Source organism: Sarcophilus harrisii, chromosome 3 (genome assembly GCF_902635505.1).
Source record: "Sarcophilus harrisii chromosome 3, mSarHar1.11, whole genome shotgun sequence".
Taxonomy (NCBI): domain Eukaryota; kingdom Metazoa; phylum Chordata; class Mammalia; order Dasyuromorphia; family Dasyuridae; genus Sarcophilus; species Sarcophilus harrisii.
Window position 1 is genome coordinate 77,152,712 of NC_045428.1, and position 144,179 is coordinate 77,296,890.

General features: G+C 35.3%; 1 protein-coding gene across 3 annotated transcripts; it reads left to right on the forward strand.

Moving 5' to 3' along the window:
- Window positions 1-5,143: 5,143 nt before the first annotated feature.
- INO80D (INO80 complex subunit D) lies at window positions 5,144-82,958 on the forward strand. 3 transcript variants are annotated; one of them, XM_031958245.1, is made up of 13 exons: window positions 5,144-5,215; window positions 7,985-8,061; window positions 19,238-19,333; window positions 19,439-19,685; window positions 25,652-26,397; window positions 32,779-32,887; window positions 57,072-57,296; window positions 59,651-59,760; window positions 62,489-62,622; window positions 65,808-66,025; window positions 69,046-69,203; window positions 70,357-71,552; window positions 77,325-82,958. In XM_031958245.1, exons 4-12 carry the CDS (start codon window positions 19,468-19,470, stop codon window positions 71,523-71,525), a joined length of 3,087 nt encoding a protein of 1,028 aa, XP_031814105.1. In that variant the 5' UTR covers window positions 5,144-5,215; window positions 7,985-8,061; window positions 19,238-19,333; window positions 19,439-19,467; the 3' UTR covers window positions 71,526-71,552; window positions 77,325-82,958. The 3 variants fall into 3 exon arrangements, with proteins under 3 accessions (XP_031814105.1, XP_031814104.1, XP_031814103.1); XM_031958243.1 differs by lacking the exons at window positions 5,144-5,215; window positions 77,325-82,958 and adding an exon at window positions 5,304-5,365 and having other exon boundaries at window positions 70,357-76,444; XM_031958244.1 differs by lacking the exons at window positions 7,985-8,061; window positions 77,325-82,958 and having other exon boundaries at window positions 5,152-5,215; window positions 70,357-76,444.
- Window positions 82,959-144,179: the final 61,221 nt, after the last annotated feature.

Genomic DNA, 144,179 nt, shown 5'->3' on the forward strand with positions numbered 1-144,179 from the left:
AAATTAAACTTTCTAATAATTTATCTAGTTCTAAAAATTTGACACCAGGGGCAGCTAGGTGGCACAGTGGATAGAGCACCAGCCCTGAAGTCAGGAGGACCTGAGTTCAAATATGATTTCAGGCACTTAACACTTCCTAGCTGTGTGACCCTGGGCAAGTCACTTAACCCCAATTGCTTCAGCAACAAAATAAAATAAAATAAATTGGCACCACATATCAGTATATTTAAATCTTTAATAAATTTAAAAACTTAAAAAAGTTGTTTGGTAGAGATCAGCCTGGGTCTTAAAGTTCTTTGAATCATTACATAAGAAGTCTGGACTAAATTCCTATTTTAATAACTCATCATGGTATATAGGGATGACCCTAGGTTCTCCAAGTCTATGCTAATGGAACATAAGCTGACTATAAAATGAACATAAGAGACCACTCTGGAAAGGCTTTGAATACAGATTTAGCAATAGTCAGAGATCTAATTAAATTTAGAACGATTCATTACCAGAAAGGTTATATCAAATGATAAGATTATTTTTTTAGCCAAAGCAACTCCTGAAACTGTTTACTAGACATAAGACTAAGTTTACTAAGACTAAGGGTGTAATTTCCATTTTCCACTCATTTAAAAAATTGTCACCAGCAAAATCAATAAATATTAGTGGCTCCTCACTACTTCCTGAATCAGACATAAAGTCTTGTATTTAGCATGGAGAGTTTTTCAAAACTAGACTTCATCTTAACAATCACTATATTACTTCATAATGCTAAATAACTTTTTAATTATATAACTGAATCAAAACCAATCTATTTTCATGCTACAGAATACAAGTTAATCATTGCAGAAATCACAAAGGAATTCTATTTTCCTAACTAAAGAGCACTAGAATTGGTTAAAATTTTGAATCTCCCTCCAAGATTAGAAATTTGCCACAATGGATGCTAAGCACCAGATTTCACAGAGGTGTCACAGTGCTATTGAACTTGCCTTGGCCTCAATGGGGTTGTTACTAACTGCCCAAATCCCACTTGTGGAACACAGTTGCATTTGCATTCTATCATACTTTGGGGAATCTTATGACATAAAGTCTTAGTATGCTTTCCTGGATTGCAGGAACAGAGCATAGCAATAAAGAAAAAAGTTCCTGGACTAAAAAGAATCATGCTACAGAAAACTCTTTGGCAAGCTTGCTGGAGTTGTACTCATGAGCTTGTTCCCCAAGCTATGTTAGATCCTATAGTATTCCATGATGCTAAGGTGAAGATAAAGGGCAAAGACTGACCCACAAATAATGTGGTTGGGACAGTACTTTTAAACAATTTCTCTGATACTTCAAATTCAATGGCATTCATTTTAGCCCTTTTGGTCTCAGTTGTTTAGCTAAATTGGCTGGAGTCTGGTGTAAATGTGGTCACAGTCATAGGAGAGATCCCTAGAAAGGCTTATAAAAAGAAAACTATCTAGCCCATGACCAGAAATTGTGTCCTTTCCTTAGTCCAGTCGATCTCATACTTCTTTTTCTTTCTTTCTTTCTTTTTTTTTTTTTTTTTTTTGGCTGAGGCAATTGAGGCTAAGTGACTTACTTGCCCAGGGTCACACAGGAAGGGTTAAGTGTCTGAGATCATATCTGAACTCATGTCCTCCTGACTTTAGGGCTGGTGCTCTATCCACTGTGCCACCTATGTGCTCCAATTTTGTACTTTCTTAAAGATGATGGAGGGCCCCACAAAGAACTTTTGTTTATGTGAGTTATATCTTTTGCTAGTTACAGTATTAGAAATTAAATGTCTTATAATAAAAATAACTTCTTAGCCCTTCTTAGAGGGTTCTAGATTCCTGAGTCATGCTCTGAGAACTGCTGCCTTACACATACACCTTACAAATTTGGATCTCTATGACTACAAAGGAAACTGAAATAAAAAAGCCTATCACCACTATAAACTCAAAAGTATGTATCCTTCCTGATTGTGAATCTGTATAGTCATATACAAATCACTACGTTATCTTTCAGTGGTTTCTCTTCTAGAATTCAAACATTTATTAAATGAACACTTTATATATTGGGGAGTACTTGTGCTAAGGAGCTATAAAGATGCTGTTTATATTCTCTAAGGAGTATGCAGTCTCATAGAGGAGAATATAATGCTTCTTCAATTGAAGTGGAATTCCAAAAAAGTGAGGTGGGAAAAAAAAAAAGAACTCTTAGGTCTAACTCTTTTGTTTATCTTACTGGACTTTTGCTTTTAAAACTGATATGCTTATTATGCTTTTTTCTTTTAAAATTTAAGTAGAAGTCCATTAGCTTATTTCAGTAAAAAAGGCATTTGTACACACACTACTGTTATGTGCTATAGCTTGTTATGTCCTAGTAACAAATAAAACACAAAGTCACATCTGTGTGTTTTCTAATGATAAAAGGGACAGTAATCTGTATTTTATTCTATTCTTACCAAAACAAAATAAGAAATATTATTGAAAAGCTCAATCTTAGGTGATGAAGTTCATGTATATATTACAGCTCATTCTCTCTCTCCCTCTCTGTCTGACATGCCTGTGTTAATTGATTTTTTTTAGAGTTCAGCTTATAGTTATGGATAAATAAACTTTTATAGATTTGGAAAACAAACATTATGAGTAAAGTCATCTGGAAATACTTGATATATTCTATATTAGACTAAGTGAAACTTAAGTTGAATAAAACTATATACTGTGCCACCTCAAAATCACCACTACCACAAAAAACATTAATTTTACTTTTAAATTTTATTCACATTATCTCAACTGTATTAAATAATTTTAATATGTGCTTTAATTGACATTTATCTCTATAAGCTAAAAAAAGGAGAATGTAGTTTTCTATGTGCACATTCCTTTCATACAAAACAAAAAAGGCCTATGCACAATTGCTCACCTCTGTAGAAGAATTCTGCTGGAAAATTACTGCTTGTAATCTTGAGTGTTCAGACTCTTAGTCTTTCACCTCTAGATACTTTTTAGTATGGCACTTTTGATCCAACTTAATCAAAGAAACTTCCTCTTTAAAAAATTAAAATTAATTAATCACCTCTATTTGCAATAGATAAATGCTATTATTTATAAACGACAGCATTTATGCAAAAAAAAAAAAAAAAGTTTGTCTAGCTCTTTCTTCTGTGACATAAGTATATTTGTAGTTACCAGAAGCAAAAAGGGCCCAATCATTTGGAACCTAAAAGAAATATTTTCCAGTGGACAAGGTTTGCAACAATGTTTCCATTATTAAAAAAATCAAACAAACAAATAACCAAAGTCTCCAGACTCTAACCCCTTATAGTCAGAGAACACAACAGGTTGAGGATACTGTTTTAGAAAGTGTAATTAGTTATACTTACTTAGATAAGGGAAGAGTTCCTAAGACTCTACCTCTCTTTTCACAGGAAGACTTGAAGGATGGGGGTAGGGAGCAAACAAAAGGGAAAAAAAAAAAAAAAAAGGAACCACAGAGTCTTGTTTCCTCCCGGACAGTTCAAAGTTTTATTTACACTGCCAGGAGAAAAAAGAAGTTGGGAGCATCTATCCCTTTACCTTGGTCACACAGGAATTTGTTTTTGAGGGTATGGAGGAAAAGAGGCTGAAAAGGGAAGATGAAGATGGGGGGGCGGGAAGCATAAAGATGAGGAAATATGACATGGATAAGTTTGAAAAGGAAAGATGAGCATAGGGATGTGGAACATAAAAGATAATGATGAAAAGAGAGGATGGGGATAAGGGCAGCAGAGAAGATGAGAATGAAGGAGGATTAGTATAAGGATGAAAAGGGCAGGATGAGCATAAGATGAGGAACAGAAAGTATAAGAATGAGGAGAGAGGATGAGAGTGGGAGCATAAACATAAGCACAAGGAGAGATTAGAAATAAAGGAGGAGGATGACTAAGAATGAAGTGGAAGAATGAGGAACATAAAGGATAAGGAGAGAGGATAAGGATGACAAGGGAGGCTGAGCATAAGGAAGAGAGAAGATGAGAATGACAAGGGAGCATAAACATAAGGGCGAGGAAAGATGAGAATAAAGTAGGATGAGGATGAGTATAAGGATGAAGAGGAAGCATAAGCATAATCATGAGAAGGAGGAGGATGAGTATAAAGATGAAGAGGAAGAATGAGCATAAGAACCAGGAGAGAGGATGAGAATGACAAGGAAGCATAAACATAAGGATGAGGAAAGAGGATGAGGATGAAGGAGGATGAGGAGTATAAGGATGAGGAGAGAGGTTGAAAATGACAAGAGAACAAAAGCATAAGGATGAGAAAAGAGGATGATGATCATGAGGAGGAAGGATGAGGAAGAGAAGTAAAATCAGAATGGGGAGAGAATGATCATGAGGAAGAGAGAGAATAAAGATGAAGAGGGAGGATGAGCAAAAAGATGAAGATGAGGAGGGAGAATGAAGAAGGAGGAAGGAAGGGATGATAAAAGTGGCTAATGGAAGTAGGAATAAAACAACTAGCCACAAGCCCTTGAAGTTGGATCTGTAAAGAAGTAGGGAGGAAAAAAAAAATCATTACCTTAAAAAAAAAAATTAAAATCACTCCTGAAGAGGGGATTCAGGATAGAAATGGGGTGGGAGAGAGAAACACCTGTTTCTTGCAACAACAACAACAAAAAAAAGTCATTGGAGCAGGAGAGCAGAGAGCCCTTGCCCGGCGGCCCCACCGGCCGTGCAGGCGGCCGCCGCCCCCGCCCCGCCGGGCACTCGTCCTCGGGCTCGGGGGTCGCGGGCTGCTGCCCCCGTCCTGTCCCCGGGCAGCGGCGCCGTGCCCTCTCTGCCCCTGCCCCCCTCGCTAGCTCCAAGATGGTAGGAAAGTTGTCGTTTCGCAGGGCCGAGGAGCGGCTGTCTGGTGTTATGTCCTCTCAGTGCCGGTAGTGGTGCTGTAGGAGGCTGCTGGCTCCTCTTGTGGTGCAGCCCCAGCAGCCCTGCCTTCTTGGCTGGAGCCTAGATTCAGGGATTTCCCCTCAATAATCACCGACCCCGGGAGCGCTCCGGAGTTTCCCCAATAAAAAGATGATGCTCGGCGCCCCGGCCTGAGCGGGAGAGGCTCTCGGGGAGCCCGGGGGGGAGCGGCGGCGGCGGCGGCGGCGGCTCCTCGCCCTCGGCCAGCGCCTCTCTCCGCGCCTCTCGTCTGTCAGCCCCAGCCGAAGGGAAAGGGGGGAAGAGGAGGGGAAAAAAAGCAGCTCCAAGGTAAGCGGAGGCGGCCCCAGGCCCGGCCCCCATCCCCGGGCTCCCGTAGGGCGCCGGGCCGGGCCGGGGCGGCAGGGCGGGCGCCTGACGTGCTCACGTGAGGCCGGGGAGGCGCCGGGCTGCTGCAGGCCCGGAGCCGGGAAAGCCGGGGTAAGGGGGCCGGGGGCTGGGGTAGCGGCCGCCCAGGGGTTGGGGGTCCCGGGACCCCTGCTCCCCACACACGGGTCTCCGCCGCGGGAGGGGAGCGAGGGCTGCGGGCTGGGAACCGGGCCTGGGGGGTGGTGGTGAAAGTGCGTGGGGGAGGGGAGGGGGAGGCGCCGCTTAGGCCTCAGGCCGGCGGGACCCCTGTGACCGCGGGCCCCCTGGCGCTCCGGGACCCCCCATTGAGCCTCCGGGAAGCCCCCCACCCACCTATAGGAAGGGGAGCGGGCTCACCCGGGCCTGAGATTGGCACCGGGGAGCCCCGGGCCAGGGCCAGCCCCCACGCTCCGGCCCGGGAGCGGCCCCCGTGGGGCGGCGGGCCTGGCAAGGGCGGTAGTGGGGGGGCAAGCGGCCCATCCGCAGCCCCCCGGAGCTTAGCCCCTCCGGCTAGGAGCCGTGACCTGGGGTGGCCGCTGTGGTGGGTGGGTGGGGCGGGCGTGGGAAGGCAGGTGCAGCCGCGGCCCCGAAAGTTTCCTTTTAGGCCTGCGTTGGGGGGCTGGTTTGCCCGCGGAGGACCCCGGAATTTGCGCCCGAGCCCCCCATCTCCGGCTGGGGTGCGACTAGAGAGCGCGCGGGGTGGGGTTTTTAGAAACTCTTTGCCGGCTTCGGGCTTCTGAGGGTAATCCCTCCCCGGCGTCCCCCACCCCAGCCTTGCCCCACCCCGCTCCCCGGAGAGCCCTTCCTAGACCAGGACCCCCGACCCAGTCCTACCTCCACCTCCCCCACAGAGCTCCCCGAGCTCCAGAGAGGGAACCTCCTCCTTCCTTAGGGAAAAGTTTTCCTATTCAACCCCCCGTGGGCTTGCTTTGGGGATATATGTGGGGGGGGAGACGCGAAAGGAAGGGGACCCAGGACCCCCCTCCCCCAACCTGGCATGGCTCTTTTCGCACCGAACCCCCCCCACTCCCAAACTTGTGTTTTCTTTAGGGGGCTGGGTAATTGAGGGGAAGGCAATGCACCGGTCTGGGTAGTTCTTGGGCTTAGGGATGTGATTTGGGATCAGTGAGGAGATTGTCACTGATAGTGGGCAGGGATTTCTGGATCCAGCCCCCACATCCAGGGGTTCTCGTTCCTATTTAGTCCGCGTCTGGTACAAGTTACGAGAGATACCCCTTTCTAAAACACTATGAAGGGTTAGAAATAGCTGAGGGTGGGAAGAGGAGGAGGAGGAAGAGGAGGAGAAAGGTACACTGAATGCATTTAAAAATGCTTCTTGATTGATTGATTCATGGAAATAGCAACTCATGAATCAAGGTTCTTTCTATTTGTGAAATTTTACCTTAGTAGACAGTCATTTGGATTTACGGACTATTCTTAGCCGTGCATCAGAATAAGAAAATGGGAATTTTAAGAAAACTTGTTTGACATCAGGCATAATAAATAGGTGCTACTGAATGTAGCAGGATCAGAAAGAACTTAAAAGGATACACTGTGTTTGGTGAATGCTTACTTACTTTTTCTTATATTTGTTTGAATGATTTTTTTTTAAAATCTATATTTAGGGTCTGTGACCCTTGAAACAGCTATAGAAAACAAATATATTGCTTTAATCTGAAACTCAAGTTTCCTACTTCTCAGGGTGTGCTTTCTTGGAGCTACAGTTACCTTTGATTTTGTTACTTAGTGTTAAAGTGTTTATGATTTTGCTAAGTTCCTTCTCCAGTGTTGCCCCTACACATACCCCCAATTTGTTCTTGTTGCTATTTTTGTAAATTTAGGGCAGTATGTCTCCACATACACTCCTCTTGTCCTGTACCAATGCTTCATGCTGGGATTCTGCTGGCAGAGTATTTCACTCCGTGACAGTTCGACCTCTAGAATACTAAGTAGTGAAAATCCGACACTTGGAAAACAGTAGATAAACTATGATCCCTTCCCCCTCTCTTCCACCCCCCCACCCCCCCATTCCTTATTTTTCTAAGGGAGACCCATTAGGTGATTTTTATTAAGTATTTCATTCTGTCTTAAAAACAAGGCATTTGAAATAACCAGTGACACCAAACCTTTTATTAGCCACAGTCCTGAAGATCTTGAATGCAAAGATTGCCTGAACTTGATACAGGTTACAATAGCAAATGCATCTATACCTATTTAACTTCTTTAAATAGACTTTTTTTTTTCATCTTAAAGTGTTACAGTATCTTCTGACTTAAGTGTGTACAGAAAGGTTGGTGTCATTCAGCAATTCCAATTTTGCCATGAAATAAAAATAACTGACATTAGCATCTTAAGTTTTGCAAATTACTTGATATTATCTTAACATAAGATATTCAAATTTTGCAGATAAGAAAACTGAGGCTTATTTGAGTGTTGAGCCAAGAAAGTAGAGTGGTATAATTAAAAAAATTGTTGTGGAATTGGAGGACATGGTATGACTCTAGATTTTGTAGCACTTCCTATTAGTGTGGCCTTGGACAAATTGTTTTAAAAAACTCTTGGCCTCAGTTTCTTTATCTGTAAAATGACACTAGATTGGATTAAATTAACTCCAAGGTTTATTTTTGTTCCAAGTCTCTAATTCCTTTCAAGTCCTTTTCAACTCTAAACTTATGGTCATGTTTTCTACAGATTTGAACTCAGGTTCTCCTGACTCCAGGTCCAGTGCTTTCCCACTACCACTCAGCCTCTAAAAGGAGTTAAAACAGGTATCAAAAAAATTTTACATTTTGATTTGAGTCCTTGGAACCTTTAAATTCATGGTTTTAGAGCCAAGCTAAAATTGTTTGTTATCATTCCAAAAAGAAAAGAACAGAGTTTTATTTTGGTTAACTAATGGAGAGGTTAGTTGTTTTGTTTAAATTTGATACTTTAAGATTTTAAAAGCATTTGCTTTCTTTTCCTGTTAATTAATATATAGATATATAGACAGTTAGATGGCACATAGTAGCAGTGGATAGAAAAGTGAGCCGGGAATCAAACAAGAATACTTAGATACTTACTAGCTGTGTGATCCTGCACAAGTCACTTCCCCGTTTGCCTCAGTTTCTTCATCTATAAAATGAGCTAAAGAAGGAAATTACAAACCACTCTACTATCTTTAACAAGAAAACCTCAAATGGGTCTGTGTGACCTTGGACAAGTGACTTAACTTTTTGGGTGTCAGTATCTTCATCTTTAAAATTAGGGGGTTGGACTCTGTGACCTTTAAATCTCTTCTAGTTCTAGATTAATAATCATATGATTCTCTTATTTTATCATGGTATATTGTTATCAATGTATCTTTACCCTTAGTTATGATAACTGACATACAGATATATTATATAAAAGTTTGCAAAAGACATGCTCATGACAGAGTAACAACAGATGTATGGAATTTTACATTGCTTTTGGGAAAGTTACCAGTATTTTAAAGTGTGTGTGTGTGTGTGTGTGTGTGTGTATGTATGTATGTATGTGTGTGTTGCACATACATTGTATTCCAAAACTTTTCCCCCTTTTTTCACTGTAGCCCAGTTCATCTAATTTGTCCAAAATGGGTTACTTTCCTTTTAAGAGAAATAGTAGATTTCACTTAAAAAAAGAAAGTACTTGTACTTGAAACTAATAAAAGCACAAGACTCATAGAAGGAATAAGTATTGAACTAATTTTAGTTTAGTAAAGTTATCTTGTTTTTCACCATTGGTATTTTAGTTTAATAAGTAGATCACCAATTTTCATAAATTGTCAGAGCAGATCATCTAATTCAATTCTTAGGAATAGAATGTGTTGTTCTATTATAAAAGCTTTAAACAATAAAACTTTTATGCCACTTAAAGATTAGTAAAGTTAGTGAAAATTCTTGTATTTTCCCTTCTCTCTCTCTTTCTCTTTCTTTCTCACACAAACACACACACACACACACAGAGCACATACATATGTGTGTGTATGCATACACACATGTATGCAACTAATGTTTTCTTTTTGATAAGGTGGAGTTTAAAATTTTGAATTCCATACTACGAATAAAAACTTTGAAAGCATTTTTTGGGTGCTTCTTAACTTATCTGAGACAGTCTTCTTTTCAAATCTGCTCATCAATGAAACTGAAGTATATATAATAATAATAATAATAATTATAATAATGTTACTTACATTATAAATAAGAGTCATGTTTATCCATAAATTCTTAGACACTTAACCTTTTTTCCCCAGTCATGACTCTTTCTAGACTTACTATCTTATAAGGCAGTAGGTGATTAAAAAGGAGACAGCAATTAATTTATTTGGTTATAATTGAAAGGGGATTATTGTCCCTCATGCTAGATTAAAAACTTAGATAATTTTAGTGTAATAATCTAAGACATTTTTCTAGGCAAATTTTATTTTGGGAAAAATTTTTATTCCAATCAGTCACAGGAAAGGCACTGGACTTGAGTTGGACTACCAGCTCTGTTAACTTCTTCTTTTTTGATTGAGGAAATTGAGGTTAGGTGATTTGTCCAGGATCACACAGCTAGGAAGTATTAAGTGTCTGAGGCAAGATTTGAACTCAGGTCCTCCTGACTTCAGGCATTTACTTACTGCCCCAGCTGTTAACTTCCTGACCTTTTGCAAGTGACTTAACTCTCTGGGTAACAGTGTCTTCATCTTTAAAATTAGGAGGTTGAACTCTGTGACCTTTAAATCTCTTCCAATTCTAGATTAATGATCATACATTCTCTTATTTTATTTTGCCATGATATATTATCTAATTACTTTATCTTTACCCTTAGTTATGATAACTGACATACACACACATATACACATGTATCATGTAAAAGATATACATTGTCATTTGAACCTCATAGCACCTCTATGAGGGAGATTTCTCAGGTAATGTTCAACATGAGGAAACTCAGATTCAGAGAAGTTCAGTGAATTGCCTTTGGTTGCACTACTAAACCAGATATTATAGACTGGAAGTAGCATTCAGTAAACCAATAGGAGTTGTTAAGTACCTGCTATGTGACAGGCAGTATTCTAGGCACTGTGGATACAAGTAAAATCAATAAAATAGTCCCTAATAGAAAGAATTATAATGCAAGAAACAAATATACATACATCTATATGTATAGCCTAAATATAAAGTTGTCAGATTCAGGATAGTATGAGGTAGGGCATGAACAATTTGGTGAGGCTTAGGAAAGGCTTCAAACAAAGATTATGTTTGAGCTTCATCTTAAGGGAAGAAAGGAATACTGAACATTGAGGGGAAATTTAGGAAGTAGTTCATTCCAGGTATATGGGACATGAAGGCATACAGAGAAACAAAAAGAGACCAATTGGTTGGACTCAATCTGGAAGAAATAGTAACATCCAGTAAGTTTGAAAAGATAGGTCGAGGCCAGCTTATATATTACCTTGAGGTAATAAAGGCCCTTGAGTTTGTTTAATAGGAGAATCACAAAGTCAGATTTGCCTTTAAGGAAAATTTGGCAGCAGAGTGGAGGATGGGCTGGAATAGGAAGAGATTTGAGATATGTAGAGCAAGTAAGTGGCTGTTGCAGTAATCTAGGAGAAGAGCAATGATGTCGACCTGATGATAATTGTGGGAGTGGAGAAAAGGAAAGATTTGGGGACTGATTGGATATATGAAGAGAAGGGAGCATGATTTTGAGGTTATGAACTTGAAGCTGGAAGAATGGCAGTGCCATTGGAAATAGGAGAATTTGGAAGAGGGCAGGGATTGGGGACAAAAGGTTTGTGAACACAGTGAATCTGAGATGTTTCAGATGTTTCAAATGCATATTAAGTCATTGGTGATATGGGAGCTTAGGGGAGGGACTGTGACTGGCTATGTGTCTATGTGTCATCTGCAGAGAGATGACCGATATAGAGAGTTTATCCCCAAAGTTATTAATTATTCTTTATGATTTACATTTTGAATGTTTTCTTTAGAAAATTGGATGTTATTTGGCAGTTATTGAATTTACAGTACAGGAAAGACTGTGTCATAGTTAATGAAGGTTGATGAGATTTGTAGTCCCCAGTTCTGTTACTGATTTGCTTCATTACTGTTGGCAAAACTCTTAGCTTTTGGGTTCTTCATTGGGAGAATGAAATATCTGGACTAGGGGCATTGGGTGCTCAAGAATCACTCACTCAGTGTAAAGTATAGGCAGCAAAGAAGCCTATACTTAAAGGAGCTTTAGAGACATATTGGCAGACTGGCAAGAGTATCTCTATTCACTTGCTGTATGACCTTGGACGAGAAAGCTGTCTATCCTTGGCCTCAATTTTCCCATCTCTAACATGGCAGGATTGGATCAGATGGTATCAGAGATCTCTTCTAGCTTTAAAAATTTATGATACTAGATAAAATTCTATTATAACAAATTCTACAAACAATCTAAATATTTTTGTTGCAGTAAAATTTTTAAATTAATGTAATATTTGACATTTTTAGAAGCTAGATAAGAAACAGATGCCCAACCTCCATGTTGTGAATAGAGTGTTCTGGGCACAGATGGATGAAAAGGGACATTTTATGTTTATATTTTTGCTCAGTCCCTTCTTCCTTAATGTCCCAGGAGTATTTTTTTAGTGTGTTTTTATTGTGGTTGGTGATTTAGAGATTGGACAATGATGATTGAGAAATGAGAAATTGGCATTCTTAGCAGAATAAAAGAGCTTTAAAGAGCTCAACTGTAACCTAATTCTTCTTTTCTAACATAGTCAGATACTTTTATAGGAGAGAGTTAACATTGATAAGGAACTGAGATAGTATTTGTTATGCAGAGTTATGCATTGTAGAGAATTTGTTATTAACATTTCATCTAAATGCTATTGTTATTGACCATTTGCAAGCAGTATTCATGTAAATAACAATATAACAGAACACTTTGTTATATTTATTATAATTTAACTTATGTGTTCAGGGGCTTCACAGAGACATTCCTTCTTCTAGTGAACTTCTAGTGAATTTACTAGGTGGATAATCACAAAGTTTCAAACAACTCTTTCTGAGTGGAACTATAAACTGGGAATTATTATTAACAAAGGTAACACTGAGGCATAAATATGGAGAGGATGTGTGGCTAATAGCAGTAAGGAACTATATTGTACTGAGCCATCCAAAAAACCACTTACTTGCAAACTACTCTTATAGTAGCTAGAATTAAGACAATATGAGAAAAAGAAGACAAGCAATATAATAGACCATTTGAATGATTTAATATGTAATTTTGTTTTATTTTAAGGTGTTTAAGCATTTTTGCTACTTGGAATTCTTTTATCCCAATTTGAATAATTTGAATAATATTTTAAGTGCATGCTAAATATTGCTCAAGATTTAGGACAATATGTATAAGAATCTCTTCCTCTCCTGTTCCACACAATAGATTTTTTCTGCCATCTGAATCATACTAAGTTTACTTTTAGAATTTTATTTCATAAGTTAATTTCACAAGTTAATACAGAACAAATGAATGAGTTAAGCTTACCAGTTTTTAAATTCATCTATTTTCTATTGATTATTAAAAGTAAATGTATTTCAGAAATGCTGGTTAGCATTCTGTTTGTTAATATCCTTATTTATGACAAATAATGACAAAAAAGCAACAAACATTCTTAATATCTTAAAAATTCATGTTAGCTAACATCATTAGTTATACCTTCACTAAGTTACTTTTCACTTTTTCACATGTCAGACAGCTAAGTGGTGCCATAGTGTACAGAGCAATGGATCTGGAGGCAAGAGGACTTGATTTCAAATTTTACTTAATATATTTATTATCTGGGTAACCTCAAGCAAGTCACCTGACCTCTGTTTGCTTCAGTTTTCTCAACTGTAAAATGGGGATATAACACTACCTACCTTCCAGGGTTGTTGTAAGGATCGAATGAGATAATAATTATGAAATGCGTAACACTGTGCCTGGAACATAGTATTATATACATGCCATTATTGTTGTTGTTATTATATCATCATTCCGAGAGCTTGGTTTCATATTCTTTTTAGGAAAGGTGTCATGCATATTGTTGCTCTCAAATTTTAAAAGGTGGTAGAATATAAAATTACAGACTGAAAAGAAAAATGCTGTGGCAGTGAAACAACCATACTTCTGAAACACGAGAATCAAAAGAACAGAAGTGACATATCAGTAATTTCACATTGAAATGGCACATTGGCAGTCCCAAACAGTAGAATCTCCATATTTTTGTCAAATTGTTTTATACTTGCTTTTGGAAGCCTAAAAGTGCTGTCACATAGCTTTTGTTAAACACCTTATCTCCCCACTTTTCACTTTTTCTCCCCCATATCTTATTCCACTGTAGCATTCACTAAAAAGATAACTGTGGAAGTGAATTGTTATTCTGTTTAAAAAATGTAACACCTTGTTTCAAGGTCTTTTAAACTCGTTTATATTTTCCAGAAAGCAGTGCTTGTGCCATTATTACATTACACTTGGCAATGTCTAATGTACCTACAAATGTTGAAAGTATTTCTTTTGAAAATCTACTTGCATATTATCTATTCTTCATAATAGTTGTTTTTTGCTTTTATTAATATTAACTAATAATTTGATTGTGCTTAATGATCTGAGTTTAATCACTTGTTTTCTTCTTTTTTTAAGACACATAAACCAATCTAGATTCTGTAAGCAGAAATGATTTAGTTCATTTTACTTCATAGCTAAAAATATCAGAATTCCCTCACCCCCAGTATTTCAAATTTTAATCTATAGCAGCATATGTTAATAACTAGAGTTTAGTTATAGCCATTTTTCTTCAGAGAAGTAGCTTTTATTCTGAAATAACATTGGGAAATTTAAATATTTTCTGTATGACAGAAGTTTTAAAGTACCTGACTAGATTTCACAGATTTCTTTTTTTGTAGTATATATTAATTTCTCCTCTCTTTATGTCACTTGGAAAAAGCTGGAGATGATAGCAACTCCTCTATGAAATGTTTGGGGGATTCTAAGACCTCAGGTCTTGATAATTGATTATGTCAGAGCCAAATAATTTAGGATTATTTTCCAGTTTCTATTTTTATCTTGAACTCCTTCCTCCTACCTCCTTTTCCCTAATTAAAAAACAACAACAACAACAACTTGGATATTGACACTATATAAACCCCCCAAAGACATGATTGCTATGTGTTTTCAACTTTATACATGAAATAATATGGATATTTTAAAAATATATATTTAGAAAGTAGTTAAATATTAGGAATGAAGGGCCTTTAATACTTGCCATTTTTTTCTTAAATCCTTGCCATTTTTTTCTTTAATTATACATGGAGTAAAACCAACTGTAGCAGGGAACTGAAATCATAAATGTAAAGATTCTAAGTCTTTTCTAGAAAAATGACCCTGCTACAGAAAGACATGTTAGCCACAGTGAGAACAGTTAACCAGTCTTAGGGTAATATATGAGAATACATGTGAAATTTTTTGTGGTAGAGAAGAGCCTCCAGAATTCATAGGACACAGCAAAAAAGACCTAGTCAAAGATATGCTGTCTTGTTGTTTTTCCTTCGTCCTCCAAGAGGACCATAACATCAGGAAGGTGAGGCATAACGTGCAAGTGAGTTGGATTTAAATGAGGGAGGGCTATGCTAGGTCACCTGCCTCATTTTCTCCTTCTTTCTTCTTTCTTCTTTCTCCTTCTTTCTTCTTATAATATATATAATAATTATTATAATATATAATACAATAATATAAATAAATAATATAAATAATAAAGAATATTAAGGATATTATATGCTACATTATTTGTGTGATTATGGAAGATAAGAGATGATTTATGCCAGCTTTTGACTTCTTCATAGTAGTGTTTGGAGAAATCCTGAGAGCTGATTAGAGTCTGTACTGGGAGATTGGGGAGAAAATTGAATACATAGATAGTAAACATTGTAGGGATATTGTTAGAACTTAAGAATTTATGTAAAATTCCAAATATGAATTACAGGTGTGTCACATATGGAGATATGACGAATCATTTAAATATTTAAAATATTCTACAGTTATATAAGAAATTTGCAAATTTTTTGCAATTTTCAGAATTCCTCAAGTTTCAGACTGCTAATGTTTGTGCTTGAGAAATTACTTTATTAATCTATACTTAGGAAACACATTGTAAACAGCAACCAGGAATATTTTAATGACTCTTATCTTCTGGTGAACATTTGGTGAGAAGATATTGGCAAACTATGAAACTATAGGTAAAAACTCTGTTCTACTCCCTTCCATGAGTTGTCATCCCCATTTTCCTTTTCCCCTTTCTTTCATTTTTCTAAGTCTTGTCCTTCAATAGATTTTAGACTGTTGAGGGCAATGATTATGAAATTTACTTCTTTTTTTTTTTTATGCTTTCTAGTCATTAACAAAGTAATAGTATTGATTCTTTGTTTTTTTCTTTATTGCAAGAGGTTATAGAATCAATTACTTTATTTTTATTTTTTATAAATTTAGAATTTAAAATATTCCCCCCAAAATCATTTCCATATACAAAGAAGAAAACCAAAAGAAGATTCTGGATGAAACTATGTATCTTTATTTTATACTTAAAAAAAAAATAAATTCTGCTCTTACTTTTAAAACTGCCCTACCTTTCTTCCCTCCTGAAATTCCTTTTGTTTTCTTTTATGAATTTAAAAAAAATGTTTTGTTGCTCCTCTTTTTTTTGGGGGGAAGCATCCCTGCTTCATCTCAGACCTCTACCCTAATTAGTCTAAAGAAAAAAACAAAGAAAAATTCTGTTGTGATGGTAAGCATAGACAAGCAAAATAAATCCATGCAGTGGCCATATCCAGAAATGTATGTCATATGCCCATTATCTTTCTGTTAGGAGGTGGGTAACACTTGTTTCTTTCTTTCCCTTCCTCCCATTAGATTGTTAGTACTACATCATCATATTATTCTTTCCATTTGCTTAGATATGTTTACCTTTCTAGGTTTTTCTGGACTCATGTTTCTTTATTTCCGAGTTCCTACTTAATTAGTCCTGGTGTAGTCATCTGGAATACTTGAAAGTGCTCTATTCCATTAAAGGATCATTTCTCACTCCTGATTATATCTCAGATTTTGTAGAGTAAATGGTTGTATACCTTTATTGTTTACCTCTCGAAAATGTTATGTTCCAAGATCTCTGGTTTTTAGCAGGAACTACCACGTCTTTTGTTAATCTGAATATAATTCTATGATAATTGAACTGCTTTTTTTTCTGGAAGCCCTGAGTCAACTGGGTCTATCTGTACTGATCTCCACTTTTCAGAATTTACCTTCTCAGATTATTGGAGAGTTTCCTCTCTGGTATCTGTATTTCAGGATAGAGTGTTAGGGACTTCAGGCACTGAGTGCCTGGGGGTTTTCTCATTATCCCGGGGTTCACTTATTGGAGCCCTCAGCTTTTACTGCCTCCAGAGCTATATTGGCTCTGTTGCCTATGGGCTTACTGAGAGTTTGGCTGAATGAGCAGTCTTTGCTGAAGGAACATTGGCTGGATTTTTATGCCACTATCTATATCTGTGTCATATCTATATTACACAGAGATCAACACTGTTGATCTCTCCATGCAGCAGGTACTTCATAAATGTTTGCTGAATTAAACTGACTCCATGTGTGTGCTAGTTTCTAGTTAGTTTACCTGGCTGAGTCCATTTCCAATGTGTGTGTATGTGTGTGGATTTGTCTTTTATATTATATGTGTAATAAGAGATGTTTTTAGTGGATATTTTGTGAATTGTGATTGCATATTAGGTCTTTCCCCACTTTGTACCAAGTAGAAAAGATCTCTTATGTAAATTTAAATTTCGAATTACAGTTAAGTTCAGAACCTGCCAAGGAATAACAGCTAAGCTGTGGCGGACACATGAATCAGATTCTTCTAGTTAAAAAATTTTTTTTTTCAGTGAACTGGCATTTTTGGTAGGAAATAATTAATTTGAATAACTAGCTATTTTTTAAGGATACAACTTGAAATTTCCTGGATGCTTTTTTGTAAGAAGTAAAAAATCTTATTCCTAGTCAATTCTCATGATATTAGGAAGGAAAAATCTACTTAGAAAAAATAAATGAAACTTTTTACCTTCTTCACTTGAGAAATATGAAAAGAATCTTTGGATGATCCCTACTTTAGTAGTTCTCAAAATGTTTGGTCTTGGGACTCATATGTACTCTTAAAAATTATTGAGGACTTAAGCATATTTTTGTTTATATGGGTTATATTTATCAACATTTTCTGTATTAGAAATTAAGATGCATTATAATTAGTATGAAAATAGTTTTGACTTCTTGTACCCCTTCAAAGGGCTGCTAGGTGGTGCAGTGAATAGAGTGGAGCCTGGAATTAGGAAGATTCATCTTCTTGAGTTTAAATATGGTCTCAGATACTTAATAGTTTTGTGATCATGGGCAAGTCATTTAATCCTGTTTGCCTTAGTTCCTCATCTGTAAAATGAGCTGGAGAAGGAAATGGCAAATCACTCCCATATCTTTGTGAAGAAAACTCCAAATGATGTCTTGAAGAGTGGGACATGACTGTAAAAAAATGACTGAAAGACAGCTCCAGACAAGAATCCAGGAATTCCTAGGGAACCTGAGAAGTTGGTTGATTTAAGAAATATTTCCTTAAATCTTTCCTTTCCTACTTTGTTCTTATCTCTCCACTCAAAACTGGCTGGTAGTGTGAAGGAAAATGTGTTTATTCTTATATTATCATTCAGTAGTTTTAGGCATTTGCTATCCTGTTCCATGAGAGGGAGTATTTCATTCCTTGAAATTAAATTATGCTGTTGGCTGACCTAATGTCTGTGAACAAGTCACTTCTCTCAACTTCATGATCTTCAGCTATACAATGAATGTTTACTAGATGATCTTTAATATGTTTCAGTTTTACCAGTTGATGATTGATTTGTCATAGATGTTGTAATCTAGCATAAAATATCACTAATCCTGGTGGACACAGTTTATGTAAAGGTAGTTATTGAAAATTTCTCTGGAAAAAAAGAGAGGAAAAAATTCCTTAATACTCATAACACTTTTATAAATAGTAATACATATAAAAGAATCAACGTGTTAAATAATATGATGTTAACTGAAAAGTAGGAGCCTGGATTTTGTCCTCTAGGAATTTACAGACTCAGTGGTAATATAAAACAAATACAAAGTTACCTAAGAAGGATAGGGTTTGTAATGAAGAAAGAAGCTTTTGCCGTTAAGAAACATTATTGTGGGAAAAGCCCTTTATGTAGAGGCAGATGACCTGATGCTGCCATTTTTGAGCGTGTTATTTTGAACAAATCACTTACTCATTTTGTACCTTAGTTCCCCCATCTGCAAATTGAATAGTACTATCTAACTGGCTACTTTAGGTTGCTGTAAGGGTCAAATTAGATAATGGATGTAAAACACCATTTTATCTGCTTTCCTCACAGGACTATTGGGAGGAAAATGCTTTATAAATCACAAAGCATTATATTTCATTATTGTAATGAATTAGCTGTTTGAATATTCCATAGGCAATTTTTTAACAGTTTAACCAGCCTGCTATTGGTTTTACAAAATGAATTTCTGCTGACTACTTTTAGTGTTAGAGAAAATTATTTTTGCATTTAAAGAGTTTAAGGTCTAAACAGGGTACAAGATGTGACATTGGTAACTAATGAAAATATCCTTCATTTATGGAAAAATTCTTCTTGTTATTAGGTATTTACAAGGTTTAACTTGAATTCCTATTATTAAATTTGATATTTTGAAATAATTTCTAAGTTTTGTAATATGCCTTTTAGTTTCTTAGTAGTAATTAAAGTCTCTTAGTTAAGATGTTGAATTATATTGAATAAATTACTTTTTAAATTAAGTAATGTTGTTCTCTTTATTTCATGTTGTCAACTAAGTATTTTTATATTTTCATAGACAATCTGCTTCATCTTGATTCTGCAGCATTCCAGGATAGAAGTGTCCTTGGGGCTCTTTCTTAACATTGATATGGTACAGAAGATTTAAAATCAGGTATGACGTTTTGGCCAGAATCCATCAATGAAATGTAAATTTTAAGTTTTATGCATTTGGACACATTTTTATTACATATTGATTCTTTTTTTGGCCATCTTTTAGCTGATGTTCACAAGGAATAGAGTCACGTGATGTATGAAGGGAAACACATACACTTCTCTGAGGTTGACAATAAGCCCTTGTGCTCATATAGCCCCAAACTGTGCAAGCAGCGGCGGCTCAACGGCTACGCTTTCTGTATCAGACACGTTCTGGAGGACAAGACTGCCCCCTTCAAGCAATGTGAATATGTGGCCAAGTATAACAGCCAACGCTGCACCAACCCCATCCCCAAATCTGAGGATCGCAGGTAAGACTTATTAAGGCCTACATGTAATTAATATGAATTGTGATTTAGGTTTTTTGTTTTTGTTATTTATTTTTTGCTTAAATTGTATTTTTATTCCTTTGGGGATTAGGGAATATTTATAAAAGAAGTGTTCCAGTAAAGCATGTTCAAGTATTTTTCCCTCTTAATTTTATAGGCAATCCAGAATTAACTATTAAACTTTTTTCCTCCACAAAATTTGCTATTATTTCTATAGCTTATGAAGACCTTGCAAAGAAAGTTCTGACTCTTTTAAGTTTATTAGTTATTTAAATGAAAGCAATTAAAAAAGGAATTTTTTTCTCATATATAAGCTCACTGGTTACTTACTGATTAAGATGGCATTCAGAAAATCTCTCATTGGTGCAAATGAAAACTATTTTGTAGACATTTTTTAAAACAGAATGTTGCAGGAAATATGATTATGAAATTAAATATTTTTTCAAGGATTTTGACATTTTTGGCTAAAAGGTGGTAGGGTATATAGGTATATGTTTCTTTAAAAAAAAAAAAAAAGGAAGACCAGAAATGTCATTGGATTATGCCTCAATCTGTCCTGTTAAAGATATTATTCAAGTTTTATGTTCTTTTAAAAATGATTTTTAAGCCTTTTTGTGACAATAAAGTTTGGTGTGTATATATATATATATATATATATATATATATATATATATGTGTGTGTGTGTGTGTACTCACAGAACACCAAACTTTGTTTTTACATCTAAGGTAGTTCTAAGACAAACTGAAAAAAGATGCCCAAAAAAATTCCTTCTAAGAAAACAATGTCTTGGAAATAAGTTTTATGATAAAATGTGTACATGAATTGAAAGAGATGATTTGCTGCTGATCATACATCTTGCATGTTCTTAAGAGAATTCATATTCTTTTTTTATGGGCAATTTTTCCCTTTGTGATTTTCTTCATCATCAAAGAGCAATGTCCACCCTATTTATTACTTTATTTATTCAAGTAGAGGATTATTCAGTAAAGCAAATATTGCACATTTTCCCAACAATTTTAGCTATCCCTTGAAAAACTGGTCATATTGTTTTTATATAAGTAACTGAAAATCATAATTTTAGTTTTGCATTTTTCTTATGTATTATATTTCCACTGTTGGGAAAACTTGATACTCAGCCTTCACCTTTCTGTATTCAAGTAAATATCTGTTTGATTAGAGTATAAAAGTTGTTCTGGTGAGCATCCAGAACTGTAATTTACATTTAATGTGTGAAATAAATAATTTGTATAAAATGAGATTATAGCAAAATGACTGTGTGGTTTAATGTAGTGATTTGGGAGTACTCCCTTAGAATTACTAATCAGCACTTCAGGCTTCAAATTACAATACCTGAAAGTTATAGACAGTTGTTTAGTGAGGGAAGAAATAAAAGTTTAATCTTAGATGAAAAAAAGACTCATACTTTGTAGAAAATGTTCATGTCAGAATTTGATTTTATAGATTAAGTAGCCTGAAAATTACAATTTCTCATTACTCTTTATTTTAGGATGATGGATGAACATAAATTAATTCATTGCCTTAAGTAGCATTTTTTAATATCTATATAATTTTGCTTTTAAATTTAGTTCAACATTGACGCATTTGCCAATCTTGGATATTTTCCCAAGGGCCAGGACTAAAGACTTATTATTACCAGAGTTAAGAGCACAAATTAAAATGTGAGGCCAATCAGAAGTTCCCCACAATGTTATAGGCATCCCAGATAACCTCTTTTTTTTTTCACTTTTTAGCTCTGAAGTACACTTAAGATTTTTTTTTTTTTTTTTTTTTTTTATTTAATAGCCTTTAATTTACAGGATATATATACATGGGTAACTTTACAGCATTAACAATTGCCAAACCTCTTGTTCCAATTTTTCACCTCTTACCCCACCCCCCCCCCCCCTCCCTAAATGGCAGGATGACCAGTAGATGTTAAATATATTAAAATATAACTTAGATACACAATAAGTATACATGACCACAACATTATTTTGCTGTACAAAAAGAATCAGACTCTGAATTATTGTACAATTAGCTTGTGAAGGAAATCAAAGATGCAGGTGTGCATAAATATAGGGACTGGGAATTCAATGTAGTGGTTTTAGTCATCTCCCAGAGTTCTTTTTCTGGGTATAGCTAGTTCAGTTCATTACTGCTCCATTAGAAATGATTTGGTTGATCTCGTTGCTGAGGATGGCCTGATCCATCAGGACTGGTCATCATCTAGTATTGTTGTTGAAGTATATAATGATCTCCTGGTCCTGCTCATTTCACTTAGCATCAGTTCGTGTAAGTCTCTCCAGGCCTTTCTGAAATCATCCTGTTGGTCATTTCTTACAGAACAGTAATATTCCATAATTTTCATATACCACAATTTATTCAGCCATTCTCCAACTGATGGACATCCATTCAGTTTCCAGTTTCTAGCCACTACAAAAAGGGCTGCCACAAACATTCGTGCACATACAGGTCCCTTTCCCTTCTTTATAATCTCTTTGGGATATAATCCCAGTAGTAACACTGCTGGATCAAAGGGTATGCACAGTTTGATAACTTTTTGAGCATAGTTCCAAACTACTCTCCAAAATGGTTGGATTCGTTCACAACTCCACCAACAATGAATCAATGTCCCAGTTTTCCCACATCCCCTCCAACAATCATCATTATTTTTTCCTGTCATCTTAGCCAATCTGACAGGTGTGTAGTGGTATCTTAGAGTTGTCTTAATTTGCATTTCTCACTTAAGATTTTTTAAAAGACAAAGATGGCTAGGGATAGACTCTTAATTCCTCATAAATCTATTAGGAGATGCTATGATTAAATACTAATTTAGATATTTTTACTGGATGATACCATAACCCAATATTAATTATATTTTCTTTTTCTGTATTCTGTATTGACTTAGATGTCATTAGCATCTGTTGTTTTTCAAATCCTAAAAAAATCTAAATCAAAATTATTTCTAATTTGCGAGACCAGAATTTGGGAGAGGAATAATGTTTTTAAAATAACTTGAAGAAATCTAGATCGTAATATTACTATTATGCTTGAACCTGTTTACAGCTGTTGTTCATGGTTACAAGGCTATATTTGTTTGCTTCTTTTATAGGTAACAGAAAAAAAGATTTATTAGTATTCATGATAAAGTTCTTGGATAATTAGGGTGAATATTTTAAAAATGTTTTATAAGGTTTTTTTTTTTTAACAGACTATTAAGGATAGTATTTTACAATATAATTTTGATGAGTTGGAGAATTCAGGAAACTTCTTAATATTGAATGACTTACACTTTGGCCAAATATATTACAGCTTCTGCTTTAAGAGGCCCTTTCTTGCTAAAACAGAATGAATTGCATTGTATTATACTCAATGGAAGGACCAGAGTGATTATTTTTTGTTAGTTTTTTTCCTTACTTTGAATTATAAAGTCAGTACCATGTATTAAGTACCTGCCATGTGCCAGGCACTCTACTAAGCAATGAGGATACAAAGAAAGGCAAAAAATAGGATCTTCTTTTGAGGAATTTATAGTCTAATGGGGAGAGGGAAAGAGAGGATAACAACTTAAAAACAATTTAGTCAGCTCAGGTTTTTGCCAAAGATTTTTTATTTTTAATAATTATGTTAACAATCAATCTTTTATAATTTGTCTTAATTTTGTATTAAATTTTCAGTGATTTCACAAAATCAGTTCTTGAATATTCAAAGCAGTATGGAAATTTCTTGGCATAGATAATCAGAAATGATAGATAATTGGCAATATATGAAAACTAAATTTTAATTGATAATTAATTTCATATTTATATTCCCAGAGAATTTGTATATATTTATACATTTGAAGGGGAGTAGTCTGTACTTTTATTCATAAGTACACAGAACTTTGGATGAGGAAACTCCCCACCAATGCAGTTCTGCAACTGCTTTTTTACTTACAAATTTAGACTATTAGCTGAGGCACTGAAAAATTAAATGACTTGCCTAGGGTAACAGCATCAAAAGTGGGGACTTGAAATCAGATTTTCCCATTTCTGTGGTTGCCTCTGTCCATTTGTCATGCTTTGTACACATAGATTAGAAATTAGTATTTTTGTAAATAATTTTAAAACAGGAGATCTTTACCTGTTGTTTGTTCATGAACTTAAAAAAAATTTTGATGACTGTTTTTCAGTGTAATTGTTTCTGTTGTAACCCTATATTGCTTATAAATTTAAAAGCAATATTGTGGAAAGTGGTTCATAGTTTCACCAGTCTGCCAAAAGAGATCCATGACACAAAAAAGGTTAAAATTCACTGTTTTAGAATATCACTAGAGTTACACTATATAGGAAAGTTATATGAGAGATAAACAGAATTGTCAGTAGTATTCTTTTTTTTAAACAATTATGGTAAAGATGGGGGATTGTCAATTTATAGATTATTATATTAATACAAAAAAATGTAAGGTCACTTGTAGTTGGGACAGTACATATGCATATTGGCAAAAGAAAACTGTTCAAGGGAGGAGAAAAGATTGATTTGAGGCCTAAATAAAAGCTGTGAAATTATTTTAAATTTATCTTTAAAATTAGTGAAATTAAAATTATTTACTGAACCAGAGTTCTATGTGTATTTACACAGTATCATCTCCATGTACTTGTTTCTTTAGTTGATCCTCTTTAGGTATGCTGTAGGCCAGTGGTTCTTAAGCTAGCACAGTCAAATATGTAAGACTTGTCTATTTTTTCTATCTTTGCTAGAAATTATTCTGTAAAAAGTGAGAGACTTATGGGGATTTACTTCCAGAAATACATATGCCCAAATTCGTTAAGACACTAATGTCAGTAACAGACTAAAGAGATGTTAATTGAAAGAAATAGGTTTTTAATTTACAATAGAAGTATAAGTAAAGATATATATATATATATATATATATATATATATATATATATATACATATATACATACACACATCACACACATCCTTCTCTGTTATGTGAGTGTGTGCACTAACACACACACACACACTCTATTGGACATAGCATTTATGGTTCCTATAAATTCCGTTAAAATGTTTATGAAATACTTGTGTTATTATCCCTTCCTTTATTTTTTATTTTACTTTTTTAATAATAGGTTTTTATTTTCAAAATATATGCAAAGATAGTTTTCAATATTCACTGTTGCAAAACCTTGTGTTCCAAATTTTTTCCCCTTCTTTCCCCCCCATCTCCTCCCCTAGACAGCAAGTAATCTAAGGTATGTTAAACATGTGAAATTCTACTATACATTTTATCATGCTGCATAAGAAAAATCAGATCAAAAAGGGGAAAAAATGAGAAAGGGGCTGGGGAAGCAGACAAGCAACAAAAAAGGTGAAAATACTATGTTGTGACCTACATTCAATCTCCATAGTCCTCTCTCTGGATGCAGATGGCTCTCTCCATCACAAGTCTACTTATCCTTTTCTTTAAAGAGAACTCTGTAAAACACTGTTGAGAAGTGTGATCATTTATGGAGAATGGAAGGCTTGCCCTGCTCTCCACAACTTTTGTCCTCTGAGTGAGATAAAATAAATAACTAGGAAGAAAGACTGGGTTCTTGGCTTAACTAGCCATGTTCCATTGCACTCTTTAGCTGGAGACTACTATAAGAAACGTGACACTCATATTACTGAAACCCTTCTAAACCAAGGATGCCCTGTATCACCTTAAAATGCCTTAGTTGATGTATAAAATGAAAAAACATCTTTTGGTGTTTGGGTCTTTTTAAATGGCCATTTCAGCCTAGTCTTCTTGCTAATTATCCTGAAATGTCAGTATAAGAATTCTCATTATTTAGGGAATGTGGATTTTAACTAGTAACAACCACTTTTCAAGTACCCAGATGGGTCTTGGGGATTTCATTTAGCTCTATTTATCCTGTCCAAAGGACATCCAGAACTTACTGTGTATGCATTTTTTTAAAGGTACTGCAACAGCCACTTGCAGGTACTTGGCTTTATACCGAAAAAAGAGAGGAAGAAAAAGAATGACCCATTAGAGGAGGCGAAGGCCAGGCACCAGATGGATACCATGGCCTTCAGCCTGACGGTGCCCACCCTGGCCTTGAAGATGCCCAATGGACTTGATGGAATGTCCCTGTCACCACCAGGGGCAAGGGTCCCTCTCCACTACCTGGAGACAGAGTTGGAAGATCCTTTTGCTTTCAATGAGGAAGATGATGACCTAAAGAAAGGGGCAACCGTGAGGAAGAAGTTGCAGAGTAAGCTGGCTCAGAATCGGCAACGCCAGAGAGAGACAGAGATTTTAAAAGTCCGCCAAGAGCACTTTAGCCCCCCTCCTGCACCTTTGCAGCAGCAGCCTCCGCAGCAGCACGCCCATCTGCCACCTTTATCGACTTCTTTAAAGCCTCCAGGGCTGCCGCAGGGTCTGGTCTGCAAGTCCCCTCCACCTCAGAACACCAGCCTACCAATGCAGGGAGTGGCACCCACCACACACACTATAGCACAAGCCAGGCAGTCGTCCCAGAAGAGACCCCTGCCTCTCCCGCCCTCCGGTAGGGCTCCTGCTGCGGACCCGCCCCGGACTGACCGGGTCCTCATGAAAGCCACAGCCTTCTCTCCACACTCAGCTTGCATGAGTCGGCTGCAGAGACTGGTGAAACTGTGCACTCGGAGACGGCAGCTGGACACAGATCTGTTTCCCCATCTAGGTGAGTGGATAATCGGTTCTGGCCTAGGGATCTAGGAGCAGACCAAAGAGCTGGCAACTTACACATCTGGGCTTCTCACCGTTGCTTTTGTGCTTCAGAGTTGTTTTCCCTCTTTGGATATACCCAAAAGTTTCTTTGTTTCTTTCTTTGTTTCTTTTTTTTTGTTGTTGAAGCAATTGGGGTTAAGTGACTTGCCCAGTGTCACACAGCTAGGAAGTGTTAAGTGTCTGAGGTCAAATTTGAACTCCGATCTTCCTGACTTCAGGATTGATGCTCTGTCCCCTGCACCAACCATCTGCTCCCCTTGCATTTCTTTATAAAGCAAAATATTCTGTTAAAATGTGTAAATTAGCTGATTATAAAGTATTATGTGAGAGTTAATTCTTAAAATTGTAATTATTATTGCATATTATTGCATTCTTTCTCTTCCATTTCCACCTTTCTCTCACATGAATAGCCACAATAATAAAACGAAAAGTGAAAATTAAGTCAGTTCAACAAACATTTATCCTATTATGTGCTAATTCTGGGGTTACAAAAAAAGGCCCAAAAAATCACCATAGTTAGCATTTATATACACTCTTAAGGTTTGAAAAGCATTTTAAAATATTAACTTATCTTCAGAACAACCCTAAGAGGTTCAGGGACTCTATTACTGTTTATTTCAGGGGTTCTGTTTATTTCACAGAAGAGGAAACTGAAGAAAATAAAAGTGAAATGATTTACCTCGGATCCCAGAGTTCCTTTAGTGCTCTATCTACTGCACCATCTAGCTGCCTCCTAGTAACTAGCATTATGTAGTGCTATATGGTTTGCAAGTTTTACAAATATTACCTCGTTCTATCCTCCACAATCCAGGGAGGGGTTATTATCCCCATTTTACAGAAGAAGAAACTGAGATAGGTTAAGTGACTTGCCCATGATCACATGGCAAATATGTGTCTGAGGCTGGCTTTGAATTCAGATCTTCCCGACTCCAAAACCAGGGTTCTCAAGAAGCTCATAATCTAATGGGGGAGACAACATGCAAAAATAACTATATGCAAACAAGGCATATTCAAAATAAATTGGAGATAATCAAAAAAGGGAAGACAAAAGACTTAAAACATAAAACATGGGATTTTATTGGGCACTTGAGGGAGGTCAGAAGACAGAGGTGAGGCAAGAGAAAATTCCAGGCATTGGAAGCAACCACTTTCATAATAAACCATATCTAGCAAATATGCATAATTCTGCCAGGCAAATTCCTGAATTAGCCTACGTGAAAATGTCTGTGCCTGCATTTTAAGTTCATCAAATGTACTCTGTCAGGTGTGGTATATTTTATCTTCTGATTTGTGGTTTATCATTGCACTAATTAGAGTTCTAACTCATTCAAAGCGATTTTTCTCATCTCTGAATAAATTTTTTTCTAATTTTGCTTGTTTCCTTCTGCATCAGTTCACAGTAATCTCACTTTTCATTAAAACTGTCCATTTCATCATTTCTTATATGATGAAGAATATAATCTTCCCATTATATTCCTATGCCATAATTTGTTTGTCCATTTCCCAATACACAATCTTAGTCTCCAAATTTTGGCTAGTATGAAAAGCTGATATTAGTATTTTTGATCATATAGGTCCTTTCTTTTTTTCTTTGCTCTCCTTGAGATGTAGGCCCAATAGTGGTATGTATAGTCAATTCCAAGAGTATATACAATTTAACAATTTTAGGGACATGGTTCCAAATTGCTTTGCAGAATGGCTAAACTATATCACATCTCTACCAACAGTGCACTGTGGTGTAAAGGCAAAGTTATTAAAATGGGAAATATATTTTTAGTTTTATAAATATAAATTCAGCTAGCTTATGTAAACTAAAAATCTAAGGAAGTAGTTATTTAAGTGTTTGGAAAATTTAATCTTTAAATTTTAACCCATTTAAAATAATCTATGAGAGAACAATTATCATTTTACATTCTTTATGATGAGCCCAATTTAAAGATAACTTCCCTGTTTCTGTCAAGGACACCACCAGCTTTCAGTTACAACAGTGGTAACTCTTCAACAATGGTAACTGATAAATCTTTTAACTTTTTAAATAACCCCATTCCCTAGTATCATTGAATTTTAAAAATGACTAACTAAAACTATGAGAATATAGCACCTATGAATTAATCTTTGATGTTACAAACATAAAAGAAACAGGAAATACTTATTTGTGTTTAACCAGAATCCATATTTTTAGGACTCAAAAAAAATTTTTGAAAGGAAGGTTTATTTTGGGGGAAAATAATACTTTTAAATCCATTAGCAAATATAATCATCTAAATCATATTTGTTTTGCCAAGAGCAAAAGGAAACATTCTAGAAGCTAGAAGACCAGATTAGGGGACTTTGCTCACCCATAATCTGTTTTTGGTTAGCTTAGTTGGTTATATTAGAACTAGTACAAATGAGGCCAAGGTTAGAAAAGTTTTGATTTTAAGGCTCAGATAGTTTCATGTCAGGACAGACATTCATTTCCATGATCACAGACAGCATTCCTCATCTTTGGCGTTTCATAGGTATGTAACATTGATCGCTAAGTTACCAGGTGAGTGGGTCTGGATGATTTAGCATAAACCTATTTCACTTATGCTATTAATGGTAGATCTGAGACATCACCTTTGTCTATGAAAGATAGTTTATTATATACTTACGGTATACAGAATGAAATTGTTGCTATTGTGATTATTTCATTATTGATTCTGTATCTTTTGGGGTAAATTAGAATATTATATTTGGCAAAGGGAAAGTAATGTGCCTCTTAAGGTGACTTTACATTTGCCAGTAATTTTGAGTATAGATTTAAGAATTTCTTTGTTAGTAGCAACATATTATCTAATCTTAAATCTCAATAATTTTTTCAGTTGATTTTTTTCTTAGCTATTCTATTAAGTAATGTTCTTTGACATGAATAAACCCACTTAAAATCTTTTGAGAGAATGACCAATTTAACTTTTTTTATGATGACTCCAATTTGATTATAACTTCCCTATTTTCTGTCAAGAATGTCACCATCTTCCAGTTACCATATTTTGGTGGCTCCACAGAATTTCTTTTTTTTTGTTTTTATGAGGCAGTTGGGGTTAAGTGACTTGCCCAGGGTCACATACAGTTAGGACATGTTAAGTGTCTGAGACCAGATTTGAACTCAGGTCCTCCTGGTTTCAGGGCTGGTGTTCCATCCACTACATCATCTGCTCCACAACATTTCTTGCATCTGACCTCTTCATTCCCTTGACACTCCCCTACTTCAAGTCTTCATCACATCTTGATAAGATTATTGAGGTAGCCTCCATGTTCTCCGCTTTTTAAAAATCTATCCCCCATATGGTTGCCAAATTAATGTGTTCACAATACGGGCCTGTCTGACACTTCTTTGTTTAAAAAATTGCAGTAGTTTCTTAGTGATTCTAGAATCAAACAGAGATTCCTTTTTTGATTCTAAGATCTGATTATAGTCTGTCTTTCTACTCCTGCTCATACAGTCTATCTTCCAGTCAAACTGGCCTTCTTGCTATGCTGATAGCAGAATATTCAGGCATGATCTACACGATGGACACAATAGTTTGTCTGTTGCTTTCTTGTCTTTGAAGGAGCTGTTCTCTAGACCTGAAATGTTCTTCCTCCTAACTTTATTCTTTTGGAATCTCTAATTCTTTTCAAGAATTAACTTCAGTGGGGTAGCTAGGTATGCAGTGGAGAGAGCACCAGTCCTGAAGCCTGGAGAACCTGAGTTCAAATGTGTTCTTATGTGTTCTCAGACACTTATCACTTCCTGGCTGTGTGACCTTGGGCAAGTCACTTAACCCCAATTGCCTCAGCAAAAAAAAAAAAAGAAAAAAAAAAAAAAGAATTAACTTCAGGGCCATCTCCTAAAAGAGGCTTTTTCCTAGTCTCCCTCCATTATCCTGACCTTCCATTTGTTGTCAGGGGCTGTATCTCTTTCTCCTTGTATCCCTAGGGCCAACACAGTGCCTGGCCTAGAAAGCAGACCTAATAAATACTTGTTTAATGAAATCGTGTGAAAGTCCTTTTGCTAAAGTCAAAATCTTTAAAGATGAACTTACAAAAGTAATATTAAATGCCAAAATCAGTAAGTTTCATATGCATGTGAAAGACTTGAGTAATGAATTTCCATGGTTGTGACTGACTGATTTTGTGTCACTTGCTCAGTGGTACTATGGATAGAGTGTGTGGCCTAGAGTCTGGAAGCCCTGAGTTTAAATTCAGCCTCAAATGTTTACTAGCTCTATGACCCTGAGCAAATTAAATGTTTATTCCCTTCCCTCAGAAAATAAAAATAATTTTAGAAATTAAGATTTAAAAAAATAAAAGAAAAAGTGGATATGCAAAATCCAGTTTTTAAAATAGAAATAACAATATACTAATATAATGAAATTAGTTTTAAGCGGAATTAGTAATTATATTCATTCAGAATTAAGTGTCCTCAGAGTAATGTTAGATGTCATGTCATTTATTTTTCATCCCCTATTACCCCTCTAAATTTGGATCCTAGAAAATTGAAGGGGAGGGGGAATTTATCATTCTTTACTGAAGGAACTGAATGAATTCCAAATCTGTATCCATAATCTTCAATAAAATCTTTGGAGGTCTTTTGAAGCCATTTACGACTAGATATATTATTGTGAGTTAGAAGGTGAATTGATAGTCAAATTTGACCATCAGTGGTTTTTACCTTTCATTTGTCCTTCTTAAACTAGTTGTATTTAACTTTGTAATTTAGTCTTGCTGTGTGGGGGTTGGTGAGTGCTATATTTTCAATTTTCAAAATATAATTTAATTTTCAATGATGGGTAGTTCTTTTTATCTTAGAGCACAAGCAAAGGCTCATTAAACTGAAAAGACTTAGTTTGATTAATAAGCGCTCTTGAACTGAAACTCCTTTATAATAAAGTAAGCCATGTAAAAAATAAATATAACTTTAATAAATCACTTGAGCAGGATTATTCTTAATTGATTGTACATTACAAAAATAATTCCATACATAGTTTTTATCTGTTTTCAGACAGTTGAAGATAAACTGGGTTGCCTCTGACCAAATTAAGAAATTGGCAAAATTTGTCTTTTACCTCCATTTTTGCATCTCCCTCCTTCACTGCAAGTGACTCCCTCATTCACTTCAAGTACTCATAATACTCTTGTTCTCTTATCTGAGTTTATTCATTTTAAACTTCATAAGCAAATGGAGCTCAGCAGTCCTGAATACAGGATATTCTTGTTTACCTTTTCGCTCTTCCCTTAGGCCTTCTCCCTGAAACTCCCAGATTTGTGTTTTTGTTTGTGGTATATTTAATTTTTAATGATATTTTCATACTACTTATTGATGTACTTTGTATTTTGATCTGCCTAGTATACATTTGGCATTTAAACAATGTGGCCAATTCAGCGGAGTAGGTGCTCTCTGCAAAGGAATTTGAAATGTACACTTGTCAAAAAAAAGACTTTTATGGAGAACTCAAACAGGGCTGGCACTCACAAAATGGTCAGAAAAAAACATACAAGGACACTCTCAAGGTCTCTCTTAAAAACTTTGGAACTGATTGTATGACATGGGAGACACTGGCATGGGACTGCCCAGCATGGCATGCCCTCATCAGAAAAGGGGCTGTGCTCTATGAGCAAAGCAGAATTGAATTAGCTCAGAAGAAATGTGAGATGTACAAAGTTTAAGAGTTCCCTCCAAATGTTCATATGGCAGACGTGTGGCAGAGCATTCTGAGCACATATTGCTCTGATCAGCCAGTCAGACACACTAACTTGACTCTAACATAATAATGTCAGTTTGGTCTTCTTTGAGAACAAAGGACAGCAACCAGCTATTTTCTTCTGCCTACCTAAGTTCTCACAGACTTATTATCAGCTTAGCCAAGTGATGGCTAGTTTAACTATAACAATTCAAGAAGACTATTTATCAAGTTATAGAAGGATTGTGATCTGCACTGGTAATGGGAATATTCATAGCAGTGAACTATAAATGCTAGAAGGATAGAAGTATGTCCTTACTGTAAATCTCCTTATATCTTAAAATACATCCTATGGCTCCTTATTTTTATCCTTGCTGATGATAGACATCTTTAATAAAGAGTAGAAAACATTTTTTTGTTATTGTATTTAAGGATCAGTTTTTTAAAATAATGAATATTAATTAGCTATTGTAGTAATGTCTTAAAATCAAACAGGCATCTTAGTTAGAATTTATTTACATTATGGTAGTACTTACCATTATTAGCTTGGGCAATTTTGAACAATTTTTATTTCCTAAATTCAAAGATAAATTATTTCTTTGAATTTTTATTTTTCTATCTATATGTTATCTGCTCATCTGCCTCAGGGCTGGACTGGTCTGAAGATAGTGGAGAAGAATTGGAGGAATCAGAGCAAGCCTCGCCATACCAGGTTGCATGGTCCATCCGAGAAACCCTCAGATATGAGAGACAAGAGTAAGTGTTTCTTTTCTTATTAAAAATAAAGTAGTGATGTAACACACAGATTTTGTATGTGGACATTAAATTTCTTTGACCATCACATTGGGTTAGGTCTGATGATAGAGGAAGCTGTGGCAAAATGTGTTTCTTCTAAGAAATTCACTTCATCTGGTAGAACTTCTTGGTAAACACATTTCTTTATCTGTCCTTTATAACTCAATTAGAACAGACATTGGCTTCATGGAATGCTGGTGCTGAAAAGAGATTTTAAAGATCATCAAGTCCAGTCTCTTCTTTTATGGATGAGAAACTGAAATCCAAAGGGGCTATGTATGCAAAGTGAAATAGCTGTTTAGTGGCAGAGCAGTAACTTGAGTGTTGCTTTCCAAATTCAGTTTATTATTATTTTTACTGTCTCATAAATAGTGTCCATGTCCCCTGTCCCCAGGAAACAGAAAGGCCAATATATTTGAATTTTTCTTATCTTTGGAAAGTTTACACCCATCATTATTTAATTAACACTTGTTGAGTTTTGCTTAGTATTGTACAACTGTGTACAAGACGATTTTTTTAAAAAGGAGTTTGTTGGGTTTTTTTAAAAAAATTATAATAGCTTCTTACTTATTTATTTTTTTTTAATAACTTTTTATTGACAGAACCCATGCCAAGGTAATTTTTTACAACATTATCCCTTGGGGGCAGCTAGTTGGTGCAGTGGATAGATACCAGCCCTGAAGTCAGGAGGACCTGAGTTCAAATCTTACCTCAGACACTTAACACTTCCACTATGTGACCCTGGGCAAGTCACTTAACCCCAAATGCCTCAGCAAAAGAAACAAACAAACAAATACAACATTATCCCTTGCACTCACTTCTGTTCCGATTTTTCCCCTCCCTCCCTCCACCCCCTCCCCCAGATGGCAAGCAGTTTTATACATATTAAATAGATTACAGTATATCTTAGATACAATATATGTGTGCAGAACCAAACAGTTCTCTTGTTGCACAGGGAGAATTGGATTCAGAAGGTATAAATAACCCGGGAGGAAAAACAAAAATTCAAGCAGTTTATATTCAATTCCCAGTGTTCTTTCTTTGGGTATAGCTATAGCTTTTTATTTTTCAAAGTACATGCAAAGATAGTTTTCAACATTCACCCTTGCAATACCTCATAAAAGACAACTTCAGTCGTTATTTTCAATATTTTTAATTCCAATGTTTTTTTTTTCAGCTTTACCCCCCCAAAAAAATTGAGATGTACTTTGACCTTTCTTTTCTAGTTCTGACTTCTAAACAGGAACTTGGAAAGGTAGCATTGTATCATGTAATTTTGAGAGACTATCTTGCTTTTTGTTTAATAGTAGAGGGATATACTCTGGAAATACAGGGTTCTTTTGACTATTGTGCTCCCCTAGGACAGGTACCATCATGACAAGAAAAATTCAGTTCCATTTCTCTGCTTTTTTGGGAAGATAGTGACTATTGCACATTCTTATTTGCTGACTTTTGCCTCTGGAATGTAAATTCCTTGAGGACTTGAACTACTTTTTATTCTCTTATCACCAAGTATAATGCTTGACACAGAAATTGTTTGATAAATGCTTGTTGATTAATTTATTCACACCTATTTATTCATCCACTAAGTACACAAAACATCATTTCCATGATAGCGTTCTGTTTCTTAAAAAAATTTCAAGGATTCTCCATAGCCTAGGGAACAAATTCAAAGCTCAGCAATTCCTTAAAAACAAACAAACATTTCTTCCCTCTTTAACCTTTAAAAAAGTATTGATGGGATTTTTTTTTTTTTTTTTTTTTTTTTTTTGCTGTAGCAATCATTTCCCAATAAAAACTTAAACAAATCTTCTTTAAAATATGTTCCCTAAAAATAATTTTTCAGTTATTAAGATATGTCCTTAACTTTGACCATTATATTTGGCTAGAGTTTTGTGGCTTTTATTATTATTGTAACCATCATGTGTGTTATTATTTTTTCACTTTGATTTTTTCACTCTGCAAAAAAAAAAAAAAAAAAAAAAATTCATAGAAGTTTGCCTATGAATCTCTGAGTCCTTCCTTTACAGTGCAATAATATTCTACTATATTTGTTTATTTCCAGTTTGTTCAGCTTAGTTGTTTTAGGACAGATGACCTTTTTCTCAGTTTTTTTCTAGGAAAAATGTGTTATTTGTTATGTCTTTTGTTTTTTATGTCCAATTTATTTTCCATTGTTTCTCCCCTCCCAAAGAAAAACAATTAAGAAAGATTGACCCATAGAACAATTACATCCAGCATTATTTGTAACATTCCACAGTCATAGCTGCCCACCTATCTGTTGAGATAAGAGAAACATATTTTACCATCTGTTTTCCTGAGCCATGATTGATCACTTGCGATTTCGCTGGCAGCCTTTTATTATAATTTTGTTGTTATTGTTACTGTTATTTTAGGTCTTCTGATTCTGCTTTCTTTGTTTTTTTATCAGTTGATATAGGTTTTCCTATATCAGTCCTCAGACTTTGGATCTGAGTGTTAATCTCATGTGTCATTCATTTCTTAATATAATAATATTTCATTACATTCATATTTCATGATTTGTTCAGCTCTACCCCAGTTGATGAGTATGGTTCTTAGTGTTCTAGATCCCTTTTACATTTTATCCAATATATATGTATATATATATAAGTATAATTATCTCCTGTCTTTTTTGCCATGAAGCATCATCTTCTTCCTTGGCCAGTCCTTTGTTTTCTTTTGCTTTTTCATTTCATTCAGATTTAAGGCAATTTAACTTTTACCTAGCAATCATCTTTTTCTATACTCTTTCCTTTAATTGAAGCTGTAAGAGTCTCAGTTCCTCATCACCTTTTTTTTTTGGGGGGGGGGGGAGACAGATAATTGCCAAGCTTTGAGTTCTTTTGATATCTTTGGTTTTCACACCTTCATTTCCAGTTGATTTCCCCATCCACCTCCAATGAGCTATGTTTTATAAAAAATACTTTTAAAGAAAGAAAAAAAAATCAGCAAAACTAAATGACGTGTTTGCTATGTTTGACAATTCATGCAGTATTCCATACTCAGCAGTGCCCTATCTGTAACAAAAAGAGAGCTGCATATTTTTCTCTGTGACCAAGCTTAGTTATTATAATTATAGAATATTAATTATTTTGCTTTTCTTTCCACTTGCATTACATAATTATTGCATATATTGTTTTCTTGGTTTTGCATACTATCTATCAGCTTATATCTTTTTATGTTTCTCTGAATTCTTCATATAGTGGGAAATTTGTTTCTTTTGGTATGGTGATATTTCATTACATTCATGTGCCACAGTTGTTTTAGCCATTATCCATTGGTGGACATTGTTTCACATCATGGGGATTATGGGCAAAGTGCCCCTGCAGTCTGGAATATCCATGCTTTTTTTTGGCTCTCCTTTTGTACTGGAGAAACCTGAATACTTTTTTTTTTATAATAAGTACCTTATAATAAATAACCCAAATAAGTAAAATTTGGGTTGATGTTATATAATACTGTACGTATATATTTTACACATTTCTGAGTTTCTGAACTTTTTCTGTGTTGTCTGCTGGCCTTTACATGTTGTTTATGGCTTCTATGAAATTCCCTCAAAATTCTCATTTAATTTCTTATGCTGATAAAGTTCTGATGTTGAAGGGATAATTGTGTTTTTATGCCTGCTCTTTTCTAGTCTTGACTTTAGATCTGAGCATTACACAGTGTCTTTAAGTGTTTTATCACGTCCCCGTCTGTCTTACTGTTCTTAAAACTTAACATTTTCTAGCTTATTACCTTCCTTTCCTAAATGATCTACTTCTAATCTTTTTTTTCCTAGTTTTCTCAGTGGTACTACCATCATTTAGTTATTTAGATTTAAAACTTAAGTATCATTTTTGAGTTTTGTTATTTTTGTATCTCTCAAGTCCCATCATTATTTTTTCCTTTAAAATGTCTTTTAAATCTGTCTCTTTATTTCATTCTCTGAATCTCTGTGATTTATTGTAAAAAAAAACTAAATGAAAATTCTCCTTCTTTGCTATGATGTCATTATTTTATTTTGCTTTCACATTGTTCCCTCCCCTGTTCTATTGTTAACAAACTTCCCTTTATTAGTTTTCTTTTTTAACATACTCCTTCTTGCTCAAATGAAAAGCCGACCCTTTTCATGCAGATAGTGCATCCCTAGCTTCTCTTTCCAGTACTGGATGTACCTTCTCTTGTCCTTCTTGTACCTTCTCTTATTGGACCAGGATGAGAAATAGATATTCTGTTCTTCACTGACACTTCTGGAGCAATCTCTTTCATCCTACCCTCCCTACCACCCCCATCCATTATTTAACAACCTTTCCTCCTAGTTTCATGATATTCAGATATATAAATGTACAGATCCTGGTTGTTATCTGCCATTAGGTCATTCTCCCATTTTTCTAGTGCAGTTCAGTAACTAGCTCATGGTCTCCCTTTCTTCCTCAATTGTTGCTATCCTACTTGGGGACTTTGGTTTCCTCTAACACACCTTGGTCTCCCAGTTGATCAGTCTCTGCCCCTTCAGTGATTTGTACCTTTATCATACCTTTCCCATTCACTAAGTATTTATTAAGCACCTACCATGTGCCAAACACTTAACTGAACTAGGTGCTGGAGATAAAAAGATTTACATTCTGTTGAGAAAGATGACATTTACATAAATTATACATAACATATACAAAGAACTATTCTAGGTGCTTTGGTGCATACAAAAAATCATAATGTAGTTCTTAATCTGATGGAGCTTATGAATTTAGCTTGGGAACTAGACAAACAAATGAAAATTAAAACATGTACCACTTTAAAGCAGGCTATTAAAAAAACTCATAGTGGGTGTAAATTAAAATGGTAGTGTCAGTATACTACCAATCCACACAGCTAATTAACATTCCATTCTATGTAATAGAGTTTCTTTCTTTTTTTTTTTAATGTGAAAATTAGGACATTTCTCTCTCTCTCTCTCTCTCTTTCTCTCTCTCTCTCTCTCTTTTTCTCTCTCCTTTATAAAGCTTTTTATTTTCAAAACATATGCATGGATAATTTGATAACATTGACCTTTGCATAGCCTTATATTTCAGATTTTCTCCTCTTTCTCTCCACTCCCTCCCCTAGATGGTAAGCAATCCAGCATATGTTAAACATGTTAAAATATATGTTAAATCCAATATGCATAAACATATTTATGCAGTTCTCTTGCTGCAAAAAAAAAAAAAAAATCAGATCAAAAAAATAAAGTAAATGAGTAAGAAAACAAAATACAAACGAACAACAACAAAGAGTGAGAATGTTATGTTGTGATCCACATTCAGTTTCTACAGTCCTCTCTCTGGGTGTAGATGGCTCTTTTGTCACAAGATCATTAAAACTGACATCAATCTGCTGAGTGAAACGAGCAGGGCCAAGAGATCATTATATACTTCAACAACAATACTATATGATGACCAATTCTGATGGACCTGGCCATCCTCAGCAATGAGATCAACCAAATCATTTCCAATGGAGCAGAAATGAACTGGACCAGCTACGCCCAGAGAAAGAACTCTGGGAGATGACTAAAAACCATTACATTGAATTCCCAATCCCTATATTTTTGCCCACCTGCATTTTTGATTTCCTTCACAAGCTAATTGTACAATATTTCAGAGTCTGATTCTTTTTGTACAGCAAAATAACGTTTTAGTCATGTATACTTATTGTGTATCTAATTTATATTTTAATATATTTAACATCTACTGGTCATCCTAACATCTGGGGGAGGAGGTGGGGGGTAAGAGGTGAAAAATTGGAACAAGAGGTTTGGCAATTGTTAACGCTGTAAAATTACCCATACATATAACCTGTAAATAAAAGGCTATTAAATTAAAAAAAAAAACTGACATCAATCATCTTATTGTTGGAAAGAGTCATGTTAATCAGAATTGATCGTCATATAATATTGGTGTTGGCATGTACAGTGATCTCCTGGTTCTGCTCATTTCACTCAGCATCAGTTCATTTAAGTCTCTCCAGGCCTTTCTAAAATCATCCTGTTGGTCATGTTTTATAGAACAATAATATTCCATAACATTCATATACCATAACTTATTCAGCCATTCTCCAACTGATTGGCATCCACTCAGTTTCCAGTTTTTTGCCACTACGAAAAGGGCTGCCACAAACATTTTTGCATATACAGGTCCCTTTTCCTCCTTTAAGATCTCTTTGGGATATAGGCCCAGTGGGAGCACTGCTGGGTCAAATGGTATGCACAGTTTGATAATTTTTTGAACATAGTGCCAAATTGTAGAATTTTATTTTTTCATGAAAAAAAAAATTGCCTACTGATGTAACCAGCCTGTTCTTCTAGTTAGAAACCATTTAAAAGAAATTACATGTGCATCTTAAGAGAAATTACATTTAATTTTTTAATAGAAGAAAATATAGAGTATAGCAAGTACAAAAACTTTGTGAATGAATGCTGATAGTGTAAATCATTGTAAAGAATCATTGAAAGAGGTGTGCCCATCTGTTATTTCCCAAATATGCTGAAACTAATTTAAAACTTACTTAGTCACATTTGAACTTGCCATCACCTATAACTGTTAGTCCTCCATATCTAAAAAGCCAAAATTCCTTTCTTGTACCTCTTTAATATTTTCATCTCTTCCTCTGCCTCACTTCTAAATCTGTAATCTGTGCTCATTATCATCTCTAATTATTTAATCTTTCCCTGCTTTTCTCGTGTATCACCCCTACTTAGTTCTTGTGTTATTCTCTGAAGTCTTGTTTCTTAGTCAAGTAATTCAACAAGGATTTATTAATCACTTAATATTGCCAAGAACATTTCATATTGCTTAGCACTGGGGTTACAAAAAACCCCTGCCTTCAAAAAGTTTTTATTCTAATGGAGGAGACAACGTCCAAATAAGTAGGTACATAAGAGAAATACACAGAATAGATGGAAGAGCACTTGGTGGAAGGGGAAAGCCTTCTGCACAAAATAGTACTTGAGCTGAGTTTTGAAGGAAGTCAAGAAAGCTTGAGAGGTGGAGGCAAAGAAGCAGAGCATTCCAGGCATGGGGTTAGCTGGATGTCCTGTTTGAGGAATAGCAAATAGGTCAATACACAACAACTGGATCATAGAATATGTGGAGAAGAGTAGAATATTAAAAAACTAGACAGGTTGGCAGGGATCAGGTTATGAGGAGGTTTAAAAGCCAAAGATAGTTTCTGTGTATAATCAAAAATCCTTAGGGAATGAGTAAGGTTAGGGAATGCCTTGAAGAGAGATAGGAATTTTTGGGACAGTATGGCCTTGAAGAATTGGACAGCCAAATTAGTTCAAGATTAGTAGAATGATTGCCTTGATACAGTAAGGACCCAATTGAGATTAGGTAACAAATTTCTAGTGGATCCCAGTTCAACTTATTATATCTTAAATTCTCAAGTTTCTTGTGTCCTTATTCTAGGACTGTTTGCCCTATTCTAAACCTCACTCCTGGGTTACTCACATCTATATTATGAGCTTTCCTTTCTCATCTTCATGTCTCCAATACTTTCAGCACCTACATTTTCTTCTTTGCTCTAGTCTAAAAGAAGGGGTGGCCTTAAAGGCAGCCCTTACATATGATGTCTCCAAAATCTTTTCAGTGCCAAGTTTTAGTAGGTTAAAAGTTCATAACAACTTTTGAAATGTTCAGTATTTGTACTCTTTATCAATTTCTCTTTGATTATATGATCTCTCTAATTTTTAATCACTTTTCACTGGCTTTTCTGCTGTACAGATATGACAAGACCTTCTCCATACTTGAAATCTTCCCGATCAACTTTAATTAATTATATCAATCCCTCAAATTATAATTCTGTATTTTCTTTCCCTTTTATAATCAAAATTCTGGAAAATGCCATCTAAGTTTGTTTTCTCCAATTCATCATTCATTTTCTAATTCCTTCCCATCACCCATTGTTCTCCTCAAGATTACTGGTCTTGTTTTAATTGCTAAATCTGCTATCTCTTTTTCAGTCCTCATCTTTGAATATCTCTATAGTTTGCTATAATGTTGATTGTTCCCTTCTCCTGGATAGTCTCTCTTCTTTGGGTTTTTGCCATGCCACTCTTTTTTTTTTTTTTTAATTTTTTATCTTTAATATACCTTATTTTATGAGTTATGTTGGGAGAGAAAAATCAGAGTACAGAAGGGAAAAAAACAGACAAAAAGAAATGAACATAGCACGTATTGATTTACATTAAATCTCCTTAGTTTTTTTTCTGGTTGCAGATGGCATTTTGTGTCCAAAATCTATTGGGATTGCTTTAGGTCACTGACTACTGAAAAGAACCTAGCCTTTCATAGTTGTCATCGCACATTCTTGTAGATATTGTGTACACTGTATTCCTGGTTCTGCTTCTTTCACTCGGCATCAGTTCATGTAAAACGTTCCAGTCCTTTCTATAATCATCTTGTTCATCATTTTTTATAGAACAATAATATTTCAATACTTTCATATACCACAACTTGGTCACCCATTTTCCAATTAATGGACATTCATTCCTTTTCCAATTCTTTGCTACCTCAAAAAGAACTGCTACAAACATTTTTGCACATGTCACATCACTCTTTACTGATTTTAGTCTAACCTCTTTGTCATTATCTGTTGCTAGCCCTTCTCCTATGTTTTGTTCTCTCTGCATGAGTGTATTCTAGGTATCTATTTTGGGCCCCCTTTTTTTATGCACCTCAACTTCTCAAGATTCATTTATCACTCCTATGAAGACAGCTTTTAATTTTTCTCCTTTGCATCACCAACTTCTACTAGACAATTTTCATCTGTATGACTCATGTTCATCTCAAACACATTATATCCAAATCAGAAAATATTATCTTCCCCCCTTAATCCATCCCTCTTCTTCATCTTTCCTATTTCTGTAGAGAATCCTACCACTTTTCTTTTCTCTTAAGTTGAAAATACTTTAATTCTTCTCTCTTCCTAACCAATCACTTGCTCATATCCATTTAATTATTAAGTCTTTTCCTGCAACATATCCCACATCTGACCTCTCTTTACTCATTTGACCACCATCCTAACTCCAGACCTTCATTACCTCTTACAGGATTATTGTGATAATAGCTTTCTCCTTTCCCTTTTCTACTCCATCTTCTTTATAGCTATTAAGTTAAAGTATAGATCTGATCATGTCATTTTAGCCTGGCTCACTGCCACCATAATAAAATTTTTTTTTTGGATCTTTATAATATGACCCAATCTAATTTTTTAAAAAGACATTTCACATTACAATTAGGTCCCAATGAATACAAATTAGGAATCCCATAAAATGGTTACATATGCAAAATATGGTAATTGATTCTCTTAGTGGAAATATGTAGTTTAAATTCAAATAATACAACCACTTTATCAAACCCTCACTGTACTTCTCTTCAATATACAATACATAGGATGCAAACCTGCATTGCCATTCTTGTTATGAAACATGACTTTTCTAAATCAAACAACTATTATTTATTAAATGCCTAGCAGTCCTTGCCCTCACAAATCCTCTGTTCTTTCAGGATGTGCTTTCTGTCTCAGATTTGTGTCCATGTACATATTGTTTCCTTTCCTGAAATATTTTTCCTTTTCATCTCTGACTCTGAATTCTTTTAATATTTTCTTCAACTACTTACTACCTTCTGTATAACTTCTCTCTTGATCTTTCCTTCTTGTGAATATTCTAACCAATGCCCTCCACATTGTTTTATTTATTTTGTATCTATTTAGTGTTTACTTATCCATGGATAATTTGTCTCTACCCAGGAAAATGCTAAAACTTGTGGGAAGGGACTGTTTTGTTCTTGTATTCTTAGCATCTAGTACAATGCCTTTGTTCTTGAATAAGTACAATATAAATGCCTATTAAATTAAATTCCCACTACTACTACCCTTGTGTAGGCTAAAGATTGAAAAAAAAAATAAGAGAAAATATAAGATAACTGATGTAAGATAAGATAAACAGTTGACTTGGGATAGCTTAAAGAGAAAAGATAAGACTCTTCTTTTTTTTTTTTAAAGCCTTGACATTACATTTCAGAAATGAAAATGCTTGAGTTTTTTTTTTTTTTTTTTTTTTTTTTTTTTTTTTTTTTTTACCAGAGGACAAAATAAAAATAGAAAGATTCCACCTATTACTTCCTGAAAAGCATCCCAAAAGGAAAATTCCCAGGAATGTTAAAGCCAAAATCAGAGCTTCCACAGCAAGAAAAATATATATATATATATATCCTGCAAGTATTCAGATATAAGCAGTTCAAATTCCATGGAATTTTCAGGATCACACAAGACCCAATAGCTTCTGCTTTAAATGAGAGATTTTGGAATATACTATTCCAAAAGGCAAAAGATAGAGGTTTACAATAAAAAATCCTTTATCCTGTGAAGCTGAGTGAAGCTTCCTCTTCCAGGGAGGAAAATGGACCCAATATTCAAAACCTGATCTTTAAAAAAATAAAAATTTATGGATCAAAAGGAATTGTGCATTAAATATGAAAAATTTTTGAGTGGTCACAATTTATGGGTTATATTTCACTCCTTCTGGAGAGATAGTACTTGTTGATCCATCAGCAGAGAATGCACTTTGAAATGTTTTGCCAGTAGTAATAATGTAGCTTTCTTTCTCTTTCTCTCTCTCTCTCTCTCTCTTTCTCTCTCAATGTTGTAAACAGTAGCATATGGTTATAAGCCATGTAGCTAAGGTAAAGGAAACAGTTTTTATTTTTGGAAATCTGCCTCTGAGATATTCATTTTACCTTAAATTTTAAGGTAAGTTCTAAAAAGTTTTACCTAACTTGTCCAAGCAGAGCAAGTGAATATTCAAAAAGAAAAAAAAAATTCTAATAATATCAGTCTTTGAAGATGCCACCAATCCTTCAGAAAGCTCTTTTGTCACTGCTGCCTAGTAGAATTAGATGTGAAAGGATGGTGAAAAGAAATGAACTGTGAAGTTTTATACACTCCTCTTCTTATGTAGATAGTGCATATCAATGGAGATGTCAACAACAATAATTGTTAGCATTTTTGTAATGCTTTACTCTGTGCTGGGTACTGTGCTAGGAAGCTTTACAATTATTATCTCATTTGATTCTCACAACAAAAAAAAAGAGTTGGGAGAGAGGTGTTCTTATCTCCATTTTACAGATGAGAAAACGGAGGCAAACGGGGTAAATAACTTTTCCACAGTAACAGAGCTAGTAAATGTCTGAGGCTGATTTGATCGCAGGTTTTCCTGACTTGTCCTGGCTACTATACAATGCTTACTACATGCCAGGCCCTGAGCTAAGAGCTTTACAAATATTATCTCATTTGATCCTTACACAACTCTGGGAGATAGTGGTTGTTATTATCCCCATTTTACAGATTAAGAAACTGATGGAAATAGAAGTTATTAAGTGAGTAACTAAAGATATAACAACTAATAAGCATCTGATTCCAGATTCAGTGCTTCTCTGTTGCGCCATTTCGGTGCTTGATCAATCTGGATGAGATATATTCTTGGGCTAAGAATGGAAGCAGAGAGATTTCTTAAGAAGACTTTGTAATTGCCAAGAGGAGAAGTAATGGGTCCTTGGATTAGAGTAGTTACAAAGAAAATGCGAAGAAGACAATAGGGATAAATGCTGTTTACAGATGTACAGATTGTCTCAGCAAGTCTTGGTGAGTTACTGGACAGTACCAAGGACTGTGGTACATAAGAGTAGTCAAAATAACCAGGAGTAGGCAAGTGTCTCTTATATAATTGGGGAAGTTGGAAGAAGGAACAGGTTTTGGATGGTGTTTATAAATCATAAATCTAGAATTGTAAGGGATGTTAGAGATGCTTTTTTTTACAGGTGAGTAAACTAGGGTCAGAGAAACTAAGTGACTTACCTATAGTCACAAATCTTTGCTTATCAGAGATGGGATTTGAACACAAGTCTTCTGACTTGAAGTTAGTATTTTAGCTGCTACATCACCTTAAATTTCAAATTTACTTTTTGATTCATTGAATCTAAAGAGCCCAAGACAGTTCAGGTAAGATGTCTAGTAGCTAAGCTAGAGATAGATTTAAATTTTTTAATTTTATTTTAATGGTATATTTTTTTTTCCAATTACAAGTAAAGATGGTTTTCAACATTCATTTTTATAAATTCCATTTTTTTCCCAATTCCATTCCCCCTCCCCAAGACAGGAAGCAATCTAACTTAGTTACACATGTATACGATCACTTTTTAACATATTTCCATATGATTCATGTTGAGGGGAAAAAAAAGAACAAAAGGGAAAAACCACAAGAAATTAACAACAACAAAAAAGGTAAAAAAAAAAATCTATGCTTCGTTCTGCATTCAGACTCCATAATTCTTTCTCTGGATGTGGATGGTATTTTCCATCCCAAGTCTATTGGAATTACCTTGAATCACTGCATTTCTGAGAAGAGCCAAGTCTGTCATAGTTGATCATCACACAGTGTTGCTGTTACTATGTACAGTGTTCTTCTGATTCTGCTCACTTCACTCAGCATCAGTTCATGTAAGTTTTTCCAGGCTTTTCTGAAATCAGCCTGCTCATTATTTCTTACATCAATGTATTATAACTTATTCAGCCATCCCCCAACTGATGGACATCCACTCATTTTCTAACTCCTTGCTACTACAAAAAGAGCTGTTATAAACATTTTTGCACATGTATTTCTTCCACTCCCCCTTTATTATCTCTTTGGGATATGAATCCGGTAATGGCATTGCTAGATCAAAAGGTATGCATAATTTTATAGCCCTTTGAGTATAGTTCCAAATTGCTCTCCAAAATGACTGGATCATTTCACAACTCTACCAACAATGCATTAATATTCCAATTTTCCCACATCCCTCCAACATTTATCATCTTTTTCTGTCCTTTTAGCCAATCTGATAAGTGAGAGGTGATATATCAGAATTGTTTTAATTTGCATTTCTCTAAGCAATAGTGATTTAGAGCATTTTTTCAGATGACCATAGATGGTTTGAATTTCTTCAACTGAAAACTACTTGTACATACCCTTTAACCATTTATTAGTTGAGGAATGGCTTATATTCTTATAAATTTGGCTCAGTTCTTTATGTATTTTAGAAATGAGGCCTTTATCAGAAACTGGCTGTAAAAATTGTTTTCCAGCTTTTGGTTTCCCTTTTAATCTTGACTACATTGTAGGAAATAAGATACCGAAGCATGATGCCTTAATCATAGCAGTCAGATTGTAGAGATGGCCTCCCTTAGAAAACTATTAATCTTTAACAGAAAAGCAATTCATGTTTATATAGTAATTTGTGGTGGTAAAAAGGACTTTAAATACATTATATATATTTGATTCAAACTAAAGAGCATTCATTAATCATTTATTATGTATCAGGCATTGGGCTAAATGCTAGCCATACAAAGAAAGGCAAAAAATATTCTTTAACCTCAAGAAGCTCATATTCTAAAGGGAGTGAAAAGTAGATTATACACAAACTATATAAAGAGAGCAGAAGGGAGATAATTTCATGGGCATAGGCAGTAGTTCCTGGGGTGATGACATATTGAAATTATTATGAGCCTCAGTGTTTGGGAGAATGGTAGCACTCTTAACAAGTAAAAGAGAATAGATGGGAGGGAGAAGAAGCTAGTACAGAACAATGAGTTCTATTTTGGATATGTTGAGTTTGAGATGACTGCATTATCCAGTTCAAGATCTGCAAAAGGCAGTTGGTGATTTGAGACAGGAGAGTAAATAAGCCTGCAAACGAAACAGAAGAACCAGTTAGATGGAGAGGAGGAACTCAGAGGAAGTAATTAGGAGATTCTCCTTTACTGCTAGTGTTTTTCTCTCTGAGATTATCCCAAATTTACCTTTTTTATAGCTTATTTATACTTGTTTGTCTGTTGTCATTAGATTGTGACCTCTCGGGTACTCTTTTTCTTTCTTTATAGCCCCAATATTTATACATTGTTTGGCATATAGTAAATGATAAATTTTTGTTGACTTGACTGTCCAGGAGAAGAGATTGAAAAATAGTGACAAAAGATAAAAGAAGATCAAAGAGAAAGAGGATTGAAAAAATGTCATTAAATTAAAAGAACCTTGGGAAGAAGGTCTAGTAGCACCAAATCTCAAATTGTTCTATGAAGCAATAATCATCAAAATAACTTGGTACTAATTAAAAAATCAAGAAGTAAATAAAGAAAAGTAAATACAAAAAATACAGATACATATCAGCAAACCTAGAGGCCACAACTATTAAAATAAAGACTCATTGAATAACCCAACTGCTATGAAAATAGGAATGTGAATTGTCTGACAAAAATTAGGCATACACCAAACATCTCTTAAGAAAGAATAAGATGCCAACCAAGTAGGTGGGGCAGTGAATATAGAGTGATGAATCTTAGTTATGAAAATCTGAGTTTCTTATTAGTTTCAGATTCTTATTAGCTTTGTGATCCTGGGCAAGTCACTTGGCTTCATTCAGCTTCAGTTCCCTCTTCTGTAAAAAGGATTATAATACCCACCTCACAGGATATTGGGGGAATCAAATGAGATACCATGCAAAGTGCTTTGCAAACCTAAAAGTGCTATATAAATGCTAGCTATTAAGATAGATTCTGAATGGATACATAACTTATACATAAAATGAGAATTTATAAACAAATTGGAGGCTTGAAGAAGAAATTGCCCTTTAAAGCTATGGTTAAAGGAAGAGATCACAAGATAAAATGTAAAATTTCAATGAGATAAAAATAAAATGTTTTGTGCAAACAAAACCAATGCAGTTAACATCAAAAGGGAAAAGATGCTGCAAATCTTTTCAGCAAGTTTCTTTGATTCAAGTTGCATATCCAAGAGGGATATATAAGAAACTTTCAGATTTTTTTTTTAAATATATTTTTTATTATAGCTTTTTATTTAGAAGTTATATGCATGGGTAATTTTATAGCATTGACAATTGCCAAACCTTTTGTTCCAATTTTTCCCCTCCTTCCCTCTACCCTTTCCCCAGATGGCAGGTTGACCAATACATGTTAAATATGTTAAAGTATAAATTAAATACAAAATAAGTATACATGTCCAAACCGTTATTTTGCTGTACAAAAAGAATCGGACTCTGAAATAGTTACAATTAGCCTGTGAAGGAAATAAAAAATGCAGGTGGACAAAAATATAGCGATTGGGAATTCTATGTAAGGATTCTTAGTCCTCTCCCAGAGTTCTTTCTCTGGGTGTAGCTGGTTCGATTCATTACTGCTCCATTGGAAGAAACTTTCAGATTTGTAAGAATTCCCCAGTATATTAAAGAATAGAAACAAACAGTTTTCCAATGAAAAAAATCCAAGGTCAACAACCATGTAAAAATGTTCTAAATCACTAATAAAGAAATGAAAATTGTATTAACTTTGAGATGCCATTAAAGTGACAGCTGTTTTTTCTGCAGTAAAGAGACACCCTGAAAATATTTATAAAAACACTGTAGTGGAAAAGATCTGAATCTAAGAGATATCTCATTTGAGAAATGACTAAATAAATGGCATATGAATTTAATGGTGTGTTATTGTATTGTAATGGAATATTATTGTACAGTAAGAAAGTTTGGAGAAATCTTTGCATGTTATTATAAACTGAAATAATAAAATGAATAAACCCAGAACAACTTATATGATAGCAAGAACATTGTAAAGACAAACAACTTTTAAGTTTTAAGAATTCTAACCAAAGAAATGACCAATCATGAATGAATTCAGAAGACTGATGATGAAGTATGCTACACACCTCTTGACAAACAGATGATAAATTTAAAATGTAGAAAAAACACCTATTTTTTGGAATTTTATGTGTGTGTATATACATATATCATCTTATTTGACCTCAAGTACCCTGTAAAGTGGGTTCTATTATTATTCCCATTATGTAAAATAGGTAACTGAGAGCTTTGAGCTTCTCCAGGTTCACACAGCTAGTAAATAAATAGCTGAGGCTGGATGATTCTTGAATCTTGGTCTTCCTGATTGTGTATACCAGTGCTAAAAGCTATTGACATTGATTAGATAACAGATCATCATTGTTCACCAAAAAACAATTTTTCCTTATTTTTTTATTGTTGCTTTTTCAAAAAATATATTTTTATCAATATCTACCACTCCTTATGACAAAGAACTGAGGAGATAAAGGCAAGCAAGCAAGCAAGACAATCATTGCCCTCAAAAAACTTATATTTTAATGGGGAACAACAATACAAAAAGAGGGTGAGAACTCTGTGTACTACAATGGTGTGGTATGAAGATGGAATTCTGGATCCTGGCAAAATATAGTCAAAGGTGGCTTATCAGAACCCTGGGTGGTTCCATGGTTCCAAGATTCAGGTGTGGAGGAAGTAGAGATGGTGACATGTTGTAGAGATAGCCAGGAAGAAAATGTGATGTTACCTGCAAAATTCTCCTTGTGAAATGACCCCTAGCTCCCAGGTGTAGGCGTACCTGTCATTTGATATTTCTTTCAAGCTTCAGTCTTTTTTTTTTCTTTTTTTGAGAGATATGTTACACTTTTATTCTATAGGACCAAATTAGTTCACTTCAATTAATTTGATTTCAACAACTTTTGACTATGATTTTCATTTTTATGATTGTTGTCATTGTACATAGAATTTTCTTGCTTCTGCTTGATTGTCCTTATATCATCTTAAGTTTTCCCATGTTTCTCCAAATTCTGCACATTTGTAGTTTCTTACAAGACAGCATTCCAAGACATTCATACACCACAGTTTGTATAACTATTCCTCAAATGAAAACTATTTATCAATTTTATGCATTTCCAAACACAACATTTTTATAATTTATTCATTGGCTCAATGGTCAGATTAAGACAACAGGCTTAATCATATTAGATGACAGCATTAGTAAAAATCACATTTTTTTCCCCTTGTATCACAAACCCTATGGCAAAACCAAATCCTAATGTTGGAGTGTATTTCTCTGAATTTTTAGTCTTTCAGATTACAAGAACAATCTGACAAGCAAAAAAGTTCATTTGCTTAATAAAAGCATTCTAACTTTACAGAAGTAAAGAAGCAAAGTAGTAGAAGCAGAGAAGTCAATCACATTACTTAACTCATGAGAATTATTAATTATTATTATCATGAGCATAAAGGACTACTAGTTGGGAGGATCAAACATCAGACCTGGAGTCAGGAAAGACCCGAGTTCAAAGTTTCTTAGATACCAACTATGCGATTCTGTGCAAGTCGTTTTACCTCTCTCTGCCTTAGGTTCCTCAATTGTAAAATGATTACACTAATATATTCCCTGAAGGTTGTTATAAGAACCAATTGAGATAATATAATATTAGTAAAAGGTTATGGAGATTAAAAAAAATTTTTTTTTAATTATAGCTTTTTATTTACTACAATTAAGCTTCACTCTATAATTTTGTGACCGTTTCCTTACCACTCATTCCCCCATGGTCTTTCCATTTATATCTTTGTAATATTACTTTCTGGTTCTGTTTATTCTACTTTGCATTAATTCATTTAATCTTTGCATACTTTTCTATTTTTGTCATATTCATCATTTCTTACAACAATTTAAGCTGTTATATTCCTATACCACCCTTTGGCGATTTCTCAGTCAATGGGCACCTGCTTTGTTTCTGGTCTTTGGATGCTTCAAAAAGTGCTGGGATGGATGGAAATGTTAGGACATTAATAAAAAAGCTATTCTTGTGAGTTGGTCTTTCTTCAATAGTAGGTATGCATGGAACTTTTCTTTCTGTTTTTTGACATTGACTAGCAGTGATATATCTGAGTCAGACTATGGAAATTTTAGTTTTAGGGTTTTTTTTTTAATTTACATAATTTTAAATTATTTTCTAGAATGATTGGACCAATTCTCCAATCTACCAATATGCTACTAGAGTACCTTCTTGGGAATCGACCCTTTCTAATACATATTGTGTTAAATCCCTATATATCGAAGATATGCCAGATCTTAAGTAGAGATATTGATGCCAAGATTTCCTCTTTACTTTGAGTTTTCCATAGCATTAATTATATTCATGTAAAAGCTTTTAAATTTGTATAATTGAAATTGTCCTTTATCTTTTGTGATTTTGTTTATCATTTTTTTAAAGAACTTTTCTAACTAGAGATATGAAAGAACTTTCTCTTCCATGTCTTTCTATTTTCTTTGCCCTGTTCCTAGTGAAAGAATTTACATAAATAAGTGTTTACATCAAAGTTAAGCTATTCTTGATAGCTAGACTTTTTAGGACAGAGGGTGTAAAATGTACATTCCTAAAATTCTTCCTTGAACCTGTACTTTCCACATACCAATGTGTGGGGCCCCTTCCCAATCCAATCAACTAATCTGAGACATCATCGGGTACAAATAGGAAACATTTATTTAATCCCCGCAGGCAGAGGCCCAGACACACACCTGGGAGCCATCCCAACTCCACCATGGGTGCCTGGAACCTGCCAGCTTCCGGCTTGCCCAGGATTTAAAAGCAAAAGATCCGAACCATCTCATTGGAGAGACTAACAGGCCAACCATCGTTGACCAATGATCACTAGTGCTGGCCGTCTCCCACAGGTCCCGTGTCACCTTCAAAGTTCATTCCTCCAGAGAGCAAATGACTTCCCCAAGATCTTATTCTGGGAACATGTGACTCGACACTGAGAAATGCTTCATCCAATCAGTCCCACTCACCCAGCTGTATTGATTTTAGTGACTTCTGCTCTAATAGAAGATACCCATCTCCTCATGGATATTTTTACTTAGGCTCACATATATTGAATATCTTTGTTGTGTTATAAGGAACATAACTCCTGTCTTTAAGATATATATTTAAACCTTCTTGAGGTAAGAGAAATAGTGGATGAAAATTTAAGTGAAAGTTTTAAATGTCTTATTTTCTTCAGAGGGTTAAATTGAAATAGGGTTAGTAGCTCAAAAAGCTGGCTACTGTAGAAGCAACGCTGTATTCCCAGTTTAGTTAGAAGAATGCTTTCTGCTTGATATAGACAGTTGATTCCCTTAGAGTTAATTTGTTAGCTAACAGTCATTATGTAAAAGTGAAACGACCTTCTGAGGATGTGGGATAATTAACACTGAGGGAAAAAAAAATGTCGTTTGTAAAAGATTTCTCAGAAAAAAGATTTCTTGGGAGAAGGTGCTTGTCATACTGCAATAAACTCCTTCCTAGTTAGAATAGGAAAGCATAAGGTAGTTCTAAAACTTAAGGGATTTCTTTCGGTAAATCTCTAATTGTTGCAGTTTTACTTTTCCTCCCTTCTTTGTATGGGAATGTTATCTTTGACTATATGTTACTTACAGAAAATTAATGCCACTACAAAAATTTATACTTGCAGTTTTCATCAGATATTGAGTTTTCTAAGGGATTTTTCCTGAGTTGTTTTTGTTGTTTTGTTGTTGTTATTGTTATTTATTTATTCATTTAAAGGATATATCTGGATAAGGAAATGCTCAGTGAGCAGTCAGTGTTTTACCAACTTTTTGTTTTTTAATCTCAATTTTGGGAGTATGCAACCCTACTCTAAAGGGATAGTATGTTTCGTTTTGAATTGTAGTTGAAAAGGCAAAAAGAATTCTATTATAAAGATCATTAGCTATATTTAAAGGTAAAAATCTCAAAAATAGGATTGCAAGATGTCCTATACTTTATGTATTTATACTTATTTTTACACTCTGATGAATCTCCGATTTCATCCTTGTGAATATTTCTTTAATCCATGTAAAATACAGTCCATTCATACTTCCTCTTTTTATGTGATTTTGTCATTGTTTCTATAAATTCTTTATAAGGATAGATATCCTGACTCTCCTAATGAACCTCTTTTTACTTATCAGCCATGGAGAATTAACATGATCTGCCCTAGAGATCCTACTCAAAACTTTTCTACTTGAGTAGAACCTAACATAAATAATTTGTATTTCACTGACAGAGCCTTGAGGATCCCAAGGTGGTCTCAGCACCACTGGAAAGCTTGAGAGTCAGTACTTTTGTGGAGAAAACATTCCTGTGTAGTACTTATGATTTATGTACTGATCATAACTCTAGAACTGGTAGGAACCTTAGCATCTTGTTGGTTCCCATCCTCCTATTCCCCTCATTTTTACAGGAAAGATCACTGAAATCCAGAGAGGGAAAGCAACTTACTTGAAATCACTAAGTGGCAGGCCAGATCTGAATTGGCATTAGCCTTCTGGGCCCCAGACCTGATGGTTTTCATTATTCTGTGCTGTATCTTAGAAGATTTGGGTCACTCCCACAACCCGATGTTTTGAGTAAATTCTTTCCAGGCTCAATCCTGTCTTGTTTCCTTAGCTGTAAAATTGGGTGTTGGACCAGTGAGCTATGAAGGACTTTCAAACACTAGATTGTGGGATCCTTTGGCAAGATTTTCAGATCCTGAGGATCTGAGTGGAATCCAACCCCCCCACTATCTGAGGGACTCCCTCAGTAGTTCAATCAACTCTCTAAAATTATACATTACTACTGACTTAGTTACCCCCTTACTGAAAACCCTTGGGGCAAAATTTGAAAAACCGGAGGCTATTAGTTACAGTTAGCTAATCATCTAGCTAATCGCTTCCTAAACTCTTTGTTTCTTCCCTTTTTCCCAGTCCCTAGACAAACGTTTCTGGTCTGCCACATCCCGTCCTGTACTTCAGACAAACATAACTGTAGGAACTCTTCCAAATTGCATCAGTTTTGCTTTTGTGATTTATTTTAATTTTTTTATGCAAATATGAAAGGAAAGCTTTCAATGGGATTTGCTCTGGTCTGCCATCTTCTAGGGATAACCCAGAAATACTGAACGTCTCTAGTGGATCATATACTTAATGTTTTTTGTTAGTGGGGTGATGTAGGAGTATGGTATGATTTGTCAGGGGATTTGAATGTAAATTGAGATTTATACATTACAGAAACAAGGAAAGAACTTGACTTTGGTAGATTCATTTGTAGATATTAACTGATGCTTTGCGTCTTCATGTGTCTTCCCCTAGACTTTTTAAGTCATTTGAAGAGACTATGACAGGGATAATTTTCTTTATCATGTATTTCACATAATTTATTTTTAGAATGATCAATGTAGTATCTATATATCTCTACTCTTTGGCCAATTCTGTGAACATCCTCTACAGCCATTTTTTCCCCCTTTTGCTTTTCAAGTAATTTACTCTCTACTTAGTAAAAAAAAATACTTTACTATAGTAAACTATAGCCCTTCATTGCACTTGACTTTCCTAGTCTGCCATTTACAAAATATCTATTCTTTATGTGGGGAATAGAGAGATAAGGTGAAGAACTTACAGAATGTATGAATTCTTTTTCTATATTTTATTATTTCTGTGTTTCCCCTATGACCTGTATAATATGTGCAGGCTCATATCTATTTGAGCCTTGGCCAGCTAGAAACATATTTGCTTAACCTGAGCTGATGACATTTATTGGTATTTGACATTTATCGATATTTAGTTTATTAACTGGACCGCTATCTGCTTGATTAAGCCTGAAAACCTGATTTTCTGTTTCCTAGAAATCAGAAGATTTAAGGAAAACAGAAACCTTCCATTCCAATCTCCCCAAATAGCAACAACCAATTAGATGCCTCCCCCTTCCCTTCTCAATGCTCTCTTACTTGTGATATAATCTCTTGTATAAAAACTGTGTATCTTTACTACTTCTTTAGCCCTCCTACCACGAGCTTTCTCTTTCTTAACTCACGATGGGACGGCTCATCCTCCGGAGGTTTTCAATAAACAACTTTTCTGCCTTCTACTGAGTGATCTCTGAGTAACCATTTTGGGTAAGGGTCTTCTACATCCCTCACATTTCCAAAATATCATTTCTGCTGATGCTGCTCAAATGACCAATTCTAGCCCTGAACTCTTAGCCACATTCCAGCCTCTTATTTTTCCATCATCACCTTAAAACCAAGGTTTCATCTCCCTCTTGGAAATTCATCTCTTCCTTACAGACTTCCTAGCCATTATATGACAATTCGCTGAGTTGTCCTACTTCAAGGCCATAACCCGCTTTGCCTTTTCTTCATCTTTCATATCTAGTCAACCAACCATCAGATCCTGTCCATTTTTCCTTCCTCCTGTTTCTCACATGTATTTCTTCTTTTCCACTCTCCCTGCTAAAATCTAATCCAGGCTCTTAAATCTTAGATTTACCACATCAGTCTCCTGATAGGTCTCTTCTTCTTTTCTCTTTCCCTTCTAATGCCACCAAAGAAATTATCCTGATAAATCACTTTAATCTTGTTTCTCTCTTGTTCAAGAAATTTCTTTGACTTTACATTGTCTTTAAGACAATATTTTTGTCCTAGTACTCAAGACCTTTCATACTTTATCTTTTTTCCTCAGACAGATTTTTCATTATGTGTCCCTTCCCTAACCCCTCCCCTAGTTTTTAACTCTTTTCCTTGCAGATTTTTCTTCTCTCTGTCCTTTGAACCATCTAGAGATAGAAGGGATCTCTGTTCAGTTGAGTCATTTTGTAAGCTAGAAAGCTAAATAACTTGGCCAGGTCATCAAATTAATCAATGGCAGAGGTGGAACTGACCACCTGTTCTGGGGTCTTCCACTATACTCTGCTGTATGTCCTCCAAAAATGCCTTTCTTCACGTCCTTTCTCAATAATCATTCTTCAAGAAACCATTAAGATTACTTCAGATTGCAGCAGTAACGTCTTATCTTTGACTTCCTTTAACAATTATCAGTTGTGCCATTTTTCCTTCTTAACAACATGGTGTGTATTTTCAAATATGTGTGTGTGTATGTACTCATATATACACCTATGTAAATATTTAAAATTTTAAAATGTATATTGGTATACACTTACATGCATACATTCAAAAATATCTTGCTTCTTCCCAAAGATTCTAAGTTACTTGAGGGAAATAAACTTGTGTATTTCTTTATCAGCGCTTATCACAAATAGCAAAATAGGCATTCAGTACATTTTTACTGAATGACTGAAAGGATAAAGTGGATTCTTTGATTTGTCTGTGTGTACTAAGAGGCTATGAAAGAGAAATTTTTGAAAGCATTGACATTCTATTTTAATCATCAAAAAATTATTAGTAGTATACTGTTGTACTGTTCTGGGCAAAGTGGTATCACAAAAGAAAGAAAATACACGGCTTTTATTTCTAGATGGGAAGAGAAAACTGAATTATAATTGCATAAGAACATATGAGTCTTCAGAATCCTTCAAAGTGAGCAGTCAGTGCCACAGGTTAAAAAGATCTTTGAAATACTAGATTCTGGGATCCTTTGTGATTCTAGAGTGGTGTCTCTATAGTTTTATAGTATAGATAACCTATGTGAACAGTCCCTTTCCATGACACAGAGAACAACTCCCCCATGCCTTCCTAGCTTGTTGACCATTTCTTTCCATAAATCCAATAAAACTTAGGAACTGAAATTGTTTTGTAGTCTTCCTCTCTCTTTCATCACAACAGAAGTCAGTTGATAATCCACAAAGACTAAGTGTTTATCAGAATAAATGCAGTAAAAATCAGCTCAGAGATTGCTATTTTTATATTGAAGAAGGGAGGAGTTGAATAATTAGCATCAAAAAAAAAGTGTCAGACATCTGAAAAAGGTCAACTCTTTGATATTCTACTGCTAAAATTCAAAGCATTTTTGTGTTGTGACCTTTCTCTCATGAAATTATGCTGAGTGCTTCCTCATAACTGTTGCTTGATTTAAAGGCATGCTTTTTACTGAGACATTTACAGTAAGTAAAGGTAAAGATATGGATTTCTTTCTTTTCCTGAAGTCCCTTGACAAATATGTCAAAGATAATACTATGATATATTGGTTCAGTCTCTAATTATGATGTGCTAAGAAGGTTAAGCATCTTAAAATTCAGAAGGCATATTAAAGTATCTTCACTGTCTGGCTTCTTTATGAAAAGCTGGGTTTTTATTTCTATTTAGTGGAATTTTCTTAAGCCTTGTTATGATAGATGGGTGTTAATGCACATTGTATACGTTAGAAAATTTGTTTCTCTCTTTTCCTAATTTTACTTATATAAAATGAGTAGGAAGCTTGATAAAGTTACTTTTTTTTCTTTTCCTCTTCCTTATCTTTCCAGGTCAGATGATGATGATACAGACAGCAGGAGTTCGAGGGTGACCCAACTTTGCACTTATTTTCAGCAGAAATATAAGCACCTCTGCCGCCTGGAGCGGGCAGAATCACGTCAGAAGAAGTGTCGGCATACATTTCGAAAAGCCTTGCTGCAGGCGGCCAGTAGAGAACCAGAATGTGCTGGGCAAGTGATACAGGAACTCCGAAAAGCTGCATGCACTCGAACCAGGTTAGTGTAAAGATGCCATGTTCAGCTCTGTAGGAGCATTGCTGTCTTTATCTTTGTTTTGATTATGTATTTTTTACTATAACTGAGATCCAGGAAAAGATGTGCACTCTAATAAAAAGAGTGGATTATAGCTCTTTATCTCTGTGACTGAAATAGTGTTCTATGCAGGAACCAAAATAACCCTGATCACATTTCTGCATAACATAACTTTATTTTTCCTGGAGTTAACACTTTAATCAGATGTACATTTTAAGGTAAATTTTCCAGTAAATGAGCAAAATAAAAAAAATAAACTTCACACTATGATGTTTCCGTCATTTTGCTGTGTACTTACTACTTATTAACAGTTTGATCATTTGTAATTGGTTATCCAAAACACTAAAGAAAAATCATTTTTAGCCTTTGTGGTGATATGTGGAAAATATATTAACACCTGTTACAAATTTATTGTCTTATAGCTAACTTTATTCAGTCTTTACAAAAGTCTCTTATGGTAAAATTTTATATATGAAAAGCAATTCTTTGAAAATTTATTGAAAACATTTTTTTTACTTAATATAATTATTGTTCTACTTAGTAGCTTTTACAGTATTGTTATAAGAACATAATTTTAAAGAATATAAATAAAATTTTTATTTAAATATAGCAATATATAGAATATCTTTGAAGCCACTTTATATAAGTTGCTTTGCTTTGTTTTTTAGAATCTTATTGTATGTATGCATATGAAAGAATTATTTGATCATGTATTTCCTGTTATTTTCTTATATATAGGCCACTGTGTGCTTTTAACATACTAAATTGAATGTTTTTTAGAATTCCTAAAATTTCTCCCCATTTGAGCCAAAAATTGGAGTTTTATAACTAAAATAGTTAGCTCTCTGAGGTAGTTTATGTAGATAGCACTACATTTTCTTTCTTTCTTTCTTTTTTTTTTTTTTTTTTAATTTAATAGCCTTTTATTTACAGGATATATACATGGGTAACTTTACAGCATTAACAATTGCCAAACCTCTTGTTCCAATTTTTCACCTCTTACCCCCCCACCCCCTCCCCTAGATGGCAGGATGACCAGTAGATGTTAAATATATTAAAATATAACTTAGATACACAATAAGTATACATGACCAAAACATTATTTTGCTGTACAAAAAAGAATCAGACTCTGAATTATTGTACAATTAGCTTGTGAAGGAAATCAAAAATGCATGTGTGCATAAATATAGGGATTGGGAATTTAATGTAATGGTTTTTAGTCATCTCCTAGAGTTATTTTTCTGGGCATAGCTAGCTCAGTTCATTACTGCTCCATTAGAAATGATTTGGTTGATCTCGTTGCTGAGGATGGCCTGATCCATCAGAACTGGTCATCATCTAGTATTGTTGTTGAAGTATATAATGATCTCCTGGTCCTGCTCATTTCACTCAGCATCAGTTCGTGTAAGTCTCTCCAGGCCTTTCTGAAATCATCCTGTTGGTCATTTCTTACAGAACAGTAATATTCCATAATTTTCATATACCACAATTTATTCAGCCATTCTCCAACTGATGGACATCCATTCAGTTTCCAGTTTCTAGCCACTACAAAAAGGGCTGCCACAAACATTCGTGCACTACATTTTCTTTCAATAAAATCTCAGTCATGTAATTTTTGATCATGCTTCCTACTCTATAAACATTCACTAAGTGAGCTATTTTGGTTTTTCTGTCAGTTTTTTCACTATATGCAAACTAAGTCTTTTAATTTTTAATTGTTTATTTCACATAATATATCCCCTGAGAGTACCATGATTCTTGGCATATGTGATTGTTCAGTTCTCATATGAATGTAATGGGCTAAGACAGAACAAAGACAGCCTTTAGTGCTGTGTCTGGTGGCAGCGATTTCTGTTTTCTAGTTCTTAGCTTTCTTTAGCTCCCAAGGCCTGTGTACAGAACTAGGTAAAGCAATACATCTACATTCAGTGAATGAACTGATTTTAGTCCCCAAAATACAGTTAGCTCAGCTCAGTTTGGAATTGCTCATTGCTCATGGTAGAACCATGAAGTTAAGATCGTGTTTGTTATTTTTCTAGTAGGAATTGAATCTGTGCCAAGTTATATACGTTGGTTCTAGTATATTGTGTTTAGATGGAACCTACCATTGCAATTATACTGTGAGTTAGGGACAGTTTGGTATTTTGGCACAAAATCTAAATGATAGCTTATAACTAATAACCTGATATAACAAACATTAGTGAATTACATGTAATATAAATGTCTGTGTACAGTTTATATTGAATAGTAACATTATATTGAAATGCTTAACATATTTTTTTCATGAAATCTCTTCCTCTCCTTTTTTCTTCCCCCAGCACAAACCGGGCTCAATTGAGGGAGGTGGAACCAGTACCATGTAGTGGAATGGTGAAGGGGGAACCATGCACTAATAAAGCTCTTCCGTTCACCAGACATTGTTTTCAACGTATCCTCTAATTAGAATTCAGTGTGTGCTGGAAGCAGCAGCCTATTTATATTGTGTTTTTCATTCTTTATTCTGTAACTTGAGATTAAGATTATATACTGTTAAAAATGGGTTTTGCATAAATATCACCTATCCTTCTTATTATCTTATGATAGCCATAAGAATTAATTTTCTACTCTTTCCTCCTTTTAAGGAAATCAATGGAGTCCTGTATTAAATAGTCACTTCAGAATAAATGCAGTAGGAGTAGCACAAGAAGCTTTTGTTTTCTCTTCCTATAATTTCTCAATTGAAAGGAAAAAATAAAACCAAAAACACTATCAGAATTATGCTTGGTCAAACAAAAAAATTCCCATATTGTCCATGTCTATAAATATGTCTTATTCTGCTTCCTGAGTCTATCAAGTTGTCAAGTGATGATTCACATACTTTATCCCGGTCCTCTGGAATCATGGTTGGTTGATGTTGATTAGAGTTATTAAGTCTTTCACTATTGTTTGTCTTTATGGTGTGGTTGTTGTATAGATTTTTCTCCGGATGCTGCTCTGCATCAGTTCATACCAGTCTTTCCAGTTTTCTCTGAATCCATCCTTTTCCTCATGTTTTATGGCATAATAGAATTCCATTGAGTTCATATACCATAATTGTTTCAGCCATTTGCCAATTGATAAGAACTCTTTAGTTTCCAGTTCTCTGCTACTATTAATAGAGCTTTAGTAAATATTTTTGTACATGGGAACCCCATTCCTCTTTGATCTCTTTGAAATATGTACCCAGAAGTAGTATCGCTAGATCAAAAGAGTGGAAACAGTTTAAAAACTTTTGGATCATAGTTCCAAATTACTATAGAGAATTGCTATGCCAATTTACAAATCTACTAATACTACATTAAAATACCTTTTTTCCCATAGCCTCTCCAACATTTGTCATTTTATTTTTTTTTCTTCACTTTTGATAATCTAATGGATGGGAGATGGAGTCTCAGAGTTACTTTCATTTGCATTTCTGTAATTATTAGAGATACAAGTAGTGTTTTGAGAGTTGATATTTATACTCACTGAAGAAAATCTACAGATAACATTTCAGTAGTTTCAATAACTGCATATAGATCTCATAGCATAATCATTTAATTTTATAATGCACTTTTTGCAATGAGATCAAGTTGTGTCAGCAGTTAGTAGAGTTAGTGAATGTAGAGATAGTCTTGAATGTATGAAAGGCAAAAGTTTCATATCACTATCTAGATATCTTTCATTGGGGGTTAAGTGAAGGACATTTAGGTTTAGGTTCTACTACTTCTAGCTATTATAAGAGTCTTATATTCTCTATTAACAAGCTTTCTATTTTGATTCTTTTGATGATAGAAGCTTTTTTAAAAAAAGTCTTACTTCTTGTCTCTTTTTGTACCAGTACTCAGTTTTGAGTTCTCCTTTTGTACAGCTTATTTGGCATTTACTCTAAAGTAAAAAATCCTTGATAATTCACATATGAAATATGAAAAAGTACTTCTTTAGATATGTTTCACCCCTAGAAGAATATTGAATTTTCAAATCTAGTATCTTTTTTTAATAGCTTTTTATTTACAAGCTATATGTATGAATAATTTTATAGCATTAACAATTGCCAAAACTTAAATCTAGTATTTTTGATAGTTTTGTTTTTCAGCTTATTTTGTGCCCATGTGTTTTGGACAGTATTAAAAATATTAGAAAAGGACATGGACTTAGTTCTTGGAAGACAATTGCTGAAATAAAGCAATATTTTGGCATTAAATGGCATCTTACATCTTTGAAAGTTGGGCTTTTGTTTGGAAATGTGAAATATAAAACTCAATTCTATACTAAACAGTAATTCAGTTATTTGGATCTATTATTTGTATTTAAAATTTAATCTCCATGCTAGATTGCTTGTGAAAATATTCTCTTTTTTATGAAAAAGCTTCTTACCATCATAGGCTTTTATGAACTAATGAATTTCTAAGGAAATTAGATGGAGGAAATTTGAATTTTTATTTCACTAGTCTCAAAATGAAATTTACCATCTCTTTCAAATATTTAAAACATTCTGAGAAGAAGACTGTCAAAGAGGTCAATAACATAAGAATTTCTTAGATAAAATTATATCTTCCATGGAACATAATTTGTACATACCGGCCATAATTTTCTAAAATGACAAAACTGATCAGAAAGTATACTGTTAAAGGAATCTGGGAAAGTTGGAAGACTATTAGCAAAATATACTACCTCCCAGAAACATATCCAAATAAATGCCTAGCCATTCAGTTTTACCATTTGCCTCCATGGTAGTAGTTGGGCTGCTGTCTTAGTTTTAGTTTTAATGATAAAATTCAGAAGGTTACATTCAACAAGCAGTATGAGATACTTTTTAAAAAAATTTCTCTTTAGAAAAAATTTTATTGACTTCTTTTTAAATTTCACATTCATTTCTGAATACATTCCTTTCCTTTTCCAATATACCTTCTCTTTGTAATAGAGTTTTTAAAAATTCAGTAAAACCAAACAATAAGTTATCCACATGTAACAGCACATGCATTATTCCAGACTAATAGCCTCCTACCTCTTTTAACAAAAAGAGGTGAATTTTCTATTGTAAATGTTATATATTTATTCAAATATATTTCACATATTATGTGATTATTATTTTAAAAATTAAATAGAATTTTCCATCATTACTTGCCATCTGTTGTTCTTGACACTGAAAAACACAGATATCCTCTTGAACCGATCTCAGCAGCTCTTTTCCAGTTGCACAGCTAAGTTTGCCGATGGACAGCAGTGTTGTGTGCCAGTTTTTGACATTACGCACCAGACACCTCTGTGTGAAGAACATGCCAAAAAAATGGTAAGTTCAGCCTGTGTTCCAGTGTTGCTTCTGACATATCTTGTCTCTGTAACTGAGGGTAAATCACTTTACCACCTCATCTTACTTAGGCAGGTGTTTAAGTTCCAGAAAAGTACTTACTTTCATTGATGAAGAGAGTTTCCTACATTAATGCATTCCCAGGTTCAGATTTTGTCCCCAAACCAACTAAACCAAACCCCAGAAGAAATAAAGTTCCTGTTTTGGTAATAGGATCACAAATTTATAGCTGAAAGAGAATTTAAAAATTCCCTGTTCCCTCACTTTGCAAATGAAAAAACTAAGCATTCTCTTCCTTACCAATAACTTCTACTCCCTCCCCTTCCCCCATTTCTCTATATCCCTGAAACATGTATAAGTGTTTTCTTAATTCACATCATTACAGTGTCAAACCTAGTGCATTCCAAAGTTTTTTTTATATTTATAGTTTCTTCCACATTTGCTTTTATATAATCCTGAAAAAAATGGACTTAATTATTGTTTTGGCCCATGCCAAAGATTCAGAGCAATTGGGGGAGAGGGGGAGAAGGGAAGTGAAGTAGGAGAAAGGAAGCCAATATGACTTAGTGAAGTATTCAAGTTTAAAAAAATTCTTTTTTTTTTTATTTTTATTTAATAGCCTTTTATTTACAGGTTATATGCATGGATAACTACAGCATTAACAATTGCCAAACCTCTTGTTCCAATTTTTCACCTCTTACCTCCCATCCCCTCCCCCAGATGGCAGGATGACCAGTAGTTGTTAAATATATTAAAATATAAATTAGATACACAATAAGTATACATGACCAAATCATTATTTTGCTGTACAAAAAGAATCAGACTCTGAAATATCGTACAATTAGCTTGTGAAGGAAATCAAAAATGCAGGTGGGCATAAATATAGGGATTGGGAGTTCAATGTAATGGTTTAAAAAAATTCTTTAGAGAAATATTATCTTACTGCTTTAAAAATAGAGAGTTCCCTCAATTAAAAAATGATCAGGATCATCATAATAATGATAATAGCTAACATTTATGGAGTAATGCATATTCTGTGCCGGGCACTATATGAAGTACTTTCCATATATCTTATCTACTCCTCCAAACACCCTTTGTGGTAGGTGCCCGTATTATCCCTATTTTATAGTTGAGGAAACAGGCAAATAGAAGTAAATGACTTTGTCCAAATCATTGTGTCCAGGGTCACATAGCTAATAAGTGTTTGATGATGGATTTGAATTTAGTTTCTCCTAGATCTGGCACAGTGCTCTCTCCAGTGTGTCACCAGCTTTCTTAATTCTACCTTTCATTTTCTTCATCTATCAGTTAAAGAGCTTTAGGTTAGATGATGTTCTTTAAGATTTTTTTCAGCTCTAACATGCTGTGGACAATGCCTTGCATATAATAAATACTTCTTAAATAGCTATTAAATGCTTTTGAATGGATATAATAACCAACTAGGCTAACAAAATATTTCCAAATAAAATTGCAGTATTTTAGAATCTGTTTTGGATTGATAAGATGATTTGTAAGTAATTTCACTTTTCTGGGGAAATGAGTGCTCCTAAAAGGGGTTTAAAAGTAGTTCTCTTAAATAGTATCCTGTATGTTTCCATTCAAAGGGAGCTACAAAATCTTTAAAAGTTAATTTATATCATTTTAAATTTTTATTAAGTAGTAAAACTATACAAGTTATCCTTCCCATTCATGGATGACTCTTTATGGAACTCACCAGAATACTTTGAATATTAGGCCTTCAGGAATGTACCAAGTAGAGAGAATCAGCTTCAAGCTGCATGTGCCCTTAAAAGAAAAAAGGACCAAAAAACTCCATCATGATATGAGCTCTTTCTGTGGGGAGAAAGGGAGAAAAAGAAGGTATAATTGACCAAGGAGGCCATGTTCTGACAGGATTGGTTTTCTGAGTTCTGTTTGAGCTCTTCACCATAAACTTTTCTTGTTTCCCCAGTTCTTCCTTCTTCCTTACAATTCCATTATCTCTACTCAGTTTGAGGAAATAACTGCTGATACATTTTAACAAAAATAGTCTCAAAGAACACCAGTTAGCTGAAAGTAAAAGTGGGAGAGCTTGTGCACAGTCAGCCCTGTGCAGGTAGTGAAGTAAGGGGAATAGAAAGTCCTCAAGGGTCTCATTCTGCTTCTGTTCCTTGTTTATTATTATTGATAAAATTGAAGAAGAAGAGAAAGAGAAGGTTGATACTTCAGAGCTAGAAGAGAGAGGCTTTGGTATTTCTTGTACCATTTTTCTAGATAAGGAAATAGAAGCTCAAAAGGGTTGAGCTATGCCCAAGGTTACATGGTTGAATAATTGAAGAGGTGAGACTCAGAGCTCCCAACTCTTCTTAGTTCAGAGTTACTTCTGCATTCATCTTGGCAGGGAGGACATTAATATAAACCATCCAAAAGAGACCAAATTGATGATGAGGGGCACTCTTTCTGCTCTGTCAATCCATTTATTTTAGATGTTGAGAGTTTCCATATTTGTTGTAGTAACTTTGCTTATATATATTCTTTATATAGGTACATCTGACTACCTGCAGTGACACAAATTTCCCATAATGTTGATGATAGAGTTTTATTATGATTATCAGCATATTATAACATTGTACTTTTGAACTTCTTGAATAAAGTTCTTTTCTCTCTCTACCAACATCTTTCATAGTGACATATTTTCTTGAAACTCACTTTTTATATTAAGCATGGGGCTCAAAGCATTTCCTAGAATTGCCACCACTAATATATTTTTTGCCCTGACCTATGTATTTATTGTAATAGATACAATTAATTTGGTTTCTGTGTTCCAAAATATTTATGAAGTTTAGAATAAATGATCTCAGATTGGTAATTGATTTGGAGAAACCCATTTGTAGTCTAATTCAGTTCTGTGTTACAGAGTCCTACGCTTAGTGCTGCAGAAAATAGAAAATTTAGATTAAACACTGCAGGATTTACCTTTAGTGATTCTTTTGTTGCCCTTATATGATTATCTTTTATGTAAATTGTTAATAAAGAATTCCTTTGAAACCATTACTAAAATCAACAAGTATAACAAAATGAAGTTTTCTTATTTTTAAGTTTGGGGGCTTTTTTTATTTAAAAAAATAATAAGTAGACCAACTGAAACCATCATATTTACTGTTTTCATTTCATACTCTTTACAAAAGGATAATTTTTTGAGAGGAGATAGCTCCCGTAAAGTTCAGCACCAGCAGCAGAGGAAACCCAGGAAAAAAACAAAGCCACCTGCACTTACCAAAAAACATAAGAAGAAAAGAAGACGTGGACCACGTCGGCCGCAGAAGCCCATTCCCCCTGCAGTGCCCCAAGGAAACCTCAGCATGCCCACCAGCGTCTCACTGCCATTGGAAATCTCCCAGCTGCGGTCAGTTACCTACATTCTATATTTTGAGTGCTTATTCCTCTTTACAGGAGGTAGAGTATGGTTAGGTGAGACGAAGAAAATTAGGTCTCAAACATACCATTCAAATCTTTTTAATACCTGTATCTTTGGAGCAGTCCATTCTGGAAGAGAAAAACTGATGACTTTTTGTTTTTGCAGATAGTAAAATCTCAATGACTCTTTTTTCATAATTTTCTTGATTTTCTTGGATTGCTTTTATTTTTTCCCTTTTTTTTTCCTCGATCTCTCTTATTTGATTTTTGAAGTCCTTATTAAGTTCTTCCAAGAACTCTTTTATTGATTACATTAAATTAACAATTTTTGCACAAATAAAACAGATGTGGCCAAAATAGAAAATTGGGGAAAACAATTTTATAGAGTTTCTCACATAAAGATCTCATATCGCAAATATATGAAGAATTTTTTCAAATCTATAAAATTATAAATCATTCCCCAATTGATAAATGGTCAAAGGATATGAATAGGTAGTTTTCCAGTGATGAAATAAAAATAGTTTATAGTCATATGAAAAACATGCATTTAAGTCATTCTTGATTTGAGAAATAAAAATTAAAACAACCTTGAGATTTCAATTTACACCTATCAGATTGGCTAAAATGATTAAAGGTGAAAGTAACAAATGTTGAAGGGGATGTGGAAAAACTGGGACACTAATTCATTGTTGATGAAATTGTAAACTGATCCAGTCCATTTTGGGGAAATCTTTGGATTTTGCCCAAAGAGTTCTTAAACTGCCTAAGCCTGTTGATCCAGCAATACCACTACTTGGGTCTGTTTTGAGAAATGATTGGAGAAAAAGGAAAAGAATCTGTGTGTTGCAAAATATTTATGAAATTTTCTTTGTAGTGGCAAAGAATTAAAAATTGTAGGGGATGTCTGTCAGTTGGAGAATTGGTCTAACAAATTATGGTATATGATTTTGATGGAATACCATTGTGCAATTACAAATGATGAACTTGATCTTAGAAAAACATGGATAGACTTGCATGAAATAAGAAAGAGCAAAATTAGCAGAACCAAGAGAATGCTGTAGATAATAATGTTCTTGTAAGAAAAACTTTCCATGACTAAGTCATTTTGACTATTATAAATGCCCAAATTGACTACAAAGGATCTATGAATGAAGATTCCATCTGCAGCCAGAGAAAGAACTGATAAATAAAAGTATATATGGAATATATATGTATATGTGTGCACATATATACATATATATGTGTGTCTAATGGTGTCTGTCTCTAGAGCAGGGATGGGAGGATAGAAGAAAAAAAGAGAATAAAAGAAAACTCCATGATAACTTTAATATATATTTAATAGGAATAGCAAATTATACATAGTAGATTTGCAATTTCATGTATAGTTATCTTTATTTTTTCCTATTTTCTTATGTTATGGAAATGCTTGTTTTATCTTAAGTTCAGAATAATTTTATATTTCAATTACTAATATCTAGTTATAATATTCAATCTACATAACAGTTATATTAGATCTAAAGCAAAACTTTCTATAAAATAAGGAGAACAAATACAAAAATGGAAAATTGGGGAGTGCTATCTAATTCTTCTATTTTACCAGCTGTGTTTTAGGGAGTTGTATGGCAGGATAGTAAAAAGAGCATTGGATTTGAACCTAGGAGCCTTAGAGTTGAGTCCCGGCTCTTCCTTTCCATAAATGTTTGACTCTGGCTAAGTCTTCAAAGTTCTGTGGACCTTTTTTTCCATATAAAATAAGAAGTACATTTCTTTCCCTGTTCACTTCACAGTGTTTTTAGAAGCAGATAAGATATAAAAAGCAAATTCCAAATTTTCTTTTCTTTAATCCCTCCCCCATCCATTGAAAAGAATATAAATCATGTTTCTCTAATTTGCTTATGTTGTCACCCTTTATGTAAAAATTGTATACCTGTTTTGGCCTTACTTTGTTATGTGGTAAGAAATGTTAGTCTATGCCTAATTTCTTCCAGGCTGCTTTCTAGTTTTCCTAGCAATTTTTATCAAATAGTGAGTTCTTATTCCAATATCTGCGATCTTTGGGTTTATCAAACACTAGGCTACTGTGCTTATTACCTGAAGTATATCATATACCTAATCTATCTCATTGATTGACCATTCTATCTCTTATCTGGTGTCAAATTGTTTTGGTGATTATCATTTTACAATGTGATTTGATACTTCTAGGCACCATTCCTTTACATTTTTTTTTATGGATTCAGTTAAATGTGTTGACCTTTTGTTCTTCCAGATGAATTTTATTATTTTCTCCCTCCTATCTTTAAAGACATTCTTTGGTATTTGATGGTAGGACACCAAATAAATAAATTATATAATCTTACACATTATTAATTTGGGTAGAAGTGATGAAAAGGATACTAAAGTCACTGTGATTGTTGGATTTACAAACTGCTCTTTGAGATGTATTTTTCAGTGAGAAAGGAGAAAGAAAGGTTTTTATTTTTCCTTTTATTTATTATAAAAGAACAACCTATTTAAATGGGAGGAGCCAGGTGAAAAATCCCTCCTTTTAACATCCCTATTCTATGTTTGAAAAATTCTCTTAACAAAACTTTTCTGACTTTTGTTGTCCCTATATTTGAGCAAAATTGATGATGATAATAATCAAAATGACCACCAGTAAAAATTTTCAAATGGGTATATTTAATGTAATTTTTAATGTGTCAGTAATTTTTTGGAAAGGTTATTGGTTCTTATATACCAAATGCTTATTGAACAGAATCTTGTTTTATAGAACTGTTCATTTTTATAACAGTGTCAGAGTAGTTTCTGTCAAGCCATTGTTTTGTAGGAATTGTCTACTTTCATGTATGTTTTCTATTCAAATAGGATAATATGAAACTTCCTACATTAAGATTTTCCTCTTTTATGAGGATGTAGAAAACATTCTGAGGGTGAATGAATCTGTTGTAATAAGAAACATAAGAAGTTGAAGGAAACTGATTAAAGATGCAGTTTCAAATCTTCTCCCAGGAGCCCTTCCACACCGGAGCTGAGTACTGACGAGCTGCCTGATGACATTGCCAATGAGATCACTGACATTCCACATGACTTGGAATTAAATCAGGAGGACTTTTCAGATGTCCTGCCACGGCTACCCGATGACTTACAAGATTTTGATTTTTTTGAAGGTATTTTAAATTTCTTGTTTTGATTATTTGTTTTTCAGGAAGCAGGTTCAAAAAAATGAGTTGAAAAGGAAGGACTTAATTTTCTGAGATGTAGTTGAAACATTCTTATCAATTAATAGTGTCTTATTTTAGGTAGAGATTGCAAAATGCTAAAAAGCTGCTTTTACCCTCTTTAAAAGTTTTGGTATTTGTTGTCTGTGTGACTGTGATGTTGTTTTGGTATACCAAGATTCATTATTTGATATCTCTACCTTGTAATTGTCATTTGAAATTAGTCATTTTAAATGTCAAAAAAAAGTTTATTATAGATCTTCAAAGAAACGAATAGCTGGCCTAATTTTATTACCCTAACCTCATCTGTGAAGTATACATTTCAAAAATCATATTTATCTATCCCATTAAAGTTTTGTTCTTTTTTAGAAACTTTCCTGGACATTGTAAAATTTAATTTTGTAGTCATTTATTTCATGCCTTTTTGATTATTTCTGTCGCATTTTGCATTGGAGCCTTTTCTCCCTTGGGGTAATTGCTTGTGATGCCATTAGAAAGCAGAGCAAAATAGTTTCATGGACTTCAGTTTATAAAAGCTTTGAGAGTATATGGAAAATTAGAGGGGGGAGTTAGAGAGCAAAGAAAAGAATCTTAAAAGAAAATCTATGAAGTGAGCCAAACCCTTAAGTCTTGACATGAAATATAAATGAATTTCTTTGTTCTAGTTTTTCACAGCTTGCCACTCCAGGTGGAGGAGCCTCAGTATGGAAAAGCTAAGAGTGGACCTCCCCTTCTGAACTTTTTGTCTCAAAGCTCAACTGATATGATATGCTTGCTATGTTTTATTATGTTGGTATTATCTGGGCCTATATGCAAAGCCCATAAGGAAATAAACATTTAAGAGTTTTGAACTGATATTAAGTAGTTTGACTGCTTTAGTTTTGAGTTGTAGACTGATTCACACGTGTACAATTAAGTTGATAGTTCAATTGCTATGATGGTGTGAAATTTGAATTGTGTGCCATGTTTTAATATTTATTTTTTTTCTTTCCAGTCCTATTTCTTGAAATATTTTCCTTCTTTCTATTCCCTGAATAGAGCACTGTTTAAATGCCAGTGTCAGATGACCGGTTGATTGTTTTGGTGGCCTTTGTTTCCTTAGGTAAGAATGGAGACCTCCTTCCTACAACAGAAGAGGCGGAGGAACTCGAGCGGGCTTTGCAGGCTGTAACTTCCCTTGAGTGCCTGAGTACCATTGGAGTACTTACCCAGTCAGACGGGGTGCCGGTTCAGGAGCTTTCAGATAGAGGCATAGGGGTGTTCTCCACGGGTACTGGAGCTTCAGGAATGCAGTCCTTGAGCCGGGAAGTAAACACAGACCTTGGGGAGCTGTTGAACGGGCGCATCGTGCACGATAACTTCTCCAGCCTAGAGTTGGACGAGAACTTGCTCCGTTCTGCTACCTTGTCCACCCCGCCGACGCCCCTGGCAGGGCAGATCCAGGGCCAGTTCTCGGCCCCAGCCACTGTCGGCCTTACTCCGGCTACTCTGATAAGCCAGAGCTCGCTTGGGGAGAGAGCCTTCCCAGGACAGTTTCACGGACTTCCTGACGGCAGCCATACCTCCCAGAGGCCACATCCTGCCCAGCTGCTGAGCAAGGCAGACGACCTAATCACCTCACGACAGCAATATAGCAGCGACCATTCACACTCCTCGCCCCACGGAAGCCATTACGACAGCGAGCACGTGCCGTCTCCCTACAGCGATCACATCACCTCTCCCCACGCCACCACCTTCTCCGGTGATAACATGGCAGCTACCTTCTCAGCAGAAATGCCCATCATGGCGCAGCACTTGCTCCCAACCCAGCTGGAGGTGCCCCTGGGTGGGGTGGTGAACCCCAGAACTCACTGGGGCAACCTCCCCGTCAACCTCGCTGACCCTTCTCCGTTCAGCAACCTTCTCGGCGCAGATGGACACCTCCTCTCCACGTCCCTGTCCACGCCACCCACCACCTCGAACTCAGAGACCACACAGCCTGCCTTCGCCACCGTGACCCCGAGCAGCTCCAGCGTGCTTCCGGGGCTGCCCCAGACCAGCTTCAGTGGCATGGGGCCGCCTTCTGCCGACCTGATGGCCTCCACCTCTCCTAAGCAGCAGCTCCCCCAGTTCAGTGCAGCCTTTGGCCACCAGCTGAGTTCCCACAGCGGCATCCCGAAGGACCTGCAGCCCAGCCACAGCTCGATAGCCCCTCCCACAGGCTTCACGGTCACAGGGGCCACTGCGACAAGTACCAATAATTCATCTTCTCCCTTCAGCACCCCTAACTGAGCGGCGTGTCTGTGTGTGTGCAGGCAGGTGGGGACCGTGTTTTCTGTCTTTAGTTCCCTCTGTAGGCATCCCCTCCTGCTTCCCCTTCTTCAGCATTTGAAAAATAAGGTCGGGGCCGGCGGGAAGCCCGGCGGGTCCCCCGAAGTGAACCTTTCTGCAGTGTTCACGTGTGCTCTGTCCACGGTGCTCCTTTCCTCCCGACAGGTTCACGTTACCCTCACGTTTTCCTTAGCGGTTCAGCACAGTGACTGGATGCCATTGATTTTTAGCAGTGAGACTGAGAAATGAGAAGATACCTCAGATAACCAGTGCCCTTTACTACTTCCTAGGGTTCAGATCAATACTTTCCATCCCATTGCCAGATTTTATAAGAGGCGGTTCTGGAGAGATTGCTAATTTACTGAGTCCCCATTGAAGAAAATAGCTAATGGTGTGGAGAGGTGGATTAGGCCTCTGACTTAGCACTAGTCTGCTGAGACACTGCATTGAGGCTAGACTTCCATTCTTAAGTAGGACAGTGCTTAAGAAGGAGAAAACGTCTTTTGACCTCCTCTGTGTATGTTTGTCCTTGTGTGCTTGTGTGTATGAATGTAAAGGCAGGAAGCAGCAAACCCATATTTTTCTAATAAGATAAAAGGTGGTTTTTGCTTACTTTCCCTCATTTTTTCCCAATTCCCAACCTTACTGAAATCCATCATTCTTTCCTACTGCTTGTTAACTTGAATTTATTGATTAGTGAGGGAACTGGCCTGGTCATATGAGTTGCACTTTTGTAATCAGCAGCCTTTTCTTCTGAAGGTTAGCAGTCTGAGGGGGAAAAAGTCAAAGGAAAAGTTGAACTGGTAAACAGAAGGAGTGACTCAACAGTCCCAGGAAAAAAACGGGCCAGAATCGTTGTAAGTTTCTGTGGCCTCATTGCAACGTTTTATCAGGCTAGCATTCATTTTTAAATCCTTTTCATGAAATCTATTTGCCAGAAGTAATTGAACAAATTATTTTGGTATGTAAAGCAAGATAAAGTCAAATGGATTTCAAAAATTGGGAATCTATGAATTCCTTAAGCCATCTCTTGCTTTAGAAATTTTTCATTTTCTTAGTAGTAACTTTTCAATAGGAGTTGTAAAATGTTGAACACACATGAAATCAATGTTCCAATTATGAAATAATTGTAATACCTGAAGGGTACATGGATAGTTTTTGTTCAAGCCAACCTGGAAATTAGAACTTATTCTTAAATTCACCTACCTCCTAATTTTATTAAAATAATTTAAATACTTAGGTGCAAGTAAATTTGGATTTGTTAGTATAAATAGAATTGGACTTTTGTGGTGTTCTCTTTGCGAAGGAAGTTCAAAATTGGTTTGGGGAAATTTTTCAAAATTATAGGTTGATTCATGATTGATAGGATTAAAATATTGGGTGATTTAGTAATTTAATAACTGTAAAATTACATACAAGGGTTCCCTATTGCCTGCTTTTTGTATCTTTTAGATGTGTGATGAAAGAGATTTTAAAAGCAATCTGATTCCGCTTTTTTGCAGAGAGGTTTTCACCATCTCATAAGATAGGTTATTGGCTGTTTATTACTGAATCTAGTCTAATTTATATATTTAAAAAAAAAATACAAAACCAGATAGAGCATAATCTTCAGTGAGGTGGGACAATAGGTTCCTTTGAGTCAGGGAATATTTAAATTTAATTCCTTCCAAATGAGTGAAGTTTTGGATATATTTTCCTACTTCATGTATGTATCTCTTTATGCCATGCTAGTTTTAGCCACTCCCTTCTTTTGAAAGCTTCTTTTCTTTGCTTTTTAAAGGAATGGCAGTGATCAGCATTTATAATGCTGAAACCATGTGCCTGAGCTTATGGAGGGGAAATGTCATGACTGTCTTTAATCCTTATATGCCCTACTTTTAAAACAAGTATTTATTGAACTCCTTTACTTTTATGGGCCAAAAAATGTTTGTAATGTATTTAGTTTTTTTAATCATGAAAAGTTGGTTGGAAAATTTTATTTTTTGAATAGCTTTGTCTTGTCTTCAGATTGAGAAATTTCTAAATTATAAATTATGTTATGAAGCAAGATTTCTCACTGTAAATTTATTCTGCTGTGGTGAGGAAGACAGATAATTTGATAGCTTTTCATCAATGAATCTTTATGTTAGTGAGCTTTTCTTAATGTACATATTGGGATGATTATGGGTAGTTAACCTTGGCTCAGAAAGTGTCATTTAGTTTGCTGGGCTATTTTCCAATTTTTAGTACAGACTTAAGCATCATTGGATAATTATTATCCATTCCTATAGATTTCACTTAGTTCCCATTGTGTACTAGTTAAAGCTTGTTACAAAATAACATGTCTTCCTCATCACCTCTCCTTTTTGAGCAAAAGGAAATTCATAATCATTGTAATCATAGATTGGAATTTTATCTATCCTGGCTCTTTGTCCTGTGCATTGGCTGCTTAAAACTCTTGATTAACAAAACCTGTAATAAATTGCACATTATGTTGTTCGCAATTTCTGTTTTGTGTGCATCAGAAAGCCCTTTTCTGCTTTCCAGTGAGGAGGCATGCAATGATCAGGAATGTTGCCAGTTATAGCTTCACACCAAAAACTTATGAGTAAGTTAATATTCATGTAGTCCCCCGTGCTGAGGCCAGAGGGAGGAACACCGTTAGAAAGCACTGGTGCAGGTTGAAGATAGTGCAAATACTCCTTTTTCTCTCATCTCACCCAGTTGAAAGATTGCATAGCTTTTGATTTGATTTGCGCTTGCCATTTGCCTGGATTGTTCCCTTGGTTGAAAAGAGAAGTACATTTTTTATAATACTAAAATGTTAGAACAATTACCCTCTTGCCAAAGAGTCAGTGTAGCAATTTTGATCTCTTGGTAGATATATTTATTTATATAAAACAATGAAATAAAGCTTTTTTCTTTTTTTTCCATTCTGAAAATCTAAAAACTAGCTACTTCTGTGGAATGTTTAGAGGTAATACTGGCATCAGAAGCAAATCTTACATTAAGAATATGGTCCTTTTTGGGTGGAAAATTGCTGGTATTTTAGACTGAGGTACACAATGCATAGTAGAATAATGCCATGACACAAGAATAGTCACTTTCTTTCTGCAGTGGTTTGGGACCATTTGTAAAGGCCAGTTAGGTACAGTTTATACTGATTTCGTTTACAGAGTTGCTGCAGTTAATGGAAGTATCCTATGCTGTAGGAGTCAGAATCACCATTTCAATGTATGCTATCTTCTGCTTGTGTATTAGATTACAAATCTAATATAGCATCTGAAGAAAAGTTGTATTTTCTCTCCTTTATTACCCCCACACAATAATAATTATTATTATTTGAGTTAAAATACTATTTCATTTCCTCTGTGGAATTGGCTTAGCATTTTGCACATCTGGGTAGGTTATGTAGCTAGTATACAAGTTGTTCACAATAATGAATGGCAGTTACACTTAACCCACCAAGTACCAGACTATGCAATGGAAGGATTTTCTAATATTTGTTCCGTAGGTTATATAGTGAAGGATTATTTTCTTGAGTAACCTACCACATGTGGGAAAATTGCTTGTAAATAACTTTTCTGAGCAATTTCATGTTAGCAAGCAATGTGGCATATGTATAAAATGCCCCTCCATGAGAAAATTATAATTTATTGGGGAAAAAAAAAAGGTAGTGAATATGGAGATCATATAAGAAGTGTTGTGTGTGTTTTTTATTTGTTTTATTTTATTTTATTTTTTGTTTTTGGTGGTGGTATAGCTTATAGTTTAAGTCTCAAGAAAGCTAACAGCTTTGTTTCTTCAGCCAATAATTCTGTAGGGAATTTATTTCATCCGAAGAAATGTTTATGTAGTTGACTGCATACTTAAAAATTCAGTGAGTCTCAAAGTAGAAAGTTCAGAATAATCAATCAGTATTGTTTTCTTTAATGACACTAAACTCGAGCTCATTTTCAGCCTATGATTACATTAATCCATAGAGGGAAGTTTTATTCATTAAAAGGTAAGAAAATTAAATATTTGCTGCACATTGGTATTCCTTCTGTTTCCCTCTTGAATAATTGCTTATATCAAAGAATTTATCTTACTAGTAAGATACCAACCAGCTGCCTAAATTGGAATTACAAACTTTGGGCACATGTATATAAGAAATTATAATCATAGTAATTAAAAAATCATAGGTATATGAAACTTCCCTTTTATCCTTGAACAACATTTAAGAGGGAATATTAGTGATGGTAGGAATAAAACAATATCTGTTTCTGCCAATTTTGAGTAAAATGTGTGTAAAGTGCTTGCAAAAAGGACAGGTAGGAAGATTTACAACACTAATTGTTGAGTAATTTTGCAATTAATTTAAATTAATTGTTTTTTTCTTTTAACTTTTAATGTCTATAATCTGTTTTCTTCCTCCTGTTCCTCTCCAGCTCTTGCCCCTTCCTTTGTAAACAAAGTATGCCAAAAGTTTTAAATCTGGTGTATTTTAAGGCCTTAAATGCAGTCCTTTTCTAAATGTGGTTTACAGAACCCTAGGGTTTTGTGGACATTTCTAAGGATACCTTAAAAGAAAATTTAATCACATTTAACAAGTGTCATATGTATCTGCCCCTTCTTTGTGGCCCCTCAGACTACACCAAAGGTTGGTTGGGGTTTTAGGGTAGTCAGAATAATGCAGATAGATTCTTTTGTAGTCACCTCAAAATTTGTAAGTAGTTATGAATAAGTGGAAAGGTTTCCCTCTATCAAACATTTATATTGAATGTCTGATCAACAGTATGTTCTTTTTGGAGTAGTTTTCTCCTGACTAAAAGAAATAGCTATCACATTAAACAAATGTTTTTATTTGTATGTATGTAGATGTATGTATATATACATACATATATACAGGTGTATGTGTGTGTGTGTGTGTGTGTATATACACACACACACACACACACACACACACACACACACACTATAGATGTGTGATAGCTCAGAAATAGAGTAGATGTTTTATTTCAATTTGGAAGCAATTATCCTTCTCTCAGTCAGTCTACATAGAACTAGAATCATGTAACCGTTTCTGTAAGGTAACATTTTATAAGATTGAAACTCATGATTTAACCCATGGCCAAGAGAAAATCCATGTTAAAAACAACTGACTATTTTGGAAATAATAGCTCTCAATGGATGATTTTTACTGGCATACTGGAAAGGAGCTAAGTTTTTTCATGTAGCTCTTGTTTTTCCTCCAAACATTATTTAGAAAAAAATACCTTAGAAACACATGGCAATATGGATTCTTCTCATTGCCAGTTGATATGTCAGTGAATGTTGAATATGAATTGATTTCAGGGAGTTTTTTTTCTAAACAGCAAACCTTTTCACTGTTTTTGGTTGTTGGCTTTCCTCACTTTTAATTTTTGTGGTATCCCTTGCTTTAGATCTTTAATGATAAAGTTTGGTATTTGGTAGAAGGAAATATATTCTATATGACAATTTGGAGGAAGACTATGACATCATTTGCTTTTTATCCATCATCTCCTATCCCTGGGGGATTTTGGCTAGTTTGTCTTACATGTTTTTTGATCTTCTAGAGTTTAGTCTACATAAAAATCTATATGAGAAAAACTTAGAAATCTATATATAATCTATTTAAGACAGCACAGTTCTTTTCTTTCTCTTCTGCCTACTTGCCTCTGCCCACTTCTCAGTAATGAAACACATACACATAGTGTATGAGCTATACTTTATTCTGGTCTGAGTAAAGAAACATCTTTCACTTTTTTTTTTTTAAAGCTGGGGACCACTGAAGTAAGCTCTATATGCACCCAGAGTTCCCCATGGAAAATTTTCAACATGCAGTGCAGAAGGCTTCAATGCAGCTAAATGCCACACCATTGCTTTTACTTTGGGAGTAGACTGATTTGCCCTGAAATGACTCCAATCTTCAGCATTAAGGTACAGTTGGTTCCAATGGATCAATGCTGCAATGATGGAAAGTTTGATACTTGTTGATAGTATCTTCATCTGCTTGGATGGGTTGAACTAGTTCCTCTGAACAGTGATGATTATTTTCACTGTACAGTTTGAGTATGTCTCAGGGATTCCTTGTGGAAATAAGGGCAATTTAATAAAAAAAAACAAAAAACAAAAAACTAAATAGTTTTAAAACAAAATAAAGGTAGAATATCATCAAAGAGAGCGCAAGAAAGAGAAAACACATTGAGTTTTGTAGTCCGCAGTGTCTTGTCTAGGGACTCTTGCTTTCTCCTTGGGGCTCTCATCTCAATTTCAGCATACAGAATATTTTCCCATCACGCTCAGCTTTAAAAGTTTTATTTAAAAGTTCCCTTCCCCAATGAGCTTTCAGAATACTTATTGTAGATTTTAAGAGAAAAAGGTATATTAATTTATGCTATTAACATCACCTCATAAATTATAAGTTTTATACTAAAGCTGTATTGAGTGTAATGAATTATGTTTCCTATGTGTTTTAATAGCTATAAAATTATATACAAGCTTTTTTTTTTTTTTTTTTTTGGTGAAAAACAAACTAGTGAAGCACCTTTTTACACTGGATCTCTGCCGTGTCAAGGTGTATAGCTATTCTTTGCTACCTTGCAGATATATAAAATAAAATGGTATCCTGCAGCCACAAAATGTAGAACATCTTTTAGCCCATTTATTACTGCTCATAGAATTCTTGAGTATTTCATTCTTTAGTAAATGATCGTGGTTTACACTTAAGACGGCTAGAAGCTTAGTTACAGGGTAAATAGAAATACATAGATCAAATAAAAACTCCAACTACTGTAGCTGGAATTGTGAACTAAGTTTGTAAGACCTCTTTTTTTTCCTATAGATTTATTCTTTAATTTACAGTTCATTCTGTAAGTTGGGAAATCAAAAAGAGAGAAAATGTCAAATCTAGATGTTCTCAGTGTCTTATTCAGGAACTTTTTACCCCTCCTCACTAAGGAATTCCCACTGTGACTTAAAAATAGAATTAAATTACTTGTGTGCATGTATGTATTTGTGTTTTACACACATGCAAAAATATGCATTGGGGGAGTGTGTGTGTGTGTGTGTGTCTGTGTGTGTGTGTGTGAGAGAGAGAAAGAGAGAAAGAGATGTATGTGTGTGTAAGGTAAAATAGAGAAAAGTAGCAACACAAGGTGATGGAATGTATTGTAGAAATATGATTTATTTAGTTGAGGGGATTGGACTTATTTTCTCATTGTCACTATTGTATAAATACACCAAATTCTTTATTATGTTTTGTTAAAAGGCTAGCTCTGATATCATGTGCTTTTTATTTTAAATCTTTTGATTGACTTACATTGTGTTCCATTTTTTTTAAAATGGCATGAGAAATACCAGGCTCTAAGACACCCTTCTATCCCCTCTTTTTTTTTTTTTTTTTTTTTTTTAAATGAGAGAGAGGAAATGAAGTGTTATCTGTATTTTATTGTGGGGTAGTGGGACCAGATATCCGTTGTAAATTTTTAAGTTAATAGTAAATTACTTTATACTCTAACTTTGAAAACATTGTCCATCATCCTTATTTCAATTTGACAGGTATTGTGGTTGGCATTTTTTTTTAAGGATGCCATTTTCATAGGTGACTGCTTTGTTTTCCTGAGGAGTTGGTGGGATCATTTCATTATGCTTCAAAGCTAGGGAAAGTTTAAATTATTTTAAACATATTTTTATCTCAACTGGGCTATCCATTTTGGATTTAGGACAATTTTATTTCCCATATTTTGTCCAAGGGGATGATGATGCTTTCTCTTAGAACTTTATCTAAGAGTTAACTTCAAATGAGACATTCCTATTTATTTTGGTTTTTAAAGTCATTGTTCTGTTGTACTTCACTGTAATATCCAGCAGTCTGAAGTAATTAAAACCATAGATGTTACTGAATTTCTCATTCATATTTTTAATAATGAAAATCATGTATTTTAAAAATCTTTTAAAACAGCTTCTCGTAATACACAAATATTTGATTTTGAAGCCACATTTATTTAATGCAATCAAAACCTAGAAAAGCTCTGTATGTGGTTCTTTTTACAGTTGTACTTTTCCAGCATCTCCCAAGTTCACTCTCTCTGTGGATTTTTAGAAAATTTTTGTTTCCTGCATATTTCTTGTACATAAGCATGCAAATGAAAGAAGAGAGTTTGTACTGGTGCCATTCTCCCTTCAGTTGTTTGTGATGGGATTTACCAAAATAAATTCCCCATTCATCAATGGAGGGAAAAAGACCCTTTTAATGTATATTTGTACAGAGATGTGTATATCAGATGTGGTAGCACTTTGCTGAATGTAAACTTGCCCTTGTCAATGGAAAGATTAAAAGTATTATGTTTATTTATACATTTGTATAATCTAAATCTATATATACACGTATGTATATGTGTGTATATAGATAGAGCTATATACATATATTTCCCCAAAAGTGTGTGTATAATAGATAAATAGACTTTGTTAAAAAATAGATTAATATGTCAGCGGTGGGATTCTAGATCAAACTGTAAACCAGATAAAATTCCTATCTAGGGCACATCACCATAACTCTCTAGGATAGAAATCCCTTGGGTTATCGTCTTTTTTCTGTTTATAATCAATTGATGCCCTATAAAAAATTATTTCTATTGTCCGTTTCCCCTGGTCCTAATTACCATCATCACCAACTGTTGTTCACTTTTATCATTTAAAAGTTTAACTTCAAATCTCCTCTCACTTTAATCACTTCCATTCTAGCCCAGAATATTTGGTTTAACCATCCTGTCTTTCATTGATATCACTGTTGTTTGTTCCTTTAAAAAAGGCCTTTATTTCAGAGGTTTCCTAGAAAATTGAGGTCTCAATAACATACACTGCACAGATTTGGGAAGGTGGGTTTAAATTTTGTCTTATTTGAAAGAAATGTCCCACCATTTTAGGAATTTTATCTAGAAAATTTTATAAAGTTGTTGCTGAAAGAGTAAGAATTGTAACAGTTAAAGCTTTTTATAAGTTATACTACTGTCTGTAGAGAAAACATGTTTATTCCCTCCTTTATTCTCTTGTTAATTTGGCATTTGAAAATTTTGGTTCACATTATAGTTAACTTGACATTTTCACTTCCTTTTTCAATGACAGTTAAAAGCTTATTCAACCACATGTTAGCCTCTTAAAATCTGTGGCTAACCCATGTTCTTAATTCATGTTATAATTGCTCTTTAAATTCTCATCTCTTTCTAGTGAAATCTCATTCTTATGTGATAAATTCTTGGCAATATGGCCTTTGATATTCTTACAATAGTGATGTTGAGTTTTAACTTTGCTGCAGTTTTATAGAAAACTTACATCCATTTATAATTGTGCCTTCTAAACTCTTATGCACACACTAAACAAAGTGTATATATACATGTTGGAGCATGTGTACATATACTAGCATATATACTCACACAGTATGTCTTTAGTATATATTATGTGAGTGAATATATAGATATTCAGAGGCAATGAATAATTGTTCTCTTGATATATACTCATGCATATGTATATTAATATATGTATATAAGTAGTGTGGATATACTGTATATACACATGTATATGTATGAGTTTTGGACGGCAATCTTTTACATTTAGCAAAATGCTGCCCCTCCTGGAATATTGTCCCTGCAGTGGCAGGTGTATGTAACAAATTGTCAAAAATGTAACATTATAAAAAGTTATTTAAAAAACATTTTAAAATTTTAAATCATCTAAAGTCATTGGGAAATTATTTATTTATTATTTTTTATTTGTTTCCTTGCTGTTGTTGCTATAAATTAAATCATATGGGAAGCATTCCTAAAAGTTGTCATCTATTCAAAGGGAGTGAGAGAGAGAGCTGGAGGTGCACTTGAAGAACTTATGTGGTTTTTCCTGTCTCTCAAACAGAGATGTGCTCCAACCAGTCTGGTCATTTCAATTACGAAGATACCCTAACCTTTCCTTTAGTACACTTTGTCTACTATCCCCTAGATCAATAGTGGTCCACCATTGGTTGCCTGTTTATTTCATTAATATATAATGATAACTAAAATTGATTTGACTGAGGAGAGTTAAATATTCTCCTCCTGCTGCAGGGAGAAAATATCACCTCATTGTTACCTAGCCTTGCTCAAAGTACACCTTAGAGAGTGTGGATTTCTCATGAAGCTGTCTGAAGCGAGCCTTTCACTTATTTAATTAAAAGTTATCTTCACTAAGAATTCTGTTAAAGGAATTTTGAGACTGTTCATACTGGACATAGGCCTAATTCTTCATTAGACCCACAGCCTCAAGTGTTTTTCAGTGATTTATCATGCTGATTGCAAGAACATTAAGAAAACTCCTTTAATTGCCGTTTGATTTTGTGATCGAATGGCAGAACAGATTACCTCCTCAAGACTTAACAGAGAAAAAGGTAGATGGACAATCGTAAATTTCAAGATGCTACAGAAAACTGTGGATTTGAGAGTATTCCTTATGACTGTTCGAGAGAGGTTTGTGTTTCTGTCATTTGAAAAGTTAGCCTAGCCACAACCAGGTATCAGAAGCAGCCTTACAACAAAAAGCCTCATGGGAGTTGTTGAGCTGCTAGAATGCTATAGAATATGAACCAGTTGCAGTGGGGAAGGCAGTAGGAGGTAGCACGCCTGGAACAGTGAACGACAGCTTGCACACTTTCATTTTCTTTCTTTCTCTTTTTTTTTTTTTTTTAAAGTAGCTGCACGGTAGCAAGGACTAGCAGTCCTTTCCCTCAATCCTTCTTTCTCATTGTCCCCTTTCACCTTGGCACACAAAATCTGCTAATACGCCATACATTGAAAATGCTCACAAAAACCCCCAGAAAAATAATAATTGCTTAAAGGGAACATACAAACTTTAATTCTCCTCTGTATTAGTAGTGGCTGAAAGCTTAGTTAGTGTGCACACAAACCCAATGTCATTTGTTTCTGCAGAGAGCGCTTTGAAATAATGTGTGGGAGCAAGATGAGGAGAGAAATGGTTTTTGGCCAGAGCCCCCAGTTCTGATCAAAATTCATACCAGTGGCTTTTAAAGCAGGTGTGCTGGAGGACCACATTTTGGGAGCAGGGAGGCTTCTGGTTTGTATTTTCCCTTTAAACAAGAAGACTTGGCTCACATTTTCCATATATATCTCAATGAATGTACTGTATGACCATTTTAAAAAAATTTGATGAAATAATAATGGATTGGTCTCCTTTTGTTATCTGGTCCTTGTTTAATTTGTTTAAGGGTTTTTGTATACAAAAGTTTACATTTTTATGTATATTTTTCTTGTGTAAAAACTGATGTAATATGTGTATAAAACACTGTATGTATTATCTGTATATAGTGTGACAAAATGATTTTTCTTTCTTTCTTTTGGATGTATTAATAAATCTTGCTGTGAAATAGCCTCGTTTTACTTTAGTATAATTTGTATTACTGGGGATTTCTATTTGTTGCATTTTTATTCTTTATGTAAGTATATATATCTATATAGTTTAAATACTAGCTGGTACAATACTGTCATATATCATTTAGTGCTCTCTGGGCATAGACATTAACTTTGATTTTTTTTTAAGCTTATCCGGTTTTTATCTTCATGCCTCTATAACTAATAAATTAATTTATTTAGTAGTTGGTAACCAACTTAATGATGTTGCAACACTTTGAAACCTTGAAATCTAATAAGTTACTGTTCCTTCCCAAAACTATTTTAAGCTCTCATTTCCTGACATAATTATCCCCAATGTTTACTTCATCAGAAAACCATACCTCTTGAATGTTCACAGGTACAAAGTTGACTGTGAAAACTGTATGGCCAAAGACAAAAATTGTTTTTTCTCTCAAATTATAACCTCTTTATTCAAGGATGATGTAAAAGAGCTTGCCTTATATCTTCTTTTAAGTATTTATTGATTGAAGTATTTCTCCTCACTTCGTTTTCTTTGTATGGGAAGCTTTTGTGGATATTTAAATATATATATATATAAAAGGATAAGCCTTCATGAAAATCTCAATGTGTCAGAATTAGAAGAGACCTCATCCAGTCCATCATGTACTTGACCAAGAACCTTCTTTGTGACATTCCCAAATAGTGAACATTCAAACTGCATTAAAAAACCTTAAGGGAGAAGAAGCCAACTTCTTCCCAAAGTAGTCATACATTCTGGGAGAGCATGGCAAGTGAATTTTTCCTTACATAAAGTCTATGTTTTCTTCTTTCCCACTACTGTCCCATTATTCCTGGTTCTGTAGCTAAGTAGCATCATGTCTAATTCTTCTTCCAAGAGACTGCCTTTTAAATATCTGAAGTCAGCTTTCACTTCCTCCCAAAGTCCTGTTCAAATGCTTCATCATGGCTTAGAGGTGACCTTGGATTCTTGAAGACTGTTCTTTCATGACATGACAACAGTTCCTATCTAACTGGAAAGGTTTCAGGAATGGTCCTAGCCATGGCAACTGCGTGCCTGTGGGTCTAAGGACCACCTACATATGGAGAGCCATTAAATAGATTAAGACCAGATTTATAAACTAACATTAGCAATCCTTATGCAACAACATTCCCATAATAGGTTCTCTTTTGTGTTTGAATGTGCATGTGTATAGAGTCTGCATGTGTTCTGTCTTTTTGGTATTGTCCTTCTAATTTTAATAGACTACAAGATAAATGCTAGATTTGCATCATCCTTGAATAAAGAGGTTGTAATTTGATTTGATGCTAGAACTTTGTTCATTCCATTTGTGTCCTTTTAAAAGGTATCATAGATGGTGGGGATACTTAAAATTGTTGAGATACCATCAGCATCACCAAGTGCTGAACTTATAATAACGAAAACCTGGAATCAAATTCTTGTTGTGTAAATATGGGGACCTTTCTGAGCTTCTTGATTCCTCATCTACCAAAAAAAGGGGGGTAGATGAACTGATCTGTAAGATCCCATTTACCTCCAAATCTATAATCTTTGATTAATTCAGTCCTACTCTACTATGTAGAGGTGGAGTTGTCCATTTTTGACCCGTTGTTTGGTTTTTTCCCCTGCCTTTGTATATTATGTTTTGCAAAAACGAGATAGAGACATTTAGAAACCATGTCTTAGTTTAGTTCTTGATTCAGATTTTTAAAAATAAAAATATCGTACTCTTATGTTACAAGTTCATTAGCTTAATGTCCATGTTGAACTGACATCTTTGAAGGGGTACCATTGGAATCTTATAGATTTACAAGTGAAAGCAAAAATTGGAGTTTAGAAAAGAATGTATTTTCTTTTTACTTCTCCTCTTGAACATATTGCTACCTCTATGAATTTTTTTCTCTACTTTGTTGAAATTTAATAGCAATTCTTTAAAAAAAAAAAAAAACAGCCTGCATTATTTGCAAACCTACTATTTGCATTAATTTATACCTTTCATGAATATGTGGCTCTGAAGCTTAAAGCAGTATTAATCTGTTCCTTTTTTAGAGCTGACTCACTGGGAAATTCATCTTTATCCAGTCTTTTTTTACTACAGTTATTTGAAAGCCATGTGAATGAGAAGCTGCCCAGTGGCTCAACATTCTGAATGAAGGAACTCAGTGGTATGCTGGGCAATTTGACATCCATCTAAATTTTTGAAGAGAATAAAAGAAAGTATCACAAGGGATAACTTAGCCTAAACAAGCAAGCTCCCTATCTTTCAGGACACATCTAATTCTTGAAATTCCATTTATTTAAATTATAATTTGGTCTCTCCCTTCTCTTTTCTTTTTCTTTTCTCCAGCATCTTATATAATACAAAGCACCATGTAATGGAGTAAGATATTGTAGCCATACTACTGTGCACTGGGGTAGAAAATCTACTTTGATTTACAAAGTACTACTGATGTAATGTGAATTTAACAGAATAGAGTCCTAATATCTCCTACATAGGTCAAGTTTAATGTATAAGACAATCACTACACCAACTACTAATCTAGAAATTACAAATGAAAAATTTGAATTGAAACAAAACTATAGGGTAACATATCCATTATTATACTTAAGTGTACAATCTATATAGTATTCCATATCACACTTATTATCAGTTAAATGCATATTAAGATTTGAGTCTTATTACTCATTCTCCTTAACCAGTTAAAAAACTGCTTGAGGGCCAGGCTTACCATATTTTTGTATCCTTCATAGTACCTAGCACAGTGCTTAACCTTCACTTTATTTCCCATCTTGAGTAGCTGCAAATTGTCCTTAAAAATGCCACACCCATACCTATATTTTTCTTCATGCTATTCTCAGTGTCTGAAATGCTCTTTTTCATTCTTTTTACCTGTCTAAATCTGACCTTACATTCAATTCACAGCTTGAGTCCTATCTCATTTCTAAGAGTTGTGAGGATCCTTAGAAATAAAAATTCAGATATTATTGCTGTATTATAGTAAACTTTCCTGTACCTTCTTTTCCATCTGCATTACCTTCAAAGATATATCTGTATACTTTCATAGTGGATGACTTGTTCTTCCCTTGTCAATCTTTATCTTTTCTCCTACCATCTTAAGGTGGACACAGTTGGAATTTGAACCTCCTCATCCTGTACTACAGGTATTCTTTCATAATCTTTGCAATGTTATCTTTTTCATTCAATGTTACTTTTCATTATCAGACATAGTGCATCTTTTGTTTATAGCACTTCTCCAAATTTACTGAGATTCTCTTGTCTGTGGCAGCCACTTTCACTCATGGGTATTTCAATTTAATCATGTCCCAATTTCTTAAGTATGTACTTTTGTAAAGTAAGTTTTCTTCCATTGGAATATACCTGTATGCCTACTTATCTTTTGGAGTTGGGGAAATCTCTGAATTAATTTTATTACCAATTAGAATGTTTGCAGAAATAACCATTTAGGAGCCTGATTAATCAATTATTCAAGGACTAATTATTGAATCTATTTGTTCTCCAAACCATAAATCATTTATCTCCCTTTATGGCTATTTGTCTTCTATCTAAATATATCATTCTGCTTGTATACCTTGACATGAATGATCTGGGGAAGTAAAGGAAGATAAAACTTAATATTTCTTTTCAGTTTTCCAGCCTCTCTGAGAAAAGATTTTATGAGAGAAGTAGCTTTGAAGTGATTTAAATATTTCAGTTGTTTCTTTTTCCTTTTAGCTGGGCCACTTTCCACACTTTCTGCCCATGTAAAACAGATAGACCTGTTGGAAGACACCACTGGACTAAATCACAATAAATAAGAAGTTTAGGAATTGGGGATCCAATCTCCCCCGTATTAAGAGTTAACTTTTAACAGAATGAGGGATGATCACCAATGGTGAGCCATTAAGCTCCAATGATATCCAGTCAGTTTCAAAAGCACACCAAAAAAGGTCTCTTCCACATTAGATAAACCCTCTATAGAAGATTAGTGGAAAAGATAGGAATGGGAATGGATGGCTTGATCTGCATTGTAGGAGGAAATAACCAATTAGATGTGATCACCCTTCCATTGGAGTATTGTTATGTATGTGTAGCAAAGGGCCTAATTAGCAAATTCATTAGTGTCCTTTATATACATTTCTGTCACTGTAATGCTTTTGACTATTTAAAATTAATTCTTACTGCCTATAGTATGCATTCTTGTTTGTGAATTTCATAAATATATTACTGAATATCACAAGACTAGCATTTCATCCAAGAGCACCAATTTAGGGTCTAATCGATGCTCTTCCATTCACTAACATTGCCTGTTTCCAGCAGATCAATCCCAGTCAAATCACTTAAATTTTTTTCACATTTTGATGTCTGTAATCAAAAAACGAGTTTTATTAGTGACTAACCAGTCATTTCTTTCCTTTTTCTCCATTAGACTGTGAACTCCTTGAATTCAGGTGCTGTTTTTCACATTATCCCCAGGACTTAGCATGTAGTAGGAGTTTAATAAATGCTTTTTGAGGACTTCATATTTCAGTGCCTTAAAATATTCAGAACAGCATTTTCAGACCTTAGTGGGTGTGGACTTTTTTTGTTGTGGCTAAATAATTAGTCACCTAGGGGATGCCTTTCTAGTAATAAGCTTGGAGCTTAATTAACCTGGTGCTTAGAGAAGGGGTTCATAGTCTGCCATGGAACCCATATGCAACATCCTTCCATTGGACAGACCTTACACTCCACTGGCATAACCTTGAGGACCCAGAGTCACATACATGCTGAAAAGAGAATTTGGAGTAAAAACTTTCTGAGTGGAAGTAGGGGAGGGAGAGAAAGTGCTTTTTTTTCTTTTTTTTGACTGAGACAATTGGGATTAAGTGACTTGCCCAGAGTCACATAGCTAGGAAGTATTAAGTGTCTGATTCCAGGTTTGAACTCAGGACCTTCTGACTTCAGGGTCAATGCTCTATCCATTGAGCCATCTAGTTGCCCCAGCTCTTTTGTTTTATACCTGATTTTTGCTGTCACATAATTAGACATGCTTTGCCCCTCCTGTAAATTTGGCTAGACAAGCATTTTTTTTTAATAGTTTGTGGAAGAAGGGGATGGTGAAACATGATGACTTCTTGGAAGTGCTTTTAAATCTTTCCTGGAAAAGAGGGACTTGATTTGTCCTGGGTGGTTTTACTTTCCATTTCTGTTAAAGTCTTTGGAAGGGATAACACATAACTGGTCCCCAAACTACATCGAGCACCTACTATTTGCCAGACACTTATTTTTAGTATTGGAAAAAACCTAAGTGATCATCTAGGTCAATATTTTTTTTTTTTAAACAGATTATAAAACTGAGGCCAAGAGAAATGGAGAAATCAGTCCATGCTCACAAAATTATTTGCAGAACCAGGAATAAATTTTAGGTTTCCTGACTAAATGAGGAATCAGGGGTTTGTTTGTTTTTTTATTTGTTTGTTTGGTTATTTGTTTGTTTTTTCCCAGTATGCCATAGCATGTCTCTTAATATATGGAATATTATGAAATACAGCCCCAATTATCTAAGATGTAGGTTATATTTCTCCATCAGATCTATAAATGGCAAGCACCCTCCTTCAGCCTCTTTTGTTGTTTAGTCATTTCAGTTATACCTAACTTTTTGTAATCCCATTTGGGACTTTCTTGGCAATGATATTGGAGTAGTTTGCCATTTCCTTTTCCTGCTCATTTTACAGATGAAAAAAACTGAAGTAAGTAGGATTAAGTCCAACTCTTTTTGAGCCCATCTGAGATTTTCTTGGCTGAGTTACTGGTGTGAATTGTCATTTCTTCTTCCAGCTCATTTTACAGATGAGGAAACTGAGGCAAACAGGATTAAGTGACTTGCCCAGGGTCGCACAGCTGGTGTCTGAGGCCATATCTGAGCTCAGGAACTTTTGTAATTCAAAACCCAGTGCTCTATTCCATGTTCTACCTAGTACCTTCACAACCTCATAGTATGTGTTCCCACAAATGTGATGTAGTGCATGCATATATGTGCACATATACACAATTTTTAATTGCTATTTTGCACTCAACCCTTAGTGTATGAGAAGAGAGTATCCAGTAGAAAGTAAGTCTTCATTAACACATAGGGGCCCATAGTGAAAAAAAATTAAACATTGGAGAGAAAAATGTTCTTATTTTTGAGCCCTTGAGTTGATGGTCAAGCACTCAAAGAAAAAGACAGTTAAGCCAGTGGACTTTAGTTTCTGGCTATTTTCCCAGGAACTTGTATGGCTCTAGTGGAACTGCATCCCTAACCTGGTGAATTATAGAGAAAAGATTAAGCTCAACAAAACCAGGAAATCATATTTATCAGGTGGTTAAGTAAAAGAAAGAGGGGAAATTTTGAACTTTGTACTTCCCTTTAGCTTCCATGATGTTAGAAAAGCTTCTTGGTGCTCCAGTGTTCTAGTTCTCCACCTAGAACAGGAAGCTAAGTGACCTGATGGAGAGACACAATGAGCCATGAATCAAGAGGGTCTACTTCAAATATGGCCCTAGACACTGATCAGCTATTTGAACCACAGCAAGTCATTTAACCCCTGCTGGCTTCATTTTTTAATCTGTAAAACGGATAATAATGGCACCTATTTCCCACAGCTGCAGTGAATATAAAATAAGGTAATACTTGTAAAGTGCTTTAGCACGTCTTACATATAGTAGGTGTATTATATAAATATTATTAGAAAAATGTTACAGAAATAAAATGCATATTTGTTTCAAGAATTTTTTCCCCCTTTTCAATAGGATTAGAGGTAGGAAGGAAGGAGAGAAAATAGATTTTGATTCCTTTCAGTTTTTTAGAGGAGGTTGTCATATAGATGTAAAATGTAAATATACTTTCAGATGAGGTTAATTTTAATTTTAGTAAATTAAACTAATTTTAATTAAATTTTAAATTTAATTTGATTTAACTGTTTTTATCTTGTTATGAGACCTCTCAGAAATTGGATATAATCTATAAATGCATATAATATAAAAACAAAAAACATCAATAAAATTGAAAATGATCAAAAAATTGAAAGAGATAGGAATATACAAATGATCTATTAACTGGGCTTCTTCACCTTGGGGTCTGCCCATCCATCACTAGATTACAGGTTATATAGGGATTGCGATTGGGTTCTTGAACTTGGATAGTGAAAAAAATTGTATCTTTATGTTCATTAGTGTCTATCAGAAATTTAGCTTTCCTTCATTATTTGATACTATGTGCTAGACACTGAACTGAGTGTTTTACAAATATTTTCTCATTTAATTCTCACAGATCTTTGAGGTAAGTGCTATTATTATCCCCATTTTGCAGATGATGCATATAGAATTTGGCCCAACTTTATCTACTATGCTACTGGTGTTATTTTTATTATCATGAGGCAGAAAACTGATGATATTCTATTAGCCCTATTGTATTTGAAGATGCTTATGTCAAAATTGGTTCAGGGCTGGAAAACATTTTCCTTGAGAATTTTCAGTTAATACCACATCATCTCATAGATCATATCTTTTGTAAAAGTAAACTGTAACAGAAATATGTTACTTAAACCGAGACTTGACAGTCAGATTTTTCCAAGTAATTTCTCTTTATACTCTAATTCATTTTTAAGCTTAAAAATGGATTTTTTAAGCAAATAAATCAACTTTTCTTGAAAACTGTTTTTCTTCTTAATATGTAAAAGGGAGCTGATAATCTCAAGGGAGATCCCAATGTGTAAGGATATTGTTGCTTTTTTGAGGGAAAAATATATTTTATGATTTTCATAAGAAAAACAAATATACATATAAATAAAAGGCATAAATGTAAATGGCAAACTGATTAATATATGCAGAGAATAAACAGTTAAGGTCCCCATGCTTCAATATACCAAATGGGTTTTTCCAACAGAAACAGAAATGTAGAATATTAAAACACTATTTCATTTTTATTCTAAATTCTTTGATAACACAATTGGGAAATGCATGTTTGATGGTAGTTATGAATACTCATTTCATTTGTATGTGTGTATTTTTCTTTCCTGCTTGGCTAAAAACAGAGATAATGACATTTTTCATAATCCTATTCCTGTAATTTTCCTACAGAAATTTTCGAAGGGATATTTTTGTGCCATTAGACAAAAGGAACAAAGAGAAGATTGGGCTTTATTGGATATTGGCAAACTGTGCATGTGTCATTTCTAAGCTTCTGATGCCACTGGTGAGCTTTGGGAGCTGCTCTGCCATTAACCTAGTCAAGGATAAGGTACTTTTTGTTCAGTTAAAAAGTCAAGTTGATCAAGTTCTCTATGCAGATTTTTAGATCTAAAGGTGAAAAACTATGAGACTTCAGTCTATCAATTAGCATTTATGAAATACCTAGTGTCTCCTGGGCATTGTCCAAAGCAAAGGGGTTTGCAAGCACAAAAGAAAAGCAGACTTTTCCACAAAGGGTTTACATTTTAACAACTTTGAATAAAGCCCACCGAGTTTTACTGGCTCACAGAACTAAAAAGAAGCTTAGAGACCATGTCTTTATGGAACATTCCCTTTTGATAGTGTCTGAGTAAGCCAATGGACCATATCTCAGAATGTCTTTAAATGTACAAAATAAAAGACATAGGAAAGAAAGGAAAGAAACACAAAAGAAACCAATTATATTTAAGTTATATTTTATATAACAGTTTTACACACACACACACACACACATATAAAAAATTCATGGAACCTAGGTTAAGAATTGTTCATTAAAATAGTCAGAGGATATGAATGGACAATTTTCAGATGAAGAAACTGAAACCATTTATAGTCATGAAAAGGTGCTCTAAAAAAACTATTCATCAGAGAAATGCAAATTGAGACAACTGTAAGGTACCACTATATACATCTTAAATTGGCTAAGATGACAGGAAAAAACAATAATGTATGTTGGAGGGGATGTGAGAAACCTGGGACACTGATGATACATTGTTGGTGGAGTTGTGAATGTATCCAAGCATTCTGGAGAACCATTTGGAATATGCCCAAATAGTTATCAAATTCTGTATGCCCTTTGATCCAGCAGTGTTTCCACTGGGCTTATGTCCCAAAGAGATCATAAAGAAGGGAAAGGGACCCACATGTGCAAAAATGTTTGTTGTAGCAGTACTTTTTGTAGTGGCAAGAAACTGGAAACTGAATGAATGTCCATCAGATGGAGAATGGCTGAATAAATTATGGTATAAGAATGTTATGGAATATTATTGTTCAGTAAGAAACAACCAGCAGGATGATTTCAGAAAGGCTTGGAGAGACTTACATGAACTGATGCTGAGTGAAATGAGCAGGACCAGGAGATCATTACATACTTCAACAACAATACTATGTGATGATCAATTCTGATGGATGTGGGCCCTGATCCAATGATCTTGTGATGAAAAGAGCTATCTACATCCAGAGAGAGGCCTGTGGGAACTGAGTGTGGTTAACAATATAGCATTTTGCTTGAATTTTATTTTCTTTCTCATTTTTTTCCTGTTTGATTTGATTTTTCTGTGCAGCATGATAATTGTACAAATATGTGTGCATTTGTTGGATTTAACATATTTCTATTATGTTTAGCATTAAAAAAAAAAAAAAGAACTATTCATCAAGATCAAGCCCTTCATTTTAAAGTTTAGGAAAATGAAGCATGACGTGATTTGCCATAATAGCACATAATAAGTAGTAGAATGGAGGTTCAAGGTCAGATCTTCCTTTTCTTCTTCCAATATAGTATACTTTCTTCCGTGGATATAGCATTGTGTGAAATCTGGGAGGGAGAGAACTACTTCATCAGAGCCTAGGTAAGTTACAGTGATCATGTTCATTATACAGTGGAGGAAACTGAGGCAAAAAGGTAAAATGACATGACTGGGGCCACACAGTTAGTAGTGTCTGAGGGCTGTAGTCAAAGTCCGGTCTTCCTGACTCCAAGCTCAGCACTCCATCCACCTTGCAACACCAGTTTTAGTAGGTGGACAAAATAAGATGTACTATGAATTCATTCTAGGCACTTAACAGTATAGTTTTCACATTATAGCATTGATCCTTTTTTTGTTTTTTCTTTCTTTCTTTTTTTTTGGTTAACCGTAACTATCTTCTTGCTTACATTTGTAAGCTCTTTCCTAATATTGCACTAACCACATTTTCCCCAGTTCATTTTTATTGAACCTCAAAGTTGGGTTTTTACAAGAAAAGATGGTAGCTTGTGGAGGTAGGAGATGTAAATTTAGCCTTCTCTGCTTTCAAAGGTTTTTAAAGGCCTCCCTAAAGAGTAGATTTATTTTAGATGCTTTTCCTTTTATTCTCCAGGAATCAAGCTGAGGGAAGTCCCAAGTTACCTGGCTTTTACCAGTCTGAGTTAAAGAGATTTGCTCTGTGGTTTTGTGCATCTCTTCCTTAAGAACCCCTCAGAGCTTCATTTCCATTGAAATCGCTAAGAAGATGTATAATTACAGTAAAGACTTGACAAGGACAAAGCAATCATTGGCACATTCATGCCCAATAAGGCATATCCTGCTGTGTATTCTAGCTTAACGATTTTATACTCTGCATCTAAGTAGGTGGTTCCCCCCTTTATGTATGAAAAGAATACCAATTTCAATCAAAAGATTTCCTCTAAGTATAACCCAAGAAAAATTTGCATAACTCCATAGGTAGATGAAGGGAACTTAAAATAATTGAAAGGTTAAATATAAATAGCCTTTTTTCCCCCTATCTTCCCAAGTTTATGTTTTATCTTTATTCCTTGCTCCCTTCTTCTCAAGGTTTCATCTACTTTACTATTTTTAAGCCTTCTGTATTAAACAGAGAAACTGAGTGGCTTAGTGAATAGAGAACCAGTATTAGTCATAAAGGCCTACATTCAAATTTAACCTCATCTGGGTACTCAGTGCCCCCCAGCAATGTTCTGAGACAGTAAATTGAGAGAAAGTGTAATTAGAACAAGAAATTCCTCACTTGGAGCTCCTGACCCGATGAATCTAGATCTGGTTACATATAATATATATAAACTAATAAATACATATAAACTAATGATAATACCATTTACAGGGCATACTAATGTTTGCAAAACACCTCTCCCACAACTCTGGAAGATAAATATGGTTATTGTCCATGTTTTACAGATGAGGAAATGGAGAACAAATGAAGTCACCCATCTAGATTGTATGTGGGGCTAGATTTGAACATAGAAAGTTTTCTTATCTTTAGATCCCATGCTTTAGCTACTGTCTAGCCTAATTTTTTGATGTCACTTGTTCACCAGACAGCCAGGTGACTGCCCAACCTAGATACATAGATAATAAAAAGAATCTGCTTTTAGAAGTGGAAGGGATCTTAAAGCTTACATCTCTATTTGACCTTAGGGCTCACATCTACATGCATATCTACCAAATTTCTCTGTGTAATGTGCGTGTATGGAAATAAATCTATATCTGTAGGCGTTATCTCTGAAACGCTGATAGGTTCTATCTGGGTTCTTTTGGTATGGACTATAAGGCAAATCATGGACAAATGCAAATGTTTGGGGGGGGGGGAGGGTCAGGGACAATCAACAAGCCTTTATTAAGCTCTCAGAAGGATTGCAAAGAAAACCAAAAAAACTGTCCCTGCTTTTCAAGTTGCTGTTGGCAGAGACAGACATGAAAAGGACTACATACTAGCAAGAAATGTTTACTTATCCTTTTTCAGATGCAGTTCCCTCATCTGTAAAATGGAAATAATAGTATCTTATAAGGTTGTTACTTTAATCATGGATTGTAAGATACTATGAATGAAAGAGAAGACTGAGGTTGGAAATCAATTTTGATTTTCTATTTTCAGTTTAAATTTATACACTATGGAGGGAGAGAGCTTATTTTCTCCTGGCATGCCAATTATTTTATTATCATCCTTATATATCACCAGCATTATTGGATTAATTCACATTTCAGCAGAGCTTCAAGGTCAAATACTTCCTTATAATGATCTTTGTAAGATAATGATAATAGCATTCATTTAGTACTTCAGGATTTGCAAAGTGCTTTACAAAAAATATTTCATTTTATCCTCACAACCATCATGGTGGGAGAAGGGTGTAGCTGCCATTCTTAAACCCATTTTACAGATGAAAAAGCTGAGACACAGGTCAAGTGATTTGCCAAGGGATTATGCAACTAACTCTGAGGTTATATGAGTTCAGTGCTTTATCAACTGTACCACATACCTGTTTTTATTACCCTTATTCTATAAATGAAGAAATTGATGTTCTAAGAAGTAATCCTGGCCAGGTTCAGAGATCTAGTAGGTGCCAGGTCTGGGCTTTTTCTGCTTCACTCCTTTCCCATCTACATTAATACTAAAATTTGAGAATATATTGCTAGTGATTATTGCAACTTTTAAATTTTGGTGCTTTTCCTTTCTCCATATATATTCTTTTGAGTTTTCCAAAACTTAAGGATTTTAAATCACCTTTATTTTTCAGTTCTCTTTTCCCTCAAACTTTTAAGAACATGACTTTCTCATATTCACTTATTTCCCCTTCTCTTTTCTGTGATCCTCATACTTAAATATTATCCCCATATTTATATCTTTTTTGTCCTATCTTAGTGTCTCTTCCCACACTCCTCTCCATTCTGATTCCCCAGTTCTTACATCTTGATTCTCCTCTCTCCTCCTCCCTTGCCACAACCATCATAACCAGTGCTTCCTGAGACCTTGGATAGTTCATAGTACTGACTCAACATGTGTATCCTGGAAGGAAAACAAAGACTAAACAATTGTAAGCAGTAAGTCCAATGAAGCTGTTTTCTATAGATAGCAGTTTTTCTGATGTTACTCAGTGACCAAACAGCCAGTATTGACCAGAAATTCCCTCATTCTTGTTATCCTACTTTTTTTTTTTTTTTGAGGCAATCAGGGTTAACAGACTTGCCCAGGGTCACACACCTAATGTGTCAAGTATCTGAGGTCAAATTTGAACTTAGGTCCTCCTGACTCTAGGCAGGTGCTCTCTATCTACTGCAGCATCATTTAGCTGCTCCTATCCTACATTTTAAAATTCATCTAGGTATATAAAGAAGGGGGTAGAATTTGTTATTTGCTGATCTTCCTGTGACTGACTCACTGAATTTTCTAGAGATGGTATGGCCAAATAATATTTTTTATATTCTCTCCTCCTCCTCTTCCTTCTCCTTCTTTCTTCCTTTTTCTCACTTCATCCCTACTTTTACACTTTTTAAAAATCTGATTTGACTTTATAACAATTTTGTGTAACAATTCTTTATAAGGCCATTAATGGACATTTTATCACCAAACCCAATAAAAATAGTTAGGTATATGGATGGACAGTGTGCTAAAATTGGAATTAGGAAGAACTGAGTTCAAATCTCTTCTCAGTTACTAGCTGTGTGACCCTAGGCAAATAACTTATCCTTTATTTACTTCAGTTTCCTCATTGTAAAATGAGGAAAAAATACATAGAAATGCCTCATTTTATTGAACTTTGCTTTATTGAGTACTTCACAGTTATAATATTTGTGGTAATCTGCTGTTGAATAAGTCTTCGTGCCATTTTTCCAATAGCTTCTGCTTACGTTGTGTCTCCCCGTCACCTTTTGGTAATTCTTAGGAGATTTCAAATTTTTTCATTATTATTATATGTTACGGTGATCTGTGATCAATAATCTTTCAGGTTTCTTTTGTAATTTTTGGGAACGTCATGCATTGTGCTCAGACTTAATAAATGCCATGTGTGTTCTGACTGCTCCAGTGGAGAAGTGATCATCCATCATTTAGCATCAAGGCAAGACCTTCTACCAGTAAAAAGATTATGATCCACTTAAAGCTCAGATAATGGTTAGCAATTTTTTTTTTTTTTAGCAGTTAAGTATATTTTTTTTATTATAGCTTTTTATTTACAAGATATATGCATGGGTAATTTTTCAGCAGATATTTGCAAATCCTTTTGTTCCAATTTTTCCCCTCTTTCCCTCCCATCCCCTCCTGCTAATGGCAGATAGACCAATACATGTTAAATGTTACAGTATATGTTAAATACAATATATGTATACATGTCCATACAGTTATTTTGCTGCACAAGAAGAATTGGACTTAGAAATAAGGTAAAAATAACCTGAGAAGGAAATCAAAAATGCAGGCGGATAAAAACAGAGGGATTGGAAATGCTATGTTGTGGTTCACACTCATTTCCCAGAGTTCTTTCGCTGGGTGTAGTTGGTTCTGTTCATTATTGAATAAATGGAATTGATCTGGTTCATCTCATTGTTGAAGAGATCCCACATCCATCAGAATTGATCATCATATAGTGTTGTTGTTGAAGTATATAATGATCTCCTGGTCTTGCTCATTTCATTCAGCATCAGCTCGTGTAAGTCTCTCCAGGCCTTTCTGAAATCATCCTGTTGGTCATGCTTCTTACTGAACAATAATATTCCCTAACATTCATATATCACAATTTATTCAGCCATTCTCCAATTGATGGGCATCCACTCAGTTTCCAGTTGATGGCTATTACAAAAAGGGCTACCACAAACATTTTTGCACACTTGTGTCCCTTTTTCTTCTTTAAGATCTCTTTGTGATATAAGCCCAGTAGTAACACAGTTAAGTATTTTTAAATGAAGGTGTGTACTTTTTTAAAAAAGACATAAAACTTTTGCACATTTTTTTAGACATGCTATTTTATACTTGCAATATAGTGTAAACATAACTTTTATATACCACTGAAAACAAATTTGTGTGACTCTTTTTATTATGATATTCACTTTGTTATAGTGGTCTGAACACAATAACTCTGTAGTGTGCATGTAGCATCTTCCAAGGTTGTTATAATGATCAAATGATATATGTAAAACATTATGTAAATGCTATTGTGTCTTTTTTGCAGGTCCTTATTCTTCTTGACTTGTCTGTGGCATATGATATAATGTACTGCTCTATAGCATTATCCTCTTTGATGCTATACTCTGCTGGTTTCTCTCTCTTACTTGTATCTTTCTTCATTCTCTTTATCTTTTTGCTAAGGTTCTGTTTTAGATCCTCTTCCTTTATCTCTATTTTTTTTCAATTTTCGGATTTTTTCTAATATTTGTTTGGTGTCTCATGGAATCACCAATTTCTTTTTTCTCTATTCTAGTTTTTAGGGACTCTTTCTCCAGTGAAATTTGCCACTTTTTCTTTTTAGCTATTCTCCTAAATCTTTCCTCAATAGCTTTTTTTTTTGACCCTTGCATAGCCTTGTGTTTCAGATTTTCCCCTCCTTCCCCCAGCCCCTCCCCTAGATGGCAAGTAATTCAAGATATGTTATACATGTTAAAATATGTTAAATCCAATATGTGTAAACATTTATACAATTTTCTTGCTACACAAGAAAAATCAGATCAAAAAGGAAAATAAATGAGTAAGAAAACAATATGCAAGTGAACAACAACAAAAGAATGAGAATGTTATGTTTTGATCTACATTCAGTTTCCATAGTTCTCTCTCTGGGTGCAGATGGCTCTTTTCATTACAACATCACTGGAATTGGCCTCAGTCATCTCATTGTTGAAAGAGTCACATTCATCAGAATTGATCATCGTATAATATTGATGGACAATGATCTCATGGTTCTACTCATTTCACTTAGCATTAGTTCATGTAAGTCCAGATTTCTCTGATATCATCCTGCTGATTGTCTCTTATAAACAATAATATTCCATAACATTCATATACCAAAACTTATTCAGTCATTCTCCAACTGATGGGCATCCACTCAATTTCCAGTTTCTTAGCACTACAAAAAAGGCTGCCACATATATTTTTGCACAGGTGGGTCCCTTTCCCTCCTTTAAGATCTCTTTGGGATATAAGCCCAGGAGAAATATTGCTGGATCAAAGTATATGTATAGTTTGATAACTTTTGGGGCATAATTCCAAATTGCTCTCCAGAATGGTTGGATTCATTCATAACTCCACTAACAATGCATCAGTGTCCCAGTTTTCCCACATTCTCTCCAACATTCATCATTATCTTTTACTGTCATCTTAGCCAATCTAAGAGGTGTGTAGTGGTATCTCAGAGTTGTCTTAATTTGCATTTCTCCGATTAATAGTGATTTAGAGCATATTTTCATATGATTCGAAATGGTTTAAATTTCATCTGAAAATTGTCTTCATATCCTTTGACTGTTGTGCCACAGTTCTCTTAATGTCCTGACCCAGTTTCCCTAATTGTCCTATTCAGTTACTCTGCCTCAGGTTATAAGCATTATCTCTTAATATTTGATAGGATAAAGGTCTTATATGTTAGACCTCAGCCTATAATCATTCCCTCTTAATGTTTGATGGGATAAAAGTCTTTATCCATTTTAGACATCATTAGAATATCAGGAGCCTCTCCAGTACCTCCCTCCATTATGTCATCCTAGGTGCCATCCCCATCCAGGTACCTCCCCCATTATGTCTTTGTTCCTGTCACCCTATAAAAGAATCTTGTATCTGACACTCGCTGCTAGATTTTTGGAGACAATCGTCTCAATTCAGCCCTGGTACTAAACCATGGATCCATTTGGTCCCAGTAAATCTCTCCCATTAAATAAATAACTAAATATTCTCTAATCTCTATCTTGCTCAGTTTCTCTGGCATTACATGACCATTTATCAATTGGACATTGACTTGAATTCTTATAAATTCCTCAGTAGATTAAAATTTTTTTTTGCTTCATTTATTCTAAGTTTTCATGTTATCAAAGAAAAATATTAATACTAATAGTGTATTCTGCAATTTAGGTTCTGTCAGAATCCTATCTATTTAATAATTATTTAATGATGTAAGACGTTAATAGTTTGTAGAGAAAGAGATGTCCAAATTGGCATGGTTCATCATGTCTCCAGTGCTCTAGAACGTGATTCTACCCCTAGGAAATTTCTTATAACATTTATAGGAATCTTGAATAAGGAAAAGATCTTTAAAACATATTGTCAGGGTTAACTATCTACAACTGTTTAGTTAATCATTGTTATTTATTTAACAGATTAATTCACCAAATCTCTGTCATTCTTCCTGGACCACTTCTGGAGTTAAACCTCCTCCTCCCTTCTATGGCTATCTTAATCCTTTTTTCTGTGGAAAAGGGTGAGTGCTTGCCTGCCAGTTACTAGAAGAGATTGTACTTAGTTGGGTCAATAATAAAAGCATTTCTAAGGTATACTGGACTGGAATTATTTTTGGTTGAAAGGTTTGTTATCTCTTTAATCTATTTCCCTAAGAAAAGCCTTTTAGTTCTTTTGTCCTGAATATCACCCACCTATTCAGGGTCCTTTCCCCAGGGGTCTGGAAAGGGCTTTAGAGCAAAATATTTCTTTATATTGCTAAAGAAACTCAAAAAGAGGTTTTTAAAATATAATTATTGTCAAAAATCAATTTTTCCTATTGAAGTTGTTATGACATAACTTTTCTTCTAAGAGAGATTTTTGAGTATCTCTAAATTTAGTAATTTTTTTCTTTAAATTTTTTTTAATAATAGGTTTTTATTTTCAAAAATTTTGCAAAGATAACTTTCAACACTCCTACAAAACCTTGTGTTCCACATTTTTTCCCCTCCCTTACCCTTGCTATTACTTAACTTCCCCCCACCCATGGATCCCTCCCTTATCTTCTTCCCTCAACCTTTGCTTTCCTATCTGCCCATTCCTCTCCCCTTATTTCTTTATAGATTTTGGAGGGTGCTATAAGCTTTGTAGTATCTATGTAGTGTTGCCTATTTAACTCATTCCTAATGTGAGTAGGTTTTTAGAACTATGAGCCCTCCTCCTCTCTCTAATGCCTCTATGTCTATTCTTCCTCTGCATCTCATTTGTATAACATAATGACTATTTTTACTTTAACTCTGCCCCAATCTTTCTTTTGACTTACCCTATTATTGATGTCAATCTTAAACCTACGATATACATGTCCATGTTAAAAAAAAAAACACAATTTGTCCATATTGAGTTCCTTGAAACTGATCTTTAATATTGGCTGTTATATATTACATTCAGGTTTGGTTGAGAAAAAGTCCTGGAAATCTTCAAGTTCATTGAATGTCCATTTTTTTTCTTATTCAATATTATAGGTAATTTTGCTGGATATGATATTTTTGGACACTGGTCTAGTTCTTTTGATTGTTGGAAGACGTGATTCCAGAATCTATTGTTTTTTTTATTGTGGATGCTAAGTTCTGTACAATTCTAATTGTAGCTCTAGCATATTTGAATTTTTTTCCCCTTGTTTCTTGGAAATTTTTCTCTTTGATTTGGGGATTAAAAAAAATATATTCTTATGTGTTTTTTTCCACAAAAGATCTCATTGAAGCGGTGATCAGTGGATTTTTTTCTATTTCTACTTTCCCCTTATGTTCGTTCTATCACTCCAGAACAATTTTCTTGAATTATTTCTTGCATTATTGTGTTGAGGTTCTTTTTTTTTTTTTTTTTTTTTTTTTTTTTTTTTTTTTTTTTGCGTCTCAGCAGCCAACTTTTAGGCAATTCAATTATTGTTATATTTTTTATTAATGTGTTCTAAAAATCTGCCATTTTTCTTATGTTTCACATTCTGTTCTATTTTCTCATTCTTTTGAATCTGTTTTGTTATTTCTTGGTCTCATAGCTTCACTGACTTCCTTCTGCCCAGTTATAATTTTCAAAGAATTATTTTCATCTTTCTGACTCTATCTCCTTTTCTTGTTGATTACCATTTTTTATAAGCTTCTTATTTTTCTTGAATGGTTTTAATTTTTTATTATTTTTCCCTCAGTATCACTCATTTGATTGTTAAATGCCTTTTTTGTGTTCTATAAATTCTCCCTGGGCCATTTCACAGTACTCTTTGGGGTAGAAGCTTTTTTTACTTCAGTGTCTACTTTTGAAAATGAACCCCGGTCTTTTCCCATAGTAGGTGTCTATGGTGGGGTTCTTTCTTCTTCCCCAATTCCTTTTTTTTTTTTTTTTTTTTTTTTAAGTAAAAGGTATTAGTATAAGCATTGCTAATCATGGCGGGGGATGGGGCAAGGTGGTGACTATATTTCTCCCCTCTGGCCTAGAACCCTCTTGCAAGTGCCCTCAGCTTCCCTGACGCTGCTTTTGCATTCCCGGTGTGCTGCCCAGGGCTGTGTCTCAGCAGCACATCTGGGCCTGACATTCCTGATCAGCAGATCAATCTTTTCTGACTTCATACTTTGTCAGGGAGGTGAAAGTTTCTGTGATTCCTTTAGAGGCTCTAGCCTTACCCAGCTTGCCCTAGGGGTCCCCTCGTGACTGTTCTAGGGAACTAGCCTGAAGTGTGTGTACTTCAAAAAGGTTAATCCCCTGATCTGGGTCTTTCTTCAGGACTTCTTGAGTTGTACCTGGAGGACCCCTGTTCTTCCCCAAGTCTTTTTTTGATTTTTCATCAATCTATGTTCACTATGAGGTGCAAATTTGTTTTATTTATGTTGGAAATCTGGAGAGCTTGAAATTTACCAATCTATTCCATCTTCCCAGAATCCTCCAAATTACCCAATTTTTCAAAAAGAGAAGGGCACAAAACTTCAGGTCAGTGAGCTGATTTCAATTCCTGGGAAAATACTAGTACAGATGGCTAATAGGTATCTAGAAAAAGAATGATAATTCCCAAGAGCTGGGCTAGTTCCATCAAGAACAGATCATTTTAGACTCCCCATATTTCTTTTCTTTTTTTTCTTTTTTCTTTTTCTTTTCTTTTTCTTTTTTCTTTTTTCTTTTTTTTTTTTGACAAGTTTGCTGGGCTGGTGCTTCTAGAGAATTTTATTTTAGTCATATTTTATCTGGATTTAATCAAGGAATTTGATAGAATATCTTCAGAGTGATTAAAAAATTATTGTTGATAACTTCTGCTTTTAATCTCACATATATTTCTCACTATATCCTTTCCCTTAAACTCTCCCAGAGATTGTCTTATTATATATAAAAAAAAAAATGTTCAGTAGAACTAGCCAACATATGGAGAAATCTGACATTATATGTTGTTTTCTACAATCATGATTTTATGTGTCTTCCGAAAAAAAAGTATCTTGGCCTTCGTTGGGGCCAAGCTTGGCCATTATAATTATAATTTTGCAGCATTCAGCATTGATTTTGTTGGCGCTACTGTTCTTGCCATTTATACGGTTGTAATCACACATATTGCTGTTCTGCTTTGACTTATTTTATCTGGCATCAGTTCATATGTCTTCTCAGTATTCATCATAGTCATTGTTTCTTACAGCATAGTAATGTTCCATTACATCCATGTATCACCAATGTCCAGCCATTTCTCATTTGATGGAAATCTGCCTTGTTTCCAGTTCATTGTGACTATTCAAAGGGCTGCATGAATATTTGGATTTCCATGGGACCTATCTAACTGTTGGAAGGGTGTAGACATTTTAGTAACATTTTTACCATAATTTCAAATTGCTTTCGACAATGATTGGACCATTTCATAGCTCTATCAAGAGTATGTTAGTACCCTATCTTCTCTCAGCCCCTCCTGCATTATTTTCATGTTTTGTCATCATTGCTAAGGAGGGGAAACTTCAGAGATGTTTTGGTTTGCATTTGTTTCATGATTAATGAAAAAAATTATGTGACTGAAAACTGTCTTTGTCTTTGGACCACTTGTCCATTGGGGGAATGATTTTATGGAGGAAATAGATAAAATCTGTGTAATGTGAGTTTGGAAGGAATATCTCCCCAATAAAAGTAACTTCAAGGGTTTATTAAAAAAAAAAAAAAATAGAACCCTGTACAGGTTTACACAGAGGTACAAACCCTCAGTGTGTATTTTATTCAAGAGTAGAATAAACTCCTAGGTTTTGTAAGGAAAAAGCTCTACTATTTTAAAAGACTACTTTCATCTAAATATTCTGATGAGATCAACTGGAGATTGTTGGTCCCACCTAGATGGGCTGATGGGATTAACTACAAAGATACACCTCCACCACCACCACCACCTCCACAATAAACCTAGTCTTGGGCAATTCATGAGATACCATGGTTAACAAATTACAATCCCCAAATTAAGACATTCCCCCCCCCCCCCAAATTACCCTGTTTATCTTATTTAACCTTCCAAATAAGGAAAATGCCTGCGTAGCCTTATCTTATAGGCTCCTTTTGCAGACTGTAATGCTGCCCTAAGACTGTATAAAATTATATGTTTGTGTGTGTGTGTGTCTTTTTGTTTGGAGAAACTACCAATTACCTGGCAATTGCCCACCATCATCTGATGCTTATTAACAATTTTATCATTTAACCTTATTTCTTGATTTATTGACTTGTAATCAACCTTACCAAGGTGGAAGAAATTTACCCCTATTAAAATGCTATCACTATCAATTGAAAATAGAAAAGTTAGGAAGAAATGGTCCTGAAGGAAAGTAGGGGGTCTTGAAGGAAAATAGTTCAATTTTAGACATGTAGAGTTTGAGGATATACCTAGACATTCAGATGAAGATATATTTGGTAAACAGCTGGAACTTAGAAGTTCAGGGTAGAAACAGACTTGGAAATCATTTGGTTGAAGGTAACAATTAAAACCATGGTGGTCCTTTACATGAGATTTCCAAGGGAGGGAACCTAGAGGAAGATCAATGAGAAGACCTTGAGAGAAGCACTTACTTTTTTTTTTTTTTTTTAATTATAGCTTTTTATTAACAATTTATATGCATGGGTAATTTTACAGCATTGACAATTGCCAAAACTTTTGTTCCAATTTTCCCCCTCCTTCCCCCCATCCTCTCCCCCAGATGGCAGGATGACCAATACATGTTAAATATGTCTTGCTTTTAGCTGTAGATATTTCTCCTTAGATTGCTTTTCTCTGTAGTATGGATTTCTTCTTCACCACCTCCAATTTCCTTTTGGCAATTGGACTTTAAAAAAGGGGTATCAAGCAAGGTATATTTTAGGATGTTTCTAAAATGTATATTTTAAAGCAGTTGCATTTGACCCACTTACAGGTGGTCTTTTCCATCAATGGGCCAGTTTTTGTAATGAGCAAGTCAGCTCTAGATTTTATAGATTATTTTTTTAATAGCCTTTTATTTTATTAAAACTTTTATTTTCAAAACATATGCATGAATAATTTTTCAACATTGACCTTTGCAAAATCTTGTGTTCCAAATTTTTCCTCTCATTCCCCCACCTCCCTCCTCTAGATGTCATGTAATCCAATATATGTTAAACATGTGCAATTCTTCTATACATATTTCTACAATTATCACACTGCACAAGAAAAATCAGATTTTTGTGCCACAGTTCCCTTTTAATGTCTTGATCCAGTTTCCCCAATTATCCTATTCAGTTACTCTGCCTCAGGTTATCATTCCCTCTTAATGTTTGATGGGATAAAGGTCTTTATCCATTGTAGACATCATTAGAATATCAGGAGCCTCTCTAGTACCTCCCTCCATCATGTCATCCTCATCCTAGGTTCTTCCCCCTTAGGTCATCCTCACCCAGGTACCTCCCCCATTATGTCTTCATTCTTGTAACCCTATAAAAGAATCTTGTATCTGACATTCACTGCTGGATTCTTAGAGATGATAGTCTCATTCAGCCCTGGGACCAAACCATGGATCCATTTGGTCCCGGTAAATCTCTCCTATTTAATAAATTAGTAAATGCTCTCTAATCTGTATCTTGCTCAGTTTCTCCGGCATTACAAGATCAAAAAAAAAAAAAATTGAGAAAGAAAACAAAATGCAAACAAGCAACAACAAAAAGTAAAAATGCTATGTTGTGATCTACACTCAGCTCCCACATTCCTCTCTCTGTCATGTCCATCAGAATTGATTGTCATATAATATTGATGTTGCTGTGATCTCCTGGTTCTGCTCATTCCTGTTAGTATCAGTTAATGTAGGTCTCTCCAGGCTCTCTAAAATCATCTTGCTGGTCCTTTATTATAGGAAAGTAATATTCCACAATGTTTATGTACCATTACTTATTCAGCCATATTTCAACTGATGGGCAGCCACTCAGTTTCCAGTTTCTTGCCCATTCTAGATTGTTTTTGATGTAGTTATTAGAAAGATAATCGATATGTTGTTTGCCTCATTTGTCCAAATAGTGTTCCTTCCATTGCTGCTGCATCAATCTTCCAAAGTTAATTCCTAATTCCCAGAAAAGTATCCCAGGATCAGATACAAGCTTGGAAAGTACCTAAAAGGCCATCTAGTTCAATCCCCTCTTTTTAAAGATGAGGAATTTGAGTCTCTGATAGATGAAGGGAACTGCTTAAAGTCACAAAGCTAGTAAATAGCGGACATAGTACTACAACCACAATTTTATGATTCTAAATCCAATAATGCCCTTTCTACTAGAAAATGCTGCTTTATAAATAGCATGTATACCCCACCATTTCTGGCATCTCCTTACAGAGTCTCATTTATGGCTTCGCTCTCACTCCATTTGTTTACCTCTTCCAATTTTACTATCAAGAAAACTTCTCTCATTTATCTTTTTGCTGGCAATAGAGAGCTCAACATCACTGGTAAACCTATAGAGTTTCCATATTACTAAAGTATGAGTATATTTAATGTTTATTACTTTTGAATTTCTTGATTGATTATTGGGCTCAATATACTTCTGAGAGTAAGGGGGGGTGCAGCAGTTTTTTCAGTGATGTAATCTTTTCTCTGAAATAAAGGGCCATTAAAAAAAAAAAAAAAGATTTATTCTTCTCCTGATTGGACTAAGTGAAAGAAGAGATTCTTTACCTCAAATACTATGGGACTTTCATTCCTGAATGGCTGCAGCTTCAATCAAACTGAGACCTAATAGATCTTAGCTTAAAAATGTCAAGGTTTCCCATTCAATCTGGGGCCATTACTAGTATGATGTGTACCTGGCTTTCAGACCCAGATGGTTCTGGAGGGAAAGTGAGACAAATGATTTTGCACAGCCCTCTCTCACTTAAAGACAAGGCATGATACTTGCATGTCATGATATCACTTCCCTCTTCAAGAATGAAAAACAAATAATTCTGATGATGTTATATGGCTACGAGTCACTGAATGTCAGTCTGTGACAAACTGAATTTGAGTATCCTCCAAAGGGAAGTGGAGAGGTTATGATGGACATGGACAGGTAGAATACTCTGTAAACAAAGAATTATGCAAGAGAAGAGGTCCAGAAAATGTCATCTGAGAAAAAGTTGAGTTATTGTTGTCCCTGCATAGCCTTTGTGTCCTACTGATATCAAGAGAATTATAAGAAGACCCTCAGCTTGTTGGATGGACTCCTTTTGAGGGATTTGTTGGAGGATATGGACAAAAATCACAGAAGGTCCATCTTGGATAGATTATGCTCTACATTGAGGCAGCTATGTGGTATAATGGATGGAGAGCATTTGGCCCTAGAGCCAGGGAAACCCGAATTTAAATTCAGTGTCACACACTAACTAGTTTTGTGAATTTAGACAACTCAGCCCTCTGTCTGCCTTAGTTTCCTCAACTGTAAAATGGGATTATTCTTCTCAAAATTGTTGTAAAAGTTGAAAGAGAGAGAGAAAGATTATATATGTAAAGTGCTTTGCACAATACCTGATATGTAGTAGAGGCTGAATAATACTGATTTCTATCCTACCTCCTTTTCTTCTTTCCTTTCTGTATTGCCAAAAGGTGTACCTATGGCCTAATGATTACATCCAACAATTTTTAATCCTTTCTCTACTGGGTAGGTTTAGAACAAATTTGTTTCAATTTTCCTTCAGGGTCATAACTTTAAAAAAATTTTTTTTTATTAATAGTATTTCATTTTTCCAAATACATGCAAAAGATAGTTTTCACCATTCATCTTTGTAAAACCTTGTGTTCCAAGGGGGCATAACTTTGATTGCCTCCTTGTCAAACTTGTACTTAGGACAATTTTGGGTAGCCCTTAAATATCCGTTTTCATAAAATGTGGTCTAGATTGTAGATGAGATAATTTCACTTTTGGCCACCAGATGGTGCAACGGTGACATTAGAAAATTATTTCTCAGTTGGTTGAAGGTGGCTTTTCCTTATTTCTTGAAATACCTGGAAAAAACAATAAAATGCTACCTCGATTCAGTGGATTTGTTTTAAGAAAAAAGTTAGCTTTTTGGAAGCGCTTTGGAAAGTTAAATCCTGTGCTGTTTTGTTTTAGATGTTGGGGATATTTTCTGCCAGAGTAAATATATGTTCCCACCTTTTATCCCTAAATGCAATCTCACTTTTTTGCTCATTTATTTATTTGTTTGTTTATTCATTTATATTCAGTTAGTTAATTTATAATTATTTATAATGTTTTAAAAAGCTTATTTTCTTCCTGATAGAATACAGTTTCAGTTGTTTTTCAATGACACAAATAGTTGAAAATTGACTCAGATTACTATTCCCTATATAGGTGAGAGAAATTGCAGGGGCTTAGTCTGTCCTTTGGAGAATAAGAAGCCCAGGATCAGAGAAATGTCTATAATAGTTCTGTATTTTCAGGGAAAGAAAAGACTATCTTATAGATAATTATCATCATCATCACCATCATAACTGACATTAAATTTTGCAAATTAATTTACATATACTTTTTTTTAGGCTAATTTCCATATTTATGCCTCCACTGGAGTTACAGCTGCCATTCATGGGCCAATCCCACTGTCCATTGACATGGAAGCTTTGACCTGCACTGTTTTTCTGAATAGATCAGTTTGCTGTAACTCAGGCAGCTATGTTATCTCCTGTTCCCAAGAGCTTATCATATTGGTGCCAGATTGAATAAGAATTCATGGTCAGCTTTAGACCCACTGTAGCTCAGAACACCAGAGTTCATGACCCACAAGCCTTAGTTTCTCTACTACTAGGGAGTACACTTTACCTTTATGATCTAATCTGATCTTCGGAACAATCCTATGAGGTAGATGCTATAGGTCTTGTTACAGATGAATAAATCTTTTACAGATGAAAAATTAAGTCCAGAAAGTTTAAATGGCTTGCTCAGGGTCACAAACTTACTAAGTATCAGAGGAAATATTTGACTTCGACTCCCTGACCAATGCTAGATCCAGTGTTTCCATGCAAATGAAATGCAAAATAGGCAGAACCCTGAGGGGAGGAAGGGAGAAATGCCAGGAGAGAAGAGAGGAAGCTTTACTGAGATTTTTAAATCCTAGTGCAAGTGTTGGGACTGGGATAGCAGGTTTATGAAGCCATATGTGGATGTGTGCTCTAGAGAGACCAATAATGCCTCAAATGAAGAAAAATAGGCAAAACTCAATGCACAACAGGATTCCAAGACCTTCTCTTCAACTCAAGCCCATGAGTATTGTGTGTGTAAATAATATGTGCAAAGATATGTTCCTTATAAGAAAATGTATGTGCACTGAAAAAGGTGGCAATGAGGTCCACCAGCAGGAGGACCATAGGGGACTATAAAGAGGCTCTTCCCCCAATACCTTTCTCATTCCCCTCCCCTTGAACTCAGCAGTAAGAAATAAGTAAGTAGGAGAATTTTTCTTTCTCTTCTGCATCCTTTTCATGCTGCAGATAACTATTGTGTTCACTCCAATTAAATCCCACCCAACAATCATTTATTAAATTCCTATTATATTTGAGGCACCCTGCAAAGCATTGGCAATACAAAGACAAAAACCAGTTCCTACTCTTAAAGAGGCTGGGCTCCCCAGGTGTTGGGACAGTTGTGTCAGAGCCAAGGTTACATAGTTTTTGATTGAAATCATGATGTCAGAAGACTGACTGGGATAAAGTTTTGATATAAGAATAATGCTAAAAATAATTTAATTCAACATGCATTTATTAAGCACATAGCATGTGCCAGGCACTGGGCCAGCAGCTGGGTATACAAAGAGAAAACAAAAACCAATCTTGAAGAAGCTTTCATTCACTTGAGAGATCTCAACATTTGCACAGGTAAATAAATACACGATAATTTGAGAAGAGAAAGAGCACTAGAATCTGGAAGGCAGCGCTTGAGATGAGCCTGCAAGGAAGTGGCAGAGGTAAGAAAGAAGGGCTTTTAAATACATGGGGGATGACCTATGATGAATTCGGTAACTATAAGTTCTCTAGTTTGGCTACAACACAGAGTAAATGTATTATCAATTTTTAATTAGAAAAATTAACTGCCAGGGCTATTAAACATTTTAGTAGGTTACCAAGGAAGGTTTTGTAATCACCCTTTTCCTAAAGCTCAAAGGAGTTTTTTTTCCCCCTTAAATGGAGAGGCTGCAAAATGTAGCAGATTTGTCTTTCATACTTCTTATTTGTGTGATGATGGAGAAGTCACTTAACAGCAGAGCCTCAGTCTCCTCATCTGTAAATTATAAATAAGACATGTAGTGCTTACCTCATAGGGGTTTTTGTGAGGCTCAAGTGAAGTAATATATTTAAAATACTTTGCAAACTTTATTACAATACAAATTTATGTCAGTTATTATTATGGAGATTACAAGCACTAACTTATTCTGATGTTCCCCAGACCAGGAATACTCTTTCTCCTCTTCATCACCTCCTACCTTCCCTGGTTCCCCTCAAGTTTCAACTAAAATCTTACCTTCTGCAAGATGCTTATGGTGGTCCTTTTTTATCTTGGTGCCTTCCCTCTCAGACTACTCCTGATTAATCTTTATTGTACATAGTTGTTTCCCTCTTATTTCCCCCATATGATGTGAACTCCTTTAAGCAGGGACTGGTTTTGTTTTGTTTTGTTTTTCTATCCCTAGCATTTAGCATTGCACCTGGGATAGCAGGGTTTATGAAGCCATATGTGGATGTGTGCTTAGTAGGAATTTAATTCCGACCATCCAACTGCTTTGTGCTTTGGATATCTATCCATCCTCTCTTCCATGTTTACCTCCATCTTAACAGTCCCAGTTGCCGCTTGCAGGACCCTAACCTCAGTTTCTTCATCTCTTACACAAAGGAATTGGACTAAGTTGATTTTTAATTTTCTTTTTATTCAGAACTTAAACACCATATAAAGCCAGCATTTCCATATACAAAGTAAAACAAAGAGGGTCATATGTGGTACTGCAAATCATTCCTTCCAGAGTTAAATCCAAGTATCCTCAGAACCCAGCTTACTCATCCCATAATTAGTGACCTGAACCTACTGCTTTCTGCATGGGAAGCTGGGAAGCTTCATTTCTCTCCTAATGAAATGAGGCAACCAAATTCCATAAGCCATCTACTTTGGCAAAAACTTCAACAAGAGTGATAGAAGATCCAAATGCAAACCAGAGCCAGATGTTTATAAGAGTGTATTTGGTCTTGATTTCTTTCCCTTGGATTAGAATCCTGTTATATAGTGGAAAAACTACTAACTGTCTTAGGTCTGATGACCTAAGTTTTAATTCTCTTCTGCCCATTAGTAGTTGTGTATGACTTTGGATAAGCTATTTAACCCGAGTCTATTTTCTCATCTGCAAAATGAGAAAAAATAAATCCAGGGTCGTTGGCTTTACAGGCTTGAGACAAAGGACCTTTCCATCTACACCTAACATTTGGGATCTTTGCCTACTCTTGGTGGATGTGGCTTTCTTGTAAAAGGAGGACCATGGGTGACCTCAGCCTGGGAGAAGCTGTAATCTAGGCAGTAGTTGCTCAAATTGATTTTATTGCTTCTATGGTCATGAATAAAGAAGTTACATACTGTCAATTACCATTCTTGTACCATCAATTTCATGTTACTATGGTTAAGTGATTAGTGATCATTGCAATACAACCAAATTAGGGAAAAAGATTTCCCACTTGGTGGCGGCTTGAGACCTTAGATTCTGATTGGACAATGTGCACTATTCATACTAACTTAGACTAAAGAAGTGAACAGCTGCCACTAAGAATGGTATGGAGTTCACAATGGCTGCATTTCTCTTAAAACCAAAGAGAGTTGGGTAATTTCACCTGAGTACCTTCTGGGGTGCTAAGCCAAATGAATAGGGCTGAAGCCACAAACCCTCTGGGAGCCAAAGACCACTAGGCTACTTGAGAAAGGGTGAACCAACCTAGGTCATCAAAATGGAACAAGTCAAAGCTCATCAATATTGGGATTAAGCCTATGAATGGCCCCTGTACGTACAGGCTGGACAAAAGAGGAAGGCCCAATCTCAAAACCGAACCAAAGTGAAACAAAACAACAAAACCCAATAACCTAGAATTTTCTCACTGGGTTTGGAGACGGAAACTGTTATTATTCAGGATCTCTTCTTGGACAATGATCTCTTCTTTTTACCTCCAAAGTAGAAATTTGGTCCTTGCCTTACGTCCCCAAATTCTTAGTTATGGTTTTCAATGAAGGAAATTTCCATTCTGGGAATTACTCACATGAATGAGTTGCAGATATAGACTTTGTTCATAGTCTCCTGCCTCCAAAATATTTAATTTGTTTTTTTGCTTTTTTTTTTTGTTTGTTTGCTTCCCCCCCTCCCATGATTGGCTTTATTGAGGAATTAATTGGGAGTGGCACGAGAGGGGAGGATATTTGTTTCTTGTTATTTTGCTGGCAGTATTTTTCTTTTGTTCATATTCATATGTTGCTTCTACCAATCCTGTTATAGTAAAAGCAAAATTTGTCATATTACAAAAATTTCATAAGATTTAAAACTAGAAAGATTTTTTTGGGGGAAGTGGTAAGATAAGTGATCATGTTCTTAGGATCATAGATCTAATGCTTGAAAAAAAAATTAGAAGCCATCAAATTCAATCTCTTCATTTCACAGAAGAAACTGAGATTTGCCTTATTACACAGCTATTAAATTCTGAGGACAAGATTTGAATTCAGGTCTTCCTAATTTCAAAGTTATTGCTCTGTCCACTGCAGCAAACTACCTCTAATTTTATAGCTAAGGAAACAAGGAATAGCTAGATGGTGCAGTAAGTAGAGTATCAGCTCTGGAGTTAGGAGGAGCTGAGTTCAAGTCCAGCCTCAAACATTTAACACTTAGTAGGTGTCTTTGGGCAAGTCATTTAACTCCAACTGCCTCACCCAAAATAAATAAAGGGACCAAACCAAAGCTCAGAGAATTAAAATGCCCAAAAATCATAAAGGAGGGAAAAGGACTCACATATGCAAAATGTTTGTAGCAACTCTTTTTGTGACAACAAAGAACTGAAAAATGTGGAGATGCCCATCTTCTCAGTGGTTCAGAGATCCAAAGCAATCCCAAAGGACTTTGAACAGAAAATGCCTTCTGCATTCAGAAAAAGAACTATGGAGATTGAATGTAAATCAACACATGCTATGTTCACTTCTTTTTTTTCTGTTTTTTTTCCCTCTCCCATGATTTTTCTCTTTCATTCTGATTTTTCTCTTCCAACATGATTCATAAAGCAATGTACATTAAAATAAATAAATAAAGTTTAAAAAATAAAATGACTTGCTCAAATTCAAAGAACAAGTAAATAGCAAACTTGGTATTCTAATCTAATTCTCCAACTTACACCTAGTTGTTTGAAAACATTGAGCAGAAACACTAAGCTTTGGAACAGATAGGAACCTTTCCCAAGATTCTTCCCCACACCATAGCTTTAGCACCTATTACATTTTAAAATCTCGTAATTGACAAAGCTACATAAACATTAGGAGAACATCTAGCCTAATCACTATTTATCTAATTTTCTATAGAAAATCAAGTCTCTCAGTCCACACTCTTCCCCCTGTCTATTACTGCCTTTTTTTTAAAAGTGAATTCATGAAAAATTATTTTTTAAATAGTCAATATTTTTAATGAACAAAAATGTATGTTTTCTGAGTTTATGTGTGTGTGTTTCTCTGGTAGGAACAATATTCAAATCTTCCCCATGCTAGTTAGACTAGTTTTTCTCTATGAGATGATTAAGTTGTCTCTGGAACTTGATTGATCTATCTAGGGAGCTAAAACTCAGGTGGACTTTTTTTGAAGCAGCCTCTGTTAACTTCTGGTTATAGTGACAAGGTTTCTTTATCTTCTGCGGGTATAAAAGACCCATTCACATGAAGTCAAGACCTGTTACATTTGACAGATATTCCAAGACCTCACAAGTTTCCCCTTCTTGCTCTGCTAATGGATGCATTTCCATATGTAGATGAGGGCCATGTCTACCTAAGCTAAGTGCTACAGTATACTTTTTTAATTGCTTTTTTTCCCCTCAATAGCATTTTATTTTTCCCAAATACATGTAAAGATAGTTTTAAACATTCATTTTGTAAGACTTTGTGTTCCCACCTTCTTTTAAGCAATCCTATATCCTAAATATTTTTTCTATGCTAAGGTTAAGGTAATCTCCTTTTGTTAATTAATGATTTCCAAGTGCCATGTCTCATTTCATTCCAACATTAAGCCTGAGTTAGGCCTTCCTGTCATACCCTCCCACTTCCATTCAAACACTGAGGAGAGGTGGGGAGAAAAAAAAATCCATTTTTAAAAAAAAATATGTATATAAAGGACTTGGTTTTTCCATTAAAAGCCTCAAAAACCATCTAGGGTAGCTTGGGAAGGAGGAAACTTCTCCAGGGTATCTCTCTTTCAATCAGCTGCCAAAATAATCTTCCTAAAAGAAAGACGATCCTACCATGGCAGCTTGGCAGCCTACCTCACTCAATAAACTCCAGATCAAATAGAGAAAAAAATATGAATAATTGAACAAGGCAAATATGCATTGATTATGTTCAAAAATAAATATGTCCATGAAATTCTTGAAAAGTCTCTAACCTTCAGGGTCATGTCTTTTCAGTGCCCAAACTGGTCAAGACTCCTTTAGAATAACCAAGAGTATGCTAAGGAAGAAAGATTATGAGCAGGACTCCCTCAAAAGTGCTCAAAAGTCTGAATTCTTATTTTTGGCTGGGAGACTATTTGTGTAGACAATCCAGCTTTGCTTTCTTACATCTCAAATCCTTGAGTAAGACACTACTGGTTCCGCTGCTTCTCCCAACATTAGAGAATCTTTTTAAAGCCTAGTCAAAAAAGATCTTAATAAAAAATCTATAAGCATGGCTTTTAATGTATTTCATTTTTATTGAATTCCTTTTAGAAGTAAAAAGTAGCCTGTTTTGTAGTATTCAGTACAGAGTCCATCTATAGATAGAATACACAGGACAGAGAGCTGAGAGGCAGGGGGAGATAAGAAAGGGAATAGGAAAAGGAGGGTGGAGGTGGAGAATAGCAATTTTTATTACTTTCTGAAGTGAAGTCTCTCCTTCACCTTTCATTTCCGTTTTTGTTTCCGTTCTATATTTCTGTTTTGTGTGGGTTGGAATGATATTTCTGATATGGTATAAGAATGGCTTCCAAATTTGATTCATTTTCTATAGCATATTTTCTACACTCCTCTATTACTCTCCTCCTCCCTTCTTTTTTTAAATAGAAAGAGTAAGAACATGTATATCCCATAGCCATGAAAATATAGTGAATAGCGCCTTTCCTAAACAACTTTCCCTTATTCCCACACCAACAGCGGTCAGCTGCAACATGTACTGTAATACCTGTTTACAGAGCGGGGAATTGAGGTTGGGTCCTATTTAAGGGTCACATTGGTTGTCTTAATGGCTGAACCAGAATCAGAATTAGAGCCAAAGACTGATTTTCCCTGGCTCCTAGCCCAGATTTCCTTCCCCTAGGCTCCAATCACAAACCACACCTAATTCAGAGAAAATAAAGGGGGATATTTTCTAATAGCTGGGGAAATAAAAGTGGGTGGGATTGTCTTTTCTTTTCGTTCCTTTCTTCCTCCCTCCCTACCTTTTTTTTCTCTTTCTCTCTCTTTCTTTTTCTCCCTTCCTTCCTTCCTTCCTTCCTTTCTTTTTTTCTTATTGAAACTTTGATTTCTTTGGAACTTGAGCTTGGAATGCTAACTTACTTTATTTGTGAAATACTGGAAAAGAAGCCATTCATTTAAGAGTTCTGAAACTCTGGATCAAATATAAACTCTTCTGGCTTCAATCTACCTCTTCAATCCCACTATACAATACAATGTGTGCCCCCATTAGATTGCACACTCCTTGAGGACAGGGACATGCTTTTGTCTCTTTTTATATTTCCAGCATTTAGCATAGTGCCTGGTATGTGTTTAATAAATGTTCATTGACAGTATTGGTCTTCTTGCTGTTACATTTGACAATCCATTTTTTCCTCCATCCCTTAGTACTGTCTCCTATGCCTTGAAAGCATTCCTACCTCACTTCCACCTGTAAGAATTCCCTTTTCTTCAGAACTCTACTTGTGTTAGCTTTTACATGAATCCCATCCTATTTCCTCAGATATTAGTGTTTTCTCTCCTCCATTTTTTTAACCTTTTGTTCCCAGATTACTTTCTTCGCCGTCCTCCTGAAAGTTCACCACAGAGGGATCTGAGATTCCAGTGTAAGTGTCTAATCATCTGGCTGTCACTCTTCACTTTCACGACATCCATCCTCCTCCTCCCTCCATCTTGAGTAAAGTCTGGCATCAGTAAAAGTGCTTTTCAAATCCCCCAAAGCAACCCAGCCTACTGCTCCTCCTTCTTTTCAACTCTGGATTCAGCTCATTGTTCATTTGTTGGGTGACCCATTTGAGTATCCATTCAAATGTTAAAACATGGACAATAGATATTCTTTATCCACTTGATCTTTCCTAGGTGGGTGGATAAATTCCTTTGATTGCAGATCCCACCAGGAGAATGTATTTATGTATATTTTTGCTAGAAATATATGTATATATGCTAGAAAGAAAACCCCTTGAAGACAAAGATCGTTTTATTTTTGTTTTGAATCCCGGATACCAACCACAGTGCTTAGTTCCATTAATAAATACCTATTCATTGATTGATTAAAAACCAACAGGTTTAAAACTATATCCTCCAGAGAGAATCTTAATCAAATTATTTCCCTGCTTTGTAACTGAGTGTCACCTTCCCTGTCTATGGACTGCCTCCAAACTCTCCTGGAAAGAATGATGAGCTGTTTATAGCAGGCAGTTCCCACTGGCTGGCTCAGTTAACAAGAATAGATACTGCTACTTGTCATTTGGGGCAGTTGGGTGGTGGCTCAATCCATAGAAGTCTGGCACTGGAGTCAGAAAGACCCGAGTTCAAATCTGTCCCATACACTTTCAAATTGTGGAATGTTGGGGGATGTCATTTAACTTCCATTTCCCTTAATCCACTGGAGAAAGCAGTGGCAAACCATTATCCATCGGGTCACAAAACAACAGCAGCAGTGGGCACTGGGAAAACTTCAAGTATCATGGAGACATATAAAGTATGACCATGTTAAAGATAAGGATTTTGTCCTGATTTTGGTTGTGCCTCCTACGGGAAGGGCAGACTTTTTGCCCTTTGCTCTTGATATTTATTAATCTTTTTTTTTTGAGGGGGTGTATATACATATATAATATAATATAATAATAATAGCTTTTTATTTTTCAAAATACATGCAAAGATAGTTTTCAACATTCACTCTTGCTAAACCTTGTGTTTAAAATTTTTCTCCCTCCCTCCCCTAGACAGCAAATAATCAAATATAGATTAAACATGTGCAATTCTTCTAAACATATCTCCACATTTATCATGCTACACAAGAAAAAATCAGATCAAAAGAGAAAAAATGAGGACAACAACAACAACAAAAGTGAAAATACTATGCTGTGATCCACATTCACTCTTCGTAGTTTTCTCTGGATACCGATGACTCCATCACAAGTCTATTGCAATTAGCCTGAATCACCTCATTGTTGAAAAGAGCCAAGTACATCACAATTGATTATCACATAATCTTATTGTTGTGTACAATGTTCTCCTGGTTCTACTCACTTCACTTAGCATCAGTTCATGCAAGTCCAGGCTTTTTTGAAATCAGCCTGCTCATCATATCTTATAGAACAATAATATTCCACCTCATTCATATAACAAACTTATTCATCTGTTCTCCAGCTGATGGGCATTCATTCATACAGTTTCTAATTCCTAGCCACTACAAAAAGGGCTGCTACAAACATTTTTGCACATTTGGATTTCTTCCCCTCTTTTATGATCTCTTTGGGATATAGACCCAGTAGAGACACTGCTAGATCAAAGGGTATACACAGTTTGATAGCCTTTTGGGCTTCTAAATTACTTTTCAGAATAATTGGATCAGTTCACAACTCTGCTAGTACTTGTTAATATTATGAAACCTCATTGAAGATGGACTCCCAGGGACTTCAGTCCAATCTGTTCCCTTTTAAAACTTTCATTCAAGGGTTTCAAAGGTTCAAAGTTTAGATGAAAGATACCTTGTCTATGTCCATCAAGGAGATTTGGTTAAAATCAGAACAAAGACCTTATCCTTTCATGTGGTTGAATTGACCTCATTACTTTTGGCCACACCTTCTTTTGAGACTGTATCTTTTTAAAGTCAGGTTTCATTCTGATTTCTGTAGCAGAATTTGCTATGTAGGATGCCATTTTTTAAAGTCTCAAAGCTACATATGTCAAGCTGTCTCACTGGGATCTCCCTAAATTTGATATTTCGGTACAACCTGTTTCCAGTGCTAAAGAAATCCATTTCTTCCACTTTAGCTCATTATCATTTAGGAAATTGCTTTTCCTCAATTATCTTGACAACTCGAAGGCTCACAGTCCCAGATATTCAGTGTAAAGCTACTTCCAGTCATTTTTGTGAGTTTTTTAATTGGTTTCTCAAGAAGTCTGCCTAATAGCTCTTTTGTCTTTTCTTTGCCTTAAATCTTGTGACTTTTCAGGATTCAGGTATCATCATTTTTACACCAAATGAAAGTTGTTAGAAACTGGAGGTCCCAAGAGAAGTTTCACTCGAACCAATGGGGGAAAAAATCCAACTATAGCTCACACTGGGGAAATGATGTGACTTAACTGATAGTACAGGAAGGGTAATAAAACTCAGAAGTCATTGTTGTCTGACTAAAGCTTGTAATGAGTCTTGATTTCATTAAACACCACAGACTTTCCAGTTTCTTATTTTTCAAGTATATATGTAAATCACACCTTTCCAAAATGTCATCTATGTATCTTAGCAGAAAAAGAATATGGAGGGACAAAGAGACCCTTTTAGATTTGGGTGCAGTTTTTGGAATCATATTCAAGACAAATAAGTGGTACAAAATATAGAACACTGGCCTTGGAGTCAGGAAGACTCATCTTTCTGATTTCAAATCAGGCCTTACACATTTACTTGTTATGTAACCCCAAACCAAGCATTTAATCCTGTTTGTGTCAGTTTCCTCATCTGTAAAGTAAGCTGGAAAAGGAAGTGGCAAATCATTCTAGTATCTTTACCAAGAAAACCCCAAATGAGGTCATGAAGAGTTATTTACACCTGAAAATGACTGAACAATTGGAATCATAATCTAAAATAAAAAAATAATTACAAATGAAAAAATTCTAGGTCTGGAGACCTCACACAGAAGCAGAGAGGGAGTCAGCTTCCAGTTCTAATTCTAAGTTCTTTCTCTTAGACCTGTTATTTTTATTTTGTCTTTTTCTCAAAGAGTTTTGAACATCAGTATGAAAATGCAACCTGCATTCAAAAGCAGTTGCATTTGTTGCTTAGTGCCTTCCCCTATGGGAGAACTTTTCATCTATTCCACATATATCTTATTTGTACCTAAATCATTTTCCCTTTGTCTCCCCTATTCCAAAATAAGTTCCTCGAGGTCAGAGACTGTTCTTTTGTTTTTCTTTGTATACCCCCTTCTCTCTTCCCCAGTGCTTAGCACAGTGGCAGGCATATAATAAATGCTTTATAAACACTTGTTGATCCATTGACTTTATTTTGTGTGTTTTCTGCGGCTGGCTCTAGTTCACCATCTGCCTGCTAGCTGCCTTGGAGATTTAGCCTGAAATTGTTATTCTGGGTAAGTCCTCCTTTACTCTGAAGATAGATAGTGATTCCTGCTTTTGGATTGTCTATCTCATTTCCAGGTGTAATGAACCTTCCTAAGCTGCTGTGTTTCTCATTTGAGGCTCTGAGATTCTTTTTCCTTTCCTTTGCCCATCCCAAATGACAACTTGATAGGAAAAGGAGCAGTCTGGGAAGACACAGAGGTGTTTCCTAATTTCTCTTTCTAATGTGTAAGGATCATTATTTTCAGAACCCCTATTTAATCAGTATTTAAATAATTTTATAGAAATTGCCTGGTTTCCTGTACAAAAATTTCCTGAGTGGCCAACTTTGAAAGTCAGTCAACAACTTTTGCTACCTGAATTCACCAAGTTCAAAGGGTTGTAGAGGCCTGATTCCACTGATATAGAAGACATGATTTCTTTTCTTTTCTCTCTTTTTAAAAACACGGTAGAAATATATGTTAAATCCAATATATGCATACATATTTATACATTTATCTTGCTGCACAAGAAAAATCAAACCAAACAGGAGAAAAATGAAAAAAAGAAAATAAAATGCAAGCAAACAACAACAAAAAGAGTAAAAATGCTGTTATAAACCAAACTCAATTCCTACACTCTGGGTGTAGATGGCTCTCTTTATCACTAGATCATTGGAACTGGTCTGAATCATCTCATTGTTGAAGAGAGCAATGTCCATAAGAATTGATCATTATATAACATGATTTCTTTTCTTTTTCTTTTTTTTTTTAAATAACTTTTTATTGACAGAACCCATGCCAGGGTAATTTTTTACATTATCCCTTGCACTCACTTCTGTTCCGATTTTTTCCTTCCCTCCCTCCACCCCCTCCCCCAGATGGCAAGCAGTCCTATGCATGTTAAATAGGTTACAGTAGATCTTGGATACAATATATATGTGCAGAACCGAACAGTTCTCTTGTTGCTCAGGGAGAATTGGATTTAGAAGGTATAAATAACCCGGGAAGAAGAACAAAAATGCAAGCAGTTTACATTCATTTCCTAGTGTTCTTTCTTTGGGTGTAGCTGCTTCTGTCCATCCTTGATCAATTGAAACTAAGTTAGATCTTCTCTTTGTCGAAGAAATCCACTTCCATCAGAATACATCCTCATACAGTATCGTTATTGAGGTATATAATGATCTCCTGGGTTCTGCTCATTTCACTCAGCATCAGTTCATGTAGGTCTCGCCAATCCTCTCTGTATTCATCCTGCTGGTCGTTTCTTACAGAACAATAATATTCCATAACATTCATATACCATAATTTACTCAACTATTCTCCAATTGATGGGCATCCGTTCATTTTCCAGCTTCTAGCTAATACAAACGGGGCTGTCACAAACATTTTGGCACATACAGGTCCCTTTCCCTTCTTTAGTATCTCTTTGGGGTATAAGCCCAATAGAAACACTGCTGGATCAAAGAGTGTGCACAGTTTGATAGCTTTTTGAGCATAGTTCCAAATTGCTCTCCAGAATGGCTGGATGTGTTCACAATTCCACCAACAATGTATCAGTGTCCCTATTTTCCCACATCCCCTCCAACATTCCGCGTTATCTTTCCCTGTCATTCTAGCCAATCTGACAGGTGTGTAGTGGTATCTCAGAGTTGTCTTAATTTGCATTTTTCTGATCAATAGTGATTTGGAACACTTTTTCATATGAGTGGTAATAGTTTCAATTTCATCATTTGAAAATTGTTCATATCCTTTGACCATTTATCAATTGGAGAATGGCTTGATTTCTTATAAATTAGAATCAATTCTCTATATATTTTGGAAATGAGGCCTTTATCAGAATCTTTGACTCTAAAAATGTTTTCCCAGTTTATTGTTTCCCTTCTAATCTTGCCTGCATATGATTTCTTTCCTTAAGGAATTTATAATTTGATTGAAAGACAGTGTGGTGTCAAGGAAGATTGCTAAATTCAAAGAGACCTGAATTTAAATCCTACCTTAGATCCCTACAAATTGTCTAACCACAAAGAAGTTGCCTAGCTTCTCAGAATTCTTCAGAAATTTATTGTGATGAAGTGCTTTGCAAACCTCACAGTGTGATATAAATATGATTTGTTATAGTTAGATGTGTTAACTAAAGAAAATTCATAAGAAGCTTATTAACTAGAGCAAATTTTCACATATTTGGGAAGCTAAGTAGGACAGTGACCTTCACCCTCCTTTTAAAGACCAGTAAAAAAAAATCATTTTAGTTCCAGTGATCTATGTCTTAGATCTAATTCTGACCAAATATTCCATTAGGAAACTTTTCTTCCAAGATAATGGCTTTCATTCTTGTTTCAGAATAAGAAAATCCTACTGCAATTCCCATTTTTCTTGACCAAAGAGACACTTGAGATTTGGATCTGCCTTGTGTTTTCCACCTTTCCCACATTGTGGTACGAAGCACATTCTTGAACAGAGATCAAAGCGTCTGCTTCAAGCAGCCATTATTTTGTTCTCAGGGTATGGAAGACCTCTTGGAATCTTGATTTGATTTGGGGTTTGAAGGAGGTGAGGATGTGGATTGAAAAGAAGAGGGGGAGAACATTCCAGGATGAGGGAATGGCATGTTCAAAGACTTGGCCTTAGAAATGAGCAAATTGTATGTAAACAGATTAGCAGGGCTGAAGTAAAAGCTTCTGATGAGGGAAATGGGATAGGAGAATACAGTAGTTCGGGGATTGCCTGGAAGGCCAGTTTATATTTGATATTTAAGTTATAGTTAGATGAAAGGAGAGCTTTGTGAGTATATAGTATAAGAAAAGTGCAAAGATAAAAGCTTGTGTTTTCCTTGGAGGGAGTGCAAGTAATGGTCACTGAGAGTCAGAAGAAGATTTATGAAAGTTAAAAGGGAAGGACAAAGCTGGAAACTACTTGGGAGGGGCGGCCAGCCAGTGTAAACTTTAGTGTTAGGGCACCTTCTGGCTTCTGCAGAGGAAGGACAAGGTCATCACAGCTCTGTGGGCACTAGTTTCCTCATCTGTAAAATGAGGTGATTGGATTAGAGGATCCCTTCAAGTCCCTTACAACTCTAAATCCTATGATCCCTGTCTCATTGAACCATCTCAGGCTTCCCAGACCCTTAAAAACCTTTCATCATCTACTACCATCCCTTAATCCTCCCCACCTCCTATTATGAGCTGGAGAGATTTTTTCCCCTTTCTTCCCTTCCTCCCATCAGGCACTTTTCCACCCTGGGGCAGGGTGGAGAGAGTTCTTGAAGTATTAGGATTATATCAACAAAAAAATTCTTTTATCTATTCATGTCTTTGGCCTAGTTCTGTTTAGAGCTCTGGGCTCTACCTTTGGCAGGCTTGACCTTAGATACAAGAACAGCCAACAGCTGTAAAAGCAGGAATATTGACGCATCCAGTGAACCTATCCATGAAATGTATATATATCCTCAAACATGAGAACTAATACAATGATTTGGTAACATGGTGAATCCATTAGACTTGGCAATTTACTGTCTAGTTTTGAAAAATCCTTTTTCTTTTCTGGAGTGGGGGGCATCCTTTATGATTAACATAATGGATCTCCTTAGATTTCTCTAGAGGTCCTGATTAGCATTTTGGAAAATTTAAAGATTGAATTTTTAAAAATTTTGTTTTTTATTGTCAGTTCTAAATTTTGAGAAGCAAATGGGTTATGGGCTTTGATCATTTCATTTCAGATTAACATTGAAATGCTAAATGTTGAAGATATGTCAAATGGAGCAGCAGAAAACCTGGTTATCTCCAAACAGGGCAGGTACAGATTAACAAATTTCATATCCAATCATATTTATTGAGTGTTTGCTTTGCTAAAGTGAAAATTCTCCATTCTCAGGTAGAGAGTATTCAAAGCTGCACAAAATAAATCTGTATTAAATGAAAAATAAATCAATTGTCATGGTCGTATAGCCTAGAAAATTTGCAGCTGAAGTAAGACAGAGAAAATCTATCCCTTCTTTTTTTTCTTTTCAACAGTCTTACTTTACACCTATTGGCAAGTCTCTGGGATACATGACAATTATTTTGAATAATAGGCTTGTGTAGCAAGAAGTAAATATTGCACTTGCCTTCCATCCTCTGAATGGCAGTTCCTTAATTAAGTACAAAGATTACATCATCCTAATTGTTTCATTAGTCCTTGCCAGAGTAGTTGGCAGAGTACAAAGCACAGTAGATTTGAAGGCAGAGGACCTGGGTTCAAATTCAGTCTATTACTTTCAACCCATGTTCCCTTGGGAGGGTAATGCAATGTGTTTAAGCTTCAGTGTTTTAGATGTTGGTCTATGTATATATGCTTGTATGTGTCTGTATGTGCAGATCTTATGAGTTCACACAAGTATAATATCCCACCAAACTGTAGTGTGTTCTTAAGATGTTGGTATATGTATGTGTATATTTCCAAGTATTTATATAGACACACACATATACATACCTATGCATATATGTGTGTCTATATAAATACAGTTTGGTGGGCTAGTATGCTAGTATGAACTTACCAGATATGCATACATATACATACCTATGCATATATGTATATGTATGCATATCTGGTAAGTTCATACTAGCATATTAGCCCACCAAACTGTACTTAGTATGTTTTAAATGTCAGTATATGTGTGTACATGTACTTATACTCATATCCACATGCTAAGATATAGTGTGTTCTTAGATATTGGCGTATGTGTGGGTATGTTTTCACAAAGTTACATATATTTATTTTTACATGTAAATATACATACAATAATACATACATACATATCTCCTATGAGTTCACATTAGATAATAGCTCACCAAATTGTAGTATATTCTTCCATGTTGGTGTATGTGTGCTTACAAACATATTTACATATACATACATATATGTGTATATCCTATTGGCCCACCAAACTGTAGTATACACAATATAAATACATATATACATACACCAAAGACATACATAGTAGCTCATCAAACTGAAGTGTGTTCTTAGATATTGGTATATATATTCACACATATTTATATATACACATGTGTATGCATGAGTACACACCAGCATAATAGCCTACCAAATTGTCTTTAGTTGTTCTTAGATGCTGGTGTATGTGTGTGCATGTATATACACATATGCATACACATATTGTATAATATGTATACAAAGAGCTATATATGTACAGACATTCATATACATAAATATATATTTATATATATTAATATCTATATTTATGTGTATAGAAATGTATATCCATATTCATATGGATATGAGTTCACCCTAATATAATAATACTAAATTGTAGAATGGATAGTGTAATACACACACACAACATATATATGTGTGTTTGTGTATATTTACATATACACACATATACATATCCTATGAGTTCACACTAGCATAACTGTAGTGTGTTTCTAACCAAAGAAAAGGCCAGTAACTGACTCTGAAAATAATAGTTGTGCATGCTGACATAGCTCTTTAAAGCTTAAAAAGCTAAAACACTTTCCATAATGGATAGAATACTTATACAGTGTTTCTTCATTGAATCAACTGCTACAGTTGCTTTCTGTGCAAATTCTCCACTGAATCAACTGCTACAGTTGCTTTCTGTGCAAATCACCAGGTGGTGCTTGAGCCTTCCCTGTACTAGCTTGTTACAAACCTGGCATGTTAGTATACTTTCCAGTTTTCTCCCAGCCTCTGTATGCACTTAAGTGTTTCTGGGTTCACACTTTTACCTAGGAGGTAGGGTTATTTCTCTTAAAAATCAAAATTTATCAAAATGTCTCTAGCCCTCTTTCAGAGTCCTCTCTTCTGTTTCTCTTCTCAGCATACTCCAGAAGGTAAGCAGGCTGAATGGATTTATTGTCAGATCTGCTATAATGCTTATTTTGAAAGAAATGAATTTGTTCTAATGTGATTGATATCACAACAATAACAACTCCAAAGCAATGAGTCTGCTCCCCTTGAAAAAAGAAAGAAATGAATATATATATGTGTGTGTGTGTGTGTGTGTGTGTATTTAAAAGAAAAGTTTTGTCTGAGTATGATCTATGACAAGTGATCTTTTACTATTTCCATCTCGCATTGGTACCTAAGGATATGGAATATGCAAGGGGGGGAGGTATAGTCTGTTAGACAGAGAATCACTTTATCAGGTGTTTAAAAAAACCACTTTGCATACATTATTTCATTTGATCCTCAGAAAGACTGAGATTTTGGGGGTATTATCATTCCTCCTCTCCTTCAAAAAAAAATAGATGAGGAAATGGAAGTTTACAAAGACTAAGTGATTGGCCTGGGATTATCTGTAGATATACAGGAGTATCTTGACATTTGTCACTGAATTCTTTATTTGATGCATTTTGAGGAGAAAAAAGTGCTTCAGCACTTAATATTTGTTCAATGTTTGCTAGACTTGGTTGTATTGATTAAGCAGTAGAACTGTGAGATTGGCCAGGTGTACCGGGCTCACTCCACTGCTTGCTATTGCCATTTGCTTTTGCCTTTGGCTATGGCAGCTCCTCCCCAGTGGGTGGACGGGACTGTCAGGTTGGAGCCCACAAGATTGAGGTTGTTCATGTCTGGTGGGCAGGTCTTGGAGCAATTCCTGTAGGACAATGTAATCTCCTGCCTCCCAAAATAGCAGAACTGGAAGGAGCATGGAGCAATGGCTTGAGCAGCTGCTAGCAGTGGGAATCCAAGTGGAAGCAAAGTTCCAGAGGACCCACAACTCCTGGCAGTCCCAAACTCTGGGTGGGGACCAGAGCCCTGGATGATAGAGGGTACTAAGCCACAACTTCCACCTGCACATCCAGGTTTCTTCCCCACAAAAGAAAGTTTTGATGGCATTGGGGGGTAGTAATAGAGAGGGGGCCAGATGGGCTGGTCTGGGCTGTTTTGTTTGTTCAAAGCTGGAAATCCCACTTGCCCCTTTCTGTAGGGAAGGATGGTTAGACTGCAGACTTGAGTTGTATTCTTTATGGGAAAAATTCCTTCTATACTTATTTTTGCCAATCATTATGCCTTCTGGAATGAGAATAATTGTATTTATTGTCAGTCATAACCAATATGTTGGCTTATTTTTACTTAGTCATACTTTTGTATTGCATTTTTGTAGGCAGTTTGGATTAAGTGACTTTGTCACACAGCTACTAAGTATCTGAGGCTGAATTTGAACTCAGTTACACCTGACTTCAGCCCTGTCCAGTGTGCCAAATTTTGCTGCTTTGCCATTCTTTTTTTTTTTGCCATTCTTTGAATAGTCCTATGAGAACCATTTAATAAGGAAATACTTTAACATCAGAGTAACAAAGGCATTAATCAACAATATCATACTACATGTGGGGGACACAAATACAGATTTTGAAAGAATTTCATCTAGAAGGTTGTTCTTGAATGATGTTCTGAAGGAACAGATTCTGTGAGGTAGAGTTAAGGAGGGAGTGCATTCTAGGGAAGAGGCAGAGAGAGAGGCATTTTGGCTAGTTTGCAGTTAGGAAGAGGGAGTAATGAACAATAAAACACCTAATTATATCAACCACTATTGCATCTCAGAGGTAAACCCAGGTTTCTGGCTACCCAACAGGAAATTTGATCATATGAAAAGCTTAGATGTCACATACAGGTGAGTTTTCTTAGCAAATATGTGTGCCTTCCCAGAATTTTTCTGAATCAATGTAGTAATCCTTTGGTGTTGAAGGTGAATGAGTCCTCCCAAGATCTTGGCTATTTTTCTTTTAAAATTCATGATCACCGTAAGGCTTACTGAACCATGTTGGGCAATGGGTAAGGGCAGAGGCTGAACATTCAAATTCTGGGTTAGTACCTGCTGTGCTGTCCTTCCCTCCTCTCCCTTTAGGAACATGCTTCATCACCATTCCCGGGGACCCAGTGGAAGTTTGGGTGTGAGAGGAATACATGCAGGAGGTGATTCCTACATAACATATTCTGAGCAATATGGAATATGACACTGAGTAGCAACATGGCTTAGTGAATAGAAAACCAGCTTGGGAGCCAGAAAAACTTGGGTTTAGACTCTGCTTTGACATATACTGTGTGTGATTTATAGTAGGTTTTTTTTTAATCCCTCAGTTCCCAGAGTTAATTCTATAAGACCCCCTTTTGCAAAACAGACACTATCATCAGCACTGATATATGGGTTGGAGATGAAGGAATTGGCTATCTGAGGATTCAGTGGAAGTCCCCTGAAAGAGACCCTGCTCTTTACTTCCTGCTCTGGATTTCTTTTTTTTTTTTTTTTTTTTTGGCTTTTATTTAATAGCCTTTTATTTACAGGATATATGCATGGGTAACTTTACAGCATTAACAATTGCCAAACCTCTTGTTCCAATTTTTTACCTCTTATCCCCCCACCCCCTCCCCTAGATGGCAGGATGACCAGTAGATGTTAAATATATTAAAATATAAATTAGATACACAATAAGTATACATGACCAAAACGTTATTTTGCTGTACAAAAAGAATCAGACTCTGAAATATTGTACAATTAGCTTGTGAAGGAAATCAAAAATGCAGGTGTGCATAAATATAGGGATTGGGAATTCAATGTAATGGTTTTTAGTCATCTCCCAGAGTTCTTTTTCTGGGCATAGCTGGTTCAGTTCATTACTGCTCCATTGGAAATGATTTGGTTGATCTCGTTGCTGAGGATGGCCTGGTTCATCAGAACTGGTCATCATATAGTATTGTTGTTGAAGTATATAATGATCTCCTGGTCCTGCTCATTTCACTCAGCATCAGTTCGTGTAAGTCTCTCCAGGCCTTTCTGGATTTCTGATTGGCTGCTAACCTAAAACTGGGGAGTGCATACCAAGGACTCAATGGAAGCTGCTAAGCTCCCCATTTTTTTTCTTCCTTGGTATTTAGCTGGGATGAGTAGGACAAGCTGCTGTGGACCTCTTGGTGCTTTCACTTGGGAACTAGTATGGAGTCATGAGTGTATACCTTGCTACTACTGAGAAAGGTAATACCCATCAGTGGCCAAATCTCACCACTCATGTGAAACTGTGAGTGTATGACCCTATTTTTTCCTCTGTCCCAATTGCATCTCTTCTTTCCTGCTAAAGTGGAGATGTTTTGGAGACAGAATAGACTAGACTGTAATCTTGTGAGCTTTGAAAGATCATGAGAATGAGCCCAGAGTTTAGGTAGTCAAAGTTGAGGCTAGAATTTACAGATGGTCAGCTCAACCTGGAGAAGCAACCATCATCCAGTCCCTCCATGTATTGACCCTGCAGCCAACACACTGGTCCTACAACAAGGAAGACATCTATCCAAATTCTATGCCAAATTCGAATTGGGAAATGAACCTGATGGGGGCAAAATTTTAGGTAGCTGAGTTAAGTTTGAATTTCCTTTCCCTAGGAAAGAAGCTTCTGTATTTCCTTATAGCACTATATATAGTACTTTTATATATAGGAAGTATGTGTCTGGGTACTTGGGAAAATGTTTTATATTTGTATTGCTGCTACATTTTCTCAATAAATAACTCTTTGTAAAAGTTAATTGATGTTGATCAATCGAGTAAGCAGTAATAACAAGCAATGACACCTAATATAGGGTGAACATACTAGAATGAGGACTTAAATCATGGCATTCACCAACTCTCCTCAACAAACATCATTCCAGTGTGTTCTTTCTAAAATTAGCCCTTACTCGATCCAGAAGTCTACAGCAGTATGACTTACTGGACGCCAAAGAAAGAGGAAAGGAACTGATTTCCACCCAGTCTTTAGTAAAAAACCCCTAGTTCTAACTCAGTAGTCAATCAAGTCTGTTTTTTTATGTTGGTTTCTTCACTTCATGGTTAGTGGACTGGAAATAATCTTACTCTGAAATGGAGAACGGGGCATTCCATAACATGTCATCAAGTGTTTCTTAAAGCAAGCTTATCAAGCACACAAAATCTCAAATGAGAGGAGTTTTTTTTTAATCACAATGCCAATGAAATCATAGATTCAATCCTTCCCCCAAATATAACAGTACTCTAGTTTGTGTGGATCACTTGGTGGGTAGCTCATGAGACACTTGGGTCCTCTAGTCGTGTAGCAGTTCATACTAGGGAATGGGTTATATTCCTTAAGGAAGGCATAATGTCACTGCATTAATCAGCAAAGGAGTGTAATCTATCATTAGCTCACCAGGTGGTGCTCTGCTCCAAGCAACAGTGATAACGGGCAGAATCCCCCGGTTGCTTCTTGAGTAAAAGACTCACATCCCAGGGTGTGTGGATCCAGGGAGAGGAGAGGAACAATTAAACAACAACAAAAACAATAACAACAACCCTGTCACTAGCATGTAGATTGTATTCTGAATTTAGACAAGGGGATAACAAAATATGGCCGCCATTTATTAGAAAATTCTAGGAAAAAACATTTGCCACATCTCATTTCTTATCTGGAATTTCTTCCTCCAATCCAAATAAACTATCAACATTCAGAGTGTACTAGCAATCAACTCTCTGAAGCTAAATGGTTTAATTTAACATAGTGTAAATATAAGCAAAATGGTTTCAATGTTTTTATGCGTTTCCTCTTCCCCACTATATCTAGAAACTCCTCTTGTACTTGTAGGTTATGGAAAGGAAAAAGGAGAATTGTTGATGACTGAGGCATCTTGATCTAGGATAGCCAAAAAAAAAAAAAAAAAAAAAAAAAAAGGAAAAAAAAGGAATACCAGGAGTTGTAGGTCAGTTTTCCAGCCTTCTCACCTATTGATGAGGTTTGGTTTTCTTTTGAAACTACCTGATCTCAGTGGTAAATCTCTCCTCTCTGTTTTTGTCCTTGAATTTCTGCTCTCTGCGCCTGCTCCCCACATTGATAGCTTTTGTTCCTGATTCCACAATATGTGTTCTTTGGACCTCACTTGCTTATGTAGGCCTTACCTCCAGGGATTCACTCTTCCACTGTCTCTAACATGGCTTATGAAAGCAAGGGCTATGGCAGATCTGTGCTTGAACAACAAGTTTTTTCTTTTGTTTGTTTTATGTTCCTCTCTGTTCTTAGGCTTTGAACTATGCAAAGGTGTGTTCTCTGTAGTCTCTGTTTCTCAATAAGGGGGATAAAGCATAGCTATGGTCAGAATCACTGTTATTTATCTCTCTGTTCCTCAAATTACCATCATTATCATTTCTCCAGGAGTAAATAATTGGGATGGGTGTAGAGGAAGGTGTGGTGGGAGCATGGTTAATTTCATCAGATTATAGAAGTTCTTAGCTATAAAGCTTCCTCCCAAAGTGCACTCACACTGACGGGCTAAGATTATAGTGGGCAGCTGATTTCTTCATCTCTCAGGGTTTCAAAGATAATGAAAGGTTTTGAAGAATTTCCTAATTCTATTACCGGCATGCTCACCATTGATTATCAATTAGCTAGTTAGAGATAATTAGCTTTTAGAAAGGGGTGTTTACTGAAATGGTACAAAATGTTCCTCCCCCAAAGTCTGGAACACATTTCCCTAAGTGCAAACAGAGTTTAGGGTAAAATGTGACCAAATTTAGAGAAAATGAGCAAGAGATAATAACTCAGAGCTTTTGGTTGGATGAAAGTTCTTTCCTCCCTTTTTGGAATGCTCATGAAAAACATATAGAGGTATATGTCTCTCTGCTGGGCACCAAAAGTGTAGAATCTTGAAGCTGTGCTACTCTACCCTGAAGAGGTCACAATCCCTAATGCTGCCTTTCCTCAGCATATCTATTTTGTCTTCATTCACTGCCTTGCTAGGTGAATGATTTATTCCAGGTCTAGTCTCTTTGATGATATGCTTAAATAGAAAGGAGATGGGAATGCACTGCTCCCTCTGGAATCATTTCAACTCTATTCCATCTTTCCTTCACTCCAGTTACAGGAGCAAGGGCCTATCTCTTCAAAGCTTAATTCTCAAAGCAATTGCCAGAATTGAATCTCCTCCTGGAATTTCCTTCTCTGACATATAGAGACCCAGAGGTATATCTTATTCTTTCATGTTAGCCCAATATATTTCATCATCTGATTTCATCCAATAGCTAGAAACACTTTATTCCTTCCCAACTCAATAGCTAGGTTGATCACATCTATTTTATACCTTTGATTGATTGGTTCTGTAACTCAGTCAAGGAAGTGGGTGTTCCTACCTGATATAAGTATCAGGTGTAAGGCCTTTTGTTAGCTAGAGTAATTGGCTTTGGCAGGGTGGTCTACTTCTCTTAGATTTCTAGGAGGATTTGTTTGGAGTAACAATTGTTGCTTATAGCCTAAATGTTGGAGTTACCCACCAAATGTTGGAATACACGGGAGAGCTGCTGGAATACATGGGAGTCACTTGACAGTGGCTGTTGGAGATCCAACCAGAATGGATCTCCTCTTGTGAGAGGATGATACAAGGAGCCTGAGAGGCAGCTGCTGTTCTCTGACCTCTCTGATTGAGAGGCCATTGAGTTGTCTGATCTCTCTCTTCTTCCCTCTGCCTCCAATTTATTTTGTTTCCAGTATGCAACACCTGTCAGCAAAGGCTGCCTTGCAACTCCTTCAGATGTTATGATCCACAACTGTGGAGGCTCTCGGAGAATTGACCTGTCCCTTAACAGTGTAAGGTGTTTAACCCCCAAATATATAGCTTTTTATTGATAGAACATATGCATGGGTAATTTTTGCAACATTGTCCCTTGCACTCACTTCTGTTCCAACTTTTCCCTTCCCTCCCTCCACCCCCTCCTTTAGATGGCAGGCAGTCTCATACATGTTAAACATGTTAAAGTATATCTTAGATACAATATATGTGTGCACATTCGTACAGTTCTCTTGTTGCATGAGAAAAATTGGATTCAGAAGGTTAAAATAACCTGGGAAGAAAAACAAAAATGCAAGTAGTCCACATTCATTTCCAAGTCTTCCTTCTCTGGATGTAGCTGATTCTGTCCATCATTGATCAATTGGAACTGAATTAGGTCTTCTTTTTGTTGAAGATATCCACTTCCATCAGAATACGTCCTCATACAGTATCATTGTTGAAGTGTATAATGATCTCCTGGTTCTGCTCATTTCACTTAGCATCAGTTCATGTAAGTCTCTCCAAACATCTCTGTATTCATCCTGCTGGTCATTTCTTATACAATAATAATATTCCATAACATTCATATACCACAATTTATTCAATTGATGGGGCATCCACTCAATTTCAAGTTTCTAGCCACTACAAAAAAAGTTGCCACAATCATTTTGGCACATACAGGTCCCTGTCCCTTCTTTAATATTTTTTTTGGGATATAAGCCCGTAGTAACACTGCTGAATCAAAGGGTATGCACAGTTTGATAACTTTTTGAGCATAGTTCCAAATTGCTCTCCAGAATGGCTGGAACTGTTCACAACTCCACCAACAATGCATCAGGGTCCCAGTTTTCCTGCATCCCCTCCAACATTTGTCACTATTTTTCCTGTCATCTTAGCCAATCTGACAGGTGTGTAGTGGTATCTCAAAGTTGTCTTATTTTGCATTTCTCTGATCAATAGTGATTTGGAACAACCTTTCATAGGAGTAAAAATAGTTTCAATTTCATCATCTGAAAATTGTCGATTTATCATTTTATCAATTGGAGAATGGCTTGATTTCTTATAAATTAGAGTCAATTCTCTATATATTTTGGAAATGAGACCTTTCTCAGAATCTTTAACCCTAAAAATGTTTCCCCAGTTTATGGCTTCCTTTCTAATCTTGTTTGCATTAGTTTTGTTTGTACAAAAGCTTTTTAATTTGATATAATCAAAATTTTCTATTTTGTGATCAATAATGATCTCTAATTCTTCTTTGGTCACAAATTCCTTCTTCCTCCAACAAGTCTGAGAGGTAAACTATCCTATGTTCCTCTAATTTATTTATAATCTCATTATTTATGCCTAAATCATGAACTCATTTTGATCTTATCTTGTTGTATAGTGTTGTGCAGGTCCATGAGGAGGGAAGTTCTTAATGAACCTTCAAGTCTGTAAGGTGGGCTAACCTTAAAAAGGAGTTAGCAGGGATCATGCAGACTAAATTCTTTTTTTGTTTTTCCTGAGGCAATTGGGGTTAAGTGACTTGCCCAAGGTCACACAACTAGGAAATGTTAAGTGTCTAAGATTAGATTTGAACTCAGGTCCTCCTGACTTCAGGGCTGGTGCTCTCTCCACAGTACTGCCTAGCTGCCCCGTGAACTAAATTCTTTTTTTTTTTTTTTTTTTTTTTTTTTTAATTATAGCTTTTTATTTACAAATATATGAATGGGTAATTTTTCAGCATTAACAATTGCAAAACCTTTTGTTCCAATTTTCTCCCTCCTTCCCACCCCCTCCCCTAGATAGTAGGTAGACCAATACATGTTAAATATGTTAAAATATATGTTAAATACAATATATGTATACATGTCTATACAGTTATTTTGCTGCATAAGAAGAATTGGACTTTGAAATAGTGTACATTTAATGTGTGAAGGAAATGAAAAATGCAGGTGGGCAAAAATAGAGGGATTGGGAATTCTATGCAGTAGTTTTCTTTCGCTGGGTGTAGCTAGTTCAATTCATTACTGCTCTATTGGAACTAATTTGGTTCATCTCATTGTTGAAGAGGGCCACGGTGGACTAAATTCTTAAAGAAGTTTAGCTATAACAAGGAGAAAGACACCATGAGGGGGCTAACCCTAAAAAAGAGTTAGCATACCATAGGTTTTAGTGAGTTGGTAAAATATAGATAGCTTCTTCTATAGGGGAAATATAATCTCAGGGATTAACATCATAACTTGGCTTTCTGATTGGATACAGTAAACTGTGGGATCCTAATAACCTTGCCAATGGAAAGTATTTGACAAGGGACAAAAAGTCTATTTAAGAACAGAAAGTCCATTCTCAGTGCTCCTTCCAGCTTGCAGCCCGGGAAATAGCCCAGTCAGTAAAATTCAGGCTCTCTCCTGATGCCATTCCCTGCCACCAAAGACCTGGGGGATGAATAAGACCCCCTTCATAATCACCTTACTATATTCTGTCATTAGGTCAAATGATCTTATCTGGACTTTTTATCTCAGTATTTTTCCTGCACACAGGAGGTTCATTTAATAAATTTTTGTTTTGAGGGGACAAAATATAGAGGTTTTTTTTTTTAATTTATGAAACTTTATCTCTAGATAGGATTTTTACAAGGCACAGTATCCAACTAACTTTTTCATTTTTCAGATGAGGAAACTGAGGCATAAAAACATCATGAAATTTTCCTGAGGAGACAGTGACAGAATTTGGATTCCTGGAGTGCACTTTTTTACTATTCTATCAAAAAAACCCCACCACATTGTTTCCGTTTGAAAATTTGCCTACATCTGGGGGAGGGGATGAGGGAAAGAGGGGAAAAATTGGAACAAGAGGTTTGGCAATTGTCAATGCTGTAAAGTTACCCATACATATAACCTGTAAATAAAAGGCTATTAAATAAAAAAAAGAAAGAAAGAAAATTTGCCTAGGAAAAACATCTTTTCAGAGGTTTTTCCAATTTTAATGATTTTAAGCAGCTGATTTACAGCAACTATTATAATGTAAATAAAAAGAACACTAGGAAAATAATAGAAACTGAACTTCGTGAAATTATAAAGAATAATTTTGGATGACAGGAAAGATAATGATAACTGTTGGAGGAGATGTGGGAAAACTGAGATACTAATGCATTGTTGATGGAGTTGTGAAATGATCCAACCATTCTGGAGAAACTGCATACCCTTTAACACAGCAGGGTTTCTACTGGGTTTATATCCCAGAGATTTTAAAGGAGGAAAAGGGACTCACATGCAAAAATGTTTGTAGCAGCTCTTTTTTGTGGTAGCAAAGAATTGGAAAATGAGTAGATGCCCATCAAATGGGAAATGGCTAAGTAAGTTGTGGTATATGAAGGTAATGAAATATTGTTCCTCTAAAAAATGATAAACAAGCTGATTTTAGAAAGGCCTGAAAAGATTTACACGAACTGATGCTAAGCCAAACAAGGAGAACCAGGAATACATGGTATACAGCAACAGCAAGAATGTGGAATGATCAATTATGAAAGAATTGGTTCTTCTCAGGGGTTCAATAATCCAAGGGTAATCTCAATAGATTTTGCATAGAAAGTGCCATCTGCATCCAGGAGATTGAATGCAAATCAACACATGCTATGTTCACTTCTTTTTTCTGTTTTTCTTTTTTTTCCCCCATGGTTTTTCCCTTTTGTTCTAATTTTTCTGTCCCAACACAATTCATAAAGCAATACATATTAAAGATAAATGAGAAAAAAGAATAAATTTGGTACTTGTGGTGTGAATATTTCCTGCCTCACTGAATTCTGGTGACAGAGACAGTGCTGTAAGGGGAGAAGCTGTGAGCCCTTCCTACCCAAGGCCAACCTTGGCCTTTGCATTTATTTTGTCCTACTTGGAGTTGAAGGAGATTAGAGATAGTGAGGACTTTGTGACCTTTGAAAAGTCAGGAGTAGCCTGAGACCCCCCAGAAGTCCCAGAGTGGAGTCCATCCTGGTATTTACTGGAAGCCAGATGGTGAGGAGTGAAGTCCTGAGCAACCTTCCTGGCTCAATCCAGTAGTAGCAAAGATATAAAAACATCCATCTGTTGAGTTTACCCTATGCCACATTTATAGAAAAACTACTAAGGCAGTTTTTTTTTTTTTAATAGTTTTTAAAGTAATAAAGCACCCTCTTTCCAGAGATGGTCATAATATGTGAGAATGTTTCTCTCCATCTTCCCCACCTCCCAATATCCCAGATCTTTGGAAAAATATGTGTACTTTTGTTCTCAATATATCTTTGAAGTAAATGTCCCTTTGTAAAAAACAAGACAAAACAAACTAGACTACAAAGGAGGCATTTCTTCCTCCTCCCCATCATGTCCTTTGCAGAGGTATAGAACATATAAATCAGATTTTTTTTTCTGTTGATTGATTTTAATGTTTTTTTCTCCTTTTTCTTATTAAAAAATTTATATTTTAAGGAATGGTTCTCAGAGAAAAGGAGATAGGATATTGAGTGAAATATAAGTGATGTCAAAACAAAAGATACTAATAAAATCTCTTTTAAAAAAAGGAAAACCTCAAAAGACCATTGCCATCCAGCCAATGACAGTGGACCATTCAGAATACTGGATAGCAATTACATAAGAAGCTCAAGCAATGGAGTTTTCTTAGAGTGCTTCCTAGCTAAGCAGTAGACTTTTTAAAATGATATGACTGGAATGCAATGGAAAAAAAAAAAACTTAGCTGCAGTAGAAGATGCCTTTTAATATCCTGGCTGGAAAGGGTTAAAGCAGTGGCAGTATCCCTTTGACACCCACTGGAAAATAGAAGCATGAGAGAGGACAGGGGAGGGGAAAAAAAAAAAAAAACTAAGGAAGTCCATATGTTTAAAAAAAAGGCTTCTTTCTTTCCCAGCCCCCTGCAATGCTTACAGTATAGACAAAATATACACAAAGTACTTCCTACAGGTGGGAGTGGGAGTGGACACAAAAAAAGTTCAACAACATTTATGTAGATGAGAAAACTCTTTTTTTTTTTTTTTTTTACCCCAACAGTTATTTAGAGAATATTTGCATTGATGAAGGGCTTAACTGAGCTTTCTTATCAAATATTATTTTGATGGCTATCTGCCAATCAAACTCCCCCTTCCTCATAAATTCCAATGTTTGCTTATATACATTCATTTTCCTCTGAAGGGAAAATTATGATAGATTTGGCTTTTATAGAGAAACTGCTACCATTATTAGAAAAAAAAATGATTCAAAATAATAACTTCTAAGGTTTACAAAGTGGTTTACATCCATTATCTTGCTTTGTTGCTTTGGTAGATATGTGGGATCTACCCCAGCATCACCTTCATTTTATAGATTAGGGTTTGAATTAATTTCAGTAATGGTAACAAAGAGAGCCAGTTTAGGAGTTAGCAGAGAGCTGATCTTGTCTTGAAGCTAGGAAGATATAGCTTGCTGGCTTGTGTGATCTTAACTTTTCAGTGGTCTAGGCAACTCTCCAAGGCAGTAAAATGCAAGGAAAGTTCAACCTGTGTTGATAGAGGGAGTTTCTCCATTTAGGAATTCCTTATTCCAGTGAAATCACAGGTTCAATCCCTAAACTACATAATAAATACTCAATAATCATGTGTTAAGGAATACAGTTTCAGAGAAGTCAGTTAAGTGACTTTTCGTCACTTTCCAGTCATTTCAGTTATTGGGAATTCTTTCAAACCTTCTTTAACATTAGATTGGGGTTAGGTGTAGAGATATGTGTAATTCTACAGATGGGGCTCTGGAATAAAAGTCAATATGGAGTTAACTGGACTAGCCCTCTCTTGGGGCTACAGAGAATTATCATCATCATCATCTGTGACCCCACTTGGGGTTTTCTTGGCAGAAATCTTGGAGGGGTTTGCCATTTCCTTCTCTAGTTCATTTTACACATGAGGAAACTGAAGCAAATAGGGTTAAGTGACTTGCCCAGAATCACACAGCTAGTAAGTGTCTAAGATTAAATCAGAACTAAGGATCATGAGTTTTCCTGACTCCAGATCCACTATACATTATGATTCCACCTAGCTGCTAATGTTACTTTAAATAACATTAAGTTGGGCAGAGATGGGATAAAAAGCTGACTCTGACTGATGCTCTTAGATTAAATTCATTACTTTGCATTCAGCAAAATTATGTTTGAAATTTTAACTTATCAGTCTTTGGAATGTATCCATAGATATAGTCATGTGCTGGGAGAACTGGAAGAGAGCTTAAAGATCATAGACTTTATCCCTGCCAAACCAAGAATCATTAAAAAAAAAAGGTCAATTATAGTCAGGGGTACTTACTGGTAACTTGCTCTTTGGGATGTAGATGGATGGGTGGAGGTGTATGCAGAACACACTTAAAATTTTTTTGGTATGTTTTATTATTATTAATTTTTAATTGTTTTTTTACATGTATATTACATTATATGTACATTAATTTTTTCAGAATACACATTACCCATTTCCCCATTCCTTATGAATCATGTTGGGAGAGAAAAATCAGAACAAAAGCAAAAAACCATGAGAGGAAAAAAAAAGCAGAAGAAAAAGAAAAGAAAAAAATAGTGTACATAGCATGTATTGATTTACATTCATTGTTCATAGTTCTCTCTTTGGATGCAGATGACATTTTCTCTACAAAGTTTATTGGCATTGCCTTGGATCACTGAACCACTGAGAAGAACCAAGGCTTTCATAGTTGATCATCAAACAATCTTGCTGTTTGTTACTGTGTATTCTTGATCCTGCGTTTTGCTCAGCATCAGTTTGGGTAAATCATTCCAGGCCTTTCTAAAATCAGTTTGTCCATCATTTTTTATAGAACAATAATATTTCATTATTTTCATATACCATAACTTATTCAGCCATTCCCCAACTGATGAGCATTTTCTCACTTTCCAATTATTTGCCACTACAAAAAGAACTGCTACAAACATTTTTGCATATGTGTACATTTTATTTTTATTATTGATGTTTTCTCCATCATTTTCTTAAACCTAGATAATTGCTAAAACAATAAATCAAATCCTGATTTGCAGTATTTTCTGACTGTAATGTGAGATGTAAATCCTCACATTGAAAATTTAATAATCTGAGCAGAGCTAGCTTGATTGCATACTTTTGATAGTACCAGTCTTGAATAAGTAGAGATTGTCTAATACAGGATTTCCTAAACTATGTAGTATGTGCCATATAAATACAAGCTCTATGAGAAAACGTTTATACTAATATTTTCTCCCTCTGATAGTAAATATATATTATATTCATATATATCAAAAGTACTTAGAACAATTTTTATTACTTTATTTAGCTGTAAAAATTTCCCAAATTATTTATTCATGTCACCATTTCTAATTCTGTCACTCTTTTTTTAAAATAGTATTTTGTTTTTCCAAACACATGTAAAGATAGTTTCCTTTTTTCTTTTTTTATGTACAACTTGCTATTCCTTTTTTTTTTTTTTACTTCTAATTATTACTTTTTGTTTTTAAAGCTTTTTATTTTCAAAATATATGCATAGGTAGTTTTCAATATTGACCCTTGTAAAATCTTGTATTACAAATTTTTTTCTCTCTTCTTTCTCTTTACCCTCTCCCTTAGACAGCAAGTAATCCAATATGTTAAATATATGCAGTAAAGATAGTTTTCAACATTCAACATTCATCTTTGAATTTGTTCCAAATTTTTCTCCTACCCTCTCTTATATCCTCTCTCTCTAACAGCAAGCAATCTGATATATATTAAACATGAGCAACCCTTTTAAACACATTTGTCATGCTGTGCAAGAAAAATCTTCTATTTTCCAAATCTTCCATTTATCCCAAGTCTACTAGAATCACTCTGAATCATTGTACTGTCCAGAAGAGCTAAGACCATGACAGTAGATCATCACATAATCTTCTTGTTAATGTATACAATATTCTCCTGATTCTGTTTACCCTATCCAGCATCTGTCCATGTAGTTCTTTCCAGGCCTTTCTGAAATCAGCTTGCTCATCATTTCCCATAGAGCAATACTTCCCTTACCTTCACATATTACAACCTATTTAGCCATTCCTCAACTGATGGGCATCCACTCAATTTTAATTTTCAGTTTCTTTAATGAAAAAAAAAAATCAAATGAAGCTGGCTTAGCTGTACCAAATTTATATTATAAAGCAGCGGTCATCAAAATCATTTGGTACTGGCTAAGAAATAGACTAGTTGATAAGTGGAATAGACTAGATTCACAAGACAAAATAACTATAGCAATCTAGTGTTTGACAAATCCAAAGAACCCAGAATAAGAACTCACTGTTTGACAAGAACTGCTGGGAAAATTGGAAACTAGGATGGCAGAAGCTAGGCGTTGATCCACACTTAACACCATATACCAAGATAAAGTCAAAATAGGTTCATGATTTAGGCATAAAGAATGAGATTATAAATAAATTAGAAGAACATAGGATAGTTTACCTCTCAGACCTGTGGAAGGGGAAGGTCTTTATGACCAAAGCAGAACTAGAGATCATTACTGATCACAAAATAGAAAATTTCTTGATTAATACCAAACTGAAAAGTTTTTGCACAAACAAAACTAATGCAGACAAGATTAGAAGGGAAGCAATAAACTGGGAAAATATTTTTACAGTCAAAGGTTCTGATAAAGGCCTCATTTCCAAAATATATAGAGAATTAACTCTAATTTATAAAAAATCAAGCCATTCTCCAATTGAAAAATGGTCAAAGGATATGAACAGACAATTCTCAGATGAAGAAATTGAAACTATTTCTAGTCATATGAAAAGATGCTCCAAGTCATTATTAATCAAAGAAATGCAAATTAAGACAACTCTAAGATACCACTACACACCTGCTGATTGGCTAAGATGACAGGAAAAATAATGATGATTGTTGGAGGGATGCGGAAAACTGGGACATTGATGCATTGTTGGTGGAGTTGTGAACTAATCCAACCATTTTGGAGAGTAGTTTGAACTATGCTCAAAAAGTTATCAAACTGTGCATACCCTTTGATCCAGCAGTGTTACTACTGGGATTATATCCCAAAGAGATTATAAAGAAGGGAAAGGGACCTGTATGTGCACGAATGTTTGTGGCAGCCCTTTGGTAGTGGCTAGAAACTGGAAACTGAATGGATGTCCATCAGTTGGAGAATGGCTGAATCAAATTGTGGTATATGAAAATTATGGAATATTACTGTTCTGTAAGAAATGACCAACAGGATGATTTCAGAAAGGCCTGAGAGACTTACATACAACTGATGCTGGAGTGAAATGAGCAGGACCAGGAGATCATTATATACTTCAACAACAATACTAGATGATGACCAGTTCTGATGGATCAGGCCATCCTCAGAAACTAGATCAACCAAATCATTTCTAATGGAGCAGTAATGAACTGAACTAGCTATGCCCAGAAAAAGAACTCTGGGAGATGACTAAAACCATTACATTGAATTCCCAATCCCTATATTTATGCACACCTGCATTTTTGATTTCCTTCACAAGCTAATTGTACAATAATTCAGAGTCTGATTCTTTTTGTACAGCAAAATAATGTTTTGGTCATGTATACTTATTGTGTATCTAAGTTATATTTTAATATATTTAACATCTACTGGTCATCCTGCCATCTAGGGAGGGGGTGGGGTAAGAGGTGAAAAAATTGGAACAAGAGGTTTGGCAATTGTTAATCCTGTAAAGTTACCCATGTATATATCCTGTAAATAAAAGGCTATTAAATTAAAAAAAAAAAAAAAAAAAAAAAAAGGCTAGTTTACCTCTCAAACCTGTGGAGGAGGAAGGAATTTGTGACCAAAGAAGAACCAGAGATCATTATTGATCACAAAAATAGATAATTTTGATTATATTAAGTTAAAAAGGTTTTGTACAAACAAAACTAATGCAAACAAGATTAGAAGGGAAGCAACAAACCGGGAAAACATTTTTATATTCAAAGGTTCTGGTAAAGGCCTCATTTCCAAATTATATAGAGAACTGACTCAAATTTATAAGAATTCAAGCCATTCTCCAATTGATAAATGGTCAAAGGATATGAACAAACAATTTTCAGATGAAGAAATTGAAATTATTTCTAGTCATATAAAGGTGTTCCAAATCACTATTGATCAGAGAAATGCAAATTAAGACAACTCTGAGATACCACTACACACCTGTCAGATTGGCTAAGATGACAGGAAAAAATAATGACGAATATTGGAGGGGATGTGGGAAAACTGGGACACTGATACATTGTTGATGGAATTGTGGAGAGCAATTTGAAACTATGCTCAAAAAGTTATCAAACTGTGCATACCTTTTGATCCAGCAGTGTTACTACTGGGCTTATATCCCAAAGAGATCTCAAAGAAGGAAAAGGACCCACATGTGCAAAAATGTTTGTGGCATCCCTGTTTGTAGTGGCCAGAAACTGGGAAATTGAGTGGATGCCCATTAATTGCAGAATGGCTGAATAAACTTTGGTATATGAATGTTATGGAATATTATTGTTCTGTAAGAAATAATCAACAGGATAATTTCAGAGAGGCCTGGAGAGACTTACATGAACTGATGCTAAGTGAAATAAGCAGAACCAGGAGATCATTATACACGGCAACAACAAAATTATATGATGGTCAATTTGAGGGACATGGCTCTATTCAACAATGAGATGATTCAAACCAGTTCCAATTGTTCAGTAATGAAGAGAATTAGGTACACCGAGAGAGAACTACGGGAAATGAGTGTGGACCACAACATAGCATTTCCACTTTTTCTGTTATTGTTTGCTTGAACTTTTGTTTTACTTCTCAGGTTTTTTCTTTCTTTTTTAGATCCAATTTTTCTTGTGCAGCAAGATAACTGTATAGATATGTATACATACATTGGATTTAACATATATTTTAACATATTTAACATGTGTTGGACTACCTGCCATCTAGGGGAGGGGCTGGGGGGAAAGGAGGGGAAAGGTTGGAACAGAAAGTTTTGCAAAAGTCAGTGCTGAAAAATCACCCATGAATATGTTTTGTAAATAAAAAGCTATAAATAATAATAAAAAATAAAATTTCAGTTCCCTGCCACCACAAAAAGAGCTGCTCCAAATACCTCTGCACATATGGTTTCCCACCTCCACAATCTCTTTGGGATACAGACCAGCAGTGAGGCTGCTGGATCAAAGGGTACACTCTGTCACTATATTTCAAGGCCCAAAGTCCATTGGTCTAATGCCATCAACTTTTAATGGACTCTTGTCCTGTTTTTAGAGTTTATTATCACTAGGCTCACAGATCTTAGAATAGTTTAAACTCTCTGGTATCTTAGAGATTATCTTCATTGTATAAATGAAAAAACTACAGCTCAGTTGTTTCAAATGCTCCAGGATCTCATTTGGAGTTTTCTTGGCAAAGATACTGGAGTGGTTTGCCATTTTTTTCTCCAGCTCATTTAATAGATGAGGAAACTGAGGCAAATTGGGTTAAGTGACTTGTACAGGTTCCCACAGCTAGCTTTTGAACTCGTCTTCCAGACTGTAGGTCTAGCAACTATATACATTGAGCTAGGCAAACAGAAAAATCTCAAATAAAAACGAATGACAATCTGCAGACTATGAAGTCTAATTTTAATCTCAGTTTGGAAGTCAATCAGAATCATGGAGGAGGTGGTGCTAATGGAAAAACTTAAACAGGTAATTGAAATTCATTAGGCAACTGAATGAGTTTTGATCAAATAGAGTAGAATTACCTGCATTGTGATAAAATCAAAGAATGCTAGAAAAAAAGGAAATCATAGAAATGATAAAAAGAACAACATTAGCTTTCTCCTGGGAAGACATGCTAGGATATTAATAACTTGCTT

Bases quoted from the DNA above. Each gene is read 5' to 3' on its own strand.
- INO80D (XM_031958245.1), top strand. From the start codon at position 19,468: ATGTATGAAGGGAAACACATACACTTCTCTGAGGTTGACAATAAGCCC. The intron at 62,623-65,807 runs GTAAGTTCAGCC...TCTTTACAAAAG, and splicing joins AAGAACATGCCAAAAAAATG to GATAATTTTTTGAGAGGAGA. The intron at 66,026-69,045 runs GTCAGTTACCTA...ATCTTCTCCCAG, and splicing joins TTGGAAATCTCCCAGCTGCG to GAGCCCTTCCACACCGGAGC.